The 144179-nt window shown below is 46.9% G+C and overlaps 2 protein-coding genes across 3 annotated transcripts in view; one reads left to right on the top strand and one right to left on the bottom strand.

Annotated features, from left to right (window-relative positions):
* The window catches only part of CWC15 (CWC15 spliceosome associated protein homolog), a 16936-nt gene extending 16163 nt beyond the window's left edge, over positions 1 to 773 (top strand). The window contains exon 7 of the mRNA XM_080360970.1: positions 429 to 773. Within this exon, the coding sequence (XP_080217096.1) occupies positions 429 to 558 (130 nt within the window). The 3' untranslated portion in view covers positions 559 to 773. The remainder of the gene's footprint in view (positions 1 to 428) is intronic.
* A 28933-nt stretch (positions 774 to 29706) lies between these two features.
* Positions 29707 to 97518, bottom strand: AMOTL1 (angiomotin like 1; the record flags this gene model as incomplete). 2 transcript variants are annotated; one of them, XM_080352122.1, is made up of 14 exons in its annotated part: positions 29707 to 29810; positions 31089 to 31358; positions 32490 to 32716; positions 34586 to 34711; positions 36000 to 36190; positions 37844 to 37993; positions 43202 to 43347; positions 50065 to 50154; positions 51029 to 51173; positions 56775 to 57054; positions 69849 to 70722; positions 73260 to 73406; positions 94758 to 94808; positions 97434 to 97518. In XM_080352122.1, the coding sequence occupies 14 exons, from the start codon at positions 97516 to 97518 to the stop codon at positions 29707 to 29709; spliced, it is 2886 nt and encodes a 961-aa protein (XP_080208248.1). The 2 variants fall into 2 exon arrangements, with proteins under 2 accessions (XP_080208248.1, XP_080208249.1); XM_080352123.1 differs by lacking the exons at positions 94758 to 94808; positions 97434 to 97518 and adding an exon at positions 85135 to 85177.
* Positions 97519 to 144179: the final 46661 nt, after the last annotated feature.

A 144179-nucleotide genomic window follows, 5' to 3' on the forward strand; every position in this document is an offset into this window, starting at 1 on the left:
TTTGTTTGTTGTTGGTTCGTTTTGGTTGTTTGTTTTGTTTTGTTTGTTTTAGTGCAACTACAATTAATAAATAACAGCCTTCTTCTGAATACAGTTTTTGTTTGCAGATATCCCACTTACTGTTGTGTTTATCGAAATTAGGGCTATTAGACTCAAGGGTTTTTCCTGCCCTGTTCAAATGGTCATTATTTTCTGTAAAGATAAATTAACCTTTAATCTACTGATACTCATCTCACTTCTCAGGAGTGTGTAGGAGGTGGCTTAGATTACAAAAATAGATCCTTTTTTCTTAAAGACTAAAATCAAATGATAATGACTATTTGTTCTTAGCACATGTAAACAGGAAGGCCCAACTTCATTTATATACTTTTGTAAATTACACCTAATTTTCATACAAACTTGCTGAAGCTAAAAATTTTTGGTTTCAGGTGGGATGATGATGTTGTCTTCAAGAATTGTGCCAAGGGGATAGACGAAACAAAAAAGGACAAAAGATTTGTGAATGATACTCTGCGATCAGAATTTCACAAGAAGTTCATGGAAAAATATATCAAGTAGTGCAGTTTCATGTGTGGCAGTGCTGAAGGACTTGGAAGGTTGTGGCTGTTTCCTCCCTCTCTCTCAGAATTCACGGCTGAACACTTGGTCCTCAATTCCCAAATGCTTTTCCGAGATCATCAACAGCTTCATAATTAGTAATTGCTATGTATCTGGAGTTTTTATTCCTGCAGTATGGTTTTCTTTTCAGTTTTGATTAAATCAGTTTGTTTGAATGTTTTTCTGTTCGTGTGCTTTTACTGGCCACCTTGTAAATGGCAGAGGGGAGAAGTTGGTTTACAATAAATACTTCAAATTGTTTAAATTGCTCTCCAAATCAACCTGTATTTGTACTGAGGGTGGTTTGTAGCTTACACAACTTACAGAAATGTCAGTATTATCAAAGATGGGGAGCAGCTGAGTATGATAAGCAGTATCACAGAATTGACTGGGTTGGAAAAGACCTCAGAGATCTTCAAGTCCAACCCTTGGTCCAGCTCCAGTCCATTTATTAGATCATGGCACTAAGTGCCGTGTCCGATCTCAGTTTAAAAACCTCCAGGGACGGTGAGTCCACCACCTCCCTGGGCAGCCATTCCAATGCCTGACCACTCTCTCTGGAAACAATTCCTTTCTAATATCCAGCCTAAATTTCCCCTGGCAGAGTTGAAGCCCATGCCCCCTTGTCCTATTGCTGACTGCCTGGGAGAAGAGACCAATCCCCACCTGGCTAGAACTTCCCTTCAGGTAGTTCTAGAGAGTGATGAGGTCACCTCTAAGCCTCCTCTTCTCCAGACTAAACAACCCCAGCTCCCTCAGCCTCTCCCCATAGGTTTTGTGTTCAAGTCTCTTCACCAGTTGTGTTGCTCTTCTCTGAACCTGCTCCAGCACTTCAATGTCTTTCCTGAACTGAGGGGCCCAGAACTGAACACAGTGCTCCAGGTATGGCCTCACCAGTGCAGAGTACAGGGGAAGGATCACTTCCCTTGTCCTGCTGACCACGCTATTTTTGGTATGAACTGGAAAGAGCTATATTTCTGTCGCAAACTGGACTTTCTCATAATGGCTAGTTAGAAACTGAGTTAATAATCTTCCTTTTTAGTTCCTTCTTGCTGTCAACCAAGTTGTGTTTTGGTGGGGTAGCTCCCGGTTCTTCGCAGCCCTGCTCTCTGGGCTCTCTTGGCTCAGCGTCCCTGGGGTGACACCACATGACACTTGGGGGAATGTTGAGAGGAAAATGCCCTGTGGAACTGTGGAGTTTTTTCCTCCTCAATAAACTGTGTCAGTGCTTGATCCTGTGGCCACCAGCCCAGTCTGTGTGTGTGACTCAAAAGTGCTGTCAGAAACTTCCCAGTGAGTGTTTTTATTAAATGAGTGATCACCTCAAGATACTGTAGTTTACTTCTTAAATGTCCATTTTTACGCTTAATAGGACAATATAAAATACAAATGACTGAAAACAATCTCAGTTATGAAGGACGTTTTTTTCCGAGGGCTTTGTCAAGTGTTGCATTGGGTATGAACCTAACACTTGCAAAATGTAGGAGTTTCTACCTAGGCGGCTACACTGGCAGAACACAGATGTGTTTGTGTAAAATTCGTACCCTTTTCCTTGCCTATGTTATGTTCATTCTTACAGTTTCGTGGTAATATTATTATTGTCAAGCTCTTAATTTGAAAATATATATGGTTTTCTTTTTAAGAAAGTAAATGTAGAGTACAATGTTTTAGATTTCTGTGGGGCATGACTCTAGTATCCCGAAAAGCTTTTATTAGCTTTAGCTGTGTTTTCCACCCTTTCATTAAGCTATGCGTAGTGTACTGATGCCAGCAGCTAATACCCATATTTACTCAGAAGCGAGATTTTCAACATGCTTGAAGTCATGTGAGCTCCTACAGCTCCTGGAGGAATATGTGTTTGTGTTACTTCTGCGTCCTGCCTCAATAATTGTGATGATTCTTGGGAAGAAGAGAAACGGGTGTAGTTTGTAATTCTCTCTCTTTAAGTTAAAGCTACAAAAATCTTGATATATAGACAATGTATTTATAAGGAGAAAAAAGAAGTTAAGAGCTGTTCTTGTCAGGGTCTGGCAGTGGGGACGGCAGCTGCTGCTGTAGCTCTGACCTGACAGCGTGGTTGTCATGGCAGCGACAGAAAATACATTGGTCTGGCAGTATTGCAAGATAGAATCACCGTGCCAGAGCGAGTGAGCATCCCGGTTTATTGGAGGAGGGGAGACATCGCTGAAACTGCAGTTCAATGCCTTCGTGGAAATCATAATTGCATAATGCCATCATTTGTGAAGTGATGTAACTCCCTTCTTAGCCAAGGTAATACCTTTAGGAAGCCAGATGGCTGCAGTTGGATGCAGTTGTCTTCAGCTGTGCAGACAGTTGTTCTCCACACCTGCAGGACGGTCCCTTTCTTAAACTTTTGCATGATGCATAGGTGTGCTCAGTCATTCTTGCCGGTAGCGCTCTCCCTCCCTGGTTCTGCAGAAGGAGCTGTAGGGACCATACAGCTCCAGGCTGCTGCTTTATGTGCAGATTCTTGTTGACACTGTTGTTCAGCTCAACCACAGAATTTGCAGATCCTATCTCTAACCTCCCCCTTCAAAGCTTTTGTATTTCACCCTCCTGCACTGTAAGCTGACCCACAGTCTCGGGGACTCAGCAACACGCGAATACAATTCGATAATTAAGGAACCTCAAGCCTTATCTTTTGGTGGGTTTGTGTTAACTACTGAATTTTCTTCACCAGTTCAGGAAAAACTAAAGCGCTCTGTGCTTTTTGTCAGGGAAAGAGCACTGTGCTTTCAGTATTGATGCTTAATTTTCTGCTGTGCTGCTTTTACTCATGTAGGAAAAGACAAGCAGATCATTTGTTTTTGTAAAACCACTGTCTGACTCTGAGTTCATTAGAAAACAACAACAAATTCAGACTGTGATGTTCTACACTTCTGCTCCCAGCACAGGGTTTTTGCAGGAATCTCTGTTGATTATGACAAATAACTTTCAACGAAGGCAGCGGAGCTGGCAAGGCAGCTGTTCCAGGGGATGAGGTGGAAGAAAGCCAACATTTGGCACTTCAAGGAACGTAGTATTTTAGAGTTCCCAGCAATCAGGGCTGTTCAATCCTTTATTTTTGCAAGCAACACCTGAACTCACGCTAAGTGATGGCTCGAAAAAAAGCCTCTTGCTTTATGAATGACCTGCCCCTTGCTCATGGCTATGTTTGGTGTAGCATTGAAACTGAAAACCCAAATCTCCGTAGGGACTGACAGTTAAACTTCTAAGGTTTTTTTAAAAAGCCTTGTCTTTCAAAATTTTTCTTGGAATATGTTTTATAATTCTAAAGGGATTAATAGTATGAGGAATAAAGCTTAATGACTGTCCTGCAGCTGGAAATAATTGTGCTGTGCGTATACAGGGTTCTAAAGTGTTTAGCACCTATTTGTCTTCCTCAAGTAGATGTCTGAATTAAAGGCTTCATATTGCAACCAGCAAAATTATGTGCATTTTTCAGGACTTCAGGTAGTCATAGGTAGCACGTAGGCATTCCGTGAATGCCTGGAAGGAGATATATGTGTGTGTGTGTATATATATATATATATATATTTTTATTATTATTATTAAAGAAAACCCTTTTTGGTGAGTTCCAGTTCCTCTGTTAACTTGTATTTCGTTTGAAATCAGATCCCAGGGCAGAGGTGATCCGGTACTTGGGCTACTTACCTCTGAGTCTCTCATGGGCAGCCCAGCTGGTGCCTGCTGTGGTGACAACCCGTGTCTCCTTTCAGCCCGACGTGGATCGGCCCCCATCCAGCTGCTGAAATTGCTCTCTGCTTTTTTCCTACAACTACAAATACCTTGAGGTCTTTCACACTGCAAGCGAGATCTGAGATCTGAGCGTGGGGTCAAAGCATCAAATAGATGGGGGATGTTGCCTTGAAGCGCTTCACTTCAAAGCGAGATCTGTAGGATTCAAGCCTTGAAGGGATGTGCTGATGCTCACAAAGTGCTTCAGGCTCAAGTGTTTATTCATATCTGCAGTCGCCTGAAGCCTTAATTCTCTTCTAAGGAAAATCATATGTAGGGGCTTCTCTGATTTTATTTCTTTCTCTGTGCCCACTGCTCTGCAATACAGATTGAGGGGAAGGGAAAGAAAATATCCGCAGAAATGTTTCAGTTCGTGGAAGTCCTCCTTCCATCTCCTGTCAGCTTTTCAATTGAAGTTTAGCTAGTTGTTGGTCAAGATCTAAACTTCCTGCCAAATTTTGTCTTGCTTATTTGGGAAATGAATTTTGGGATGCTTTTTCCAAAGAAATAAAGTCTATGTTTTGTTGGAAGTTCAGCCACTTTTTCCCTAGTAGGCAGACTGACATATTATCACATTTAGCTTCATTACCGTCCTTTATGTCCCCCAAGGTATGGGTCAAGCAGAGTGTCAATAGACACGTTTGGAAAAGTTATGTTTCCTAAGGGCTCCTCTGAGCTCTTTTTCTTGGATTGAGGATAAGCAGAAAGAAGAATGATGTTCCCATAGGTGTCCAAGTCACTCATTTAAAACAAAAAAACCCTGAATTGTTATGTTGTTCAATCAAGATACGTTTTACTGTTGTGCTGCTCTGACTGAGATCATACAGTTTGCCTCTTAGGAATTTCAGAGCTGACTTTATTTCCTTTTCCAAGGGGGACATATTGTGGGATGTAACTGAAGAAGAGTGACCATGATACTGTGACCGGCAGGGAAATAAGATTGAAAATTAAATAGTGACTATTTCTAGTTCTTAAATTGCTTCAGTTCAAAGGGTTGGAATATACCTAAGGGATGTTATGAAAGTAATGAAGGTGTGTATGTACAATATGCAGATCTTTTTCCCCTTCGTAGCCTCTGACCAGCAGTTCAGAAGCAGAATCTTAATGTCGCTGATCGTGTCAAAATTTTACCTTTCAAGTGGGAATTGTAGCTTTGTGATTTAAAAAAAAATACAAAATTGCTGGGCATGCTGATTTTCCTAGTGCAGCTCTAACCAGAAGGAAGAGTCATCTAGATCTGAACAAATTATATCTCCTAATCCGAATCCCAACTTGCCACCAAGCCCAAGAAATACCTCCTGAAGTGGAAGGAAGCAGCACTGTACTGGAGGTGCGAAAAGGAAATGGAGGAAGCTGGTAAGTCTGAATGTTCTCTGTTGAAATGGGTAGAATCTGGGTAGGAAAAGAAGATGATTTCTAATTTGTGCTGTAATAGAGTTTTATAGCTGGCAACGGGGATCTGATAGGCTCTGTGCATGTGGGGACTGTAAAGCCAGTTGTATTCTGAGCACCTTAAATGCTCAGAAGTTTGGGCTCTTTTCTTAGCAACACTTCTGTGAAGAAGTTGGGTTATTTCTTTATTTTTGAACAGAGTTATTTCCAGTGGATGGGATTTCAAGTGGATTTTCCAGCAGAAAAGGGTTATTTTCCCTGCGCTGGGAGAACAAGTTGTAAGATTGAGCTGGGTAAGGGTGGAGGAGTTGGTCCGCTTGCTTTCAGATGGGATCCCCTGGGGTTGATCTCTTGTCCTTTGGGGTGGCTTGGTTGGACTTGGTGGCACATGAGTTGTTGGGATCGGTGGGGCACGTGGATGATTTGCTCTGCTGAAGCATCAATCCCTGAACCACCGCTTGGGTGGATGGTTGAATCCTATCACCGAACTTTCGGATGTTGTCATTGCAGGATAAATTAACTTTCTGAAAGAAAAGTCTGTTCTGACTGAAATCCCCATGAATCCTTGCTCTGGTGTGTGTGCATCCAGGATGTCCTGTGTTCACGTGCCCCAGGTTGGAGCCCCAGATGCGCCATTGTGGTGAGATGAGAACAACTCAGAGTTCTGTGGATGTTCTTGCTGAATTTGTCCTTCTGGTGCAGACTAACATCACGAAATCACGGTCCCTTTGAGATCAGGATGACAATGGGCTTGAACACCTCCATTTGTGTCGCCCAGTTCAGGACCTGGTTTGCGAAGGCTGATACTCCCGTGTGCTGTTTGCAGCCCTCAAGCTTAGTGTGTGATAGTCTGGTCTCCTCCCCTGCTCTGCAGAGTTGCAGCTGGAGGCTGCTCTGAAGCCGGGTGACAATGGAGGTCGTCAACACCAAGTTGGGGTCCTGTTGAGTTTCTTTCTTCTGATGAAGTGAACTGTCACTTGCACCCCTTAAAGCACTCTGTTAAAGCAGCTTTCCCCAGCAAAACCTGCTCCCTCTAGCTACATGTGGATTCATCACATTTCTTACTACAAGACTTTTTTTGGCCAGTGCTGCAAAGATGGTGAATGTTTTGATTTATTTTACACGATACTTCACTGGAACATCTTTCCAGTTTAGAGCCTTTAGGGCTGAATTCATTTCAGCTGGAGGCACAGATAACAGCTCATGGTAACAATGATGAATCGTGTTTTCTGAGAGCTTTAGAAATTATTCATAGATGTTGTAATCTATAGCTCTTTAATGCCCACCTCCTCTCTTAATTTATGCCTGCTATTCAAACACTGGCTTTTAAAAAATGTATATTCTATCTTTCAATGCAGACGGTGAGAGAAAGAATAATATTAGAAAATTCCAGAGCCAAAGAATTTAAAAAAAAAAAGACAAATTAAAGTCCTTCTTTATGTAATACCACTTTCTGCCATTTGTTCAAATAAAGAATAAAAGCAAGATGGTGTTATGTAGGCGTTAGAGCAGGGGATGGTAATCAGGACTCCAGAGTCTATTTCCAGCCACTAACTGAGCATGGTGGCCTGGTTTTCATTCCCCTTGATGGACTTAGACTGCAGAACTTACATTAGTGGAGTCAGGCATGAAGCTAAGGGGCGAAGCAATGATTTCAGCCCTACTCTGAGATGTGAGGAAAGCAGGGTTCGTTTTTTGGCTCTGCTGCAGTTTGTCTGAATTTGCAGGAGCGGCTCAGGTGTGTAAACCCTTCCAGTCCAAACCCTGGATCCAAGCAGGAGCAGCGTGCGGCATCCCAGCTCTGCCCGGCTCCGTTCCCACTGAATCGTTGTCATAGAACAGTTTGGGTTGGAAGGAACCTTCAAAGCTTATCTCGTCCAACCCCTGCAATGAGCAGGGACATCTTCACCTAGATCAGGTTGCTTAGAGCCCTGTCCAGCCTGGTCTGGGATGTCTCCAGGGATGGGGCATCCACCACCTCTCTGGAAAACCTGGGCCAGGGTTTCACCACCCTCATTGTAAAAAATTTCTTCCTTTTGTCTAAAAGGGGCTGCACCTTTACCCTGCAGTGCTGAAACACAGGGAGCAAGGCAAGGACCCACCTTAGAGCATCTGATGCCCTCAGTGGTCACAACAGAGACACAGGAGGTCTGAATTACTCTTGCTTGAGGCAGGGGGTAGAAGGAGAATTGCTCTGTGTTGGTCCCTTGGGTGAGTTCATGGCACATGCACCCGCGGGTGCCTCAGTCTGGAGGCTATCGGCCACCCATGGTCCTGTGATGGGACCTGGGTGGTGACGTCTTCTGCCAGTCTGGGTGGAACACTGAAGGGAGGTGAAGCAAACACAGTCCCTTGTGCAGGAAGGTGTGTGTTGGCGTAGGTGGCAGCTGTGCCCCACTTCTGTGTTGGGCAGTGGTCGCAGTGGGGGGGCACAGCTTCCCTCTGGGACATGCCTGGGGTGTCATTAGCCCATCTGGACTTGGGCTTTCCAGGTCCTGCAGGAGGACGGAGCTTGGGACATACCTTTGTCTGCTGGGCTGCCCTTTAGCTCCGTCATAGCTGCAGAGCACAGGAGTGTGGATGGATCTAAACTGAGAATGGAGAGTTAGGGCCTTTGGCATTAAGATTGTATTAAAACTACACACTGTCAAAGGCAGCATTTTTGGTCAATTAGCAGTGAGATCTGTCTCAGAAACACATTTTTAATTTTACTCTTCCTTTTTATAGAAAGCTACCAGCAACTGCTGATTGCAGATGGGAGTGTTTATGGATAAAGCTTTTCCTTTTCATGCTGCTGCAGCCTGGCTGGCTGGCTCCTCTTTGGAATTTGTTGGTTTGAAGTAGGTTTGTTATTTAATTTCATCCTTTTTTTTTTCCCCCAATGGTTGCTCCTTGCCAAGAATATCAAATCTGACAACTGGAGCGAGTATGTTGCAAGAAAACAGAGAGATGCCATGAGGCGCCTTGGTACAAGGGAACACAAGGAGAGACTTGACAGAAGACCTGGAGGGGGTTTGGACGGCACTCAAGACGGGCACAGTGCAGAGCTACAAATGCAGAATGTTAAAGAAAAACAATAATAAAATTGTGAAGTGAAATGAAGTGAAGAGATCAGGAGACTGGAAGGAGTGTGATGGATGAGCAGAGTAACAGAGACAGAGAAGCTCTTCCCCCTCCTTTAACATGCCTTGGCCAAAGAGGTGATAACTCACTAATGAGGACCAGATGGGCTTGTTTGTCTGCTCTCGACAGCAGAACTTGTTTCAGCTGCCACAAAGGATGAGTTTCAGAGTCTCAGCACACAGATCATTGCTCTTTTGACAAACAGTTCAGGGGCCTGTCAACAGGTTTTCCAAAGCATTTGGCATCTGTGATAAAATGCTGAGCAATGTCTGAAATTGTGGTCAGTTAAGAAGCATCTAAAAGGGAGCTGGGAGCATCTGGAGATCTAATTTCTGTCCCAGGATGCTTGAAAAACAGTGCTCAGAGACATTAATCCTGGGACTGGCATGGCTCTGATTTTATCTCAGCGTTACACCACTGACTGCGGTGAAGTTATTCTTGGTCCTCACTGCTGTAAATGGGAGAACAAGACTGAGATGTTTCTAAATACTTGGAATTCTTTTTTTAGTGAAATGTGTTTTCTAAGTGGAAATAACAATAAACCAAAGACTTTTTTTGAATACTCTGAACATCCTAAAAATCAGCCACGTCTTTTCCTGCCGAGTGCAAGGAGTCTGGTGGGACGAGCCACCCCCGCCAGCCACAGGGACGGGGAATAACTGAGTGTCTGGGAGCTCCAGCTGCAGATCGGAGGTGGTGAGCTGGGCTCTGGAGGGATGGGTTGGTGCCGAATGGCATCATTACGGGACTAACCCAGCAGCTGCGCTTCCTAAGGAAAGAGATTTGTCAGCAAGTAGAAAACTCTCTGCAAGTTTTCTTTGCCGATGCAGCACAAACGAAGGAGACGTGGGGACAGCGGGGTGGGGGCGGGAAGGACGCGGTGGGACCCGCGCTGGGTCTTCAGCTGAGCAAATTCTGCCAGTAGAGGAGCAAGTGCAGCACTTGTTTTCTACTCCTGGCTTTTAGTTCTCTTCTTGCCTCTGTAATGCCTGAATTTCAAAGAAAGTCAAAGCAGTGAAGATGGTTTGTTTTTCTTTTCTTTCATCCAGCATTCAGTAGGACAGAATACAGCTGGTAATTTTAAAGCAGTATCTAGGGGGTTCAGAAGGTATAAGCATACTCCCAAGCTTTCTCTTCCTTTTTATTGTGAGCTGGAATATCTGCAGGTGCTGCCCTGTGCAAGACGACATGAGTTGGCACTGGACACCAAGGCTGGAGAGAGCTTTGCTATAACACCTAATACCCATAGACCAAACGCAACAGGTAGAGCAGGCATGGTGGCCCCAGCTCATCCCTGTCATCTCCCATAGCAAATGTATCCTCAGCCCCTGGTGCTTCCATCCCAGTGTTATCATAGGCACAGTTGGAGAGAGGGAATGAGGAAGAAATGTTACACAATTTGAGGTCTTGAGCTTGTTCCTGGAGCTGTTCCCAAGCAGAGGGCTGGTGTGGTGGAGCAGTGTGTCTCAGGTGGGACTTGGAGCAATGGTTGCCTTCTTCCATTGCAGTTTGGTTGCCACTAACCAGTACTGCCATGTAACCACAGCCTTGCCATGGGCTTCTTGTTCCTTGGTGGAGTTTCTGCCTTTGGATGGGTCTCTCCAGCATTGTAATTGTCTTTTAAGGCTGTCTTCAGTTTGACTGGGGTGGAGGAGACTTCCCTGTTTACCAGGATTGCTCTGAAATTTAATCTGGTCCCGTAAAACACTTGTAGGCACCCCCTCACTCATCCCGGTGAACGTGATGTGGAACTTCACAAGCGTGCTCTCCTTTCCATCGTGAGGAAGCTCACAAATGGAGTCCAGGACACATCCCTGACCCAGGACACATCCCTCTGTAGCTTTGCAGGAGCATCAGCGCATCGCTGCCCTACAGGCATGAGCATCAGGCAGGACAAGGCAGCTGCTTTATGACATTTTAACAAGTTTTGAGCTGTGGTATTGGAATTCCCCCAAGCCCATGTGTTCATCATTATGCCAATACCTTGTTTCTTCTCCAAGTGTTTTCACCCGGGGCTCCCCGCTGCGTTTCCATTAGCCAAAAGCTGGTTCCCACGACGCTCCCACAATGCGCAGGACTCGCTGGAGGGCAGCTGGGATGGTGAAACCCTGCATGGAAACACAGGGCCACCCCGTCTCCTCAATGCCAGGCAGGTGGAAGGAGCACAGTGCTCATGGAAACACCCTCGTTCTTTTTAATCTTGCTTTCAAGCATTCAGATCCTGAAGCGAAGCCTCGGGCTCGCTGAGCTGCATCTTCACACTCCATTTATGCCACCCTGGTACAATGCAGAGGCCACGGGGAAGACAAAATAACCTCACTCACCCATCAGGGATATCTCTTGCAATGGCCTCTTTGTTGTTCCAGCCCAGAGGGCTCTTATTTGTTCCAGGCTATAAGACACAGTGCAACGGGTCAAGGCAAGGCCAGAGATCCCAAGAGAAAGAAATGAAAACAAACTCCTTTAATATAAACTATATGTTTTCTTGTCCCCGCTCAATTTACACATTGCATTTTTGACTCCTCTTGGACGAGCAGTGTTTATCTGGCAGGGGACAACTCTCATTAACAACGAAGGGCAGCATCAGATTTTTCTGTGCTTTGTTTAAACATCATCTTTCACTTGTGTTTTCCTTTTAAAACGATTGAGCAAATGGCTCACAAGTGATTGAGGCAAGGTTACAGCACCCGGCTCCCTTTCCACGTGCCTCCAACTATTTTAAAAGTTTGAGGGAAAATAAAACGTTGAGTCAAGTAAAAGATTTCAACTTACTGGTTCAGAAAGGTCAAAGAAAACCCACCTCCAGCAGATAAAAAAGAAGCGAGCTTTCAGCTTCTATTGAAACTGCTGGCTGGCACTTATGAAAAATGTTGGATCATGACAACACAGATATCATTTTAATAGTATTTAGAGTAATCTCTTTTTACACAGAAGTCGTGTTTTACTTGAAGGTCATTTCTATTAAGTCAGTATCTTTTCCCAGAATAGAACTCTCTTTCTTTGGAAAACCAGAAGAAAAGCTGTTATTTATAAAAGAGTGACCAGTTCTAGAACTCTTCTCAGCCCCAGGGTGGCTGAGGGCCGGAGGGGCAGCGAGCAGGGCAACCATTGCCCCATTGCACCAACCCATGGCCAGTGCAAATCCCTCCCCTTACCTCCCCACACCAAATAAATGCTCTTTTCCCAGATCATTTCCTCTCCCTGCTTCCCTTTGATCATAACCTGTAGCCAAGCATCCTGCCCTGGGCCAGCTAAACCGGAGGGAAGATTTACTTTGTTGGCTTTTGGAAACAATAAGCTGAGTTTGGAGCCAACAGGGCTCCTGGCAGCCCTGGTGTCTCACCCGGGAATCACTGTGGTTCTGCCGGAGGCAGCCCTCTCCCTCAAACCCCATCCCACGCCAAAGTCCCTCCCTGCACACAGGGGACAGCTCTGTCCCAGCTCCATGAGTGATGTCCCCCTGTGCTGGGATGCTCTGGCTCAGCATCACATAGAATCACAGAATCATTTCGGTTGGAAGAGACACTCAAGATCCAACTGTAAACATAACACTGGCACTAAACCATGTCCCTAAGCAGCTCATCTACGTATCTTTTAACCATCTCCAGGGATGGTGACTCAACCACTTCTCTGAGCAACCTGTTCCAATGCCTGTTAACTCTTTCTGTGAATAATTTTTTCCTAATATCCAATCTAAACCTCCCCTGGTACAACTTGAGGCCTTTTCCTGTTGTCCGATAGCTTGTTACTTCACGGATGGGAAGGCACTATCTCATTCAGCAGTCATCATACTCCATGTCTGGGTCCAACCCTGGCGACCTTGATTCAATCTTTGCTGACTTTGGGAGCATCCACCACCCATATTTTTGGTACTACATCACCATATGCACTTAGAGCACTGAAAAATGTTTAGCAAAAGACGTTGGCAGTGTTGCAGTGGCCAGTGAGCAAGAAAGCCGCTTGTGCTCATGAGGTGGTACGCTAATGGCTTGCCACCATTAGACCAAAGGCCCTACAGTGCTGTTCCTCCTGCATTTTCTTCTTCTTCCTCCCTTGGTGCCCCCTGGGTGGGTTGGGAGCTTGACTCCTCCCAAACTCCCAACATCTCTTGCCTCCCACAGCCCTTGTGGCCACTCGCTTTGTGCTGGCCCTGCTGCAATCCCCCCTTCCTGCTCCGCCACAACACACTTCATTGGACCATTTTAATAATTCAGGCAAACGCCAACATGCACTGGTGCTCCTGGACTTGGGGAGATGTGTCTTGAGTGTGAGCTGCCCAGGTAACGTTTAGTACCTGCTTCCCACCATATTTCCTGACCAAAATGGTAAGTCTGGACCAGTGCTATGAGGTGGGTGGATCCTGCCAGGCCAGCTTAGCAGGACACAGCTCATCCCCGCAGGCTGTGCCAGGTGAGGACGTGTGCCTGTGATGCAGGGGGATGGCTGTGTGACCCAGCAGGAGGGTGTCAGGTGCTATGGATGCCACCATTCCAGGGGTTGTCCCTCCCCTACAGCCACATCCCCATCACCAAGCACTTGGGCCAGCTCTCCTCCACAGCACTCCTGGGGCTCACAGGTATTATTGTTAGTTTGACTGGTGTTTTTTAAAACCTTTTATCCAAGTTTCCACCATAAACCTTAACCTGCTGGTCTAGGGTTTCCTAGCACGAGGCTGAGGAGTGCTGGGTGTCTGGGTGGTGGCTCACAGCCACACATGGGTTCTGGAGAGCATGAGGTCTGCTGGGACAGCGCTGGAGGAGCCTGGCTGTTCCCATCTGCCCTCTGCCTTTTGCACGTGGCCCCTGGACCGTGCCCAGAGCTGGGCTGTGGTTTCACCCTGGCAGAGCTGGCTGGAGCTCACCATGCTGGAGGGGGCCACCGGGCAAATAGTGCTGTGCTGTGGGCAACCAGGGGTCCAGGCTTTGAGCTTACACCCACAGTTGTATTTTTGGGGGGCATATAACATCCCAGGTGGGGCTATTTTAGCGTTTGCACCCAGTTGTTTGTTAGGTACCTCCTGCCTCTGCTATGGAGGTCTTGGTGGGACGAGGACTCAGTGGGACTAGGTTCCCTAGGCTGGGAGTGAAAAGGAGAATCCCAAACCCAGGACCTCTCCAGAGTCCTCCAGCTCCTCTTCAAGGATTATTTTTATGGTTCTGTGGGTGAAAAATAAAAGGTTTGTGATTTATCCACAGCCTGAGACAAGCCGAGGGTTGATCCTCACTCCAGCTCCCTGGTGGGCTGGGGAGATGCTTTGGGCCGTTCTCAAGGACAGCAGGTAAATCCACTGAAGTGGTGGGCTTGCTTCCAGCCTTGCTGGCTGCCCCGAGGCCAGGAGCTGTGCTGGCAGAAGCCAGGGCCAATTTTGCACCTTCCAGGGGACAACGCAGATCTAAGGGTCTGGATCTGAGCGCTCCACTCCTTAGGGGTGGCGGCTGCCTCTGCCGCCTACACCGGGGAAGTGCTCAGTGATCCTTGGGTGGATTTTTGCTGTGGAAATATTACACATCACAACGCATTTGCAACTCCCTTTTCAATTCTGCTCTGCCAGACAGCAGATTGCATTGCCATGTTGCCTATAGCAACAACTCCTGGTTGAAAATAAGCAAGCTGAGACAAGTAGATAGGTTTGCTGGTGGATATGTGAGAACAGTTGATGTTAGTATCATTATTATTATTACTATTCTATCACTACCACCATTATTTATAGCTCTGGGGGCCTTGCAGGAGCTATTTTTGGTTAGGGATGCAGCAGTGTGCAATTCAAAAGCAGCGTCACCCAGACGACAGCTCCGCCAGCCTCGGGGTGCAGCAGTCTGGGGCAAAGGGACTGAGATCGCAGCAGACCTGTTTTCTCTCCTCTTGCTTAAACAACTGCTTTTCTTGGCAGGGTTCTGGTGGGAAGAGGTCTGCTGCAGTGGGAGGGCATCCTTTTTCCTGGAAAATACGTGTGTGTCAGCGCGCTGGGCAGCGCGGCGTGTCACCGATGGTCGGGCTGTGTGATGTGCTGCCCGTCTCCAGGGACGGTGCTGCCTGGTGAGATTCCAGCTCATGGCCGTTCCTGCCTGACACACAAATCAGAGGTTTCTGGCAGAAAATGTCTTCGGGTGGGCTGAGCTGTGCAGAAGTGACTCATGGCATTGGATATCTTGGTTTCTGGGTGACTGTGTTTCAGTTATTTCACTATACTCTTGCTTTTCATTGCTTTTTAAGTGTTTCAGGGAGCTCAGCAAAGCCCGTGGCTCAGTGCTCCAGGTGTGTGGTGGGAGAGGTGCTTTCTTGTGGGCTTTGTGTCCTGACCACGATGAGCTGCCAAGTAAAAATTAACAATTAATAATTGGTTTCAGAAGATGATATTTTTTGAGGAAGAGTGCCCAGTGATGGGGGGGAGTGCGGATTTTGGCCTCATAAGCTTTCGTTTTTGATCATTTTCCTGTTGACTGTTGACCTTTAAGCATTTTTTTTCCTTTCAGAGGCTGAGGTTACTCATCCTTAAAAGAAGGACACGCCTCACATGTGGCTCTTGCTCTCCCCTCCCAAATGCTCAGCAGGCTCAGGCTTCCCACGTGGGGTCACCAATCCACAGCTTTCCTGGGATTTCTGATTTGCAGCACATTTTGCCCAAACCCCCTCAGAGCCTCCTGAAAGGAGTCCAGGGAAGCACCCAAATCTTCAAGACACCGTCTCCTGCTCCACCGCCCCGGGACCTGTTGACCACTGCAGTAGAGGGTGGAACCAAGCACCCCAAGGTGTGGCCGTTCAACACGTTGTTCAGATCCTGGTTGCTGTGGCAGGGGGTGCTCCTGACCACTTCTGCGCTGGGGAGCAGTGTCAGGGAAGCAGCTCCTCTTACCAGGACTTCCCAGGCTGAGCTGAGCACCACATGGGCCAAGCACAGTGCATTCCCAGCAGCATCTCAACAGCTTGGGCAGCTCGGCCATGCAAGAAGCACAGCAGAGACCTCGGGGTCCAGTTCGGTACAAGGGGGTAGCTGGGGGTGTGCTTCAAGCCCTTGCAATGTCAAATTTCACACACAACTTGGTTCAGCATCTCTGGGCTTCAGTCCCTGCTACGTAACATACAGATGGCAGAATAAACCAGGGCATGGTCTGCTGCTGGGGACAAATCATCCCTGAAGGAGGTGACTTCCCACTCTCATGGAGCAGGCTGGGGTGGGATGTGCGACGCTGAAGGAAATGAAACAGCAGCTGTGGAACCCCATGCCAAGGGTGGTTCAGTAGTTCAGCATCTCTGCAACCTTCCCTGGTTATACTCTGATGGAAGGAAGAGCATCCATCCAGTGCCTGTCCTGAAAGCTGAAAATGCCAAGCTACCCCTTTCTCCTCTCTTTTGGTGTGCTCTGCATCCTTTCACTCAGCCCAGGACTTGTCCCAGTTTAGAGTCATTTTCCCTCAAACGTGGATGTGCTGTGTCCCACTCCTTCGTGGCTCTCTTCCAAAAGCAGAAGGTTGCTGTTAAGTGCTTGATGTGCCTGCGAGGGTATTTGGGTTTTCCAGGACGCCATTGTGCCAATGGCTCAGCATCATCTCTATTCAGCATTTGAAACTGAGAGAGAGATAAATATGCCAGTCTGCTAGGGGACCTTGCCATTATCCATTAATTCAGGCTTTTTTTCCCATAAAATTTCATCCCATTTCTCCTATTTCGCTCCAAAGGGTTGTTCAGTTCCTCCCAAATGACATGCAATTTATATATATATATATATATATAATTTTTTTTTTTTTTTTGTGAAAACTATTACATGTTTATGTTACCACAAATTCATTAGCACATTATTTCTTGTGCCACTGGCATTGCCAGAAATCCTAATTGATCCCTAAGACTGATCTCTGAGGATTCCCAGGAGTTTTCTATCTCCCTATAGCCTGAGAAAAGAGCCTGAGACAGAGCGTTGTATCTCCCTTGGTCCCTTTGCTACCCATCTCACAGTTTCCTCCCACCAGGTGTTGTCTTTCCCATTTTAACTAATAATTTCACATGGGACACCATTAAAAAAAAAACTGCTCAAGTTCAGCAAAAAATGAGTCAATGCCTCTCTTTTGCCTAGAATATTGGTTATTCAGGAAAGCTTGCAGCGTTCTCTGGCAAGAACTTCATTTGGCAGACTTACCGGAGACAAGCAGGCCTGTAGTTGCCCAGGGCATCTTCCTTGCCCTTCTTAAATTACTATTTTCCAGCACTGCTTCTAAACCACCATAGATTAATTTCAAATACTCGCTGCTGAACTTGCAATTTCATGGCCATTTCTTCCTTCTCTCTAAGGTGGAGCTGGTCCAGTTCCTCCGATTTGCATGCACCCAGCTCTTTGAGATTTCTGTCCTCTTCAGATGTGGTCGTTTCCATACCCTGATGTCCATCCATCTTCAGTTTGGACTGAGCTTCGGCATCCTCTGTATTCCCAATGCCTGACCCCAAACAGCCACCTCAGCTGAGGGATGTAGTTTTAGTATCTTTAGACTCCACCACACCCGGGACACGCAGAAGCCACATTTCTTTCTTCTTTTCTCATTTATGACTCATGAACATTTTGTAGTTGTTTTAATTTCCTTTGCAAGATCTAACACAGCTTGACTTTGGCAATTCTCACATTACCCCTGTACTTCTTGACCTTTAACATAAACCTCTCTTTGCTGGTTAATCCCTTTTTCCATCCATTGCAAGCTTGTGGTTATTCCTAATAGTCTTTTTGTGGTAATTCTTTATCCAGTTAAGGTTTTGGACTTTTTTCTGAGAGGTTTCCTCTCTTGCCTGGGATTGCATTCCAGATTGTTGTAAATTCAGTTGATTTCCCTGATTAATTCCCTTAATTTCTCAAAATTCCCCCTCTGAAACTGTTATCAGCAAGCTAACTTCTTTTCAGTTTAAATTGAAATACTACAAGGGTGTTCAATCCAAGATACTTTCTATGAAAAATTTTGTTGTAATGTCCTTACTTCTTCTCAAAGCCAAGCAGCAGAGACTTCCCTCCTGTTTGCCCGATGACACTTCAGTGAAGAAACCAGACTGTTGTGCCCGGGAGTAGCCACATCTCATCATCACCATCAGCATGATGGGAAGTTGAGGTCTTCATTAGAGACACCACTGCCATGCTTGACAGTATCAGCCATGACAACAGCACCGAAATCCATGTCCATACCCACATATGACCCTCGTGATCTGGAAGAACATGTCAGCGCTATTCCCAAATGGCATTTTGATGCTCCTGTCTCCTACCAGACACTTCCTGGCCAGAGCACTGACGGACGCGGTTCCTCTCACCCAGGCTGGTCCTCTCATTAGACCACGTTTCTGCAGAGCCACACTATTGACATTACTCCTCTCCATCCCTGCTGCTGAGTCTGGGTCCCTCTGACGGATTTCCACACGCCTCCCCAGCATGACCCAAATGTTTGTCTGATCTTCTGCAGACTCACCCAGAAAGCTGCCATGAGAAACAGCTGGTTTGCTTGATATAAAATCATAGAATCATAAAATCATAGAATCACAGAATTTCCTGAGTTGGAAGGGACCCACAAGGATCATCGAGTCCAACTCCTGCTCCTGCACAGGACAACCCCACAGTTCACACCGTGTGTCTGAGGGTGTTGTCCAGTCTCTTCTTGAACACTGTCAGGCTTGGAGCCGTGACACCTCCCTGGGGAGCCTGTTCCAGTGCTCCAGCACCCTCTAGGTGAAGAACCTTTTCCTGCTGTCCAACCTAAACCCCTGCATGGTAAATCAGCCCCTTTGAAAATTACTCTATTGCCTTTTCCTTTCCTTCACCAGGTCTCAGTTAAAACTAAGCTCATTAGGTCCCACTTTACCTTAGGCCCCCAATTAAGGTGTCACTTGAAAGTGACTGTAGGTGCTTGGTGGGGAAACCGGGGCCCGTTCTCAACCTCAAGGCCAAGGGTGACTCCTGTGTAGATTCCCTCCCCTGTTGTCTTCTGCCTCCTTTGCCTCGTCATGGCTGTCATCTCGTGAAGTTTTGTAATCCTCCTAATCCACAGGAACAGGCTTGTTTTAGGAGCTTTGAGGCTTATGGGTCTTGGTAGGCTGAATTCTTTGGGACCTAGGTACAAATGGGATGTCGAATAGCTACTCCACTGCTGCAACAAGTTAGTATCTCCTGGTAATTTAGGAGCAACTCTATGTGCTGCCAGCTTCTCTCCAGTGCTTTTCAGCACCAGGACTGTAAAGCTCGATAAATGACAGAACTAATGTGAACCCTTTAATCTTATTTTCCATATGTTTCTTTAGTACCATCCAGCCCTGCTCCTCATCTTCTGTTGTTTTTCTGGAGACATGATCAGGTCCTTAGAACATCTCTGTCCCATGTCTTGGGACCTGCGGGAATGTGCTCTGCCTCCACTACACCGGGGCTGACTCCTTTGACCTTTTTTCCAAACACACGGTTCTCGTTACAGCGAAGTAACAAAGTGACACACCGCTAGCTTGAGGTCCAAGCAAATATTGATATGACTGAGGACAATTTGCTTCATTGGTGTGGAAGGAAAAGTTTGGAAGAGACTTGAGGGGTCTGACAAAGATGTTTCACCAGCTCAAGGGGAAGTGTCTGTGGTGCTCACCCCTTCCAGTTCTCCTTGTTTCTATGATAGGCTGCTAAGGGAAACCTTTGGTGCATACAGCATCCAAAGGAATAGTCCCTGCACACATGTTTGATGATGGGTGAAGACTCCACAGTGCTTCCCTGATGGTCCCATGGGCTGGCACAGGGTACACATGGAGCTGCTGGGGTGAGAAGGATATTGCCCAGGGGATTCCCAGCTACTGGTTGGTGCCCAAGCAAATTCAGGGTGCTGCAGCCCTCCATGCTACCTCTGCTGGGGTCAGGAGGGACTGGCCACGGGTGACGGTTTTGGCACATGATGATAACACAGCGCTGCCGAGAGGCTCAGGGTCCCACCAAGAGATGCCCAGCACAGTGCGATGCTGGAGCTGCTCCCAGGACAGGCCTCAGAATGGTGTTCCCCCTCCCCAGTGAGCTGGGGCTGAGTCCAAAAAGTCTCTTCTACTTAGGACTTCAAGTGTATTTTTCACATGGGAAAAATCTTGCCATTGGTGAAGGATCCAAGGAGAAAGCCGCCGTGTGCCGGGTGAAAGCTGCCAAGTGCCGGGAAATGTTTGCTCTAAAGAGGTGTATGAAATTCCTCTTTAAAACCAACGTGAACCTGGTCTGTGGTAGCTGATTTGGGTCTGAACAGATTGACTGGATGATGAGGCAAGGAGGACTTGCACACTCAGAGGCTGTGTAATAAAATAAAGAGTTTTCAAGTGCAGCCCAGTTCCCACGAGCAAATCATCCTGTTTTCCTCATGCAAACTCCGAGCCCTCTGAGCTTTTTACCTGGAAAGGTCTAAGTTTGAGCTCTCCCCGCTACAGCCAGTGGTGGCATGGGGATAAGAGACAATTCTCCCCCAGCACACTCTGGAATCAAATTATTCACCTTCAAATCCTTCTTTTGCCACCTGTTGTGAACTAATCTTATTCATATTCTTATTCTTATTCTCTTATTCATATTCTTACTGACCTTCTTGTTCCCTATGATAAACTGTTTCTATTATCTTATTTTTATTATTTTATTCTTATTCCTATTCTTATTTTTATTCCTATCCTTCTTATTCTTATTCTTATTCTTATTCTTATTCTTATTCTTATTCTTATTCTTATTCTTATTCTTATTTTTATTCTTATTCTTATTCCTATTCCTATTCCTATTCTTTTTTCTATTACAGTATCACAGTATCACAGTATGTTCTGGATTGGAAGGGACCTCAAAAGATCATCTAGTCCAATCCCCCTGCTGGAGCAGGAATGCCTAGGTGAGGTTGCACAGGAACATGTCCAGGTGGGTCTTGAATGTCTCCAGAGAAGGAGACTCCACAACCCCCCTGGGCAGCCTGTTCCAGTGTCTGTCACCCTTACTGAGAAGAAGTTTCTTCTCAAATTTAAGTGGAACCTCTTGTGTTCCAGCTTGATCCCATTGCCCCTTGTCCTATCATTGTTTGCCAACGAGAAGAGCCTGGCTCCATCCTCATGGCACTCACCTTTTATATATTTATAAACATTAATAAGGTCACCCCTCAGTCTCCTCTTCTCCAAACTAAAGAGACCCAGCTCCCTCAGCCTTTCCTCATAAGGGAGGTGCTCCACTCCCTTAATCATCTTGGTTGCCCTACGCTGGACCCTCTCCAGCAGTTCCCTGTCCTTCTGGAACTGAGGGGCCCAGAACTGGACACAATATTCCAGATGGGGTCTCACCAGGGCAGAGTAGAGGGGAAGGAGGACCTCTCTTGATCTACTAACCACCCCCCTTCTAATACATCCCAGGATGCCATTGGCCTTCCTGGCCACAAGGGCACAGTGCTGGCTCATGGTCATCCTGTTGTCCACCAGGATCCCCAGGTCCCTTTCCCCTACACTGCTCTCTAATATGTAATTTCCCAACCGATACTGGAACCTGGGGTTGTTCCTGCCCAGATGCAGGACTCTACACTTTTCCTTGTTAAATTTCATTAGGTTATTCCCCACCCAACTCTCCAGCCTGTCTAGGTCTCGCTGGATGGCAGCACAGCCTTCTGGCGTGTCAGCCACTCCCCCCAGCTTAGCGTCATCAGCAAACTTGCTGATAGTACACTCTATTCCCTCGTCTAAGTCGTTAATGAATATATTGAATAATACTGGCCCCAGTACTGACCCCTGAGGCACTCCACTAGATACTGGTCTCCAACTAGACTCCGCACCATTGACTACCACTCTCTGGCTTCTCTCCTTAAGCCAGTTGGTTTTATTTTCTTTTTCCAATTCCAATTCCTGTTGTTATTATTTTTTTTATTCCTATTCCTATTCCTATTCTTGTTCCTGATCCTATCATAGAATAGTTTGGGTTGGAAGGGACTTTTGAAGGTCAGCTAGTCCACCCCCCCCCACAATGCGCAGGCACATCTTCAACTACTACATTAGGTTGCTCCGATTCTTAGTCTTTGTCTTATTCCTCTTGCTGTACCTCTTCCTCTACTATTACTATAATTACTATTACCATATCACTATTGACATTAGCACTATTGACCACTACAGGCCAGAGCCACTCTTCAGCCCAAAAACCACTGTGCCTTGTGCTGCACAAACACAAAACCTCCCTGACCCCATCCCGGAGCCTCCCCAGTTCAAGTGCCAGGGAAGAGCAGGCAGGATAGGGCAGTGGAAGAGCCAGCGCTCACCCAGCCATCTGGGTAACACGATAAGAAGCTCCTGGCATCTGAAAATAAAGGTTCATCCATCTAAAAAAATCCCTGTGGTGGGGGTGAGGCATTATTTAACACCTAAGTGAAAGGGCTCTTAGCTCTGTGCCAGATTTAGGATGGGGGAACTTATTTACTTTGAGGGTGCCAGAGCCCTGGGACAGGCTGCCCAGAGAGGTTGTGGAGTCTCCTCTGGAGACATTCAAACCCACCTGGACACATTCCTGTGTGATCTGCTCTGGTGAAGCTGCTTTAGCAGGTGGGTTGGACTGGATGATCTCCAAAGGTCCCTTCCAACCCAAACCATTCTGTGATTCTGTAATAATAATAAACAACATTATTATTTACAGCTTGAAACAGTGCTTTTGAGGCACAACACAAGACCCCACTGCACAAGGCACTACACAAACATCTGCATCAGGGCAAACACTCCCCTGGCTGTTCAGTCTTAAGAGGGAAACATGGAAAAATGGTGGCACATGAGGACCTGAGTGCCTGGTTTTCCTCTGTGTGTTTGTGGCAGGGTTGAGTCAGAAAAAGATGTGTGAGACAGCAGGGTGAGAGGGATGGAGCAGAGGGGCATGAGCAGGATAGGTGAGCAGGGTGCGGGACGAGGATGTGTCCTGCAGAGGAGCAGAACACGGATGGAGAGGTGTCTCTGCAGAGGAGCAGGGCATAGATGATGATGTGTCCCTGTGCAGGAACAGGGCATGGATGGGGACAGCCCACTGCAGCCTCCTCTGCTCACCCCGCTCCACACCGAGGGAGCAGACAGGTTGCTGCTGCCCCAGCATCATGCCCACCCAAGACCTGGTTTTATGCAAGCGATGGCTTCACCTCTTCAACCTGCTTTGGCCCCAAACCTGGCTGGGGCTAAATCCACACAACATGGGCTCCTCACAGGTGTGGGGTGAGCGTGTCCTGTCCACAGGCCCTTCTCTAGCCCCTGTGAGAGGTGACTGGACCCAAAGGCATTGGGAGCTCCCCATCCCTGCATCCTCTTTTGCCCAGCAGCAAGGAGGTGAGTGGCTTCCCACAGCCAAGGTCTGCACCTGGGTGACGGGTTAATCCTGCTCCTCCACAGTCCTGGGCAGCTGTTTCAGGTGCTGCATGTTCTCCATGTGTTCACCAGGTCCCACCGCTGCTTTGATGGGCTCAGGGTGTAGACAGCACCAGAGCAAACACCTGGTGGCCAGTGGTCCTCCAATAAGAGCAGAAAATCACTGGATTTGGGGCTTGGCCTCCTTGTTTCTGGGTGTGCTGCGAATTCAGGTGTTCATCCCATGAGCAGCACTTTTTTTGTGCACCAAATCACAAAGTGATTATAAGAGCAAGAATACAAGAAAGGGTCTTCTTAAAAATACTTTGAAAGAAAGGGCCAAGGGAGGGGACCTCCATCTCCTCGTCCCCTGTGACACCCTCCTCCCGCCCAGCGCTTCCTCCCAGTGGGATTTCTCCTGCCCGGGCTGATGAAGTCCCAAGCCAGGAACTGGCGAGGGGATGTCAGCTGCCACCACAGTCCCCTGTCCTCGCCCCAAGCCCAGCTGTCCTGCAGGAAGCTTCGCATGCCTGGAGGGTCATGGGCTGCCCGCCCTGCTTCTGCAGGGGCCCGAGGGTGCTCCCAGGGCACACGGGCATGGGGAGCATGAATGGGGAATCAAAGAGGCCACAGAGCAGCCGGGGGAGCCACCACAACAGCCAGGTGTGGGTACAGCCTCCTAGTAAAGGTGGTGGCACTGCCGTCCCCCAGATTTTAGCTTGCTGATAACTCCGTCACTGCCTCTCCCAGTGGTACCAGGGAAAACAAGCTCCTGTCCAGCTCTGAGCTTTGCCATGGGTCCCCAGGCCCCTGAAAAGATGAGGGGGCTGATGTGGACCTGTGTCTCATCTCTCATCGCTGCCCAGATTTGCACCAAAGTGGAGGGCACTGGCAAAGGACCGAGCTCTGGGCAGTGGCAGGGCCACGCAGGGTTACTCTGGAAAATATGTGTGCTGATATTTTATTCATCTAAAGCTGAAGTGGTTGGTATGAAAGAAAATAGCTTGTGGTCTTTCATACCTCGAGTCAATGAATTCCTGGGCCTTTTATAGCTCAGGAATGCCGGGCGCTCTCAGTTGATTTTACAAGGCTGCGAAGCCACAGCTTAAGGTCTGGATGAGCGTTAATCACAGCAGGGACTATGACAGCTGCTCGTGTTTTACTGGGCTTTTAGGCGGGTATCACACTTTTGCACATTGTGCCCCGTTTTCCCCATTTGCTTTGATCTGTAGAGGGGTGGGTTTGTTACCTTCCAGCTTATGGGACCTCTGGGCCCCCCAGTTTTAGTAGTGGGATTCAAAGTGGGGTCCATGCCTGGCATGTTGCTGCAGTGCCAGCATGGGATTGCTTCTCCCCCAGGCTGCCGTTTCAACAGCATTCTTGCACCATGGGGACAAAGGGAAGTGTTCCCCAAATTTCCATGATCTCTGTAATAAAAGCTACGAACCTGCAAGAAGATGGTGTTTGGGGTGCACATGCAGTTGGTCCCTCGAGTTGCCACCATTGCAGGCTGACAGGTGGAAAGGGCAGCCCAGCACAGACACCTCTGAGTACCCCCAACCCCACACTGTGGGTTTTCTGAGCGAGCAGCTCATCTGCCACAAGGTACCCAAAAACCTGACTAAAGGTGGCCCAAGAACACAGCAAGATGCTCAGACCCAGGCTGGTTTGTCAGGTTGCATCCAGACCCCAGACTGGGATCCTGATGGCAGGAGGACACCTGGCAGCATCTCTCGTGCCAGTGAGGGACGCTGGCACTTCACGCATGTTTCACTGCAGCGCACCTCAAGTCCAGCCCCAAGCAATATTTGACATTGTGAGAGATCACAGATTTTTGAGAAATCACAGCTGTGCCAGGGGAGGTTTAGGTTGGACATTATGAAAAAGTTCTTCCCCCAGAGGGTGCTGGACACTGGAACAGGCTCCCCAGGGAGGTGTCACGGCCCCAAGCCTGACAGTGTTCAAGAACAGACTGGACAACACCCTCAGACACACGGTGTGAGCTGTGGGGTTGTCCTGTGCAGGGACAGGAGTTGGACTCAATGATCCTTGTGGGTCCCTTCCAGCTCACGACATTCTGTGATTCTATGAATTCAAGTGAATCTTGAAAAAGTCTCACCGTTTTGGGGGTGGGACTTGACACGTACTTTTTGAATGCTTGTAAATGGCATTTTTTTTCATATTTTTAGCTCTTCTGAGCTCTCTCCCTATCTGTGGCAAGTAAGGAGACCACTGCTCAGTACTTAGTTCTGGGAGCATGCAGTAATCAAGGATCTTAATGTTTAAACAAATTGACTCTGGATGTTTGCTTCTTTGCATGTTTTTTCCTGAGACAAACTTAACCTGGAGACAACATTGCAGTCATGTTCATGTTCGGGTTTCGTTTTCCTTTTTCCTTTCCTTTCTGGAGCATCCATGCTGAAGACACAATCTAACAACTGGGATAAAACCCCTCCTTGTTGCACCTGAACACGGCTGGCCATGAGGCTTTTCCCACCCTAATACTGGTTTTGCCTCTTAGTTTCTTTTCTCCCATGGCCTTGAGAAAACAAGCTAAGCCCCACATTTTACTGTCAAATCTTGAAGAAAGTTGAAAAGCCACAGTCTCGGTAATCCCCAGTTTTTTGTTCTTAGTAGTAAAGAGCCGGGGCACTACAAATACTTCCAGCTGCCATGTCTTGAGGATGGAGTAACCAGGTGGGTCAGGCTGACCTGTGCTGGCACAGGGAACACAAGGTAATGGATCTGGGTGAAGCAAACGGCTGCTCGAGTTTCTGCAAAAGCCCTGGGTGTTTGCTGACACACTCCTGCCCAGGGCAGGTTGTTTTTCCCATGTGTGGAGAGGAGGCTGGACAGGCAGAGGACGGCCCATCGGGGAGAGATGCCCTTAGTGGCTTTCATGCCTTTCGTGCCTGCAGCTCCCTGGGACTTGATTCAGGAATTCTCAAACAGACACTTTAAAGAGCATGTGAGAGCCGGCTGAGCAAACCTCCCTTACTCCAAGCCAGGCACTTGGGTAACTTTCGCTCCCCTCCCCCAGTTTATTTCAGTTGCATAAGCAAACATACGTGCAATATTTCCACCGGGTCAGAGCGTTCCCCTTGCCTGCACAAGAGCTCGAAATGGGACACGAATCTTCATTGCTTACTAAGGATGTTACAGCAATTCAAAAATACCTCACTCCCACTGATCCAACACCTCTCAAGAGGCCACAGACCTTCAAGAATAAAAAAGACAAAATAATTGGGAGTGCTATTCTTAATGGGAATGCAGGGCTAAAGATCTTCAGATCTTCACCAGAGTGTTTCATTAACTTTCCACCTTCATTTCCTTCAGATTAAGATAATCTCACTAAAATCCTGCTCTACTTGCTTGGCAAAGCTCTCAGTTAGATCCTCTGCTTTGCAGACCTGCTGATTTTGTGCCCACGTACACCTACCAATGGCACCTGCTGTGAGGCCTTTCATTAACAGCTATGAAAAACAGAGACGCAACCTTAGAGTCCCCGAGGTATCGCTTTTTAGTCTTAGCACGTTGCGTGCAAAGCTGAAAATTGTTTAAGAAGTCCTTTCTTCTCAGGGACTGAATATATTAACACTGGAAAAGTGAGAAAAGAAACGTCTCTATACATTTATTATATACAATATTAAGGCACAAGTTCAAACAGCAAAGAATATGAAATCTTTGGCTGACCAACAATATCAATATTCGCTGTGGGTGACACATAACTTTCATTTTCCCACCTATGTACAAATAACCGTCCAGCTGTACAACACTGTACACCAACTTCTCTATACAACCAACGACGATAAAAAATGACAGTATTTTACAACTAGTTACCAACATCACCTGGAATGGCTACAGCACAGTTTCCCCAAACACAAAACAGTTCAAAGAGCTGGGAAAACCAGCACAAATGGGAGTTGCTCCACTCTCCTGAGAGGGGCTGATTTATGGCAGTGATGCTCCACACAAGTCCTGCGAGTGCTCAGGGGAGACCCGCTGGTCCTCCAGACCCTCCTTCCAGGAAAACTGACATCTCTTGAGTTCAACATAATTGAGGAGAATGAACCTTTATTCGAGCTGGGATTCCAAAAGCAAACACGAGTTGCCTACACTGTAGTCTTTAACAAATGGTTTCCTATTTGTGACCATGAATCTGAGGCAGCATTGGTTGTAAACAGACCATGGGATACCAGAAACTGGAGGGACTGTGCTTTCCGGAGGAGGAGGAGGAGGAGGAGGAGGGGGAGGAAGAGGAGTGCTGTGCTCCAGCTGACTTGGAGAAGCTGAGCTGCACCACTACCAAACAGAACTGAAAGCCACATCACACACGTTGATCCAACACTGTTTCGCTGGACACCTAGCTGTCTGCCTGTACACAAATTATTAAATACTTTCATCAAAAGAAATAATACAGCCGGTAATAAAATGCTTACAGACTTCCAAGCACCTGGGTATCCTTATTTCTTGGAGAAAAATGATGAAATGAATTATTCACCATCGTTTTACTTGTAGTCCCTTCCTTTGTCTTCCTCCAGCCCCGCTCCAACCACTGACACTCGAGGAAGGGCCACAGAGGTGGGTCAGCGCTGCTGCTGTGCAAGGGCCCAGCTTTTATGCAAACACTTACAACCTTTAAATTAACTTTAGAGAAAAAAATAAAATTATTTTACAAGGCATATATTAAGCCACGGAACATCTTCCAAGGATTTTACACATTTGGTTTCACAATGCAAAGCTGCTAATACTCGAAACACACAGTTTGCTTGCCCACACAACCTATCACTACTTTGTTTACCAAGTGCAAAAATCAGAAAGAGGGCAACACTGACGTATGTCTAATTCTATGTACACACAAAAATAAGTGCATAGATTTAACACAGCGATTTTGTTTGTTTGTTTTTTAAAAAAGAAGGTATCAGCCAGGCAGTATCGAGCGCAGGGCTCTGGCCCCTGAAGGCTTTGAGGTTGCAAGGACTTCAGTTTTCAGCGAAAGCAGAGTTTAAAGTGCCTAGTGTTTTCACAACCAAGGACTCCAATTCCATCCCCACGGGAAGGAGTGACCTTGAGCCAGCTCTGAGCACACAGTTACTTCCAGCACCCATCACTTTTCCACTCTAGGCAGCTTCACTTAAAAGCCCATCACCCTTTTCCACAAAGCCAAGTTCTTCCTAATGTCCTGACAGGGCACCACACGGTTCAGGAACTGTAAAGCCAATACAAAAATACCTCAAAGAGAAGAACTTCCCGATCAGCATGTGTAATGCATGAAGCAAACAGTATGCCGTGATTAACACAGCTGATGAATCGGCTTTCTTACAGACAGTTGCCACCTCCTACAGAAATCAGGGACTAAGCTGAAAATGGGAAATGTTTCATCCTGGGTAAAACAAGGTGATAAGAAACTGCAGCTCAGCACAGAAAACAGATGATGCTCATGCTTTGCTCTGCAGTTAAACCCTTCTTGGCTGACCTTACATCCCTTAATGCCCAGTCCCATGTCAGCTTGAACGGCAGGTTTGTATGCTCGAGGGAGGTAGGATTTGGCTGTTGACATTGAAAATAAGGAAAAATCCTGTTCTTACCACACACTGATTCTTCCACTGCTATGAACCAGTGTACAGTTAGAGGCATCTCACACGCAAGCCCAGATTAACTCAGCTGGAAACGCACCTGCGCAACCCCTGTGACTGAGCTTTAGCAGGACACGGCCTCTCAGGGAGCTGCTGGGACCCTCCCTTGACTGCCCCTCCCAAAACCTTCCCATCCTTACAAAAGGGATTCCTTCATCAGGGTCCTCCTTCCGCCCTCTGCGTCCATCCTGCATGGGAATTCCAGCCAACAACTGCTCCGACCAAAAAAAGAAGTCTCAGCAAGCTCCGAGGTTGCAAGACACGAATACTTGCGTTGTCAATCCAGCTCCAAGAGCAACACTTGTCCAGCCAGGAAAGAGGCACCTGACCTGCCTGCCCAGGAAAACCACACTACAGCACTTCAAACAAATACTTACAAGAACCTGCTGTGTACATCTATGGACCAATTATTCACCAAAATTCAGCAGTGAATAATTTGAGAAATGAATTGATACTGAGGAAGATGCAAGTTTCTCCTGGGTTATTCAGAAACCCCCTATGGCTTCAAAAGAGCCGGGATTTCATTCCCTGTCCTGGCTGCAGAGAGGCAGCAAAACTGTGCAGTAGTTTGCACCCAGTCTGTAACTTCGCTACCTTCTCTTTACACCAGAAAATGCAGCTTCATTTTCCCTCAACGATCCTCTTCTCATGCCACATTCCATTTTCAACGCCCCTTTCTGCTCAGAAAATCCCAGATGTTCATTTTATTGCTCCTTTTCAGCGCTCTTGACTTCTTGCCTGGTCGAAAGTCCTAACATACCAGACTCAAGCTTTGTTTCAGCTACAAACTTTCTCTATCTTTCTTCAAACTCTCAGGGTTAGTTTTTAAGGTTGGCACACCGAGGACCATCTTGGACCTGGCTGTATGCACACAAACCCCAGAGCTGCCGTCCTCTGCTCAGATGAGGACTTCCATCATGTCCGTATCTGGAAACTCGGGCTTGTGGAGCAAGCTGCTCACTCTGCCTTTGCTGTCAGGTGGTTTCCCATGGCTTGAGTTCTCTGCAACGAGAAGAAGGGAAAGTTGGTCTCCAGCACAAATTCAACAGCAAATTGTTCCATGCAAATATAACACCATTTTTTGGGGTGGTGGTGGAGCACATCTTTAACTGCATGTCCTACATACTGAAAACCAAATTTGATCAGGAGGTCAGAACATGTCCTGCTGAATTCCATGCACAACGCAGATGTGTTGGTTTGCACAGACACCAAGGGCAGGAGTAAAGATGGTATTTAAAAGATACAGACCAAAGTACTTCTTTAGCTGTGGCCCTAGAGAGAAACAGGTCTACATCACTTTACCAAGTTACCACTTGCCATCTGATCCACGGTAGCTCTCCACATTTATGCTCCTATTCTGCATCAGGTACAAAATTCAGGACTTTAAAACATCATGAAGGCAGTGGACAAATTATCAGGTAGGTGGTTTAATCTAAAGAGTATAACTCTGCTAGTGGGATGGGCTGAGAGAATGTATGTGGTCTATTATCACAATGTATGACAGATGTTGTTAGATCTTTATCTTCATCATCATAGTTCTCAAAAGTCAAATTCAGGGAGAAGAAGGATTCTAACTGCTTATAAGCAGGAATAGCTTGAAAGGCTATTTTAAGAGTACCTGGAAACAAATTCCAATCTGGATTGCCCAAAACACAGTAATCCACAGTTTCAAGGAATCAGTGATATTCAGCCTTATTAATGATACATGGCATGCTTTTAGAGGGAAGGCAAGATTTATTAGTAAGAAACTGTCTTTTTCAAAATAATGTGTGTAAAATAAATATCTTGTTTGCTAGCGCTGCAAACCAGCAGGTTCCACCCTTTCAAAATCAATTAAAATTGTATTTCATTAACCCTCCTCCCAATCTTACTTTCTCCTTACTATTTCCCCCAGGTTTCTTTTAAAAATTACTGACCAAATTGTGCCTTTAACCATGGCTTAAGTTGAAAAAAAGAGAACAGTCTGAGTATGTGAGCAGGTGTGGAGTGTTTTCAAGGTGTGAAACTCTGGAATTTTATCTTTGACAGCATGAACAATTACATTTGTTGGAAACTCTGCCCATCGCAGACAAGCGGAGCTTTATAGAGCCTGCTGAGGGTGAAGCTCTGCAGAGCCAGACCGGGCAACCTTGGAATATTCTCTCCCTACAATTTTAGTTTCCCTGGAGGAACTGTGAAGGCATCACCGCCTCCATCAACACTGGGGTGTCTCTGGGGATCCACCGACAGCCCTTGGGGTGCCAGCATTTCACACGGATGTGGGGATCTGGCAGAGCTCACCCAGTTTCTCGCTGGCCGCTCGTGTCCCCGGGGGCCGCGGGGCCGGGCTGTGTGACGGGGTGGCACCCAGCCGCCCACGGCTGGGGAAGGAGGCGGTGGTGGGCCAGAAGAGCTCGGTGCTTTTGTCTGTCTGGGTGCTGCTGTCTTTGCTGCCCGTTTTCGTGTGGGAGGCTGCCGGCACCGGGACAGGCATGCAGGACAAGGCGGGCAGCGGAGGAGGCAACGAAGGGCCCGATGGGAGGTCATGGTGCTCCTTCCCCAAGAGCAGCCCTGAAAACACGCAGAGGTCAGTCACATCCCAGCTCAAACGTAAGTGCAGTCCCCTCATCCCACCCTAGAGCCCATACACTGGTCTGGATGTCTCCAGCCCTGTAGTTCCATTTAGCTTTTCCGCTTGATACCATCTGTTGTTGTCTTCCTGACATCCACAAGGTACTTTCCTACAAAAACAGCCTTTTGAGAGCAGCTGCATTTTCCTGCATCCCCTTTTGCACACCCATCCCAGTGGTACCTACACCTGGTACAGACTTGCATGTCCCTGCTGCCTTCGTCCCCCACGGTCCCACACCACAGTCTGGCACTCACTTCCCATTTAGCTGCCACATCACAGAACCATTTTGGTTGGAAGAGACCCTTACGATCATTGAGTCCAACCATAATATAAATCTAGCACTGAATCATGTCCATAAGAACCTCATCTATGTGTCTTTTAAACACCTCCAGGGATGGTGACTCAACCACTTCCCTGGGCAGCCTGTTCCAATGGTTCATAACCCTTTCTGTGAAGAATTTTTTCCTAATTTCCAATCTAAACCTCCCCCATCACAACCTGAGACTACTTCCCCTTGTCCTATCACTTGGTATTCAGGAGAAGAGACCAACGCCCTTCATGCTACAACCTCCTTTCAGGTAGTTGTAGACAGTGATAAGGTCTCCCCTCAGCCTCCTTTTCTTCAGGCTGAACAGTTTCATCTCCCTCAGCTACTCCTCATCAGACTTGTGCTACAGGCCCCTCACCAGTTTCATGCACTCCTATCCAAAGGGATGCTCACCCTCTTCTTTAATCAGGACGTTTTTCTAGCCCAAATTTGTTATTTACTCCCACAAAGTTGCAAAGACCATCTGCATATGTCTGGGAAGATTTGCCCCGATCGTAGCTTTCTATAATCAGTACAGAACAATTAAGATGATTAAAAATACAATTAAGATACAATGCAAGATTAAAAAATGATTGATTTTTTTACTTCAGCAGAAGAACAAATCTTCTTCCCATGAAAAGAACTCTGGAAATGAGCCACTGGGGCAATGTGTGCTGTGGCCAGGGCACTTTTGCTAAGCTCAAGCAGAAGGATTAGGATGAAGTGATGGGTGAGCCAAAGCTTAACCAAAAACTGAGCTCACCTATGCTTCCCTTCCAGATCTTCTCTTCCTTCTTCTCCTCAGCTATCTGGTTGCTGGTGAGCGAGGTCTGGCGCGAATGCGTGCCTGTAGCAGCGGCAATGGAGGGGACGGACCGAGCCGGTCGCAGGCTGGCGCTGTCGGCTTTCACAGGGTCTTTCCGCGACCGCTGCTGAAGGACCTTGATCATGGCATCCTTCTCAATTATTTTTGCATGAAGATTCTTTATTCTGCCAAAACATGAATGCTCTGCTTACAGGAGTGGAAAAAGCGTTTATAAAGGCAGCTGTCCTCACCCTGGGGCAGCAGCTCTGCTGTTCTGTCCCCTCCGGTTTTGAGCGACTCGGACAAGAGCGCTCCTGCCAGTTCCTCTGAGGATAACCATGCACCTTGAAACAGGGCATGTTTCTGGACATTAAGCCAAAAGTGGGAACTATTTTCTGTAAGGTTAGCTACACCCATCTATTGCTGTGGCTTTGCCAACCCAGCAGAAGCAATGAGGGCAGTGTCCTGACGGAGCTGTGTGTTGCTGCCTTCACCTGAACTCCAACATACATGTAATTTCCACCTCTGTAATACATCGGGGCCAAACCTGGAAGCCCTCCCTTGGCAGGCTGAGTTAACCTCGTGATCAGGTCTGCTGTCAGCTGGAGTAAAGACCCGCTGAAATGAGCAGGAAGGTTCCCTCTGGTTTCTCTACTAGCTGGGCTGGGCTCTTGCTTCTCCCTCACTGCCGCAGAAACAATCAGCACATGGCGTGTAGAGCTGAGCAAAGCTCACTACTTCTCTCATACGGACACCAAAGGCTCTCAAATCACAAAATAATCACAAAATAGTAATAATATGAGACTTTTCTGCAGGAATGATTAACACCAAATACTAAAAAAAAAATTGTATATGTACAATAGGACAGCCAGATGACTATAGCTTGACTGTGATGAACAACATATAGTCCACTGCAGCTGGATTTTGTGAAGCAGTTAAAGCTAAAATGCTGCACCTGAAAAACCTTTATATACAAGGGAGATGGCTAGTAGCTTCACTTGAGCGTTAGTTTTCATAATCAGATGTCTAATTTGCAATGAAAACACAAGATCCTAATCTATCTTTAATGAAGCCAATGGCAAAACTCCATTACTTCACTGGAAGCAGGATTATATTGCACCTGTGAGTCGAAAACAAAAACTAAACCAAATAAAAACAATCACTGGTATTTTCCATAAGCAACAAATACACCTTTTTATAAACAGTGTGCGCAGACCAGTGTTTTTGTGGGGAAACCAACATGGAAGAACAGATTTCAAATAGCTGTTCAGTAAAAACCAAGAGAAATACACAAACTTTCTCAAGGGAATTTTACTCATCAAAAGGCCACTTTTCACCAGGAAAAAAAGTCTGGATTAAAAATACTGCCCAGGTCTAATGCTCATTGATCTACATGTCTACATGTCTACTGGTGTGCTGAAAATGAGAACTATCTGCTGAAAATGAAAACTATCTGCAACAACAAATGTTACTCTTGCTGACTGCCTGTGCCCAAAATGTTTAGTTTGTATCTTTTTGCTGTTTGTAAATGCATTTTTTTAGTGGTGCTTGTGGTACTAAATTTTGCTGGTTTGCTCCCAGCTGCCAATGTAACTGTCAGACAACTTGGATGTGGGAAATCTGGTGTATGTAAGAAGGGCAAAATGCAGTCAAGGAGCCAAGAGTGAGGCAAAGGCAAGCCATCGCGCTGCTGCTGATGTAGGACTGGGATTACAACTTCAGCTTTTACAAGCAGACACGCTTGTTTCCAGAGGGGGATTTTCACTGAGATTAAACAAGCATTCAGCTTCCTCACATGCCAACCTACTTTTAACAGTGGAACAGCCCCTGTTTTCTAAGAAGGTAGTTTTTGGCAAAGAGAAGGTTTAATGGGAACACTATCCAATGACAGCAACTCTTTAATTCCTCTTCTAATGCTGAAGAGCAAAACTAAGCCACACTGAAGCTAAACCCATCCTTTCCAGGCATGCATGAAGGAACAGAATGGAACCCTGGTTTATCCAAAACCAGCCCAAACCCCACAACAAGCAGGTCTGGCAACGACGGCCCCTTACGTGTACTCCATGTCCTGGCAGCGCCGGTTGGCTTGCACAATCTCCTCCTCCTCCTGCCAGCCCCGCACCTCCAGCGCGCTCTCGCTGTAGCTGCCGTTGCGTGAGTGATTCGGGGCCGAGGTGTCCCTGGCAAAGCGGTTCGACACGGTGAGTCGGGCTCCCGAGACCACGGGGGTGGCTTTGCAAGTGAGATTGGCACTTGCAAAGAAAACCCCAAACCCATGTTAGAAGAGCAAGCTGGTGATGGCTGCCTGTCTAGCAGATGGCTATCTGGCATCGGGTCATCTTGCTACTCTTGAGTTGGGTTCAGTCATTAACGCCATTAATTAACTGGGCTGATGGAAGAGCTGGAATTGTGGGTGAGCCCCACGGAGCTAAGAGCCATCCTGAAAGACAGGGTCAGACTTCAGAGACACTCACTCACTGGTGAAATGGTTCCAAGTCAACAAGACTACATCACAAACAAGAAACAAAATAGTACGCTTTGGAAGGTGAAAAACAGCACAAGAATTGCTGCCTAGACTGGAGCGCAGAAGAAAAGGATCAACCTGAGTCACACACTTAGCTGCATTTCAAAGGGAAATCTCATTTTAGGATGTTTCAGGGGATTTAGCTTCTAAGAAACAGGGGCGAGAAGTTAATTATCCCGTCCTCTTCATCACTGGAAAGCCTGGCTGCAGTGCCTTGTGTGCTTCTGGGCAACACACTTTTACGTGCACAAACTGGAGATAGTCCAGACAAATGCAACAGGAATGGGAAGTGGTTTACACCAGGACATGTGACGAACTGCTGAAGGAAGTAAGTTAGTTCAGGTCAGGGAGATGCAACAAGGGTTTTCTGTGTCCCAATATTTACAAGGCTGTTACATTGACAGTGATCTGTTGTTTATCATGAACACCTGGGAAGGACAAGAATCAATTGAGGTAATTTGCAGTAAAGAGGTTTAGCTTAGCTATCAGGACAACCTTTTTAACTTGAAGCTTAATGAAACGGGGAAACAGGGGACTTAGGCCACCAAATTTCCCTCATTACAGGTTTTTAAAACTAGGTTAAACAACCACGTCGCATGGTGGGATGGATGCAGGCTCTGCTGGCTCCATCAGTGCGGCAGGGAGGAGTTGTCTTACCTCTGCTGTGCAATTTGGCAGCTCAAGACTTTGCCATTGAGGTCATTGCTTAAGCCTGGTGCCTAGATTTGATAAACTTTTGGACCTAGTCAGAAGGGTAAATCCTGTCTTAACACCCTGTTGTCTCTCACTGGCATGACACCACGGAGAGGTGCGTTAACCCTGGCAGCACAACTCAGCAGGGAAAGGCAAGAAAAATCCAGCCTTAATAAAATATCCATTCCTTATTAGTCCCCCATGCTTTCTGCAGTGAAGAGAGCTGCCCACTCGCAGCAAAGCCGTCTCACCTCTCAGTTGCAGCTGTGGCTGCAGCGTTCATGGCAAAGTGCCTGATTGTGCTCTCCTCCAGGTACTTCTGCTCCCACTTGGTCATGTCGGCTTCCAGGGCCAGGATCCTCTCCTCCTTCTCCCGCACCAGCTCCATCAGGGCCGGGGCATTGTGCTCCGGGAGGCTGCTGGCCTGGAAGCTGCCCTGTCTCTGCGGGTGGAAACAGAGACAGATACTCACCCTCTGCCAAGTACAGGAAGAATACCCTTTTTTCCCACTTCTCTGGAGCACACAAGACATCCCTGTGTCTTTTGACAGTGGAAACCCCCGGCTAAGCCCCTTAGGGTGGAGGAGGACAGGCTGGTTGGCCACGAGTGCAAGCCCAGCACACACTTCTCTGGACCACGCTGACACGAGTAGGGATCCGGCTGCTTTCTTGGATGTGCAGGGATTTTGTGGGATACCCCAAGCCAAGGGAAAAGGCAGGAAAAAAAGCTGTTTGGAAAAAGCAGCAAGGAAGCTTTAAAAGATGTTTTTCTTGCTGGACTTCACCACACATCTGGGTGGTGATCAGTATGCACAGGCAGCTATTACCACAGGATTTATACATAAAAGCAGAGAAAAAAAAGTTACATGTAACCTAGCTACACGCAACCTATTGAAAACAGCAGCTGGGAAAATACCCTGGACATGGATTTACACCCATTTCTTCTGGCACATCAGTTATCATGTACCCTCAGGAGATGCTTTCTGTGGTGCAGCAGGTAACTATTCAACTGGAGGGGCAGAAGATCCTCAGGCACTGAGGGGTGGCTCCCATGAGATGCTGACAAGGAGTAACAGGTATGTAACCCTTTGCATCTACACTGAGGAAAGCACTTATCCAGGCAGGATTTATCCCACTCAGTTACAGGCACTTAATTAAAGCACCTAAGTGGCACAAGTAGATGCCCCAAGCTCCTCTCACTGCTGGTGGAGAGCGGAGGAGGATGGAGATCTAGCCCTGGGCTCAGCAGAGGGTGGGTGGGATGAGCCCACGCTGGGGAGAGGCACAAAGCTCTGGCAGAAGTCACTAGAAGTAAATGGTTTTTTTCAAATAAAAAATGCAAGAGATTTGTTACACTCCACAGTGCACAGGATTGTGTCAAAGTGGAAATCGTGTCTCAGCAGCACCAGCTTCTCATCTGTGCTACAGCATGAACTTCCACTGGCAAAGCAGTTCCTTGGCGCTGCACTAGCACACTGGAGAGAGGGTTGCAGCAGCTGCTTCCATTTTCCAAACCACATTTCCTCCTTCTAGACACTTATCTCCTGCTTATGGGAAACTAGAGATAGTTGCAGCCTTTGCCTTTGGTGCAGTAATGATGTGTTTGGAAGCCGCTTTCTGGAAGAGTGCATTACAGAGCAGCCCTTGGGAGCAACGGCTGTGACTCTGCTCCTGCAAAAACCAGCACTTACGCTTCAAACATTGTCAAATCCTTGGCAGGAAGGTGATATTTTGGAAGCATGATCCTGGTCTGTAAATGGCATCTTGGGACATCATGACTGCCTGTCATCTTCTCAGTCAAAACCTCTGCCAGCCCTGCACACTCAGCCTGCAACGCTCAGTCAAAGGGAGTTTTTTTGTCCTTGCTAACTGAGAGAAAGCTCAGAAGTAAAAAGCTGGGGCATTTTGAAGCAACGTGATTCATGGCAGAGCAATGCATCCACAACCCCATCCAAAGGAAAGGCTTAGGTGTAAAGCTCAACAACCTGAACCCAAAAGCAAGGTGGCACCTGGCAGGACTGTAAGTGACCCTCCCTCTTTAAAAACAACACTGAAGACCCCGTGCTGGGGTCCCACACCAACCGCCCCGTCCTCACCTGCTGCATCCGCAGCGAGTCCAGCTCCCGCTCCAGACGCGTGCGCAGCCGCCGCTCCATCTGCTCCCTCTTCTCGCAGGCCGCCTGCAGCTGCGTCAGCGCCTGCTGCAGCTTCTCCACCTTCTCCACGTAGGCCTGCTTCCTGCGCAGCTGCGGGGAACGGGGTCAGCACTGCCGGGCCACCGCACACCCACCCTGGGCTAACAGGACCCCTGTGCGCTGGCTACAAGCATGGCTTTGGTCATTTGATTCACAGTTTCTCCAGGGGAAGGATGGTGCCCCTTTGATGGGCAGGGAAAGGGCACCATGGGCGTTGCTGGGGGAGCTCTACCCCTTCCCAATGCTGCCCAGATGTCCCACCCGTCAGGGATCCACTAGCCATGAAACCCCCTGGACATGTCTGAGCAAAAGCCGTCATGTTGATGGACACTCTTCGGGCAAGCACACAGGCCGGCCTCAGCTAAGAGGAATCCTGTAGGTTTTATCAACTGGTGACACGCAACACATTGTCTGCACCTGAAGAGTCTCTTTTTTTCAACTTTGTGTATCTGCTCAATGCAGGCGGAGCAAGTGGAGTTCCAGCAGAAAGAAATGCTCTACCTGGCTCACGGGCTTGGCCATGCTGACGTGTAGATGTGCTGGCAGCTAAAGCTGGGCTCTCCTTACGTATATAATGCAATTACTGAAAGGCTAAGGATGACACAAGCATTTTCCAATATAGAGTTTTATGGACAGATTGCCTGAGCAGCATACCCCCAAATGAATTTGCAAGTGGATTGCAGATGTTCAGGGTGTTTAGCAGCTGTTCCCACTTCTTCTGGCCTCCTACCATGCCACCGGCACTCGGTGACACCTCAGGGTATTGTGACAGGCAGCCGCTGCACCCTTGAGAGCCCTCAAGGAGAGGAGGCTGCAGACACTGGACATGCTGGGCATCAGCTGCCCCAGGCACTGGGATGGGCATTGAAGCCTGTGCTGAAACCTGACTCACAGCCAAAATCTGGCAGCGAGGAGGGGCAAGCTCACTGGGACCAGGCACACCTGGGTGTCTGCAAGTAGTCCTCATCCCCAGGGACTAGTGAACACTGACCTGAAAACTGGACCACAGGGCTGTGGCTGCAGGATCTGCCCGCTCTGCCCACCAGCTGAGGTCTCAACCTCAGGAAACCCAGTTCCCCTCTTATCCCTAAAACTTTTGTCATCAATTTTCTCTTCATGAGCATGAATAAATTTACCTTTCTAAAAATACCCACCTTGTAACAGAGAAAGCACAAGTGCGCACAAACTGAAGCTGTAAACCCCAAAAGGCCTTGACAAACCCCCAAACACCTCAAACCACTTTCAACTCCCTGCCTCAGAAAGGGGAGGGTGAATCGGTTTGAATGCTGGATCACACTGACTTGGCCAAGCCTCAGTCAGCCCCCACCTGCAGCCTGGGGGTTAATGGGGGGTGCCCGAGGTCATTGCCATGATCACTAACATCATCTTTAGGACTTTTAGTCTCCCTCATTTATTTGTACACTTGCTGTTTGCAACCTGAAGTTTTTAAGAAGTAAACAGAAGGCAGAAAAACGCATTAACCTCAGCCGACACTGGGAAACTAGATAAATAAGAAAGGCTCGAGAGGTGCTGTGAGCTGGCAAGGCCAGGGCTAAAACCATATCCTAGTGACTACCTCTCTCTGAAGTACTTAAATCACTACTGAAATTAACTGCAATGTGGGTTATGATATAGGAGCAATGGCCACAAAATACCCGTGTATAAATATCCAGGGGATGTAGTGAGAAGTTTGCTGCCTTGTTCCTGGGCACACGGAGCAAATAAACACCAGCGCTGGGTCCCTCTGGCTCCGTGGCGCTCCCTTTCACCCACAGTACTAGGGTCAGCCCAGGAGTCTCCAGCTGCAAATAAGTTTTTCCTTTTCTTTGTGTGATGCTGATTCACCTAGGTCCTCATTCACTGATTACAATTATTAAAAAAATCACTTTTTCTTGAAATTGCTCTTCTGCCACCCTAAATCCATCTATGTCACAGGTGAAGAGAAATATGGGCTTCTTCACAGCAAAAGCAAAGCTTGGCTTAAACAAAGCTCCCCAGCCAGAGCCAATGACTGGCAGCATGAGAGCTCTGCTGTAATTCCGGCTAACGCTTACTGCTCCCAGGGCTTTCCATGAAAACTAACAAGACTATAATCCCCACTGGCCTCTGGCATCAGCAAGAAGAGTGCATTCCTCGGGGGCTCACAGCTTGGCAAGACAGGCACAGCAGTGGGTTCTTGCTGAACGTGCTATTTTGGCAGTACGAAGGTGCCTGTGCCACCTCCCAGCCGCACCAGTGTGGATTGGAGAGGGGAGGGGAGCTTCCCCAGGGTCCCCCCTTGACAGCAGATCTCTGCTCCCCCACATCCTGCCAGATGCTGGAGGGTCCATCTGCATTGCAGCAGCCAGAATTTGGCTTTGCAGCAGCCCTCTGAGCCTCAGTGTTCATGTGCTTGCACATGAGTGCACCTCTGCCGTGTGGGTGAGGCGATGCATACGCATCCACTGTCTTACAAAACAATTTTGTTGACTATATGCAATGAGACAGTTCCTACATTCATAAATTTACAGGGAGGTTCTTGAGCCAATTCCGACTTCTTTATCAGGCCTGTAGATTCATAAGTGAAAAATTCACCCACGCTTTTAAAAAACAAAGTACAAAATGTTGTCATTTAAATTAATGGCCTTGTCAGTGCAATATGCATCTGTAAGGGAGGGGGGCTGCAATCAAAAATACATGATACTAAGCTGCACTACCTCACAGGCACACAGACTCAAACAAAAACCAGCTGGATGGCACCTGGAGAGGGAACCAGTCCATCCTCCTGCTGCAAGGTAGGATCAACTCTTCCTAAAACCTGATGTTTGCCTGTATAATGTGTTTACAAAACCCTTGGGTACTAGGGACTCTACAGCCTCTCCCTGCAAACCACTTCACAGCTTATTTTCCTTTACTGCCAGAAAACTTTTACCCTAATGCCTAATCTGTCTTTCTCTTACGCAATTTAAGCAAATTACTTCTTGTTCTGTTTCCAAATTGTGATCTACTAGAGCAAGAAGCATTTAATGAAACTATTCACAGGATCAGCAAACTTGCCTGAAGACTGCCCTTGTCCCAGGGATTAGGAAAATGAAGATGAAGAAGAGCTAAGGCTAAAAGGGGATGATTGAAGCAAATAAATCTGAGTAAAGATGAGTGGGTCCTGGAAAAATATCTCCAGGAGGAACGTAACTCCAGTTTGAGCTATAGAATATCTTTCTATGTAGATATGAGATTTGAATTAAAGACTGTAAGCGATGAAGAATCCACTATCACCCTAAGTAGGTTCAGTGTTAATTACTCTAACTCTTTATTTCTGGCCTGATTTGCTCAGCTTCAGCTCCAAACACTGCATCTCATTACTTCTTCTTATGTTAAAGAGCAATGTGTAATGTGGCTGACAGCAATCCCTTCTTCACGTTCATGGGCATGGACTGGAGCTCAGCCACCTCTTCACTTCAATTGTTCACACCAAAGAACAGCTTCTGTGCCCCAAATAAATTCTACAGATGTTTTCTGAACCCTCTCCAATTATTCAGTGTCCTAACCAAAGAGTGAACCAGACACACAATTCTAGCAGCAATCTCCTAAATGACATGTGGTGATAATACAACCTACATATTTTTGAATTAAATCCTTCTACTAGCAGGCACTCAGGATAATGTAGATTTACACAGTAAAATCTTACGTTAATTCAACCCCGTAGCTACTGCTTATTTCTCAAGCCTTGACTTAAAAAGCTTTTAAACTTAATTACATTCTGGTGGTAGAAGAAATCTAGGTGGATTTACAAAGCAGTATATGAGGTAGAGCTCTGTTAATAATAATAGTCATGTTTATTTGAGTCATTCTGTGTCTCCTTCAACACATTCTGAATTATAGTCCCTAGCTTGACATGAAGATTCAAAACTTCAACAGTATCTGCTGCATACATGTCAAATTGAGCTCCAGAAACACTGGAGACAGTTGATTAGTGATTTAGCGATGGAACGGGACAAACGCAAGGGAAAGGGAGCACAGGAACTTGGGCGCACCCCGGCAGGCACAGGTTACTGCACTTTGCCCAAGCTGCGTGACGCTGCCTCGAACAATTAGAACACAGCAGCTGGGATAAAATTCTTTTTAACTCCCCCTAGAATGAAAAAAACAGTTGAACACTACCAGGTCAGTGTGGGTTTGCTCAGGCTGAGGGCTCTGACAGACAAAACTCTGGCAAATACTGTTGCTTGTTGTCACTCTTGAGATATACTGTGCCTTATGCAAGAGGTTACCACCTCCAGAACATCTACCATGCCCCAGTCAGGTGGTTTCCACCTCCATTAAATCTCCCATGCCCTGATCAGGAGGTTACCACCTCCGTAATATCTACCATATGCTGGGCAGGTGGTTACCATCTCTGTAACATCTACCATGCTCTGGGCAGGAGGTTACCACCTCCATAACATCTACCATACCCTGGGCAGGAGGTTAGGAACTATCTAGATGGGAACTTTTGCCCCCTCTGCAGCTCCACCAGTCCACAATCCAGAATCTGAGCTCTGATGCCCAGCAGAGGCACATTTCTGTTGGCTGTCTAGATAAGGAACTGGCAGCTGCAAAGGTCTTTGAGACAGAGCCCTAAGTCTGGAAATATATTTACTACAGCCCAGCAGGCACAAGGTAGCTTCTGACACAGGGCAGCTTCTTAGACCACCTGCCTGGAAATCTGCATTTATGCTTCTGCTGCCTTCACTGGTGTGTACTGAGCAGGTCCATGTTATCTGCCAATACCACACTGACAGTCTGTGAAGGTAAATGTATTTCCTCCCATCCCCTGCATGATGCCGCAACTGCAGGAGCAGGTGCTGCCAGCTAAAACACTCCTTTATTCAGCCACTTTGTAATGAAATGCAAACAGAAAACCTCTAGTCGCCTTTAAGGCAAACAGTGTCACGTGAATTATGTACAGATTAAAGGTACACTAGCTCCTGTAGCTACCCTAGAGGGACTGCCCCAAATACACTGGGACAGGCAGCAGGCTTTAGCCTAACTAACAAAGGAGCAGTTAAACTTAACGTGATCCTCTTCTTGCTGCTGGGTTTATCTACCAGAGGTAATGGAATTTTGCTTGTTTGGCTCAGTATTGTTTAACTACACATTTTCTTTATAAGAGGCCCAGTGCAAGGGGACCAGGAAGACCTGCCACACCATGGCTAGAAGAGATTCAGGACTTGGATGAAGAAAGCCCTAACCATAAGCCACCACTAGCCTCAGGGGAGAGAAATGTTGGCCATGCCTCACCTCTTCTTCCAGTTTGATGACCTTGGCTTGCGCATTGTTTAGGGCCTGGTCGAGGATTTCGATGTGTCTCCGCTGGTCCTCATTGGCAGAGCGCACAGCTGCCAGTTCCATCTCCAGCTTCTCCTTCTCCTTCAAGTGCTCTTTGTCTGGAAGAAAGACAAGAACAAGAGCTGCTCCAGGAGGACAGCTCACAGACCCCGGGCCACAAGCCAGAGGCAAGCTGTTCCATCCCCAGAAAAGCAAAAATTATGCGAAGCAGCAGCAAGTGAGGCTGTTTCAACACAGAGCTGAGACACAACTGGGAAGGAGTTTCTACTACCAAGGCTCAGTCCCTCGATGTCCAGCCTTACATGAGCACCAGCAGCAGCAATGAGCAGCAGCCTGGGCTGCATCTGTACTAGCAGAGCTTGCGGACCTCAGCATCATCTCAGAATTGTCCATTCTGCTGAACCACTAGCACGTTCCCCAGCAAAATTTTGGCTTGCACCAGCTACTCCTTTCCCACACAATGCCCAGGCCCTGCCTGAGAACAGGCTACATCAGGGACTGTTTACAGCTGTCAGCTTGGATGCTGCTGCCCTTCTCTAAGGGACAGGAAACATCAGCCCCGTAGATGTGGGTTGTGCTGTGCCTGTTCCATTTTACCTGCAAGGATGGAGATTATGAGATACAGAACATGTGAACAAGCCAAATAATAAACACTGGACAGCCTGAAAAATTGAAACAGGGGAAAGCAGCAAGGAAGAATAAGATAGGAGTCATCTGAATGGGCTTTCTCTGGCCATGCAGAGAACAGGAGGCCGTGGGAGGGATTTCAGCCCTGTGGGGGCCCTAGGTGACTTTCCAGTCCTGCACAATCTAAGGGTCCAGAGGTTGGTTCTCCCCCAGTATTAAATGCCTTAACACATCAGGAGCAAGACTAAAACATGTAGATAACCTCTTGAGCTGAAAAATCTTACCTTTTTGGGATAAGATTTGAAATGACATTAAAAAAAAAAAAAACCCAAACACAAGCTGACTAAGTTCAATCATGTCTTTTTCTTCAGTAACAAGTTGCAGGCCCACCACCGACTTTGCTGGCAAGCTGCCTGGGGAAATGCTTGGCTCCATCTCCCTCCATGCTGACAGAGCTGAGGAGCCATTTCATGAGCATCGTGGGTCAATCCCTGGATCCCTGACATGAGACTGCAAAGAGTTAATGACTGGAGGAAGCAGGGGACAGAGTTTTCATTCAGTGAAATCTGAGATTTCAAAATCTGGCCTTCGTTCTGAATGACAGCAAAAATAGAACACTTGGAAAGCCTCCAGGAAGGAAAATTTCCTCAAAAAATTAATTTGGCATCAATTAAATGTTGTTTTGACTATTGACTTTTTGAACAGAGCATTCCAGAATTTATTGGTTCTTAACTGAAGTGAAAAGTTGCTCCAAAAACATCGATATGTGGAAAATCTGCCCCTAACTTCCAGCCCACCCCACCTAAGCGTGACCACTCAAGCTGGAAGCCACACCATCCACCTCCTCCCAAGGAGGGTCAGAAAACTTTGCACAGCTAAAGCCAGCCCATTTCAGACCTGAACTACCTCCAGAAGGGCCTTATTCTTCCTTAATTACAGGTGGGATGAGAACAGGTTTAATTTACACACTGCTGGTAGGTTCCTACAGCGAGGTGAGATACAGACGAACTGAACCATGTGGAACAAGGTGAGCCCAAACCCACCTGGCCATCTTCCCATTTATCCTAAAAGAAGGAAATCAGCACCTCACAAAAAGAAACCCCAGCAAGCAACATCGACACGTTGGCCTCTGCAAAGCCCACAAGCAAAGCCCAGCAAGTGTTGCACACATTGTGCCACTGACTGCCACCATGAGTTGCCTCTGTACTATGTGGCCTTAATCTTCCCGCCTCAGCAAGAAATTTTGTATTGGACATGCAAATCTCTTCTTTCAATGCAAAGACATCTACTTCAATCAGATTCACCAGAAGGAACATTAATATCTATTGTACAGAAGTGTAAATCCAGGCCAATTATCAAGCAGCTAATTTCATTACAGGGTGAAGAAGCTGGAAGATGAGTGTTATTTCAGCCCTGCTTCATGCTGGGACCACACTTGCTGTCCTGCAGATTTGGAACCCATGTGACGGGAGGACAGAACATATAAAAACAGGACTTGGGACCTTCACTCTCAGTTTTCATCTGAGGAACTTGAAGCACTCAGTTTGCTCCACTGCATGCATTATGTTTTCTATTTCCCCCTGAAAGCAGGACAAGGATATGCTGTACAAAAAATGGCCACTGAACCCACTAGAAAGCTGACAAGAAAATTTTACTTAACAGCTATCAACACTTCTCCATACCAGCTTCTCCCTGCAAAATGCTGGAGGTACATTTTATCAGTACTTTCCTATATTGCATTAACTTTTAGTAAACGAGGTCTTTGTTGAACATGCCTTAAATTCTCTTCAAGTACATAGAGGTATCCCTAAAGTCTAAAAATACTGTTCTACTGTGCTACACTTGCATGCATGTTCTGCCCAGGCGTGTGCTTTTTACCCAACAGACCCTAGCTAATAATTGCTTCTATTTTCTGGTGGGTCACTGCTACATCCTGTTACTGAACAGTCCTCAAAAGGCTTCTCTGCTGTAGATTACAGCTGTAATCTCACAGCTTTCCACTCACTGCCTCTTACTGTTGTACCTCACCACACTGAGGACATTACACCGACACTCTGTGGCTGGGTAGCAGAAAGAGGAGAGAAAGCCAAAAGCCTGCTTGGGTGCTTTGCAAACAAGCTTTTTGAGTTGTCAAGCTGGGTACATACAACACAAGTAGACCAGTCTTGACCCTGCTTTGAAGCAGAAACATTAGACATTCAATCTCTGGCACACCTCCACTATGCTCAGATGTGACCCCCAGCTTTTCACACAAACCTCATGCTTAACAGAATGTTTTGATCTGATCAGTCTTGAAGGAAAACCAATAAATATGTTTTAAAGGTACCATTTACCTAGATCAGCTGAATGTGTGCCCTCAAAGCCACTCACAAGTCAACACTACATTGTAGATAGCACAGGTCCACCCTGCACGCTTCACAAGGAGCAGCTGCATTAACCCCCACGTCCCAGCCAAACACCAATGCAGCTCAGCGCTTTCTGCTCCTCCTGCAGTTCTGCTCACAAACAGCAAATTCACAATAGCTCTCTGGAGTTCAGACCACACCAGCACCAAGAAAAGGCTGAGAAGATGCAGGAGGTCATGCTTGAGGTGCCTAAGTCATTTTCTCATGTGGTGATTAAAAGGGATTCTGCACTGGCATCAATTGTAACGTACTTAATTAATAGTTTGGTACATGGTTACTAGTGGTCACTGACCCAAGCAGGTATGCAGAAAGGTTTGATGCTCTGTTGTCAGAAGTCACTGAATCTCCATCAAAACTCGTGATGGCTTTCCTTACCCTACAAAGTATTGCAGGCAGCTTAAGGATGGTATGACTTACATTTGGGACATTTCCATTTGCGTGTCATGAGGTACAAGTCAGGGGAGAATTTGACTGTCACATGTTGAAAACTGAAATCAGATTTCGCACTCCCTTCCCTTCGAAGGGCAAGGGAAAGTCATGCAGAACAGACGTATTTTTCTATATGACACCATTTATTCAGGATGCTGCTCCCTGCAACTATGCTCTGGGTGCAGCAGGCCCCCACCTCTCTGCATGCAGCTCATGGCTGTGAAATGAGAGGGCAAGAAACTGCCTTTCACTCACCCCTAAAACTTCTGCCTCTGCCTAATTATTTCCTGTCTTAACACCAAATGGCTCTTAGTCTGCCCAAAACTCCACCCTCAAAACCATCTACTGTGAGCATTTTCTTTGGTTGGATTCACTCGATGGGAATGGTTTTTTGCCTGGGCTATTTGGGACAGAGATATATGCACAAGTCATACGCAGCACATCCACTGCATGTTCCCACAAAGGAAGCGGCTCCACCAACGCGCTGCCAAAACTGTCTGTGCATCCCTACTAATGGGTGTAGAGCCACGTGGGTGGGCACAGAACCCAGTCTGCCCCAAACACCTGAAAAAACAGCCCCTTGGAGGAACCCCTGCTCTGACAGAGTGCCTGTAAAGTTCAGAAATCCCAGAAAAAATGCAAAATTCTCAGACTCCACACAAAAAAAAATTACCCATGATATGCTGTATCATAAGGTTTCTCTCTGCCCTATGCGCCTGAAACCATTCTCAGTCTTCCTGCCTCTCCCTTTCCACAGCATCTCTCAGCCTCCTCCTGCCTGGCTCTTCTTTCGCCTGTAAGGACGCATAAGCCTTCATCGGTCACTGCTTCATGTCTTTCCTTAAAAGAACCTTTTCACTGAAAAAACATCATATAATTATCAGGAAACTAACAGGCTGTGAGTTCTCTCCCACCCCTGATACAGCAGTAACATTTTCCTTAGGCACAAATGCCTAGCATTTAATACTTGGAGGCATGTGGCCTGGCTTTGCCTACTCTTATTACAAAACTAAGAGTTTTTGTCACCTCCAGTCTCCATCTGAGAGCACACGACACTCTGCACTGTTGCTAATGCAGAGCTCTGTGATGATGTGAGAAATGATCCCTGCACGACCTGCATGGCCAGACTTCTTTTTCAGGGAGTTTTCCCTGTTATTGGAGTTTTAACATAGTAATAATTCTGCATTTGCAGTATTACTAAGGATGAGTGTTAAGAAAACCTCATGAGTTTTAGCTTGCTTTCTTCATCATGAGACTGGCTTAAAAATGACAACTTTTAGGAACCTGCTGATGTTGGAGTGCTTTTATGTAACTTGGGTTGGGGATGTTAAGGGTCATGTTTTCAGGCTGTTTTTCATGAATGTAGGGACTAGAAATCTGCTTTTGCTTTCCTAATGAAAACTGAGATTTGCATTTACTAATCTGACTTAGTAAGCTACCACCCTTAGGGAAAAGCAAACCCGAGTTTCCCGACAGAATAGCAGCGGCTGATGGGAGCACAGGTAGGCATCTTTGTTTCTCTTCTTCTAAATAGACTATTTCAGTCTCAGTAGACAAGCATACGCATGGCACTGAAAACAAGCTGCACCCCTTCTCCTCTCAGTTTTCTGCCTGAGCATCCCATTAAAAGACATGAGGAGGGTACAGATCATCCTTGCAACGCCCCCCGCCCGGGTTGTGCTCTACCCCTGGAGAAGACTCACAAACATTATATAAATGCAATCACTGACAGAGGAATTCCAAGCAAAACTCTTTATGAGCTCTCAGAGGGGTGTTTTAAGCTGATACCCTGATATCGAGGTCATTACTGCCTGTGCCCCAGCAGCCCAAAGAACATGATTGAAGAGGATCTGCTCCACATGTGCCCATTTTTCTATTCTTGGAAGCACTCTGCATCGCACTGGTAACATTTAGCTCTCCGGTCTAGCCAGGAGACACTCCAAGCATTCAGCCCATCTTACGTGATAGGATCCCAAAAGCTATATTTGTTCGTAAGCTGCGAATTGATAGCAGTAATATGCTGAGAGCATAGTGCAAAATTTTATTGCCAGATACTTATCAGTGGAAGCACAGAGCATGTTTATGTGCTGGAAAATGACTCAAAGTGAGTCTATCCTGCAGATTTAACTCCCCCTTTTATATGGGAACACTACCAGGCTGTCTCTATAACGAGACAGCAAACCCCAGTCTGCAATTTGCACTGTGAAACTTGCCGTGTTTGAACTCTTCCCAAGGTTGATAAGACTCACATAGCAATGCTATTTTCTTAACAGATCATCCCCTTCGACTCACAGAAGTATCTACACACCCCTGTGGCATCTGCTAATATGGCAAAGCTAACACAGTCACGGAAAAGATCATCAGCTTCTCTTCTGGTTTGTGCACACATGCACCAAATTAGCAGCGAAGCTGCTGTGCTGGCACCATCACTGCTGGTTGGAGCTTGGAGAAGGTTCTCCTACATTTGGGGCAGCCAGTGGATGCTGTGGGGCTGGCAGCGCGTCATGCTGAGTGGTGTCAAACACCACACTGCTAAAGGAGGTGGCCAGTTCTCCACCTAAGGATTTGCAATTTCAACTCAATCTTCCAAGGAAGCTCTTAGTCCAAGAAATAAAAACAGAAGGATAAGATGTACATGGCATTTAGCTTTCATGGGATTTAAGCCCACAAAGTACTGCACAACTCCTAGGTGGTCAAGCCCTTCTAGAAGCATGCTGATGATGCTCAGGATACATGAGAAGCCACACAGGGTCATTCAGCATCCAGCTGCTCGGGTTTTAGTTTGGCCGGTCACATAGAGCCATCAGCACACGGTATGAAAACACTGCAGCACTGTGCTCATCATTACGGGAGCCTAAAACTTGTTGGGAATGGATGTTTTCCATAGCAGCAGAAGTGGTAAAACCTTTGTCTTTTCCATCCTTTATGAAAAGGAGGGTCCAGTTCTGCTCTCCTACTGTTAGTCAGCCCCTGACACTGACAACAAGTCAGCAGAGGTTGCTCTGGGCTTTCCCCAGCCAAGAGAAGAATCTGCTCTAAAAATCATGCATCTCTAGAGATGATCCCTACAAGCAACACTTCACAATTTCAGGTAAATATTTATCAAAAATAAGCTAAGTTGTGTCACCATTAACTCCCACTGCCAGGTTCTGGTGCTCAGAAAGAAAAAAACCCACAGAACCACAGCCTGAACAATCCAGTCTGCAGCTTGAATAAGTGATGAATTAGCTGAGTAAAAGCAACCCATAAGGATAATATCAATTACTAGCAAAGTATTCACCTCCACTCCAGGACATATATATGTGTTTGTATATATATATGTGTGCCTTCAAAGCAGATTCGCACAGTACTCACTCTGAGTGACATAAAGGCCCTCTGTTGACTTATCCTCATGCCCATCAAAGTCTCTGCTGGCTAGCTGCCTATTGGCCGTCTCCAGTCGTTCTGCAAAAAACAGGAAATACTTTAAGTATAAATATATGTATGTCAAATTGTAGGCCAACCAAGAAAATAAGATGCATGCCAGCAAAGCAGTATAAATAGACTCTCTGAAGGAGGACATTAAAATGGAGGCTGGCACATACATAAAAGATGAGGCCCTTGACCTCTTCCATGAAGCTGTGTTGTTCAGATTTACAGAAACCGGGGGAAAAGCCTCTGCCATTAGTGGCTGACGTGCCCAGGCAGTTCATCTCTCACCCTGTCCGAAATGCACAAGGCATTTGGAATCTGAACTACCCACCTTTGCAAGGGGGTGGGGGCCTTTCTGCAGTGGACTGAGGCTGCTGGTGCAGCGAGATGCCCTGGGGGAAGGCAGCCCCTAGCCCAGTGACACCGATCCCTGGGGATGCCCTAGGAAAGGATCAGTTTTCTGCAGCAGGGGACAGATTCCCCTGGGAAGGGTCTGCCTTCAGGTGCCCCCCTCCTCCAAAAAGACCATCCAGTCACCTCACACTGTTGCAAAAAGCATGAGCCAGCTTGCAGAAGGCATCTTACTGCCCAAAGACATATTAAAGGACTCCCGTCAAGCATCTGCACAGGTAATAGCTCAAGGTCATAGTCAAAGGCACTGTCTGAAGCTGACTCTTGTATTTAGCCAGAAGGTTTCTTTGCAGCTTGGGGAGGTGACAGCAGCTTTGTCTTATGCCAATAAGCAGGGTCTGATTTCTCAAAAAGTTTATCTAAAACATGTGTGAGCCCACTCCTTTGAAGCCTGCTGCTCTGGAGCTTGTGAGACACACAAGCACCACGTGAGACACCAACACCAACACCACATCAACTAGGGGAAAAAAAACCCACACAGGCAAGTGTAACATACCACGGAGATCCCTGTTGAAGTCATGAAGTCTCCTAATTTCTCCTTCGAGTTTGTTTCTCATCGCTTTGTCCAGAGACTCCCTCTTAGTGGTGGTCTTGACCAGGCCCTCATAAGCTTCTGAAATCCTCTGAATCTCTATTTCAAACTGAAAGGAAAGAGAGCTCTTGTTGAAGTCCATCAGGAATGCATCCCATCCCAGTGTTTGCCCAGTGCGTTTTGATGGGGTGCAGGAGTGCAGGGCAATGCCCACGCCAAGTGCTGCACCACCCACCAGCTCTACAATGACCAATCTCCTCGGTGTAGAATGGTGCAAAGCCCCAGCGCTGCTGGAGGTTTCTGCAGTGGGGAGCGATTGCTGGACCCCTGAAAATGGTCTGTGGGGCAGCTCACCACATCACAACCCTCACACCACCCCCTGGCAGCTCCCAAAGGAGCTTGGGATGGGCTGGGATTGATGTAACTGCTCAGTTGTCTTCGCTCTGTGACCAAAGTGCATCTTTAACATCACCCAGGAGGACATGTGAGGGAAACAGCATATTTGCGTGGACTCTATTCTTTCCTATAAAGGATTTTAGGAGCTAAGATTTATTATTCTGCTAGACCCTTGAACCAAAACTTGGCTCTAAGCTCTGCATGCCACAAGAAATGTGTTAGGCTCAGCTCTGACCTCACATCAGTTTTAAACTATTGTGGTCTGCTCCTTTCCATTCTTGACCAAAGACTGCTTTATACAAAAATAAACTATAACAGATCAAACCAATTGTTCAGGTTTCCAATCTTAATTTGATCTCCTTGAAATCTGGCAAGCTGCAGGTAGAACATGCAGAGGAAGCCCTTAGCAGTGAGCTTGCATCTTAAGATCCAAACCCAAAAAACTGACAGGATAGTGCCAGGCACCATTATTGCTGTTCAGGACAATCTCATCCAGCTCTTTTAGTAAGCTAAGGTCTTGTTAAGTGCTCTGCTGAAATCATCGCTGCAGGAATGATCAACACCGATGTGGGAACCTGCTCCTGCATGCCTAGCCCTTGTGTTTGTGGAGAAAAGCTTGATAATGGGCACAGGCTGGAAAACCAAGAGATATATATAGCCTCCCACATACCTTTCTAAATCTGGTGCTTTTTGAGCCTCTTGAAATCACGGGTGGCATGGATTAAGTGATTTGTGAAGCCAGGGCGCGAGCTCACCTCCACTTGCTGTGGAGACAGATCCCTCTCCAGGGCTCCTTAAGATTTAGGTGTAATTTGCCACCTGCAGCACTTGCAGAATAAAAGCTCCAGGGATGCTGGAGCTGTCATCCCACTGTGTGTGGAGAAACCGGCAGCCTGGACCTGCACTTCTCATGACACCAGGGCCACTCTGTATACGGCCCATGGGCACCCAGCACCTCCCAACCATGCACCGAGCACAGCCCGGTGGAGCCATGATGGGGAAACCCAATTACCTTCCCTCATTTCTGCTTTCAGCCAGCTCAGGCACAAAAGCTGAAACAAGTGGCGATACACAAAGCTGCGACACCAGCAGCCTTGGATTAGTACATGGCTGGATAACACATCACCTGTTTCACAACAGTGGAGATTTAACATCTCGCAGCTATTTCACACACAAACAAGATGCTCTCCCACATGCACGACATTAAAAGGTACCATATATACATTAGCTCTCAGCTGACGGTTCTCCACAGCTCCAAGAAGAAGATGACCTTTTGAACACTCCTTATTGTGTGAACTACCAACTTAGTCAGATTATTCTGACTTTCCATTTAGGTTTTGTTGTTGTTGTTGAGGTTTTTTTGTTTGGTTGGTTTTAAAGCAGGAGCTCCAGGAAATCCTGTTACATTTTTCCTTAACCACACCTAGAAAAGCAGGTCCCACTTGCCCACCTTTCTGATGCATGGCCAGACACCAAGCATGTTCCCACCATGAGGACAGTACACTCAGAGGAACGCTGCATAAATCCAAACCTGTTTGAAAGTCAGACTGAAACTTATTGTGATTAAAAAAAAGTCAATGAGTTTTATTTTCCCTCATAGGCACAGCAATGCAAGCTTGTACAAAGCCCCACCAAGAAGTCTGAACTTTTTTGAGAAAATCACTGTGTGCAGTTCTGGGCCCCACAACTGAAGAAGGTTTCATCATATTTTCAGAGGTGATGTTTAGCTGAAACTGTGGGAACAGAGGAGGACCTGCCCTGTCCTTGTGTTCAAACACAGAGAGAACAGCACGGGAGGGATACTGTGTGTTAAGGCTTTGGTTCAGGCCATTTTCCTGAAGAAGGACATGAGGTCCCTGAAGGCATCCAGAGGAAGGCAACAAAGCTGGTGACCGGGCTGGAAGGTGCGTCCTGTGGGGAGCTGCTCATGACTTTGGCCTTGTCTAGTTTGGAGAAAAGGAGGCTGAGGGGCAACTTCATTGCCCTCTACAGCTTCCTGAGGGGGAGAGGTGGAGAGAAAGGTGCTGAGCTCTTCTCCCTGGGATCCAGTGACAGGATGAGTGGGAATAGTTCAAAGCTGCGCCAGGGGAGGTTAAGACTGGACATTAAGAAGCATTTATTAACCAAGAGGTTGGTCAAACACTGGAACAGGCTTCCTAGAGAGGTGGTTGATGCCCCAAGCCTGTCAGTATTTAAGGACATTTGGACAACGCCCTTAATAACATACTTTAACTTTTGATCAGTCATGAATTGGTCAGGCAGTTTGACTAGATGATCATTATAGGTCCCTTCCAATTATCCTTCTCTTCTTCTCTTTCTCCTCTTTCTCTTTTTCTTCTTCTCCCAAAAATCTGTTTCATGTGAGTTTTCCAGAATCAAAATGACATGATTAGTTACTCCAATAACAGCATAGTTTCAACTACTTGATTCTATTATAGCTTTTTCTTTCAATAAGTGTGACTTCTTCTAGTGAAAGTTTTCTCTTCCTATAAATAGTTAGAGGCTATATTCAAGCCACCTCGCATTGCTCTCCTTGACCACTTAAGCAGATTGAGCTTTTCCCTTCTTGAAATGAAAGTATGGCTTAGCAAAAATCATTTTTAAAGAACTTTCCTGAATCTTTAACTACATTATTCCAACCAGGCACCATGCTCGGTTGGGGCCCTGACACCCGCTGGTTCCCATGCCTCCCCTCTCCTGGGTGAGTTGTATCTGCAGAAGATGCCTGCTCCAGAGAGCTCCTACCACAGCAAAGCAGATTTTCCAACACAGCAGGGGGTTTCCACAGTCCTGCCCAATGCTGCTGGTTACCACAAGGGCTCTGCTCTGCCCATTATCTGCCATTATTTCCCAAAACACATCACCAAGCAAGTCTCCTGCATCCCTGGAGGCAAAGACTTGCTGCAGGAAGAGAAAGAACCTCCATCAGCACTGAACAAAATTAAATGAGAGCAGAAGAACAGTGATAAATTCTGCTGGTGTTTCTCAGTGGCTCTGGAACTTCCTTCCCCTTCTCTATGACTCTATGAAAGAACAGTTGAGCTTCTTCTCTACCTGGTAGCTCCTGGAGCCAACACACTCAAACAACCCATTCACTGGGCAAGGGGAAGAGCCAGCCCAGCCTGGCAATTAAACTTCAGCAAGGTACCACCACCTAAAAATAACTAAATAACTAAATAAAGATAAAGTAATGCTTTGCTTTTGCACAAAGAGCTCAAAATAAAATGTCTATGACCCCTCTTCCTCTCCAATTCTTTTAAGGAAAGAAAACCAGACAACTCGCCAATCAGCACAGGGATTAATCACCACCTTGTACCTCTCTGCAAAAAGTGTGTTCAGACACGACTGACAATCTGACAACCCTCAAGGCTGATCTGCATGTATGAACACCCAGGGAGCCCTCCACATCAAGCTGATTTTCTCTAATTTCTTCTCCTATAAGTGATGGGAGGGTGGCCCTGTGTAGAATAAACTTGTTATGCAGGGCCAAACAAGAAGTACTCCTCATGACCCTTCCACTTTCAACAAGACGGAAGAGTTTTCACACCCAAGTATGTAATTTAACTCACTGTTATATTTTCAGAGGTGATGTTTAGCTGAAACTGTGGGAACAGAGGAGGACCTGCCCTGTCCTTGTGTTCGAACACAGAGAGAACAGCACGGGAGGGATACTGTGTGTTAAGGCTTTGGTTCAGGCCATTTTCCTGAAGAAAGAATGCACTTGAGCATGTGTTTCACTTTAACACTGTGCTTACATTCCCCAAAGTCAATGGGATTCAGTCCACGCTCCATTGACTGAAGTGAGACTTCAGGCCGTGCTTGAATACCTTTCTGTTGGTGCCTGATGCAATCGACCCGCGGGGCATCCAAGATAAAGAGAGAGCCATTTCCAAGAGCGTAAAAGGAAATCGGAACATTTTTAGGCCATCGAACTCAAATACCTTTTACTGAACAACATGGCTTTTGTAAAATTAATAGCTAGAATACTTCTTTTTGCCCCTGAAGGCCACAGGGAAGTCAGTGTTAAAACCTTTGCAGACATCTCCACAAAGAGTTAATGTTGCTGCAAAAAATTCTCAACTAAGTTTAGGAAATTCTGTGAATAAACTCAACTCATTTGGTTGCAGAGGAGGAGGCTTCTAAGATGACAAAAGCTACAAAACAACAGGTCTTTTTTCTAACCTGTTTGAACTTTCTGGTCTCAGACTTTTTCCCAAAGCTGAGGCTGGGACACAGTCTCTCAGAGCTACCTGTCCTCCTAGGAAGGGTGTCTCCAAGAACACCCTGATCCCACACAGCACAGAAGTTGAGCTCCTATATAGAGTCCGAAATTCAGAGAGAAAAGTCCTCCACTGTAAGCCCATTCATGGATAAGCAGTGGGAAGACACAAATGAAAGCAGTGTAGGAACCTGAATAACTCATTTCACAGAATCATGGAATGTTAGTGATTGGAAGAGACCTCGAAAAGATCATCTAGTCCAATCCCCCACTTGGGACCCAGAGCCAGCAGATGTGGGGAGCATTTCTGCATTGCCTTCAGTGAACTCCCATTTTTAAGCAACTTCTATTTTGTTTGATTTGACCTTTCATCTTATCACCCTGGGCAGTACAGGAGACATCATCCTTCTCCACTGAAAGCACTTAAGTTGCATACAGAAAAGAGGGTACAGGATTTCTTTGCAAAAGAGTTTTTGAGCAAAATCTTTACCAAATGGTTCTTTCAGACAAGGGGCAGTGCTTTTTGAACCCACATGTTCAAAGGCGGTTATCTAACATCAGCTCTTAGAAAACCACCGAGCAGTCACTGAAAGCCTCTGAGACAATAAAACTAATGCAAGTCCACACAACAGGCAACCCCACTGACGGCTGTTACACTTCCAAGAGTGTGGAGCACCATGCAAACATATTGTGGTGGACAAGACTGTTCAGGACTGATGTGGCTGTGCTCTTCTAATGCTTCTGCTGCCCATGCATATGGTGCAGGACCCTGCTGCCACAGGAGCAGACTTAGCCCATGGGAGACTTCCACAGAAAGCTCCAGGGAGGCCAGCACAGAAGGATGGAAGGGGAAAATCCCCAACTGAGGGACATGTGATGAGCTGACCCATTTTGCCCTAGATGAAGAGTATCCCATGGGCCTCAAGGCACAGGATTACACTTTCTGGGAGACCACCATGGAGAGGAAATGGTTAGAGATGGCCACTGGTGCATCCCCATTGCAGTGACATGACTATGCAGAACAGCTTGAGGGGCCCAAATGCAGAAGTACCAAGACGGTTGCCCTGCCCAGGCACCAAATACCCCTCCACATACCTTCTGCAGCTTGTCCGCCTTCTCATAGTAGCCCTCCAGCTCCTGCCGCAGCACGTGGTTCTCCTCAGAGAGCATCTCCACCATCTGCTGCGCCCGCTCCACGATGGCGAAGGCGTCGGGCGTCAGCTGCTGGCCCGGCGGTGTCGGTGTCAGCGGCTGGGCAGCGGCAGGGGCCGGCAGCGGTGCCAAGGTGCCTGGGAGCAGAGGGCCGGCGGCGGCCTGCGAGGACATGGGGCTGTGCTGCTGGGCCGGTGGCGGGAAGGGCGGCTGGCATTGTCGGCTGCAGGGAAGCACACAGGGGAGGTGTTAGAGCCGCATGTCCTCAAAACGCGCCCAGGAGCTTTCGCCTAATGACTGCACGGTTTATTAACAGGGTTATAACTGTACAGTCATGATTCCGATCCTTAGTCACTCCTAAATACCAACAATCACAGCAGGGACCAGGTAAATTGTCTCCTCGTCTGCTCTTGACAGTGATGTATACATCTGGCATGAACGGATAAAGGAAGCATTGAGTCGAAAATGTAATTTTTGCCTAGGTGCGCAGCTAATATTTCAGCAGCGAGCCAGCCTCTCCCTGCCCCCTCTTGCCACAAACCCCACCGCTGAGAAGCATAAGCCGGCAGGCTCGAAGGAGACACAGGGATGCATTACTCGTCCCTCGAACACTGCTCCCTGCCTGGAGCAAGATCGGCTGACCAGCTGAATTGGGAGGCGAAAGGAAGCGATGTGAGCCAAGCAGTGTCCCTGAGCGGCTTTAGCAAGCGGCAAAGGGAAGGGTTCTGAGGAGCTGCTGGAGTCACAGCCCAGGTCAGCCACAGCAAGCCACCAAAGTCATCGTCCAGCGCGAGACCTCATTGTGTTACCCCCTAGCTACCGGCATCCATCACACACCAGGCTTGTGTCGGGGAAGGATAAGGAACTCGCTGGCAGCAGACCTGCTTGTGGGCTAGGCTTTCTGATGGCGGGTGGCTCCTAAATCCAGCCCAGTCACAGTTTGCTGGAGGATAACCCAGGAGAACATCTTAGTGGTGAGGATAATCCTGTGGCTGGTGGCCAGGCAGGACCAGAGTCCCTCGCTTCTGTCTTGCGTTTCAGCCCTGCAAGCGCAGGAAGGGAGACTGTCCCTGTTTCAAAAAGGGGAATTCTGGCAGGGAGCAGCTCAAAGCTTATCTGCACAGGACCCATTCCCACCCCACAGGCAGCCTGGAGAGCCGGCCAGAGCCTCGACCAGGATGAGCAGCCCCACGCAGAGCCCGGCTGTGCACAGCCCTAGCCACTCCTCAGCCTGGATGCCTAAACTGTGACACCGCACTTGTCTAAGAGACTCAACCCAGACAACGCAGGACATCCCTGTCAGAGCCCAGTTTGGCTGGAAAATAAGCTGGGTGCTGGACCCCACTTGAAGGCTGCAATCACTTTAGCTTAACCACAAGCTGTTAGGCTTGCTGTAGCTATTGTTGCCTTTATTTCTGTACCCTACACGAGGCAGGAGACCTAACAGACATATTTACCCCATCTGGCCTCAGAGATCCATGAAGCCCATTTTTTAGACAGATGACTTTGTGCTATATAAATACATAACAAATATTATTACCATTGTCTTCAGCATCTACACGGCTTCTCAAAGTGGGGTTTTCAAAAGCTCTCAATGTTGGCCTAATTCTACTGATAATAAGCCGTCACTGCCTTCAGCTGCAGCAGAACAAGATGAAAACTGCTCTGACAAGCTTGTTCCCACCAAGTCAGCAATTCAGCTGTATCTTCTGTCAAAACTAGACGGAAAGCAAACGGGGCCCTGGGCCCCCCCAAATGCAGCACACAGACAGCCCCACGTTCCCATTCTGGCTTTGCCCAATGCATACACCATGCACAGAAAGGTGTTGAGATGGAATGAGCACCAGTGGTGAGCATGTTCCCAAATGCGAGGACACTGTGAACCTGCCTGGCAGCACTGACCCTGGTCCAAGCTGTGTCCTTGGGAGGAAGGTCCTGGCCAAGCTTTGTACAGACAGCACTGGGAAAGCCTGTGCTGAACCAGCCCTGGCCTCCAGACGAGTTTACCTGCACAGCACAGATGCACCCTCAGGCTGTGTCTCCCCCCATAAATTAAACACCCATGGAGGCAGCTCAGAAGGACAGGAGAGCTCCCAGGGCCAGAAGCATTTGTGCTCAGCCCTGGCATGTTACTTCTCTGGCAGAGGTACAGGCTAATGACTAAGGAGCTAAACACCTGCAGAAAGTGGATGATACTTCTCAAAGGACAGTAAGGCAAGGAGGTGTTGTAGGACACTTCACATCTGGCCGACGAAACATAAAGTAATTCATACGAGTGACGGAACAGTTGGGGTTAGAAGGGACTTTCAAAACCCATCTGGTCCAACCCCCTGCCATGGGCAGGGATTCCTTCCACTCGACCAGGTTGCTCAAAACCCCATCCAACCTGTACTGGAACACTTCCAGGGATGGGGCATCTACCACATCTCTGGGCAGCCCATTCCAGTGTTTCACCACCCTCATAGAGAAGAATTTCTTCCATACTCCTCATCTAAATCTACCATCTTTTAGATTAAATCTTCTGCCCCTTGTCCTATCACCACAGGCCCTGCTAAAAAGTCTCTCTTTCTCATAAGCCCCTTTTAAGTACTAGAAGAGCACAACAAGGTTTCCGTGGAGCCCTCTCCAGGCTGAACAAGCCTAGCTCTCTCAGCCTGTCCTCCCAGCAGAGCTGTTCCAGCTTCTGATCATTTCTGTGGCTCCTCTGGCCCCTCTCCAACAGGTCCATGTCTTTCCTGCACTGAGGGCTCCAGAGCTGGACACAGGACTCCAGGTGGGGTCTCACCAGAGCGGAGCAGAGGGGCAGAATCACCTCCCTCCACCTGCTGGCCACGCTCCTTCTGATGCAGCCCAAGATACAGTTGGCCTTCTGGGCTGCAAGCACACATTGCCAGCTCGTATCCAATCTTTCATCCACCAGTACCACCAAGCCCTTCTTGTCAGGGCTGCTCTCAATCCCTTCATTCCTCCAGCCTGTATTGATACCAGGTGTTACCCTGACCCAGGTGCAGGACCTTGTACTTGGCCTTGTTGAACCTCATGAGGTTCACATGGGTCCACTTTTCAAGCCTGTCCAGGTCTCTCTGAATGGTGTCCTGTCCCTCAAGCAAACCAGCTGCACCATTCAGCTTGGTGTCATCCACAAACTTGCTGAGGGTGCACTCAATCCCACTATCTATGTCATTCATGAAGATATTAAATAGTACTGGTCCCAGTATGGACCCTTGAGGGACACTGCTTGTCACTGGCTTCCACAGGGACACTGAACCATTGACTGTAAGTCTTTGGATGCAGCCATCCAGCCAAGTCCCATCCATCTAACAGTCCATCCATCAAACCCACCTCTCTCCAATTTAGAGGTAAGAATGTTGTCAGGGACTCTATCAAAGGCCTTACAGAAATCTAGGTACCTCTTCCCTTGTCTACTAATGCAGTCACTGTATCATAGAAGGCCTTCAGAATAGTCAGGCACTATTTGCCCTTGGTGAACCCATGTTCACTATCTCTAATCACCTCCCTGTCTTTCAAATGTTTCAGCATAGCTTTCAGGAGGACCTGTTCCATGATCTTACCATTTCTTAAGCAACATTAAAAAGTTTTATCTGTTGTTGCCGGTGAAAACTCTGCTCTAGCCCCGCTCATCAACCCCATGTTGCAGTGTGCACCACACCGGCAACGCAACGGCTCAGAGAAGTGGGAGAAAGAGAACTACAACAGCCACGCAACAACACCCCTCACCAGATGCCAGGCTAACTGGAGCGAAAATCCATCCCACCCCCCCAGAGAAGAGGGTGCTACAGCAGCTCTTTCTTCTGTACTGACCGCAGTGATTTGCTGCAGTGCTTTAGCAGGATGTGGGACATTCCAATGGGGAGCACATCATTTTGATTCAGGATGTGAGGCTGCCTTGCTCTCCTGCTTTTGTCATCAGAAAGAGAAGGAGTGTGCACCCCTAAGCTGACCTCCTGGCTGGTGTATCTGCACTGTGGCCTTCAGATGCTCTCAGCAAAGTCCAGAGCTGCAAAAGAAAGCATGTCCTGACCTCCCCCGAAATCCCTCTGAAGTGGTGGGCCCAAGGTGGTCCCAGAGCTCCTGAACACTGGGACTGGGTTAAGATGCTGCTTCTCCTCATCTGCCTTTGGAGTTTACTGCCTCTTCGCCCTCACCACTCCTGTCTGCTGCTGGGACCTCATGGCAGGATGCCTGGGGGGCACAGTGACCTGAAAGGCTTGTTTTACCTTCCTGAGACCAAAACCATGTCTCCTAGCAGTGCCTGGGGACCCGAGGCCATGCATACCAGGGAGCCCTGTGCCAAGCTACTCTGCAAATTGTAAGGACAGCCCACCATGGGCACAGCTCTCATACCATCTTCACAGTGCCCCTTTCCTTCTGGTGCCCCAGCACGTAAAGCCCAGCGAGGGACCCTGCACCTCTCGTGGGACTGGAATATTTTTTTTCTCAAAAATCTGAACAAGAAAGAACATCATGAGCAAGGGACGATGCAAAAGGCATCACCCATGATGCAAAAGATGCTCCACAGTATGTGCAAATACAGCCAAGTGTGTGGCACCTCCTCAGCGCTGCTGACAGCCTGCACTTGCATGTTTTACCATGACAATTAATTCAACTAAACGTTTCACAGAATGGTTTGGGCTGGAAGGGACCTCTGGAGATCATCTTGTCCAAAACACCTGCTAAAGCAGGTTCACCAGAGCAGATCACACAGGAATGTGTCCAGGTGGGTTTGAATGTCTCCAGAGAAAGAGACCCCACAACCTCTCTGGGCAGCCTGTTCCAGGGCTCTGGCACCCTCAAGGTAAAGAAGCTTCTCCTCATATTCAGAAGGAACCTCCTGTGTTTCAGTATGTGTCCATTGCCCCTCATCCTATCACTGGGCACCACTGAAAAGAGTCTGGTCCCATCCCATGACATCCACGTTTGTTTGTCTTTACGAAAATAAAGGCCACAGCTGATTTTATGCAAGTAAAAACCCAGCTGGAGACAGTTATATGACTATAAAGACACAGATTTGCTACAGGTACAGATTTTCTCACTTCTTTACAGAAACAGTTTAAAGCAATATAATAAAATTGATCTTTGAATCTAAACCAGTGGAGATACAGCAATTTTCCTTTTCATAATGAAGTAGTACAATCTTGGGTCGTAGATGCTTTAAATGCTTGCAGGAACTCCTCATACTGTACTTTAGGCAAATCTCAACCTCCCATCAATTTTGATTTTTTCATGTGCACAACTGTCTTTCCAGCTTTACAAAGCGGGAGAGATCCCTGGGACCCCAATTTTCTTGAACTGCAAACCAGTTATTGAGTTATTAAGGATTTACACCCTGTATCAGCAGCTGGGCACCGGAGTCTTGACCACCAGGGCCACAGGAGAGAGTCTCCAAAGTGTTTTACAGCTTGGAAACTGAACGGGCACAACTGACATTACACCTTTCGAAACGTGGCTGTTCAACACAATTAACATGTTTCTGACTTTCCTTTTACTTGTTTAATCTGTCCCTATTTAATTCTGACTGTATCAACTGCAAAATCTCTGAGTGTATATGCAATAAAATCAACACAGGAATTCACATTAACAAATCAACATTTGTGGAAATAGGACAGTTATAATATCAGCTTAGTTCACATCCAACCTCTCACATAAAGCTCCAAAGAAACAAAGCAATCAGGATTATCCTGAGCTCCCTCAGGCTTAGTAAAGAACAACATTCTCAAAATGCTTCTACTGCATTTTAAATGTTGATCCTACTCTGCGTTAGAGCAGGTTAAAATCTTCCAGCTAAACACATTTTTATCAAAAATTGTCCTTAAAAGCATGAAACTGTGGAACAAGATGAGTTTTGGGTATCTCTGCAACACTTCAGCTATGTTTCTATCGAAAACATACTTTTGTGGGCATTATTGTAGGAGAAGGGCTCTTATATACTTCTGCAATGCAGTGTAAAGAAGAAGAAAAAAAAACAAACTAGGGAAACCAGCTTTGAGAATATGGAGTACTAGGCAGGCAGTGGGCCTTTCAAGGGCTACTATTCAAGGGTCACCAGACTGCACTCTCTCTTTTAAGTGATGTATAGCTTGCAATATACATAATAGCTTACTATACATAGCTTGCAATACAGTGTCTTCAGCAAAATGCTTGACCATAGACTTCACTTCCATGAAAAATTCCTCAGAATTCAACAAGGGCGCCCAAGCCCCCAGATTTAGGCATGGGCTTCACACACCTCTTACACTGGAATGCCTGGGAGCAAGAATGACCAACAGAGAGGAATCTGGGGGGAGGAATTACAGAACCACAGAATCGACTGGGTTGGAAAAGACCTCAGAGATCATCAAGTCCAACCCTTGGTCCAACTCCAGTCCATTGGCTAGATCATGGCACTAAGTGCCATGTCCAGTCTCAGTTTAAAAACCTCCAGGGACGGTGAGTCCACCACCTCCCTGGGCAGCCATTCCAATGCCTGACCACTCTCTCTGTAAAGAATTTCTTTCTAATATCCAGCCTAAATTTCCCCTGGCAGAGTTGAAGCCCATGCCCCCTTGTCCTATTGCTGACTGCCTGGGAGAAGAGACCAATCCCCACCTGGCTAGAACTTCCCTTCAGGTAGTTCTAGAGAGTGATGAGGTCGCCTCTAAGCCTCCTCTTCTCCAGACCAAACAACCCCAGCTCCCTCAGCCTCTCCCCATAGGTCTTGTGTTCAAGTCCCTTTCCCGGTCTTGTTGCTCTTCTCTGGACCCGCTCCAGCACTTCAATGTCTTTCCTGAACTGAGGGGCCCAGAACTGAACACAGTAAGTAGCTGTATGTAGGAATAAGAAACCCTGAAATGACAATTAATTATAAAGTCCACTTGCCGTTGACAACTAGGAAATTGTAAATACAGAAGAGCTATTGCTTGATAAAGCAAGGCAGTATTAGGAAGCAATGAAATAAAAATGCTTGTAAATGTTCTGGAAAGAAAAGCCCATCTCTCCCCTGCTAGAGGTACAATGCAGCTCTCCTGTATGTAGGGATGAAGAGTGGCCAGTGGAGGAAGAACTTTGTTTCCAACATACCATGGCATTTACATTCATAATTAAAACAGCCTCCTTTAACCTATTTAGCTCCTCTTTCTCCAAATGCTCTGCCTTCCTTTGCCTCCCAGGTAGACTGGCCTACTTCATCTCTATAAGACTCTCCCAAGGGACTTAATCTCACAACTTCACACACCTGCTGAGTCAGCAAATAGAAAGAGGTGTTTCTGGGGTGCAGATCTTGAAAGCTGCCTTAAGCTTTTTTACCTTATAATGCGAGTAAAAACTGCGTGAAAGGTGCTTATTTCTGCCCATTGAGTCTGGCTACTAAACTCAGACCCAGGGATCTACCTGACTTCAACTATGATTTCTGTAGTCACGAAGCAGACTCCAAATGCTGTTCTTTGTGGCTGTGGATAACGTAGAGGAATCAGTGTTGTCACTGTATGGGAAAAAGACAGGATCTTGGAGGAGTCTGTAAGCCCAGTCTGATGGTCATGGTGCAAGGAAACACAGTTATAAACCCATTATTAAATGCCAATTAAGCCAGAAATGAGATAAGATTTTCAATGCCCAAGACGTAGCCCCTGTGGTATCCTCTGGCTTGCAGAATCAGCAACAGCTGCAGCACCTTGTAGACACAAAGTTTTATTTTAAAACCATTCTGCAGACTTGGACTCACATCTCCAGAATTCACTATTCTGTTAATGTTTGTTAATGCTGGGAAGACTTGGCCTGGCTTCTTTGGGGGATGATTACATGAAGATTTGCTGGGCAAAACTGTCACCTGAAAAGACACACAAGATATTAAACATATCCTCTGCAGTTAAGAGAGGGACAAGACGTATTTCTTCACAGGGATCCACACTCAGAATAGATATTTCTTCTAAAGCCCAGCTGATTTTCAGGAAGGGAAAAGGTGCCTTCCTCAATCTCTGTGCTCCTAGAGGAACCAACCAGGATAACAACATGGAAGGGAGATTATACAGGCATCACCCAAGCTGTGGGAACAGCTTCGTTTCTCTTTTATTTATTTTAATGAGAGGCAGATTAGACCTGAAGGAGGGGATACAAAGCTCATGCTTGTGCCTGGGCTGTCCTCGCAGGGAAACACCAGCAGGACTCAGCTTGGGCCAGACATCCCTGGGCTCAAATCCAGACACCCCTGGGCTCAGCCCCACTGCCAGCACACCCCCAGCCTGGGGGGTCTCAGGGAGGAAAAGGAGCTCCTTGTTGTCCCCTCAGCAGCCACAGACATGTGGTTGAATGAGTAAATATCAACATGTTGTCAGAAAACAGCAGTAATGTGGGGGGGTGGTTAATACACAAATAACTGGAGAAGCCACAGACTATTCTGGCAGTTAAATATAGGCTTCTACATCCAGGCAGGATGGAATTTTATGAGGCACATAAAAAATTTGGATATCTCTAAAAACAGACCAGATTTATTCTTCAGTTGCATGCCACCTTTTAGAATGTATGGATTAAATCAGAATTAAAAGGTGCCTGCACGATTGACTTCTGCATGTAGCCACAAATGAAGTCGTCTCACCAAGCAGTGCTGTTTGCAGTTCAGGGCTTCATGTGCATTATAAACACTTTTTATTAACAGTGTAGAGAAAAAAAATCATTCAGGATAAAAGATACCAGGATCTGACAAGGGCCACTGGGAGCAATGAAGAGGATTCATTGCATTGAGTGATCTGGATCACCGCTTAAGCATGGCAGGGAGAAACAATATGGACTTGGGCAGGTTCAAGTCCATCTTCCCAGGAATAAACACAACAAGGTACAGCAACAGGGTGAGAAAATCTATTCTGGGCTGTGACTACGCCCACATGCCTGACCAGATAACAAGCTGGATGGGGAGCTCCTGGGGTGCAAACGTCTGAAACGGCAAGTGTTAATGAGCTACATAAATGAGGAACATTGAGTCGCATTGCAGAGGTGATATTATATCTGATTAACCTTTTTTTTCGGCTGGTACTGCAATGGTGTCCAGGTTGGCTTTCCACAGTGAAAAAACGGAGTTTGACAACAGTGAAATAATTACAGGGCTCCATCTGTTAAGTGCATTAAAGGACCCAAAGCACAGGGCTCCTCACTGTATCTGACAAAGATATTGCAAAATCCCAGCTGGTAACCAGAAATCACAGGCTAAAACTAAGATGCAGATCTGTGCCAGAGACGGCAATTAGCTAGTGGAACAAGTCTGTAAAGGCCGTGATGGATTCTCCAGACAGAGAGTTTTATAGTCACCAGGACTGGATGTTTCATAAACTGCAATTAATTCACAGCATCGTGCAAAATAACAACTTTGATTATGTCAAAACCCTTTAACCTGACAAGCTCTGACTCTGAACACACACCTAAGAGAAGTCAGCAAAGACACCATTCAGGAACTGCTGCCCATCTAGGAAAGGACAAGTTTCTAAAAACTGTTATGCTTGGCCAACTTAAAGCATTCAGAAGTCGTGAGTCACAGCTCCAAGCATCACGCAACTGGCTTAAAAATACTGATACTTTAAAACAAGAATAAATATTGGTTCATCTCTATTTGCCTTCTAGGTATGGGGTTTTTTTGCCTTTTAATCTTCAGGCTTCAAGCTCTGCAACTGTGATGCCCATAAAGCAGTGGTCACTAAGCCTAATTTATATAAATGCGGAGATTAACACAGCATCTTACGACTCTAGAAGATCTTCAGCATAATACCAAATACTTTGAGATTTACTATAAAGTTGTGAGATTTCACCATGGTGATTATAAAGGCAATATTCCTTTTAAAACCAGTGACATGCAAAAAAGAGTCAAACCAAAAAAGCAAGTCCAGCAGCAGCTGCAGTTATCCCATCTTCTGCAACAGCTCCCTGCCAGCATTTGTGGGTGTCCAGCCCCATTTCCCTCATCACATGAGGACGTAGCGGAGGGAAGCGGGGGATCTGTGACCCTATATGTTTTTTCCATCCTTGGTATCTGTGGGCACTTCCTCTGGACAAAGGCAGCTCTGTGCTTCTCCCCTCTCTTTCCTTGAAGGCAGAAGCCCTTTGCATAGTCCTTGTCCTGAGGATGCCAGGATGGATGGGCTGGAGAACAGATACAGCCAGGACAGAGAGAAGATGATGCCAGGATATATAAGATTCCCATCTGACCACAGGCAAAACTGTGTTTCCATTAGGTTCTTTCCCAGGCCCACCTGGTGAGATGAAAGCTGCAATTTCTCACCTTGCTTGCTCCTCTAACAGAAAAAAAAAACCAAATACAAAACAGCCTCTCCAAATCCTACTCTTAACCTTATGAAACTGAGTAGTCCTTGACCTCTCTTATCAAGGTCCTTCAACCCAGCCAGAGAGCTGGCTGTGAGCCTCCCCAGCGCCCAGGTAAAGGGGGAAGCAGTGAGCAAAACTGGAGGCATGAGCAAGTTTGTGCTTGGGAGCAACCCAGCGGTGTAACAGGCCCCCGGCTCTCCTCCAGCAGCACTTGGGGGCTGCCGCTCAGATGAGTCCTGTAGCAGACATAGGGCTGATGTCTCCGGACAGGTAACCTGCCTTTACTCTCTCCACATAGAGGAATATCTGGGGCAGAGGCCATTTTATAGAATTACATTTTAACCACGCTCATTCTAGACCTGAGCGAGCCCACCCTGTGACACAGCTCCAGATGTGGCAGGGATGCACTGCAGCACCACTGCTGCACACCAAGAAACAGCAAGTGATGAGCACACTGGGATTGCTGCCTTTTATCACCCAAATATTTCCAGGTGGCAGGGCCATAAAGGGATCCTGCAGCCTGTGAGGCCACTTATAAAGTGAGATAGGGTACAGGAGAAGAAACCAAGCCAGTTCACACCAATGAAGAACAGGTAATGCCAGCAGTGAATATGTCAGCACTCCCAAGCAAAGTGAAAGGCTGACATCCACGTATCAAAAATATACTAGAAAAAAAGCACGAGACAGAATGAAGACCACTGCTTTGCGGAGGCCACAAGGCTCACTGTCTGACATCTTCTGCACAGCCAAACATCCCCCCAGCCACTGGCATTGTGCAAGCAAAAGCACAAGATACAGTCTGCGAGCAAGGAAATGTCCTGCTAGTGCTAATCACTGCCCTCACACATAGCTGGCAGGAACATGTAGGCAGGAAACATCCTCCAAAATCTAGGCAACTCATGAAAGGAGCTAAGAGGGACCTGAAAATCCCTGTCTGTGCACCAGGACCTAGACCCACCTTAGAGAAAGCACAAGAGAGAGCACACACCTTAGACCACACCTAAATGCCCTCCAGCCATGCCAACCTCCTCAGCTACCCCTGGATAGGCCAGCAGGGATATATACAGCTCAAGAGTTATTCAGGCCCTGATCTTGAGAAAGCTATTCAGGCTTGCTAAGCTGCAAGAAAGACACCATTTGAGGTTTTTTAAAAAGTCTGCAAACTGCAGCAGCTCTGCTCGGTTGCACTGCTGCACAACACATTCCCCACTGCCCCTCAACCTGCCAGCAGGGACATTTCTCCACCATCATGCAAAGCAAACAGCACACAGGGGTAGCAGGCAAACCCTCTGTACTGTGATTTGGGGATTAAACCGTGGTTCCTTAATGAGAATGAGCAGCAGTCATCATCATGAACCAGGGGCTTCTCCCCCATAGTTGCTGGGGTGATCAAGCTGTGCCTTGGCATAAGGCTTGGGCAGGCCCTTGCTGTCAGTGTGGAAAGCTGCACTGAAATCAAGGGGTTTCTCAGTATTAACCTTGCTGATCAGGCATCTGGACAAGGTTTTGAAACTGGTCCCAAAGGGTTTCCCACTCAACACCAGTGCTGTTCCCAGTCAGCTGCAGCAGTGCATGCAGTGCCCGGGTCTGCTCGCTCACACGGACTCAGTAGAACAGACTCTGTGGGTACTGAATCAGCATTTTTCAAGAGTAATAAAACAACCCAAACCAGCTCCTTTTCTGTGGGGATAAATCCGCTTGGTGCCAGAGATGTTTGTTAGCTCTGCAAATGGCTGCAGCAGAGCACGGCCCCAGCTCAACCCTGCTGCACTGAAGTTCATATAGCTGTTTTTTAGCATAAAAAGAGATTTTCGCTGAGCTTTTAAAAATATCACCTTCCTCTGAAATAACTGCATAAACTCCACACAGTGGTGGGCTGGTAATCAAAACACAAGTGTAGCTGGAGGAAGGCCAGCGGTTCTCAGTGCGGGTCCTCTGCCTGCTGCAACTGCCCTGCAACGTTCACCAAAGACGCGCGCTCCGAGTTCCTCCCCGTCTTGACACAAAACCTGTCACTTCTGCAACGATGGAAAGGAAGAGCTGGGTCAGCTGTGTCACCTGTTCTCTGTGCCTGCACCGTGGCAAAATAAGCGTCTGCAAGTTAAGTCAACACCAACAAAACTTTTGGGGATTTTGGGGTCAGTAAAGACCTAATGGGGCAGCTTGCAACATGAAAACCACTCACATCCATAACACACAATTCCAGCCTCCCAAATACAGTAAAATACCATCCGGGAGGTCAAAGAGACAGGGCTGAGACAGGGAAACACTTGCCTTTAGGTACAACAAGCAAAAGGGAGGCCTCAGCACACGGGGTCGCCTCTGAAGGCAGCAGCTCTGCCCAGGACCGCGCTGCTCACGGGGATCAGCACACGGCGAGCGAACACTCTGGATTATTTCTAATGCGCTTGGAATAAACCCGTGCTCGCGGGGAGGCCTGGCACGAGAGGCTTGGCACCATTAAAGCCCTGCGTGAGCTCTGTTGGGAAGATTTAAATAGGACATAAGTGGTGTATACACTTCGTATAGCACTCCTGGAGATGCAGGTGCCTTCACCAGCCGTCCTAGCCGCAGGGGTGTGATGTCCCCACCGCATGCCCGAGGCTGAAGCTCACAGGGACCACGTCTACCCAAGACCCAAGCCCTGCAGACGATTAATCTTTCAGCAAGAGCAGGACCAGGCCCCTCCAGTGACCCACCCCCGGCGGCCATTACCTGCTGACCCCGTACTCCGGAGGCGGCTGGTAGCGGACCAGGGCCATCTCTGCCCGGGCGGGCTGGGGGGCAGCATAGGAGGCCTTGAGGACGTCCTGCGCTGGCTGCTCGCTGTAGAAGAGCCCGTGCTCCTGCGCCTTGCTGCTGGGGGCCGCCGCTTTGCCTTTGTAGGGGTACTCGGGTGGTGGCCCTCGTGGGTCCGTGGCCTTGGTGGGCGGTGGGGCCGCCTTGAAGCCCTTCCCACCCGCCGGGGCCGGGGGGTGCTGCTTGGCCCCGTTCCTCTCCAGCGAGAGCTGCATGATCCTTTCGCTCAGTGAGCGCACGTGGCCCTGCTTCAGCTCCTTCAGCGCCTCGTCCTTGTGCGCCTGCCCGCTGTTGGCCCGGTTCACTGTCGGCCTCCCCTCCGTCCTGGACTTCTGGCTGGACGTGCCATAAAATCCCGCGGTGGCAGCGGGCGGCTGGGCTCGGAAAAACTGCGACTGCGCCTTGGCCTCCTCATAGGTGGGGAGCTCCTCGGTGCTGTGCGGGGGCTGTGGCGCCCGGGGCTGCTTCTCCATGGCAGCACCGTCCCCCTGGTGCTCCTGCCCCTGCGGTTCCTGCCGCCCCGATGGCTGGACCATTGGCGGCTCTTCGGGCGCGAGGTTTTCTGCGGAAGAGAGAGTGCTGGCAGTGCTGTTGGAGGGGCCGGCGCTGCCCGTCGCCTGGTGCTGTATGGCCAGCAGGTTCATGTTCTCGCTGGGGTTGCCATACCTCAGCCGCTCCTGGATCAGGCGCTGCAGGACGGTGCCGGCTGCCACCTCCTCCGCCCCTCGCATCTCCACCTCAGGCACCCGGCGGCAGCTGGGGGGGCGCAGGGTGCAGAGGGCCTCCTCGGCTGGGCAGGGAGAGAGAGAGGTGGCCATTAGCTCTGCTGCCTGGGAGGTCCGGTCCCCTCACCTTTTTTTCCTCATCCTACACCCCACACCGGTGACCCCATACCCAGGATGCACCCCCATGCAACGCCCTGCCAGGGTCACCCTGGGATGTGGCTGCAAGCAGACAAAGGACGGAGGGCACTGCTCCCTACTCATCCCCCACCCCAGCTCATCCCTAATTCTGTTTGCAGTGACCCCTAAAATCATACTCCTATCCCCTTCCCCGCCAACCCCTCCGTAATACTCCATGCATCCCATAACCATGGCTCTGAACCCCCTCCCAAGTCAATGGAAGGATAAGAAAGGAAAAAGGAAAAAGGAAAAAGGAAAAAGGAAAAAGGAAAAAGGAAAAAGGAAAAAGGAAAAAGGAAAAAGGAAAAAGGAAAAAGGAAAAAGGAAAAAGGAAAAAGGAAAAAGGAAAAAGGAAAAAGGAAAAAGGAAAAGGAAAAAGGAAAAAGGGAAAGGGAGAGAGAGGAGGGGAGGGGAGGGGAGGATTTCAGTTGAAAGGGACCTACAACGATCATCTAGTCCAACTGCCTGACCAATTCAGGGCTGAACAAGTTAAAGCATGTTATTAAGGGCATTGTCCAAATGTCTCTTAAATACTGACAGGCTTGGGGCACCAACCACTTCTCTAGAAAGCCTGTTGCAGTGTTTGACCTTCCCCCAGAGATGCCTTGCACAGCTTACAGAGGCAGCTCACATGGCAATACTAGAAGAGGTGCTGCATTTTTGATGGCCAAAGTGAGATGAGTCAAATGCCCTCTTAGCACGCTGCCTGTCACAATAAAATAAACTGCAGAATGTGTCACAGGAAATCTGTGAAATTACACTAAAAATAAAAAGGTCCCAAAAGTGTAATTAAAGAGTAATCTGTGCTCTGTCATCTTCCCCTAAAACTGAAATTTCCCATCTGGCCAATAATGCTATTTCTAAGGGAGTCAATACTAACTGTTGTAATTTTGCTGGATGAGTACAAGAAAGGCATTATGGTCACAGATGTAATACCAGAATTTTAAAAAGAGCACAGATGGATCAGCTACACAACCCTAACACAGGCTACTGAAGTTATCCAGAGGCAACAGTACCAATTTTGCACCATATACTCAGTGGAGCTTGCCTGGAGCCAGACATCTAATGGCATATAACCATGGGTGGGACATTGGGATCCCTCCCTCCTGGAGCCCTCCTTCCACACCCATCCCAAAAGTGGTCTCAGACGTCTGCCCAAAGTGTGCCTGAGCCCAGAGGGGTGCTCCTGCAAAATCTTGGTGTGGACAAAAGTGAGAATAAGCCCACAGCTCTGGACCGAGTCCTCCCATGCCTCTAGGCAAGAAGGAGGTGCTGTTTTGAGTTCAGTTTTTTTGAGGTCATCCTTGGCAACTTTCTCTCCTGCTGTTTCCAGTTCTCAGAGGAGTTCGTCAGAAGGACTTACATTTGTTTTTTGGCATTTGAAAGCAGTTAGAAAGCAAACTTTCTCTTGAGGTCGGGTATTTCCCAGAGGTTTCATCAGTTACTGCACATGCTGTGGGATAATTTATACACAACCCAGATGCCAGAGGGGGAAGAAAAGCCTTTAAGAGAACAGGTCATTTCCACTAACTTTTCTGTGGCAAAGCCTTAAAGATGATTGTGAGAGAAGATTCCCAGGTGTAAAACACCCCACGCCTGCTCTATGAGATACACATCTCCTGCTTTCCCTGAGATGATGTTATCTGCCTGCCAGCCTGACATTTGGGGTTGCAGCCTGGCCACCAGCTTTCAGTGGGTCTCTCAGCTCCCTGGGCTGGTGTTTGAGGCAACAAGATGCACAGACATACACACACCCGTCCATCCAACTGTCTGCACAGCAGCCAAGTGCCCATCTACTTTAGATGCCCGTGAAGCTCTTGCTGCTTTACTCATGTTACTGTAGTGCAAAGAAACCTCATCATACTGGCCATTTCTATAGATATGGAACAAAAATCTCCCCAACATTCCAGAAAGCTCATTCTAACATACCAGAAAGCTCAGTCTGGGTTGTTAGACTATGCCTGAGGTAAGCCTGATGAAAGGCGAAAAAGCCAACTCTGCATGGTCAAGGCAGCTCTTAATAATACACCAGGAAGATTTTTACCCCTGTACTAGTCATCTGTTACCATCCTCATATCTGGGAGATGTACTTTAGTTGCCTATTTTTAAGGTCCAAGAGTAGTGACCATAGCGCACCTGCGGTCCCGCTCCACCAGCAAAAAGCTATGGGCAGTGGTCCAGTGGTGCAGTGAAGAGCAACCATGCACTTAAACGTTGCATCCTCCACAAGCATAAGTGACAGATGACGGCGGGTTGTAACATTCAAGTCAAAGGCAACTCTCCTTTGACTCTACAAAGGATGAGAAGCTGGCCTTTAACTCTATAATTATTATTTGTAAATGGTCTAAACTGCTCAATTTATGCTTCAGAAAAAAACTGGAAGTAAATGTGGTGGATTCGTATGGAAGTGTGGCCACCTACTCACCAGCTTTTTCTTTGGCACTGATTGCTTCAGCTGTTAGTGGAGAAACTTCATGCCTGCCAGAAAACAACTGGTGATCCTGGTAAAGAAAGCCAGTATCTTCCAGTAGCTGGACCGGGCTGGTAGGCTTGTAACAAACAGATGTGGAGCCTGCAAGAAGGAAAAACAAAATGTCAGTAAAGAAATCACTTGAACGACAAAATATAAAGCAATGACTTATGGTGGAACTTTTATTAAGCATGGTTAGGTGCCTGAGAAGCCCTGAGCCAACCACCTCTGCTGTCCACACCACCCAAATGACACATTAGCTCTGAGGAACAAGAGGCAGCCACCCAGTCAATCCTGCTGGTTTATGTACTAACACAGCTTGTCCTCTGAGGCCCCAGACTAGGTACAAAGTAAGGCTGGCACAGCCTGGCTTGTAAGAGCTGACAGTGACAAAATCACAAACTCACAGCCCTGGGACATGAGGCCAAGAGAGCCAGCCTAAAACTGAGAGAGGGAGTGGGTAAAAGGAAGGACAGAAGGATAGGTGAGGACCCGGCCGCACATTCAATTGGGCTAAAGTCTGTGAGAGGCTTTGCCACAAAATCCACTCATGAATAATAGTTCAGCAATACAGAAAATTGCTGAGGCATAAAATACAGCCAACGCTATCATGGGAGAGAGTTTATAAATCACTTTGTCGAGATGTTCTTAACATGGCAAGGAGAGGATGTAGCTGGAGAGCTATGGGAACGTGTCCGGCAGACCGACTGCGCAGGAGCCACACACCTGAACCCTGGCATCCCACAGACCTCAACAGCCCCTTTCACAACCAGTGAGCAAGAACAAGTTCTCCTGGCCAGCAACAAGGCTCATCCTAAATCTGCTCTCAGGGGTGGCTTTCTCTGGCAGTGCTTGTTTTAACAAGCTCATGCAAAAAACCAGTGTTAGGATAGGAATGATATTGGCTTGACCCCACAATTTCAGAAAGACACAGATGGACTAGAGAGGGTCCAAATGAGGACCACAAAGGTGATCAAATGGCTGGAGAACCTGCCCTATGAGGAAAGGCTGAAGGAGTTAGGTCTTCTATCCCTGGAAAAGAGATGCCTTGGGGAGAGATCTCATCACAGTGTTCCAGTACTTAAAGGGTGGTTACCAAGAGGACAGAGGCTCTCTCATCACAAGGACCTACATAGAGAAGACAAGGGGCAATGGGTACAAGTTGCAGCAGGAGTGGTTTTATCTTGACATGAAAATACATTTTTACAGTGAGAACAATCATTCACTGGAACAACCTCCTCAGTGACATGGTGGAGTACCTACCATGGGAGGTTTTCCAGATGTGATTGGACAAGGTGCTGGATAATCTCATCTAGGCTCCCTCTCCCACAGAAGACTGGACCAGATGATCTTTTGAGGTCACCTCCAACCCAGGCTGTTCCATGATTTTCCACTTCCGATTTATTTTTGTGTGCACTACCTCATTTTTGTGAAGAGAAGGCTCTTTGAGGTCCAAACCTCAGAGGTGAGTATCTCCCATCCCTGAGTTCCCTGGTGCAATGGGGACACAGCAGAATCACTGTCCTTTTACACCACCCACTAGCAGTCATTTTAGACTAAGAGGTGACCATTGATCTCCAGCACTGCCAAGGGACAAGCCCAGGTGGGATGTGGAGGGCTCGCAGTGGCACCGGTGGGATGTCCATCAGTCACAGTGGGACATCTGTCCATCCTGGTGGGGCAGAAAGCCCAGGAGAACAGGGACGCACAGAACCTGCTCTGCAGGAAGAACTATCAGCCATGAATGACCTTCCAATCCCTAACATTGTGTGATTCTGTGACCTGGACTTACTAATCCTGAGTGGTTGGTTTGCACTCAGCTGCATGCTCACTGGCATATATCACATGGGGTGGTTGCTTTGCTCTCCTCCTTACATACCGGTCACCACCAAGCCCATGCCCCTGCAAGGAACAGCGAAGCAGAGGGTGGCATGGGACAGGATCCAGCCCGTCCTCTCTACAGGCATGAAGATGCAGATACTATTTTCTTACACACCCAGAGGAGAGGAAATAGGCATTTCTGTAAAATGTTAATGAATTCATCACTTTACCATTCACATTATGCATGAATGTGTATGGCGGTTCTCTATATTTAGAGAGCAAGACGCAAAGACTGCTCACTTGAGTAGATCTACGCCTAATATGTTTGTGAAAATGAGCACGGTAGACTAGTCTGGAATCTCAAGAGCCCTAATTTCCAACATTATTACCCTATTCTGGTACAGAATAACATCAAAGACACCCTTCACTGCCCCTCTACACATGGTCCTGCCTTGGAATCAGGAACCCTGTATGACACAAGGGATTTTTGAGCCTGGACTTGTTTTACAAATAAAAAGTGATTGGAGTAAAACAAACAAGATCCGCACACCCAAGGAAGTCAAATGGTTTCAAGCATTACAGGCGACCTGAACAGCCCAAAACTACCGGCTTGGCCTCAGCACTCACCAAACAGAATTTAAAAGAAATAAACAGTTACTAAAACTGTACCCTTGCCTCCTGTGTTTTGAGTCTGTAGGCATCCTCGGGTTGTGGTTTCAAATATTCTGAGATGCAAAATGGAGAATAAAGGCTTGAGGTTTTTTTCTGTAATAAGAGCAGAAATTCTCACCTAAACACTTGTCTTTGGGGGCTGTGGCCATGGCAAAACAATAATGTACTAAAATCAGGACTGGCAAATGCCAGTGTCTGCCAAAATGCTCAGTTTCTGATTTCTTGTTATACCAGAGTCAAAACCAAGGAGCTCTAAGCCAGGCAGAAACCATTGCACTTTGCTGTACCCATGCTCATGTTTTATCATTGTAAAATGATGTAATGGTGCTTTATGATGTTGAAAATGATGTAATGATGTTTTATGTACATTCCAATTAAGTTTAAATAAAATGTCACCTGTAACTGGCACAGAAAGCCTGTTTATGTATAAAACAGATAGCAGTTGCAGAAAGATCAGTGTTCGGCATGCAGCTGCAATCCAGATCACGGGCAAGAACGCACCACTTGAAAGCTCAGTGAAGCCTCTCAAGCTATTTGGAGCAAGGCATGAGCCTTTTTTCTTCCCCTCTTGCCGTCATTGGAGCCTCCCAAATTCCAGCTCCTCTTGCCAGAGGAAAAGGGTTTGCTACACCCAGCTCTGCTGGGGTGCAAGGTGCTCAGGGACTTGTTCCTTCCCCAAACCTCCCCATTCTTCTATGATGCTCACCAATAAAGCAATTTTCATCCCTATAACTGAATCCTGGTGCCAGAGCAGCAGTGCCCAGGGGCCATGGGTTAGCAGTCGGTTGAGGGCAGCCTAGGATGGAGACCACCACCCTCCAAGGATCTGTCCCTGGGGAAGGGCTTTCTACCCACATCCAGCCCAAGCCACAAACCATGGCTGCTGCCCCATGTTTTGTCACTGTTGCTGCAAAGAGTCAACCCCATCACCTCTGCAGGTGCCCACAGGCAGCTGTCAGCTGTGCTGTGCCCCTTCCTCTCCCCCTTCCAAAGCCAGCAAAGCAAGCCAGGATATAGCCTGGGCCATAGACATCACCTCTTCATGTGCCATACATCTGATGTCTCTTATAGCCAACCCTATAAGTCATGACCACAATTCTGGGCTGGTTCAGTCCTTGCTGAATTAGGCAGCTGCTCCAGTCCTTGATTGCTGCGTCCATACCAACTCTCACACATCAAAGTGATTGCCTGACACCAATTCAGTTGGTTTTTCCTCCTTGACATCTTTTTTTTTCCAAGATAAACATGCATTATGCTATACAGAAGAAGACATACTATCCTGGAGGGTTACTACACAGCAGCAGAGTTCATTTGAAGATTCAGAACTATTTCAACAAATCATCTGCTAAGATTAACACCAGACAGACAGCAAGGACCCAGAGACAGAGGAGCAACACTTAAATATTTCATGTTTCTGATGTGGCTTCAGTCTGGTTTTGAAAAGCATCTAAAGCAAAACCTCATAGGAAGCTCATTGCTGTGACATTTCAGGAAAGCCACATTTTTAGAGGAATAACAGCATCCTCAAAAAACAGATTTCCTCCAAAAAAAAATACTTGGAAGGATGGGTTTCTTACAGCCAAACTGCACTACTACTCTCACCTTCAGTAAAACACCAAAAAAAGCCTGTCATGCAAAGGCAGTTTGCTGCTATTTAGAGGCAACACCTCAAGGCAACACCTGGGTGATGAGTTTCGGCATCGCACCCCGCTGCCCACCTGGGTACCGCTCCGCAGCTGCCTGCAGCTCAACCCGCGCTGCCGGTACGATGGCTCCTCCTCTGCCACCCCAAAGCCACCCAGCCAAACAAAAATACACTTATCCTCCAAAAAATCCTCTCCCCGTTTGTACCCTACTGACCGAGCAGCTCGAAAGAGACCAAGGCGTTTCAAAAACCATCCAAAGCAATCATCCAAAATTAAAAAGTGAGGCAGCTTTACACTTTCCTATAAACTCTGCTGCGGTTTGTAAGGAAAGTCCAAAAATGACGGAACAAAAATGACATCGTTTCCAAGCCCACATCTGTCCTTCTGTCTCATAGCCAAGCCAGAAAGGAGTATAAATACCTTATTCCACATTTAAAACACTTTCTCTGACATGTCACTGCATAAAGGGCAACAAGAAAGGAAAATAATTATTTAAGGGAAAAAATGAGAGTTGAAGCGTTCCAGTGTCCCAGGGGCTGCCTGAAGGCTGCACCATGAATTCTTCGGGGTAGATCCATCAGTCCCTCCAAAGGGTTGCAAGGACACTCCATCGAGGCTGGTCACCCCTCCAGGTGCTTGCTGGCCTGCAAACCTTCCTTTTTCCCCTAAACACCAGCCCAGTTTCAAGAGTAGGGATTCCTGTACCCCAGCCACAAAGCCATGCCACTCTCCCAAGGCTGGGAGGCAGATCTGAGTTTCCTTTGGTTCAGAAAAAATTAACTCATGTGTCCCTTTTCTTGTTTTACCTACGAAAAGGAGACGCCGCTTCCAACAGCACTGCAAAGGAAGCTCTTGGTACCGCTGGCAGCTCTTCTCCGGCAGCGCTGGGACTTCTCCGCAGCCCCAGCTCCAAGGGAGAGCAGGGGCTCAGACATGTTGGTGACTGTTTCCCACCAGCAGCTCCCCTATTGATGTGCAGGTTTTCTAGATCTCTTCTGGGATGGCTGACTCACTCCCACACGCATAATTCTGCTTGGGAACCCCACATCTGCTGTCAGGGCTCCCGAGCCCTGCGAGGACTGAACAAGCATCACTAATACTATTTTCACAGGAGCAAAGCAACATCTTGCAGGACAGAAATATAGCCCACATAACACACACCAGATGTGAGCGAGCAGTACCTCTCCTTTTCCCACATGAAAGCCGAGGATCTACCACATCTGAGCTGGGAGAAGCCTCATCCCTGTGGCTGGCATGGTTCACCAGACCGAGCCCCAGCTCCGGGGAAATAAATCCTCATCCCAGTATTAGCTCCGGATCCATGTCGTGCTATTCCTTTGCTCAATAAGAGCTCCTCGAGTCTCCCAGCTCGGGTACCATCATTTCACTTTCCAAAAAGTGCCTTGTCCAAGAAAGCACTAGCAAGACTAATGAGAAGAGGCGATGGAGGCAGCCAAATCCCATCTCACCCAAGGAATCGTGCCAACACATCCAAATTCAACTGCCTACAAGGATCAACGCTTTCTGTGAAACTTCTGCCTCACACACTTATTTTCATATACGCTTCCCCTCAGCAAAAAAATTAAGCGGACGAGCACAAAAGCTACAAGTGAAGCAAAGCGAAGGTGCCTTGCAAGCAGCTCCCAAACCTGGCACGAGATCAGATGGATACGGGGAAGAGCGGAGCCAAGCCTGCCTGCCCGGGAGATCCCCCACGGATGCCCGCGCCGCCCCAATGGAAATCAGGTGCGCGGGCGTGTGGGGGCAAACAGTGCCCATCACAGCTCTTTCATCTCAGAGGGTTGCAGGTTTTATAACATTAGAATAATGCACTGTTTCTTCCTCCCTGTCCCAGGCTCACCCTCAGCAGATGCAGGCAGAGTATTTTCATCGCAGCTCCAGGTGCTCCAGTTACCTGGGCATCAACCCGACGGAGGAAGGGATGCATATTCCTTGGGTGGCTGCACTACGCTTTCCACAAATATGTGCATTTTTAACGTCTCTGCAGCTATAACATTGAGCCTACAATATGCACACAGCCTAAATTTATTCAAAGAACTGAATCAATAATTGAAATTTCCACTTTGATCAAAGTGCCAGTGGCACGGTGACGATCCATGTCAGCGTTGCTGCTCTGAGATAAAAGGGTAAGTATTATTCAGAGCTGTAAGTGAGGGAAGAAACTCTCTATAAAAGAGTGAAATACAAAGGCTGACATGGAGCTCGCAAGTGAGACGAGGCTTCTGCTGCAGCCGTGATGCTTGTCAGCACAGTGAAGAGTCTGCAGACATTTTCACTAAGCTGTGAATTCTGATTTCCAAGACATAAAAAAACCCTCCAAGATGAAAATTAATTACGCACATTCTTACGGAAGGAAATTTTTTCCACTCGGGGGAAAAAGATAATCCATAAATCATCTAGCTACAACATACAGACAAGACACCCACAAAGAAGGAGTTTAAGCTATGATTAACTTTGCTGTACTTACTGCTTTTAAAAATGCTCACATTAGAGAAAAGCACTGGCATGATCTGTGTCGCCTGGATATTTAAACCCTTCCATTAATTAACCAGAAGTGAAACAGGACCTAGGACTGTGGATCATTCAGTCTAGTTCCTCGTTACTTTAAGCAACCATATAAAACTCCCTTCTTGAACTGAATAAACAGTATCTGAAGAAGAAACTTTTTTCGCCCCATTTGGAGGAGGTTTCAGGATCCTTTTCCTCAGACACACACAAATATTCTTCCCAGTTCCCACTCGCAGCCACTGACATCGCTCTTTATCCATCTATTTTTTTGCCAGTGGTGTCCTTTAGGTTAAATAGCTTTCTCCCTGAGTCATTCCCACAAACTTGCAGCATACAAAGGAGCCTGGGATAAGGACAGAACAAAAATAGTACAAAGACTGTACAGTACTCTCAAACCGAAAATGCAGGCATTGAGCTCTATCGTATGGATATTCAGATTTCTAGAGCTTTTCCTTTTTTTTTTTTCTTTTTAAACACAGACAACAAGCCATAGACTAAGGATCCACAGTGCTTCATTTGATCTGTGTGAAGAACTGCTCCTGATAACCCTACAATCAGCAGAGGCTTTGCATTATTCTTATCTTAAGTGTCAGGTCTAAAGGAAAAAGAAACTAAACCACCTTCCCACCCGAATATATATTAAAATTATGAGCCTTCCGTTATTAAATCATTACATGCAATTTATATGCAGCCACATTTAAAATGCAGACATTTAATAAAGGCATTATACACAGAAGTGCTAACAAGATAATTGCCTTTAGTCCCTGCTCCCAGATGGCTGAGCTCAGATTTAGAACGGGCAAAATCATGGTAACGGCTCACGGTGTGGAGCCAGCACCTCCAAAACGACTCAGAAACGGCCCAAAAACAGTGCTCACCACAGTGATGGGGACATGTCCCGGGGGATGGGCTATGTCACTGGCAGGGGTCCCCCCTGCCCACCCTAGGGAGCTGTCCTGGGGGGAGTCCCCCCGAGAAGCACCTCCCCACCTCTGCATGATGTGGGAGCCCAGACCAGGTCCCTGGGGCAAGACCAGGTGCCTCCTGCCCTCCAGGCACCTCAGGGGACATGGGTTCTGTCCCATTGCCCAGCAGGGATGTCATTGAAATGTCTGCCCCCAACATACACATTAAGGAGAGAAGGCGAAGGAGTGACAGTCTCTTAATGACTTCAGGAGGGTTAGGTCTTGAATGGAGACTGAATTTCACTAAAAGCATTTTAATTGACAAAATTCTTCGTGAAATTAAATTAATAAAATTATTTTGTTATTTTTCCAGCCTGAGCCTTGATCACTGGCATTACTGTTGTCTAAAGCACGCTTATACTTGTGCCAACCCAATACGGTCAGAGCAGATAATCCCAAATCTTGCTCAATTTTTTAATCTCGGGCTGTTTTCCTGAGATGTGGCATCCCCTTGTAGATCACCCCGCTCCTCGAAAGGCGCTGCCTCAACACGTGCTGGCTGTCACCACCTGGCTCGCTCAATACGGACCTGCTACAACTTCAAGACACAAGTCAGACACACATGGGGAAAGTCACAGCCACGCACCAGGGCTGTGGCGAGGACCCTGAGAGGCAAGGACAAACACACACACACCAGCAAATGGTGCAGGACCTGCTGCTGCACACAGGATACACCTTACTGCGGGGAAAAACTCAGCTTTCACCCATGCTTATCCAAACCCAGGGTGGTTTCACCAGCTTGTACAGATTTACTCCAGATTTCATAGAATCACAGAATGTCAGGGATTGGAAGGGAACTCAAAAGCTCATCCAGTGCAATCCCCCTGCTGGAGCAGGAACACCCAGATGAGGTTACACAGGAAGGTGTCCAGGTGAGTTTTGAATGTCTCCAGAGATGGAGACTCCACAACCCGACCTGGGCAGCCTGTTCCAGTGCCTGTCACCCTCACTGAGAAGAAGTTTCTTCTCAAATTTAAGTGGAACCTCTTGTGTTCCAATTTGAATCCATTACCCCTTGTCCTACCATTGGTTGTCACCGAGAAGAGCCTGGCTCCATCCTCGTGGCACTCACCCTTTATATATTTGTAAACATTAATAAGGTCACCCCTCAGTCTCCTCTTCTCCAAGCTAAAGAGCCCCAGCCCCCTCAGCCTTTTCACATAAGGGAGATGCTTCACTCCCTTAATTATCTTTGTTGCCCTGCGCTGGACTCTCTCCAGCAGATTTACACCCACAGCAGCATCCTACCTACTGAAAAAGTCACTTAAAGGACCAAAAAAGAATAGATGCACTTCATAAATGAAACATTTCAACAGAAATGTTGCCCTAACAAATTATTTATAGAAGTGACGTTGTTCTTGTTGTTATTACTACTATTTTCTATCTACTTCCATCTATTTCTACTTCTGGCCTGAACCAAAAGCAGGCTGTTCCATTTAAAAATTCAGGACAGAAATGGGAACCAGATTACATCTGTCCCAAAGCTGCCAAAAAGCAATTGCTGTACGAAACCAAAAATCCTCCTGGGATTCTTCCCAAATCCGCAAAAATATTCCCAACCACTAAAGTTTCCACTGGGACTGTTACATTAGCAGATAGTCTCTGTGCGAAAACCCGAGCATGCAGCCGTCTTCCTAATGGTTTCCAGGACAAGGAGGCTGTGCAAGGCACGTAATCCCACCTTAGCACCAAATAACATTTATACCAGATCTGGCCTTTAAAGCCGCTTATATAGCTATCAATGTTAAAAAAAAAAAAAAAAAAAAAAAAAGGCACTGGGGACCACCAGGCTTTTGTTTCCTCAAGAAAAGCTGCAATGGTCAGAAGTAACATCTCCACATCATCCTGAAACCTCTACGTGCATCCCAAGAGTCTGGCTTAGCCTGACCCTGGGGCAGCCCTGTGCACATCCCTCCCAGCACTGCTGCTGGGATCCTACAAAGCCCCCTTGGTGTCTCTTTGCTGAGGATGTGCAATGCCTTTAGCTCTGTGATGGCGTTTTATCACAGAGGAGCTCTTAGGAAGAGCACTGGGGCTGTCTCCGTGCATCAGTCCCTCCACGCAGGATCCTGATGTGCAGAGGGTCTGGTCCAGACCACTGTACGCGGTCAGGACCTCAAGAACGGCCCTTACGCTTGTCCACAGTGTCACAGGTGCACAGAAATGTAAAGTGAGAGCAATCACCTGTCCTGTGGGCATCAGGACTTGGGAGAAGCAGGATGTGGCCCCTCCACGTGGGGCCAGGGCACAGCGTGCAGCCACCCGACAGCTGGGAGATGCGGCTCAGCCCCAGGGGGTTTTATCACAGGCTTTCACCCACCCATTCCCTGCCCCCACCCCTCGGGCATTTATTGATAAAATATTTATAGGACCCTTTTAAAAGCTTTTCTAGCCACTAGCAATGACTACATATATATATATTTAGCATATATATATATAAAATAAATATATTTAGTATACTTTATATTTATATAGATATATATGTAGTCATATATCCCTATATTTTCTTAATCTCTACACATATATAAATATTTTAAAACATATCTCTACATATATTTTTATATAGAACTCTATGTATATATAAGCATATACATAAATATATATCTCCATGCATACCTGTAAGCAAGAACAGTGCTGCCAGGTAGCCATGTGCAATAAGAAAAAAAACGGGACGACTCATCTTAAAGTCCACCCCTCCCTCAGAAAGCTTTTTAGGCTTATTTTTGTACCAAAAAAAAGACAAAACCTCAGCTCGGGGGATGCCCGATAAGGGCCTTGCAGATGCCTCAGCAGACAGATGTCGGTCTCCAGCCCGGCACCGCTCCCCAGGCAGCTGCTCAGCGCTCCCAGGACGTTCACACAGCACCAGGAAAGAGAAAAAAACCCAACTCTTTCCATCGAAAGAGGAAAAGGATCAAGCAGCGACCTTCCTGTGTTTAATACTATGAATCACAAAACCTGGCAGGAGGATTCGGGTTAAATTCACGTGGGGTTTTTTCCCCTCCTCTTTCAATGCTTTAAAAAAAAAATAGGCAAAAACAAAACAGGAGTTTAGCTTTGTTCTCCCTGCGGGGGTTGGAAGGTTAAATATAAAAGTTCCCTCTCACCATCCCCCTACAACAACGACGTGAGGAACCGCTCTCCAGGCGTGGGAGGCCCTTCCTGCACCCCCGCCCTGCCCTCCCCACGCTCCCACAGCGGGACGCGGCCACGCTCGTCCCGACCCGGCGGAGCAGCGGGATGGGACCCGCCGTCACCCGCGGGGGTGCTCCCGGGGGCCCCTCCGCCCCACCGGGCCGCAGGGCTGGGACGAGCGGTGACCGCCGGGGGACCCACGGGGACGCTGCGATCGCGGCTGCGGAAACACCAGCGGCCGCTCCGGCTCCAGCGGGAAATATTCCCCCGGCCGTCCCGGCCGCTCGCTTCGCTCTGCCCAGGGAAGCTGGAAGCTGCTCCCCTTTCAACGCCCGGCACATTCTTCCTTCAAAACACACCGCAAACATCCCGATGCGACCAGTGGTTGCTCCGGGGCTCGCACACCCGGCGGGTTTTGCCTTTCCGGAGCGGAGAAAATTCGCAGAAGAACTTAGGGAGGGTTCAGGGCGCGGAGAAACATGGAGTAGCCCGCGGCCGGCCCGGCTGAGCTGGGCTGTTCGGCCCTAACGGTGCGGCGGGGGAAGGATAAACTCGTCCCACACCGGGTGGGGTTTCCACGCAGCCCGGGGGCAGCCGGGTGTACCGGGTCTGCTGAGGATTGCCCAGGCCTCCCCCATCCTCCCCGGGGCGCAGCGGGGCCGGTCCTCGGGAGCAGCGCGGCACAGCTCCGAGGGAGCGGCGGATCGGCTCCTGCGGGAGCTGCGGGTCCGCTCCCGGGACAGCGGCGGGCAAGTCCCGGGACAGCGGCGGGACAGGTCCCGGGGGAGCTGCAAGCTCGGCCCGGCACCCCACGCAGCGCCCGCTCCACACACGGGTGGGTATGAGAAGGGACAGCCGGCCCCAGCCCTCCCGCACACACCGGTATCCCCCCCCGGGGCACTCCCCGGTACACACGTGGACAAAGGCACACGCACTCCCACGTACACGGGCGCATACAGACACACGTGTGCACACACACGTATGCACGGACACGCACTTGTGCGGTGACATACGGACACACGACACCGCCCCCATGCTCATAGACACCGCTGCCGCCGTTACCTCCGGCTCCGCGCCCCGCCGCCCCCGGCAGCACCTTGGCCATCCGCGCCGCTCCCGCCGCCCCCGGGCGCGCACCGCGGGCCGGGCCGGGGCGGGCGGCGCGACTGGGGCGGGGCAGGAGCCGGGGCGGGGCAGAAACCGGGGCGGGGCGAGAGGTGGGGCCGGGGCGGGGCCTGGGGTGGAGCCGCCCGTCGCGGCACGGTCCCGCTGCCGGACCTGGTCTCGGTGCCGGTTCTGGTCCCGGTGCCGGTTCTGGTCCCGCTGCCGGACCTGGTCCTGGTGCCGATCCGGCACATCCCGCAGCAGCCTCCCGGCGCGCCGGCCTGGAGCGTTCCCCCTCCCGCAGGCCCGCACCGTGCAGCGATGAGATGAGAGGTGAGCCCGCGGGAGGGACCCGCCACCGCGGCGGGGGAACGCGGGTCCTGACCTCCCGAAGGAGGGAGGTGGCTCCTGAGCACCGCCCGGGCAGCATCCAGGGGTGACATCACCGGTGACATTCCCACCAAGGCTACAGGGACGGTAGGGTCGAGGGAAGCCCGAGCGCCCCATGCTGCGCCATAGGCTCTGCTGGAGCATCGCAGCCCCGAACGGAGCCACCGAAGCCAGCTGGATACTCCCAGGGGTGAGCCTGTGGGGCAGCGCGGCCTCTTCTCCACGTGCTTGGGACCTACATCACATCCTAGAAACCAACACAGGCTCCCTGAGTCCCACCCCAAGCCTCGCAGAACAGTTGATAGGAGGTGCCCCGAGTCCCAAACCCCTGCATTAACCCCAGGGCTCCAGCTGCAGCCCCTGCACCTGGAGGAGCTGGTAACTGTTTCGGGAGCACATGAGCTGTATCTAGCCAGTGTGGAGCTGGGGCAGCCCCGTGTTCTCAAACACAGTTCCCTATTCCTAAATGTGGCCCCTTTCCCCTGCTGTCCACCCGCTTTGTCATGCATTTTCACATGAGCCGCAGATGCTTGATGTTAAGGGATTTATGGCTGATGCCAGAAACAAACACTGAGGTAACAGGAATACAGGACATTAGTCAGCTCGGGGTTTCTTTGCAGCTCAGCACATCAGCTCCATGGGATGTATTTTCATTAGGGTTTCATCTCCCCACACCACCCTTGCCCTGCTGCCAAGGGTCTGGCACAGGGACAGCATGGCAGATCAGACCTGCCTCCCTGAGGTCACCTGAACAGGCTCAAGCAGGAAAGCAGAGACTTGCAAATACTCTGCTGTTCCAGGGACAGGCACGGGAACCGTCATATCCTTGGCACGCAATTTAGCCTCCTCAGGGGAGAAAACACAGGCTAGTGGTTGAGTTCCAGACTTGGACAAAAGAGGGATATTCAGTTCCATTGCCTCTTGAAGATGCTCTGAGTATTTCAGAGCAAGTCAGGCCCAAATTAAGGTTTTAAAATGCTAAATCCTCTGCAAAAACATGGGGAACCTTGGCAATAGATAGAGCTAGACACCCTCGTCCCCTGGATAAACTGGCCTTTGGTGTTTCAGATTATATAGCTGCCCCCTTCTACCTTCCCCAGAGATAAATGTTGACTTTGCTTATAGAAACAGGTGAACTGTCGACCTGCTCAGCTGTAAATGAAGGTGAAATTTTGCCCTTGGCTTGTTAAGTGCCTGTTCAGAGTGGTGGATGAAGTTGCATGAGGGAACTGCTGGCCTAGACCAGTTCAAAATGACAATTCAAACTCTATTTTGTGTCATGCTCTGACTTTATCATTTGGTTGGGCAAACAGGACACTCTGCTTCACAGTCTGTCATGGGGAATGAGGTGCACTCTGGCTGTACTGTCTTTGGCCAGACAGATCCAGCCTGTCCAAGGGCTTATTTTGTTTCTCATTCTGATCCCACAGTCTATACTCCACTTTTACCTAATGCTGAATGATGATCAGTGATGATTTCAGTGCTAGAGGAACAAATAAATTGAGAAAAAGGGTTATCTACTGTCTTGTCTTCCAGTAGCATTGCAAGGAGCTCATGAAGCATGCTGTTACATTTCCAAAGAAGAGAGGTGGTTTGTTTTTTTTATACTGAGATTTCTCTTTTCCCCCACATTATTAATTTTCTGGTGTGTATTTCCATGTGATTTTCAAAATCTTTTTCCTGTTTGGCTCCATTTTGATTTGATAAACTGAGTGACCACAAAGGATGGTGAGTTGGAGGGGGAGTTCCCTAATCTGTCTGTGTTTTGACACATCTGATAACCACTGGGGAGCTGTGTCTGGCCAGAAGGACAAGGCAACTGCTGCTCAAGCTTCTCCCCTTTGCAGCTCCACTATTTTTATATGTTTTTTTTAAATATACTTACTTATTCATTTATATTTTAAAATATATTGTTCTCCCACTGTTTTTATATTTTTGTTTGTTTACTTATTTATTGTTGTTCCTCCAATGAATTTGGGGAAGGAAAGAAGTTAATCTTTCTACCCCTTTTGGTCCTAACCTTCTGAGCCAGGGCCAAGTGCCACCACAACTCCAGCTGTATGGTCAGCAGAGCAGAGCTGAAGATGCCATCTCGCTTCACTGCTCCCCTCCTGCTTCTCCCAGGTGAGTACAGATCCAGGAGACACATATCGTCCATGGGCTGGAAGCACATGTCTGTTATGCCCCACTGTGGAAGATAAACACCTCTCATGGATTTCCCAAGCATTCCAGCAAGCTACATGGGAAAGAAGAAGCATTTCCAGGTGCCTTCCCAGCTCGGTCATTAGCTGTCCCTCTGCTCTGGTGAGACCCCACCTGGAGTCCTGTGTCCAGCTCTGGAGCCCTCAGTGCAGGAAAGACATGGACCTGTTGGAGAGGGGCCAGAGGAGCCACAGAAATGATCAGAGGCTGGAACAGCTCTGCTGGGAGGACAGGCTGAGAGAGCTGGGGTGTTCAGCCTGGAGAAGAGAAGGCTCCAGGGAGACCTTATTGCAGCCTTTCAGTGCTTAAAAAAGGCCAATAGGAAAGATGGGGACAGACTTTTTAGCAGGGCCTGTTGTGACAGGACAAAGCGTAATGGCTTTAAACTAAAAGAGGGGAGATTTATACTAAATACAAGGAAGACATGTTTTACACTGTGGGTGGTGAAACCCTGGCCCAAGTTGCCCAGAGAGGTGGTAGATGCCCCAACTCTGGAGACATTCAAGGCCAGGCTGGACGGGGCTCTGAACAACCTGATCTCTGTGAAGATGTCCCTGCTCATTGCAGGGGGTTGGATTAGATGAGCTTTCAAGGTTCCTTCCAACCCAAACTACTCTGTGGTTCTATGATCACTCAGCATCCCTGCTCCATCCCGAATCCCCAGTGGCTGGTAGCTGTTGCTACCACCAGACCCAGGGCTGGATCACCGAGGCCCTATGGAAGGGATGTGGCCTTCCTAACCTGCAAGCACAACCATGTTTTGATGCTCATTGTGTTTGCACCCACCCATGCGTGTAATCCCACAGCTTCCTAACGCTGCAAGCAAACAAATCGTCTCGCTCCACCTGACACTGCGGCAGCCCCAAATGCCTGCACGCAGCTTCAGTTCTTGCTGTCGCTGCTGCTTTTGATGACAGCTGATGGGCAACCGGAGGGTCACAGCCCTGTTAATGCCACTGCCTGTGACACCAGAGCCCACCATCACTGGGGATGGCACAAATAACTGCCGTGTGGTGCTGAGACCACAGCAACAGCTGAATCAAGAAATCAGAATACACTGTGTAGAAAGCTTCACCCAAGGAAGTGAGTGAAGTAAATAAATAATATTTACCCAAGTAAATAAAGCCACAAAGCCTTTGACATGAAAGATGCCCTTATCATTTCCTCAGGTGGAGAAAACCCTACCTCTTTTTGACACTCACAGGCTTCACCTGCCCCACAGAGACCCTTTTACCCATCCTCAGCATCCCTGAAGCATCTCTAACTACTGAGCAGAGGCAAATCTTGCAGCAGTGGACCAGCATTTTCTAAACCACATCTGCAGAAGGTTTTTAAGCAATCTTGCTACCAGGCAGTGAGCTCAGCATCTCAGGGAGCCCCAAAGAAACTCATCTTGCTAAATTAATAGCCACTGTTAAAGATCTCCACAGTGACAACTGTGTATATTTATCAGGTCCCCTCTAATACACACTTAACAGGCAGCATTGTATTTAGAGGCAGCAGAAATATCTCCACACATCTGTTTTTCCAGTTCTGCCAAAGAGCTTTCATTTTTCTCTAATAACTTGACCTATTTGGTTTCTGGCAGAAGACAGCTAAGCAGAGCACTTGCTCTCTGGATTCACTCCAGTATGAGATGAGGTCAGGACAACGAAAAAGGAGAAACAGCTGGATGGCTATGAAGCAGTGGGAACAAACAGGGCAGGGACCAGGGCTTTTTCTTTCCTTCCCTTTTTATTTCTCCAATGGGATTTCATTCCTAGGCGTATTTATTCCCCTGGCAGACAGTATCACAAAAGCAGTGTTTCCTGCAAGCCTCCGTTGTGGGAAGCCTCCTCCGGCAGACTGAACATACACAGGGTGCAGGTATAAATAGCACAGCCAGCAAATCCCTCTTCTGGTCGGCTATGAGGAAATGTGAGGCACAGGTTCCAGGGGCTTCCACTGAGATATTGCATCTGCTACACAAGCATTTTCATCTTGATTTTGGCAAGGTGGAGTTCATACCTCCCACTCCCACTTTATTTTTCCATTTCATCACATTCTCATTACTCTACTCAAGGCTTTGTGGGCTGGGGGCTTTCAACATGCATTTTTCAGTCGGTCTTTTTTTTTTTCTTATAGTCAGCTAAATCACCTTAAAGCAGCAAGCAGAAAAGCCGGTGCAGCAGGAGGGAGATGGGAAAGAGGGGAGGGATGAGAGAATGGAAGACAGGGAGAAGACATGCAGGCACAGGGGAGAAACAGCAAAGCAGTTTGCACATGTTCCCCTGTTGGGAGAGTTTCTCTCTCCCTGACCTCACTTTCTCCATGGCCAGAAGTTCCACCTCAGGACTTGCCAAGGAGACAATGCAGCATTCCTCTGCTGGGCCACAAAGCAAGTGTGAAATGTTCTGTTTTAATCATTTACAGAACAAAAGGAACACAACAGTCACCGTCTGATTCATATCTGCTGAAATCCAGCAGCCAAAGCTGTGGGAGAGGAGAGACAGATGAAGAAAGGAAAAGAAGAGGAGGTGTGGGTTTGGTTTGTTTTTTCCTTCTGGTTAGTCACTGTGGACCTAAGGGAAGACAAGAAGGACCACATTGGTTTATGGCAAAGTTTAAGAGCCCCTGGTGTCCTCTCTCTGACATGGTCTCTGGTAGATGACTGCAGAGAAAATACAAGGAACAGTACAAGCATAATACAAATGCTGTTTTCACTAGTACGCGATCCCATTTCCCTTCCCTAATCAGACATCGTAGCTGCCTCATCAGGTTTGAGAGCCCTTCATAGACCTTTCTTCCATGTTTTCTAACCACTTTTTGAGCCCATTCATACTTTTGGCACCCTGGACATTCTGTGTCAGCAAGTTGCACAATGTAATTGTGCACTGTGTGAAGACAGACTTCCTTTGAGTTGTTTTAAGCCTTTCCTCATTTCACAGAATCTCAGACTGGTTGAGGTCAGAAGAGAGGTCATCTGGTCCGACCCCCCTGCTCAGGCAGGGCCATCTAGAACCGGTTGCCTGGGAACACACCCAGATGGCTTTTGAATATTTCCAGGGACCGAGAATCCACAACTTCCCTGGGCAACCTATGCCTGTGCTTGGTCACCTTCACAGTAAAAGAGTTTCCTGATGTTTCAGCAAGAACCTTCTGTGTTTCAGTTTGTGCACCACTGAAAAGAGCTTGATTTCTACTTCTTTACAACCTCTCTGCAGGTATTTATAGACATTGATTAGATCCCCCTGAGCTTTCTCTTCTCCAGGTTGATGGGACCCAGCTCTCTCAGCTTTTCCTCACAGGAGAGATGCTCCTCATCATCCTTGTGGCTCTGGACTGTCCAGTATGTCCGTATCTCTCTTGTACTTCTAAGTTCTATGCCATTTATAATTCTTGCACTTTTACTGTATCCTCCTTCCAGCATCTCATTTCCTCATCATCGAGTTGTAGTTTACTCAGTGTCTGCTCTCATAGGAGCTGCTCTGTCCCTTGGTCACCTTTGCCTCCCTAGCCTGGTACTTCCCCAGGGAACCTCAGAAATGTGCTCACTGCTCAAGGTACAGGTGAGCCATGCCCTGACTTACACAGCATGAGACCACGGAGAGGTTTCCAAAGGTTGGACATGGCAAGCAGAGCACCAATCTTTAAGACAAGGTAAGAAAGAAGAGTTAGGAAATTATTTCCCAGACATTGTTAATTCCATCCTTGGAAGCACTGGAACAACCAAAGGCTTTGTAAACATGTAAAAAGGAGGATATGAGTAATAGCCAGCACAGATTTAACAAGAACAGAGCTGGTCAGACTCATCTAATCTTCTGCAATGAGGTAATAAACCTTGTGGATGAGAGGGAAAGTGCAGATGCCATATATGTTGGCATATAAATAAGGCTTGTGATACTGTGTCATATGGTATCGCTATAGAGAAGAGAGGGACACCTGGACTAGAAGGAAGTATGGAAAGATGGATGCATGACTGGTCAAACCTTTTCTCAGAGGTTAGTTACTCATGGCATAAGGCAACACAAAAAAGTCTTGTAAATCTAGTACTGATCAGCATTTCCACAGATGGCTCAAAATCCAGGCACGGCTTTTTACATTTGCAGTTGACAGCAGGCTGGGACAAGCTGCCAGAAAGCTGGATGCAGGCAGAGAGGTCAAAGCAGAGTTGATGAGCAGGAAAAAAAGCGATGTGATCCTCTACTGGGATCCTTCTCCCGCCCCCATACAGAGGACAAGAAACTCTCAGTCTGACCCATGGGAGGCCTTTTCCCTGCTTGTGCCTGCCTTCAGCAGCACAACGTGTAATGGGCTTAAATTACAGAAATTTAATTAGACACCAAGAAAACCCTTCCAGTGCAGTGAAGCACTGGGTGGATTGCCTGGGAAGGCTGCCAGGACAGGCTGGTCTTCCATGTGGGGTGATGGGTGACCGGGAGACGCGAGCCCAGCCTTCGGGCAGGAGGGAGGTGTAGCCGACCTCTTGATGCCCGCTCAGACCTGCGTTTCTGTGATTTTTATGGTGATGATGCTTTGTTATGATATTGATGTTTTGTCTCAGGATGTTGTTATTATATCATTGCTTTATTCTCTGCTCCTCTACTAATAACTCCTGCGGTTCAGGTGACCTGGTATGCCCAGGCTCTGGTTACGCAGTTACTTCAACACACCAGAAATCCAAGCTGCTACTGGGATGGTCTTGTCCTCTCCCACTCCGACATGTGCTTACTCTTACCCCCTCGCTTGCCTTACAATGCAGACCATGCATCTCCAGACTCAGATCAGGAGACTGATCCAGCTGAAAACCCACCAGCTGGGAGGGAGGCAAGAGGAGAGATCAGTTTTCCTTTACTTGTTCTGCAATCTCACAGCCTTTGTATGTCTTGTCTACCTTGGATGGAACAATCCCATCTTGTGCTATGTTTGGAAGGCAGAGTGGAAATGTAAGGGGATACAAGCACTGGTTTGAATAATCTTTTCCAGACTGAGAGATGTCTGATACTGCTGTGCAGATGAAAGCGGTGTCTAAGGAGCTCCTGCTGCACCTCAGATGGGAGCGGGGCTGACCAGAAGCACTGGGAGATGCCACCCACCACCTCAGGAGGCAACGAACCACACTGGACAGCACGGACTGTTTCCCTATTAACAGGAGGAGGATGCCAGGAAGCCGGTTGTCCTGTGTTTCAGCTCTGATCTCTGCCCCTCCAGGGTCCTGCCCGTTGACCAGGGGTCACCATGAGCCTCATTTTGCACATCTAAAACATCTGTTTAGCTGCTAATGCTTTTCTTTGCTATTCAACTGAAACCAACTAAATCTTGTTTGGGAGAGGGAGCTTGTTCTTTGTCACCAAATGCGTTTGCTGAAACTCGCAGGGTTTGCCAAGGTTAGGAGAAACAGGCATGTGTCACTGAGCGAAGGCACTGCTCAAGGGATAAGTTGAGAAAGATCAAGAACAAAAGGAGCTAGTGGAAGCTGTGTCACAGAAAATGCACTTTAAAGTTACTTGACTAATTTTAACTGCAAATGGGTAATGAATGAGGCAGCCAAAGGAAGGCTCTTGGCTTTATTCACACTCCCTGTTAGACAGTCCTCTGGGTGAACGCATGTCAGAGCAGTCTCTATCCTGACACCAAGTGGAGAGCGCTCACAAGGACTCCTTTAAAATACGACCAAGTGTATGACACTGCCAGAGTACAGCCGCCAGCCCCACAACCCCTTCTAGTGCTAGCGAGGCATCATACGGTTCATAAACAATTTTTGTGTTTATAGGATTTTTTTCAAGAACCTAAGAACCTGGCTTTTAGCAGCAGAGTTCTACGGCAGAGATAGTTACACATGACACAAATCAGCATTCTAGGCTCCTGCAGTTTTACCCTCTTACCCCAAGTTTCCACCAGTGCCACATGTGGTGATCAGTCTGGTGGCTGCACATGAACCATCCTTACTGGGGGCAAAGTGTGTTTCAAGATCAGAGGGGAAGTCACAGAATCACAGACTTGTTGAGGCTGGCAGGGTTCTCTGGAGATCCAGAGATCCAACCCTGTGCTCAAACAGGGCCACCTAGAGCTACTCACCCAGAACCATGTCCAGACAGCTTTCGAATGTCTCCAAAGATGGAGAACTCATTGCCCTGAAAATGGAGGGTGCCTTTTCCCTGGGAGGAAGGGCTGGTGCTCGGCTGTGTGAGGTGATGGGCATTGTAAAGTGCTGGAGTGGTCCCACCATGCTGCCGTAGAGCAAGGCAGGGTGCACAGACCTGACACATCCAGTTCCAAGTTTCCAGTATGCTCCATCTCCAGCCTTCACCCGTTTCTCAGGAGGGGCTGGGGGCTTGATTTCTTCCCTGCACATCAGAATTCCAGGGCTGGGTGGCCAGATGCCTTCCTGCAGAAGTTTCCCATCAAGCAGCTCAATTTCTTACCCTCACCTTACCTTTAGCACCTCTAACTCATCCAGAGAAACACATATTTTTAGACCTTGGCCCTGAGATTGAGAGGAGATTGCTGCCAGATAAGGTTCCCCTATGGATTCAACCTCTGAAACCTTCAGCTTCACATGCCCATTTGAGGCTGTTTTCTCTCTGGGTATCTGACTCTTCACTCTCACTTTACACACCTCTGGTTCTGCCTCCTGGGAGGTAAAACACCTCATCGTGTTGCAGAACACCAGAAAGTCACAGAAGCTCCAATATCAGTCGCAGACTAAGCCTCACACTCCCAGGCAAGAAGCAGCAGCATCCGAAAGTGCTCTGCACCAGGAGGGTGACAGCTTCTCCCCCACAGAAAAGAAATCTGCATCAATTTAACACAGAAATGTACTAAACACTCAAGCATCAAGCTGTCCCATCCCTCAGATGGGTGGCATTCAAAAGCAGCACAGAAAGGAGGAACTGGTGATGATAAATTTATGCAGCGGAAAGCATTCAGCAGTTGCCCCCTGTTTTAAGCCATCTCCTAACTACTCTACCTAGGAAAAAAGGAGAAAAATGTATCACACATGGACTTACCCAGCTGATCCAGAGCAAAGAGGGCTGGGGCACCTTCGGATTGCTCATCGTCTGAGGGAAGAAGAAGAAATGCTCAGAAAGGTCAGCTGGAGAGGGGGGTGTGGAGAACTGGGCTGATAACGCTGTGTTAATCACACTGCAGACAAGTCCCTGCTCAGCTTGTTTCCCTTTCATCCCTGACAACCTTCATATGTGTGTAGTGTTTTTTGTTTGTTTGCGGTGTGTTTTTTTTGTGGTGGTGGTGGTGTTGTTTTTAATCTAGCTGTTATTGAAAAACCTGGGAATCAGCTCAAGTCTGACACTTGGCAGGATGACCACTTATCCCCTCTCCAGCATCACTGCAGAGCAAGAGCTCTGCCACCCTGTCCCTGCCTGTGCTGGGATCCCCCCAGCCATGCTCTCCTTTTCAGCTGTGCCACAGCTCTCCGCTCCCTTTCTCCCTCTCACCCGGTGCTCAGGAGCATCCTACCCACAGCAAAGCTTCCCTGTGTGCCAGAGTTTCCTCCGACAACAGCAGCTGGAGTCAGTTTAATTAGCAGGAGTGGGAAGATGCTCTGGTCGAGATTTTTCAGGGGCTGAGCAAACTCTTGAGTCATCTGACAATATTGCAGGAGCTCAGTGCCTGTGGTAGGTTAGACCACGGGCTCTGGAAACCCCTGAACTGCTGGCATCTCTCACCGAAAGCTTGTGGGAGATTATTTTGGATCCCAAGTCCAACCCCACCATGAGCCCACCTATTCTTGTCTGCTCCCAGCTGCAGAGCACAGCACACATGGATCACTCAGTGCCAGAAAGACCCGCAACCACAGAAGAGCATGTGGCCAGGTGGTAAACGCCATTTGTGCCTTGGAGCTGGTGGGGATTTTGTTATTTTCAGACATTTCTTGCAATACCAAAATGATGCTGAATTGCAAAAAACTCAATTCAATAAAAAAAATAATTTAGAGGGCGAGGGGGTCTTTGTGTTGTTTTGGGGAGTCTTTTTGGGTGTTTGTTTGTTTTTCTTTCAGGTTCATGGCATTTGTTCAATGCATGGGTTAGACTAAAAAGCTTTTTCATCTGGAATCTGTGGACTGTTTCTAGGGAGTTCAAGGAGGATGTTTAAGAGGGACATGTGCATGACACTATACAGTAATCCATACCTGTGACATTTCTAAGACATCTTGCCCCCCACTATAAAATGCTGTTAGGCCCATCAGTTAGAAAAAGCTGTGAGACACTAGTTTAGGATAGCAGTGGGCAGCATACAAAACCCAGTGTATACCCACATTTAACTGTTTTGGATTTTTATAACCTCCTGACAGCAGCAACTCTGCCCTCCTGTGCTTTACAGACCCAAGCACAGTGAGATCCTGAACTCGACAGGCATCTGACTACTACACCTATAAACAGTAACACAGATCACACACATGGGGAAGATTAAAAAAAAAACAAACAAAAAACCAGAAGCAGAGTCTGTTCTAATGGGGAAAAAGGTTGGACTGCAGCAGGTGTCCCTGTGCTTGTCCCTTGGAGCCACCCTGAGCTGGGCACTGCAGAAGCAGCAAACATGCTGTCATGAGGATGCCACCCAGTGGTGCTGGGCTGGGAACATGGAACCCAGGGCTGCTGGGCTCAAAAGTGTGAACCTCCTTATCCAATTCAGCTCTTGTGGAAAAGGAGATGATGCCACATCTCAGATTGTCTCCTTCCCCAGGCATCAGGGCTATCAGCAGGAAGCTGAGGGAAACAGATGGAGATAAGCGAAGCATTTTACCAGAGCAAAATGTTTCCGTTCCCAAGGTGCTGTCATCTGGAGGGCTGTGGGTCTGTTTTCGTTTTAGTCTGGGGCACAGCTTGTCTCAGGCAAACAAACAGCTTTGCCCAAGGAGGGGTAGCTTGTGCCGAGCTGGAGTATGGGGACCTTCAGTGACAAGGAGCCGGGGCTGAGCAGGGAGCACATGTGGCTGCTTCTGCCCAATTTTCGAACAGGGATTAAGAAACAAATTACAGCAGCTGGTTGGAAATTACGTAGAGATGAACTAGTAGAGGAAATACATCTGCTGGCTGTTTCCCACCGTATCTGCCCCGAGTGCTTTCCTGAGACTGGCAGTTTCTGGAGAGCTATAGACCCCCTTGCGCTGTGAGGTCTTGTGTCATGCCAAGGCGGGCTGAAACCGTGACTGGTCCTGCACCGGGAGCCCTGGCTGGGGCAGCCATGGGCCCTCCTGTCACAGCTGGGACAGCACGTTTCTCTAGAGCCATCCTAAATTGTCCCACGCAAATATGATTGAAGAGAGAAGGGGGTGGTTTACCAGGTCTCCTCCTCACTCCTCCCCTGGCCACTGTCATCTGCAGGGTCCTGCTTGTGGAGAATGAGGGTGGTCACACCTAGCACAAGTGGCATACCAGCTTGGCAAAAGATGGGTATTGTATTTTTGAGTTTTTTTGGCAAAAGGCCACTCCAGAGGGGGAAGTCAAGCCACAGATTACTTGCCTGTGTCAGTGTGCCAGCTCCTGGCAAGCCACTGCAGTTTGGGTCAGATCTTTCCCACCTCCATACCGAGTACTGCCTTGCTCTGGACACAGCCCAGCAACACCCCTGGGACCACTGCAAGCACAGTGGAGGCAGCAGCGCATCAGGAAGGTTCCCAACACATTCACTGGATGGATTAAAAACCAGCAGTCGTGTCCTACCTCCTTTCACACTGGCAAAGGGATGGATTCCACCATGAGACAACCAGTTGGTTTCATCCAGCTTCCAGTTTTCACCAGGGTCCATCTCTGATCTGCAGCATCAAAGATCTGCTTGCAATGCCTCCTGCCGCTCTCTCTGGGGAATAACCAGAAGATAATCTGAGTGCTTGTAGTGGTCTGTACCATGGCCTGCTGCTGAGAAGTTTCCCTCAGGAGAGGAAAATTTGTTGTCAAATTTCAGGGAAAAAGAAAGAAAAAAAATCTCATAGCTCACAGGGAACTACTGGACCAAGAAGTAGCTGACTCTGCCAAGCCTTGACTTATCACATCAGGTCTCCGTGCTGTGTCAAAAGGCCACCGATACTTGGACCTCTTCTGTTTTCTGCTCTCAGTCTGACCAATGTTGAGAAATTCCTAATCCCTCACAATATTTGCAGAGATGGGGTTTTATTTCTGAGCAGGGTGATGGGCCTCGAGGGTGTCCATTGGGGACGAGTGTCTCAGCTCCACGTGCCCAGCCTGACTGAGCGCTGGGGTCCCGGCTGGTGAGGGGAACGGGCAGGTCTGCTGGCCCTTGTTCCCAGTCCCAGATATGCCATGAGCAGGAGCTACAGGCTGGGAGTTACCAGTTGCACATCACAAGCCGACACTACCACTGGCCACTTGGTTCTTGCAGCATCCCTGCCTGGCCCTGACCAGGGAAGCATGGAGATTACCAAGCAGTTAAAGATGGAGCTTCTGACTCCAAAAACTCCCTTTCTGGTGTAGACACTGAATTATTTTCCTATTTATTGGCCATTTGGTGCTACCTACAGGTTTGCTGGAGCTGGGAGTCCATGGGAGGCATTTTCCCTCCCTGATCGCTTGGACCTGTGCATCCCTAGCAGGGTAAGCACACAGGAGTATTTCAGCTGTCCCTAAATTTTCAGGATTGCATGTATCTGGGAGGGAATAGAGTATTTTGAGCATTGCCAACCTCTAATTTATCAAGAAAGCACACACCAGTGTTCAGATGCAAGAAGAAGAGTTTTTCTGGCTCTTCAGGAAGATTGTAGAGTCATAGAATTACTTTGGTTGGAAGAGACCCTCAAGATCACTGAATCCAACCATTAACCTAACCCAGGCACTAAACCAAGTCCCTAAGAACCTCATCTGCACATCTTTAAACACCTCCAGGGATGGTGACTCAACCACTTCCCTGGGCAGCCTGTTCCAATGCATGTTGCTGAAGAGGAGGTGACAACAAAGACTCCCTAACATCCTCTGAGCCAAACCTGGACCCCAAATGGCACTGATGGAGCTGGTTTCATGGCGAGTTGAGTCCCCTGGGACCCATCACACTGGAAGCCCCTGATTCTCACCATCACACCAACACCATTTCCTTAGGAAACGAGGCAGAGAAAGAGATGGATGCGCCTTGTCTCCATGAGGAAGTGAAACCTGGCTGAGCCACACCATTGCATTTACCAAGCACTAGCACACCCCAACCACCGTCCCATTGAGGGGAGATGCCAGATCTGGGGGGTCTGCAGGAAGGGTCAGCCCCAGATCCCCCATGTGGATGTATCACCCCACTGGCTCCCGGCCCCAACCATTGCTCCAGTGTGCTGCTGGGTCTCACCAGGGTGAATCATGGCAGTGCCAGTACTTCTCTGGCCAGACAGACCTGCGAAAGTTCATTTCACCCGGTCTCTTGTCCAACACCTAAATTACATAGAATTAAATACTTGTGTGAATACGTTTGCTGTGCAGCAAACAGGACCGGTCAGTGCCGCAAGCAGGTGGAGCTTGCCTGGCATTTTTTGGTGTAGTAATTTCACCCAAAGGGCAATTAATAGGTCCCAAGACTCTGGGTGAATTTGGGTTGAATATGTAATGAGTTTTAGCTGAATGAGGAGGAAAAAAGTTCTGAGAAAATCTGCAAGGTTCCATTTTGACATTTTAGAAATGAAACATTTCTTCTTGTTCTTTCAAATGATGTTTTTAGTTTGAAAGTGACCTAGTTTGATTTTCTTTTATTTTTCTTCTTTTTCTCAGTAATGAAAAGCACTAAATAATCTCAAACCAGAATGTCTCATGCAGTGCTTATGAAAAGAAATCAAAGAAGAAAAGAAACATACTCCTTTAGGGAGTGACCCAAACCAAAAAGTATTTCCAGTTTTTCCATTCAGGCACTGAAACGAAAAATCTATTATTTGTAGAGCTCCACTACTGAAAGGCATCTCATCAGTGTGTACTGCTGGCAATTTATTCTTTCCACCTGCCAAGGGAGAGGTTTGTCTGCAAGTTCAATAAAAGTATAAGAGAGAAAGAACAAAAGGGCAATTTGTGAGCATAGTGTAGAAGATAAAATGGCTTTTCCATCTTCACTGATTTCTATGAAAGATGAAAAAAGCAAATCTTCAGACCTCAGTTCTTTGCCCACTGTCCTCCTCTGTTTGGAATCATATAGACATGAGGTCATGTAGAGACAAGTCCTGAGCTCCCATCATGAAGGAGATTAATTGCAAATGTAAAACTTCTGACTTCACCAACATGTAAGGTCCAACCAATATTAGAGAAAGCAAAGGCCAGAATTTATTGAGGGCAATAATACTGGCAATGAGAAGCACCTGAAAGATCCTAAACCTCTGTCATTGCTGTAGCTTTGGGGCATCCACTGCTTCCTGCCACAGCAGAGCTTGGTGCCTGCAGAGGCTGGTGGTGTCAGGTCCATCACAGGATCAGGGGTGGGTTTGTGGTCCCTGTCTCACCATCTGCCATGCCACTCTCCACTGTGGCCAGGAGGATGGGACAGGAGGGAAAGGGATGGGTATGAGCACAACCAGGACCCATTGGCTACATTAACGTTCAACCATTAGACTTCTCCCTAAAATGCAAAGCTGAAGAAACCACTCAGCCTGGTGTCTCATGAGGGCTGGGATTTATGCTCCAGATGCCTCCATCTTTTAAGAAGACAAATCAAACGTCAGATTTTCCAAAGAGCCTGCACTCAGATCCTATGTTCAGTCCTCACCTAGGGCAGAGCAAGCTCATTTTACACACCTCCAGCTTCCACCAGTCCTCTAAGAAAAAACAAGATGAGAAAAGACTTGACTCACATTCCTGCTGTATGTCATATCCTGTTACAATATAAAAAATAATAGGGGCTGAATGAACTAAGACCCTTTTCACTTCACAGCTTTCACTATACCTCAGTAACACCCACACAGATCACAAACCACTGTTCATTTTTGGCCTAACCTGCAAATCTCTTCCAAACTGCAGAATAAAACAGCTTAATATTGGAATGACCATTTCAGCAATATTTTACAACCCCTCTAATTTGTAAGAAGTGGCCGTCAGTGGACAAGCCCCAGTTAAGCTCCTCTTCTGGAGGATTTCCAGTTTAAGACAATCTGCCAGGCAGCCTCTCAGGGCACTCAACAGCTGCACAGGGATTATTTCTTTTTTAGTACCATAAACTGCAGAATTCACATGGCCAGAATAGCAGGAAAAGAAAAATTAATGACATGAGACTAACACATACAGACAAGAGATTAAAGCATCAAACCCTAAATGCTCCAGCACACAGGGGCTTGATCTGGAGGACAAGAAGTCAGCAGTGTTCGCCCAAGCGTTGCCCTCAAAATTGGCTCTATCCACATGGCTCACCAAAACCAGGCACTGCTGAGCAGTGATGCAGATGCTGTACAAAGGATCTCCCATTTTTCTGAGCTATCATGTCTCCTTGCATATGCTTCAACTTCAGAGCTCTAGCTGCATCCATCTACTTGACTGGGGGTAAAAATCGGCTGCATCTTCCAGAAGGCACAGACTCAGCTACTTCTCCTCTCCTCCGCAAGGAATGAAAGAGGACATGGTTTCATGAGATGCTCAGTCCAATCTGACCCAGGCATTGCTAAGGCTGGTGACCACCTAGAGCTGGTGATAACCACGTATTACCTGCTGGTCTGAGCACCCCAAACAGCACACATGAGCCCTTTGCGCTTAATGATTCGTAATCATGGTTTGGGTTGGAAGGGATCCTAAAGATCACATAGTTACAACCATCCTGCCATGGGCAGGGACACTTTCCACTAGACTCGGTTGCTCAAAGCCTCATTCAGCCTGGCCTTGAGCACTTTCAGGAATGGAGCATCCACAGCTTCTCTGGGCAACCTGTGCCAGTGTCTCACTACCCACAGAGTAAAGAATTCCTTCCTTATACCTAATCTAAATCTACCGTCTTTCAATTTAAAGCCATTACCCCATGTCTTGTCACTACATACCCTGGTAAACAATCCCTCTCCATCTTTCTTGTAAGCCACCTTTAGGCTGTTCTAAGGTCTCCCTGGCACCTTCTCTTCTTCAGGCTGAACAAACCCAACTATCAGCCTGTCTTTACAGGAGAAGTGCTCCATCCCTCTGATCATCTTTGTAGCCCCCCTCCAGAGGTGCTCCAACAGATCCATGTCCCTCTTATGTTTGGGGTCACAGAGCTGGACACTGGACTCCAGGTGGGGTCTCACCAAAGCAGAGTAGAGAGGTAGAATCACCTCCCTTAACCTACTGGTCACACTTCTTTTGATGCAGCCCAAGGTATGGTTGGCTTTCTGGGCTGCAAGCAGACATTGCTGGGTCATGTTGAGCTTCTCATCCAACAACGTGCCCAAGTCTCTCTTCCTCAGGGCTGTTCTCAATCCATTCTCCACCCAGCCTGTATTTGTGCTGGGATTAGAATCATAGAATTGTAGAATCATAGAATTATTTTGGTTGAAAAAGACTCTCAAGATCATAGAGTCCAACCATTAACCTAACACTGGCACTAAACCACATCTCTAAGAACCTCATCAATGCATCTTTTAAACACCTTCAGGAATGGTGACTCCATCACTTCCCTGGGCAGCCTGTTCCAATGCCTGACAATTCTTTCCATGAAGAAATTTTTCCTAATATCCAACCTAAACCTCTCCTGGTGCAACTTGAGGCCATTTCCTCTTGTCCTATCATTTTTTACTCAGGAGAAGAGACCAACACCCTCTATGCTACAACGTCCTTTCAGGTAGTTGTAGACAGCAATAAGGTCTCCCTTCAGCCTCTTTTCTCCAGGCTAAACAGCCTCTGTTCCCTCAGCATGATTTGCCATTCATGAAGCCGTGTTGGCTGTCACAAATCACCTCCTTACTTTTCATGTGCCTTAGCATAGTTTTCAGAAGGATCTGCTCCATGATCTTGCTGGGTACAGAGGTGATACTGACTGGCCTGTATTTCCCTAGGTCTTCCTTTTTTCCATTTTTAAAATAGGAGGTTATGTTTCCCCTTGTCCAGTCAGTGGGACCTTCACTGAAGTACTACGACTTCTCAAATATGATGGATAATGGTTTAGCAACTTCATCTGACAATACCCTCAGGACCTGCAGATACATCTCCTCAGGTCCCATGGACTCGTGCACCTTAAGGTTCCTTAGATGGTCTTGAACATGTTCTCCTGCAGTGGGCAATTCTTCATTCTCCCAGTCCCTGCCTTTGCCTTCTGTGACTTGGGTGGTGTGGCTAGAGCACTTGCTGGTGAAGACTGTGACAAAACAGTCATTGAGTACCTCAGCCTTCTCTATATCTCCAGGTCTCCTGCTTCACTCCAGAAGGAGTCCACATTTTCCCTGGTTTCCCCTTTATCACCAATGTACCTATAGTAGCTTTTCTTGTTGCCCTTGACATCTCTGGCCAGATTTAATTTTTTTAGGATTTTAGCTTTCCTAATCTGACCCCTGGCTGCTCAGATAATTTATCTGTATTTCTCCTGGGCTACCTGTCCTTGCTTCCAGCCTCTGTAGGCTTTCTTTTTGTATCTGAGTTTGTCCAGGAGCTCCCTGTTCACCATGCAGGCCTCCTGGCCTTTTTACCTGACCTCCTCTTTGTTGGGTTGCATCACTCCTGAGCTTGGAGGAGTGACCCTTGAATATTAACGTGCTCCCTTGAGCCCTCTTCCCTCCAGATCTTTTTCCCATGGTACTGTACCGAGCAGATCCATGAAGAGGCTTAAGTCCACTCACTGAAGCCCAGGGTAGTGATCTTTCTGTGAGCCCCCCTCGCTGCCCTAAGGATCCTGAACTCCACCATTTCATGGTCACTGCAGCCAAGGCTGCCCCTGAACTTCACATTCCCCACCCGCCCCTCCTCATCAGTGAGAATGTTTGTGAATGTGAGGCTCATCCTATCTGTCTATAGAGGGCCTCATCTGCTTGCTCTTCCTGGTTGGGTGGCCTGTAGCAGACCCCCACTGTAACGTCACCTGTCCCTGCCCTCCTTTAATCCTGACCTATGAGCTCTCCGTAGGCAGAGCCCCCTGCACTCCAGCTGGTGACTGACACAGAGAGTGACACCCCTCCTCATCTCCCCTGCCTGTTTTTCCTAAAAGGGCTGGTTCCTTTCATTCCAACACTCCAGTCATAGGAGCCATCCCACCACATCTCCATGATGCCAATAAGATCACAGCCCTGCAGGCATGTGCACATCTCTGACTCCTCTAGTTCATTCCCCATGCTACATGTGTTTGCATAGAGGCATTTAAGTTGGGCCCCCAATGAAGCTGACTTATTGGCTAGAGTGGCTGGATTTCTTTTGTGCTGCTCTTCGGGTGCTTTCCTGCTGACTGTGGTCCTTCTCCAGGCTGTGGGCATCTATTGATGGCACTGACATCAAATTGGTAGGAGTGGGATGAACTGAGGTTCCCTTCCTCCAGCAACTTTAGTTTAAAGCCTTCTATCTTTCTTTGTTTAGATTAACAACCTTTCCAACCCCTTGTAGCACCTAAAAAGAGCTCATGTGTGAACCCTTCTGAGCAGGATCTGGTCTGGGGGAATTGAGCAGCATAGAGAGCGCACAGCTGATACCTGGAGAGCAGAGCAGCCCTGAGACACACCATCACAGAGCTTGGTGACAACGTCACGGTGGGTGACTCTGCAGAGCCACCAGCAGCATGTTGCAGCCCAGTGTAAAGGAGGAGTGAGCATTGGTAGGGACTGAAGCGAGAGAAAGGGCTGCACAATAGCTAAGGTGGCCATCAGTGATGGGAGGTCTGGTAGATGAGGCAGTAGGGAGGACACCAGGGAGAGTAGGGCTGGGTATCAGTTTGGCAAGGGAGGGTGGGACAGAGGAGACAAATCTCTGTTTCTACTCATGTTGTCAGCCCTACAGTGAGGGTTGGACATTGCCAGTGTGTTTTCCAGCAAAAGAGACTGACCCTGACCTGTGCCTCCAAAAATCCTGTGGGGTTTGGGATTGAAGTCCATTACACCAAAGGGATGAGGTGGGCAGCCAAGGCAGGACTGAGGATGAGGCGAGAAGAAGGGAGATCGGTCCAGCTGGAGAAGAGGGAGAGAGCTTGGGCAGACTGTAGGAGAAGGTATCAGGCAGCAAGTGTTGCAGTAGTCACACATGGGTTTAAATCCTGTGAGTGAGATCCCTTTCTCTGGGATGTTTCCCAGTGCTGTGCAAAAATACTGGGATAATGACAGAGCATTCTCCCCATCAGGCATGGGCTGGGAATGTCCAGGCTTATGCTTACCAAAATGGTATATACATCCTTATAGTGCTTGTTCCAGCCCAGTCCTCACCAAAATGGTATATACATCCTTACAGTGCCTACACAGTAACCCAGATTCTTTTCACTCCAAATTAGTCCAGAGAAGTTACACTATCCCCTGACCCTCAGTTTTCCTCAGAGCAAAACTTTTATGTGACGAAAAGGCCGTGCATGCCAAATGTGGGAGCAGTTTTGAGGTGAAGTGACATCACTTGGGCAAGCAGGGGCTGCTCTTGGGCAGGTACCGCTGCCCTGCAAAGGCATCGCCTTCACACCCACCTCTCAGCAGCTGTTCATCTGTCCAAGGGCAAGGTGAGAAGGGATGATAAGGTCTGACCGAGCCTTACAGAGCTGAGCAGGGCAGGACTGGGCCTTGGAGAGGGACATCACAAACCCATGTAACCGGGAGCATGATGGCCACAGCGAGGGGCACAAGGTGATCAAGTGCTTCTCCTGTACCACAGAGCTCAGCCTGATGGCTGCCTTTAATCATCCACCGCTGTTTGTTATTGCCTTGGATGTAGTCTCCCTTAATTAGCCCAAAAGGTGACTAATGAGCTGTTCGTTTTTGCCATTATTCAGAAAACTGCATTTGTAGCTGGTCTGAAAGAGGTTTTCTTAAAAACAGTGAGTTTCAGTCAACTGGCACGGAATACGGTTACAAGTTAATTACATGATCTCACGGCAGTTATCTCGAACTAATTAATACATCATTAATCTGATCTTACGACAGCTAGTGGAGAAGCCCAGAGCCAAGAAACACTTGAAGGTTCCACAGTCACCAGGACAAGAACCCTTTTTATAAAAGCTGTGGGTTTACGCACAGCAGGCACATGTCAGGACATGCTGCAAGTTGCATTGCTCGCCTCGCCCTGATGAATAAAAATATCTGGGAGTCAGGAAACACACAACATCCTCCAAAGGGACCCTTCCCAAAAGCACAGCCACTGTTCCCCTGCCTTGGTTCAGGGCTGTGAGGATGGCCAGAGCAGGAAGGGGCTCAGGGCAAGGATCCTAGCATTGCTCAGGTACTGGTAAGCCCTCTGTATGATGAAGCTCTTTTGGAGGACCTGTCTCAGTCTGGTCTCAGAGGAGATACTAGCAGGTGGGTAGTTTCGGATCACCCGCACTGATGGGAACAGATGTGAGAAGCTTCTCTATATCCCCTCAGATATAAAGGTAGGAGGCAAATCAATAAATACATCCCTATTTATGTGCCATGATCTCATTTGAATAGCTCACCCCTAGCTAGGGACACACATCTGCACAGATACCCAGGAACCAGAACAAAAACTTGAAAAGTGTTGAAAGTATTAGCTTCTATTTCAGCCAAGCTCTTACTCTCACTGATGAGCAAGGGTGCTCCCCAAAACAGTCCCAAAGGAGCTCACAAGCCTGTCTCAGCCATTCCACAGGCACAGTAGGACACCACACAACCTTGCAGCACTCTAGAATCACCGGTCTCATGAAAAAGTACATGAGATGCTGGGTGCACATGTTGACCCAGATTTGGGGTGTTTTCAAATCTATAAGCCCTTCTATTTATGACATAAATAAAACTTCTATTTCTTACTCCTCTGGTTTTATTCCAAAATCAGCAAATCGAATTGCAACTCAACAGTTCAGATGTTGAAGCACTTGAAGCAAAGCCTGTGTATTCCTTTGTGTCTGTCACCCAGTTTCTGTGCTAAACTAGCGATACCAAACACCACCGCAACTCATTTCTGCCAGTTATCTTCACAGGCAATTAGCTGCCAGGTTATTTTAGCCATAACAACCACTTATCTATTTAAGAGAGGATAATTTCTCTGCTCTGTTTCTTTGACTTCTCAGAAAACACATGACTACTTTTTTTTTTTCTTTTTTTTCATTCACAGTAGAAAATGTTCCCGTTCCACCCTCAGTTTGAACAAGATCTTTCAAAACCCAGTAAAATAGAAATGGTAAATCTTACCTGACAAAACACCTATGATTTCTCTGGCGACAAAATGTGTCCGTGCCTTGGTGCTGCAAGACCAAAGTTTTCTTGGGGAGAGGTTTGCCCTCTGTTGGGTAAGGGCTCCACAAAAACTATGCAGCCGTTGCCTGGACTTGCTTTGGTTTGGGTAGGTAAGTCTCGGGAATTCAGCTGTTCTTTTGTTCAAAGAGCTTCAAAATGCTCTACACCACCTATCGGCATTATGGTTCCCGAAGGTATGTGAGGTATGTGTTTGTCTTCCTGAGTCATGTAATTATCTTTGGGAAAGTAACCTGCAGAAGCACAGCAAAGGAACAAAACAAAACAAAACAAAACAATGTGGCCATGTAAATCCCTCAATGGTCAGAAGAAGCCCTGCAAGGAGATCACCTTGAACAAAGTCTTTGCTAATTCATTTGTTCCACATGCTAGTGGAGATGCTGGGCTGTCCTCTTTTGTTCCTGCCTTCCCTGGCAGTTTGCAACAGCACGTGTAGGGAGGGCCGGGGAGAAGGAGCAGCACAGTCTCAAAAGCAGCCACAGCACTGGAAGAGCTGAAGCTTGGTGGGTTGCACAGGTTATGGGGTGGCCTCTGGCCAGGAGGAAAGGTAGGGTGAAGTAGTCCCTGATGACTGCTGTGTATGGAGGTTGAGTCATCGGTGATACAGGTTGAAAAATGCCGTGATGCAGCACTGTCTGGGCTAGTTATATCTTGATAAGGATGGCGGATGTCTTTCTGGGTTTTCCGTTGAGTCAGAACCACCTGGGGAAAAGTAACATCAGGAAAGGGATTTCTGCCATGATCAAATGCCACCTCAGGCAGTCTCAGAAGAGGAATAGATGCCATGAGAGAATGGGACACCACATAAGTGAGGTTCCCCGAGAAGCCCCTTGTGCCAAGCATAAGGGAAGAGAGAAGGCTGAGAATGCAGAACAAACAGTGAAGGGGTCCTTGGTGACACCATCCTCTCACAAGGAAGCATATAGGCTTACCATGGAGCAAACAGCTCCAGCAGATGTTCACACCCTGCAAAGTCTTGTCAGAGTTGCCAGTTTTCCCCAATGACTTATAAGAAGGACATCTCAGAAGTGAAGCTCCAATTCATGCACGACAGCAGCAAGCTCACTTGAGAGTAGGCAGTCCACACACCTCAGGCAGATGTGAGTGGATTTTGCTCCATCTCCCAAAAGACCAGCTCCATCCATCATATCTCTTGACAGCTTACAGTACTCAGGATGTGATTTAAAAATTATGAGCTCAGCTGTGAAGGACTTCCAGCCAACAGGTTAGACAGAAAACCTCATACCTGGGAGGCAAACAGCTGCCATTCCTGGGACCAGGAGGGTTTCACCCACGTGCACTGGATGACAAAGAGAAATGTGCTGTGCAGCCTTCGAGCCAACTCTGATTGGTGGCCTTTACTCTTTCCAGCTGGTGCTGTTTTATCACCCCATCCCAGCTTTGGCCAGCATTGCTTGTTGCCTCTGATGGTATCTGGCTGTGCTTGGCACCTTTGTGTAGCATGAGCAGGTTGGGATGCTGCCAGATGTGAGATGGGTTGCATGCTGCCTATGTATTTAGGAAGCCAGCAGGTCCAAGAGCAGCAGACATCATCTGGGGAGCAAAGACCCTCAAAGACCCTGCATTCCCACAGCTCCTCCAGAGGCATGTCTCAGCTCTGGCCACAAGTGAAAAAGCATCCACGCTCTTATCAAAGAGCTGTTTTGGGGACTGCTAGCATGGTGTCAACTGTTGCCAGATGTGCTGGTGTGTGGGGCAATAAAAGACGCAGGTTGTGCCACTGCCTGTGCACATACGACGAGCTGAGAGGAGCCCTGGATGTGCTGGGATGTCCCAAGGCCATCCTCACATTCACCAGAGCTGCAAAGCAACAGGAGCAGTCCCAGCAGTGTTCAAGGTCTCCTACCGAACCCCTGGGGTGCTGGTGCCACAGCACCCACCCTGAGGATGAGAATGCCCCAAGGCTTCGACTCTGGAGTGGGAGACACTTGGAGAAACCACTCATCTTGGATAGAAGTCAACTGATAGACATATGTGCAATGAAGGCTTTGCATTAAGTTTAGGGTTTTTTTAAAAAAAACCTTACATAGTAGGCTTGTAATTCCAATGTCACTGAGACCTGATGACTTTTCCAGGCCTGCTGACATGGGGCACACTCTTACCCTCTTCCCAGCATGTCCATGCAGGGCTGTGGTCGCCCCATCGTGGCACAGGCTCATTTGCTCCTGCACAGACATCCCAGGGAGCCAAAACCACCTTCAGAGAGGTGAGCAAGCAGTGCTCCACAGCTCTCACACTGTGAGTCATGATCTCCCAGCAGATTTACCGCCAGCAGCACCGATCTGCCTCCGAGACAAATGGAGTGGATGGTTGCAGCTCAAGCCAAGCTCCCAGGTGAGACAGGGCGAGGCGGCAACAAGCACAGTGTTGAATCTGCTGCAGAAGGATTTGCACACAAAGGGGACATCTCTCATCTCTCCCCACCCCATGCTGGGGACAGGGGTCAGAGCTGGATGTCACCAGTCTCCTGTGCCTTCTCTAGCCACATTACCTGAGCCTTGCACCTGGGTGTCCGTGTCAAAACTGTCCCTCTCAGCTCATCCTGCTCTCCATTTTTTCTGAACTGGTGTGGGAAAGGTCTTCACATTGGGACCTGTCTTCTGCTAAACATCTGCCCACCTGCAAGTGCTGTACTCCTCCAAATGAGTGGGGTGAATGGAGACAGGGGTTCATACCAGGCAACGGGATGAGAAATTCCATGCTGATGTGGTTGGCAAACACTTTTTCCAAGGAAAACCTTCCTGGGACTTACCTTGCAGGGCAGCTCAGGGAGGAGCTGGGTGGGAGCTTGTCCACATCCCAAACGCTGGCAGGGTGTTTCACCGCTGCCGCTGGAGCAGCAGCAGAACCTCATGGCTGAGGGATGGTTTGTCCCCCATCCCCATGCCCTGCACACATCATGTTCTCTCATTTAGTAATGCTGCTTAGTTACCTGTGCTGAGGAAGGGAGAGGAGGGAAGGGTGGCTGGTGGGAGAAAGGAGATAAGTCCTGGGCCAGCTGCAGGCAGCAGGAGCCTTAGGTCACTTGTGGGGCAGGCAGAGATGGGCAGCAGCTCTTGGGTTACTCAGTGGTGGAGGCTCAAAGCGGAGCTCTGTCTCATTAAGACCCCGACAGACACCACAGCCATAATGATCATAATTTTCTCCCTGGTGAAACACAAGAGCAGGCTGAGGAGGCTCCTTTCTCAAGAACCCAAGTATATAATTCACTGCAACTGAGGCTCAGGATCTCTGCTGGCAGATGGGAAACACTTGAGCTTTTCATTTAAGTCACAGTAGTTTTCAGAGGACCAAGTTAGACATAAAACATCTACCACTCTCTCTTCAGAGGAAGCTGCTTTTGGGGATGTCATTCTGTGCTAAACAAAATCAGAATTCTGCAGGGAAAAATAAAGAGGGAATCCAACTGGCCTCTCATCGAATGACTTCCTCAGAATCAGACAAGAGCAGAAAGGGGTTGATGAGGCAGTGGTGGTGTTGGTGACTGTGAGATGAGTTACATGGCAAAACCAGACCTCAGTGGGCCATGCAAAGGCTGTTTTGTCCTTCCCTCCTTATCTGGCTGCATACAGGGGATATGGCATCCCACAGCTGGTCTGGCTCCTAATCCATCCTCCCTCATTTCAGGGCTAACCCAGCACCTTTCCTCCCTGCAGCTCACCCACACATGCCTCTGACCTCCCCAGTCCTGTATTTCACCATCCAAGGGCAAGCTCGTGCTCGCTCAGCCGGTGCCTGACGTTCCTCTCCCTGCGCTGTGGGAGCGGGGCCACCCCAGCCCCAGCTCCCAGTGAAAGACACTGGTGCTCAGGAAAGCTGGTGTGGGGCCCCCAGGTCCCAGCCCACCATCTGGCTGCCCTTGTGGCACGCTTGTTGGACAGACGCACAGACGGATGTTCATTGGTTGTTTGGAAGAGGAAAGACTCATGTCTTGCTTGGGTAGGCTGGGATATTTAAGCAGACCAGGTGTGATCTCTGCCTCCAGGGTCAGTCATGACACAGACAACTCATATCTTGCCACTGGGATCAAAGAAACACATCCATCAGCCACTTTCTCCTAATTTTCTCCTGGCTCCCCACCCTTCTCTGAGAATTGTGCAGCGAGATGCTGTGGTCACCTCCCACCCCACATCCTCTGTGGGTCCCTCCTGTAATTGCAGGAGGACGAAGATGAATCCAGGGCTCAGTCCCTCCTGACACATGGTCCCCTCTGCCTGCTGGCACAGGGGGAGCTGGGGCTGCTCACTGGACATGAGGATGACACAATTATAAGTCCTCACCACTAATTACACTGAGCAAGGGTTTGGCCACCAGTCCCAGATGTGACATGCTGGAGGGCAAGTCCCTGTCACCAGGCCCCTGCCTCACTCTCTTCTGTTCTTGTGAAAAATTAGATAAGACCTTGGTTTTGCTCCTCGTCAGAACAAACCCCAAAGCTGAAACTTCTAAATAGCTCATAAAAGAGAAATGCTGTTTTCCAGCTAGGTCTACTTGCTGGTAAAGAAAACAGAACTGTTTCCACCATAAAAATATTGGCATTGCAGTGGCATTTGTTCCAGCTGAAATGTGAAGCATGCCAGCTCTGCTTCTCCTTTCACATTACTGTTTGAGTATTCTTTACACTCGAGTCTTGTAGCAATAAGGGGCTTTTGATTTGTGCATGTTATTTAAACTCTCAGCAAGGAACCAATGTAACAATTATCCACCTCATTATCTGGTGATTCATGAGAGATTCTGACAAACACAGTGATGCCGTATAACCAGTATGAGCTATCGGTGAGGAACAACCATGAAGAACATCTGCTCAGGTCAGTTATGGAAGAACAGCATCTAACAGGATGTGTCCAACTGCATCCTGGAGACTGAGACACCGGATGATTTAATCATCCCTTGAGGTAATACACAGCCAATTATTACTTTCACACGCACATTACTGAAAAATTAATCAGCAATCCAGTGTTAGTGGGTAGCACTTCTCAAATGGAAACAGGTCCAGGTGTGAGGCAAAAGAGAGACCTCCTCAGGTCAGTGATGTTCTACCTGTTAACTTCAAAAGACAATGGGCCCCCAGTTGCAACAAAGTGAGTGGATGTGGATAGCTCTGTCTTTTTTACTGCATGATACACAATAATTGCCCTACATTTCTTAATAGCCAAGAAGACGCCTCCTTTAACACTGACATGTTTGTCATGCTGCCAATAAACTGAAAAAACTTCCTGTGGCTTTACCAGGCAGTTCAGCATAACAGTCAGTCCTATCCATGTTCATCACTATAATTCTCTAATCAGAGATATCGTAGATATGAACTCTTTTCAGAGGGTTGTTTAGGGTTTTTTTACTACCACTCATAAATGAAGAATAAGCTTTAAATTCCATTAAATATTTTTTTTTGCCTGACTCTCTCTCATCCAAAGAAAGTAACTGCTCTCAAGCCCTTTTTTGTTCTTGCTGTGACTTGCACACTGTAAACATGCCCATTGGGTCTGAGCAAATTGGAGGCACCTTCTAGGGCACTGAGGAATCACATTGTTCTTCCCCAAAAGAGGGTGGGACAGAGGGTGCCATTTCCCTTTTGCCTCCTTCCAATAACCACTTACCCCAAGCTCTCCTCAAAAAACTGACAGCACTCCTTGATTCCCTCCGTATCCCAGTCCCCACAGAGCAGGCACAGTCCCCTGCAAAGCCACCTCCTGCTCTCCTGTGGGGACAGTGGGTGTACAGCTTGGGTTATTTGAAGAGCCAAGAGTCACACTTTTCCTCCAAGATCTTTCATGAGAAAGGAAAACTTGCCTGTGTACTCTGGATGGGAATAGGCGACCAAATCTACCCCTTTTCTCCCATGAGGAAGCTATAACAACTCGTTCTTGGCCATCTGCAGTTCGGACTGTGCTGGTGGGATTTCCACTGCTGTTTTTTCCCAGGCACTGAATCCTTCATGCTGGCCTCCACAGTTCTCTGAAGGGCTGTCATTTGTGTTAGCAGTGGCCAGGACACAGGGAGGCCCCAGGGATGAGCCTGATCCACCCAAAGCTTGCATGCAAGGGGCTCAGTAGTGGCTGCCTGAGCCCCTGCTCCTTACTCCACCGCCTCCCAATTGCCAGGGAAATTGATACTTCCTTGGAAAATACAAACTAATTCTTTTTCTCTCCCTCTTTTTGGAAATGTACCACTTTCAACAAAACTTCTGCCAGGAAAAGTTTCTCAGGCTGGAAATTTTTGCCCATGTGTAGAAAAGCCACCTGGAAGGCACCAGCAGCTAGCGGTTAGGGCAGGGTGGTGGTGGGACCTCAGATGGCCTGTTTCAAATGTGGATCTCAGACCTGAGCTTCCCACATCCTTAACCCCTTGGTTACATTATAAAGATCAGATTTAGTCCTTCTGTGAAGTTGGGGAAAAAGGATAAAGCTGGAAAAGCATTTCTTCCCCGCCACAGCTCAGGCTGTTGTCCTCCCAGGGAATGGTCTCCACGTGTTTCCCATGATCCCTGCGTGTCCTGAGCCAAGACTGCATCATCCACGCTGTGGCTCTTCTCTGCCACTCGGGTCTGGGAGACAAGAAGCGCTACAGCAGGTGTGTGACAGCCTGCAGCTAGACCGAAACGCTGAGGTGATGGCTGTCCTGTGCTGGCTCATCTCAAGCCTTTCTGCCTACCCATGCCCTGCCCAGGCAGTAAAACAGCCTGCGTGGCTGTGACTGCTTTTCCCTAACAGCATCAAATGACTCCATTCCCTTGACAAATCCCCATCCAAACACGTTAATGTTAAAAATCCCATCTGTCTCAGCTTGTCCTGCTCACCAGTTCTTCTGAAATGGTGTGGGAAAGGTCTTCACACCAGCGCTTGTCTTCTGCTAAACATCTGCGCAGCTGCAAGCTCTGCACTCCCCCAAAATGAGCGGGTGAATGGAGACATACGGTCACACCAGGCAATGGGATGAGAAAGGCCACCCCCCTGTGGTGTGCAAGTTCTGTTTGAAAACAGACGCTTTTTCCTAGGAAAGCCTTTCTGGGCACCACCTCACAGGGCAGGTCGGGGAGGAACGGGGTGGGAGCTTGTCCACATCCCAAACACTGGTGGGTGCTGCACCCCCGGCTTTTGGGACCAGGAAGGGAGAGAGGGGGTGGACGGGAAGCTGGCAGGGGGGGCTGCCACCTCCCCAGTATTTTGGTGAATCGAGCCCTTTGTTTCCATTGTTTTCCTTTACCAGCACCCAAAGTGGAAGCAGTCATTTCCAGCTCCATCCAACATTTTGTTTTGAACAGAACTTCTTCCCTTTGCAATTTTAATGACAAAAACAACAACAACAAAAGTAACATATATTTAAATCCACACCAGAGTGCGTTTTCTTTCCCCCTCTAGTTTGTCAGTTCAGCAGCCAAACCAAACATAGCCATCTCCATGCCTGCTCTCCAGGCACCACTGGATAAATAAATAACACCGCTCTCTTTCCAGCTTACCTTAAGGGGTTTCTCCTTACACTGCTGGCCGTATCCAGCTCTCCTGTGGTGAGTTTGCCCAGCACCAGCATCTCCTTGCCCCCCAGCTCTGGTGCTGCTCCACCTGCACAGCCATGGCTCAGGGGTCAGTGTTACAAAAACGAGCATCGAGCGGCATCTCTTGGGAAGAGTTTCAAATTTACGTGGTGGTGGAGTTATTCCTGGCTCCTGTTGGCATGTGTGGGTGCAGGACTCGGTGCAAGGAGCTAACATGAGCCTTTGACATCACTGGTTAAATTTAGGAGATTAGCACAGTCCTAAAATGGTCTGGAGGAAAGCTGGGCGGGCAGGAGAGAGACAGCACCCTGCCACCGCCTCCTACCCCAGCACAAAACAGGGGGTGGAGCCAGCAGTTTCTACACCAGCCCCACTGCTATGCCACATCACCCCTTCAAAAATAGCCCCCCAGCAAGGTGCATGGTCTTCTGCTACAGCACAAAAGCAGACAGTGTCCTTGCCCTTGCCCACGGCTGGGCTGTAGGGCCCCTCCTGAAATCACATAGCCCCATGGAGCTCTGCTGGTCAAGGTGGAAGGTTGTGGGATGACAGAGGCATTGGTGATGTGGGAGGAGAGGTAATGCCGAGCAGCTCCCAGCCCACAGACTCCAACATGAACCTCCTGCAGCCACCATGTCTGCTCTCCAGGAGATGCTGCAGCTCTCACCAACCAGCCCAGCTCCAAGGGGACTGTACCTCCGAAGGAAAGGAATGGGGAACAGTCACAAAAGAGGCAACTCCCCCCAAAAGATGAAAAGGAAACTCTAAAATCCAAGAAGAGTCTATGAATCCCAAGTCTGTCTGCCACTTGTGGAGGTGGGCAAGAAGCTGTAGCTGTGTAATTGCAATTAAGGTTGGTGGTGGCACCCTCAGTACTTACAGAAGATTGTTTCTACAGTTTATAGTCTCTTTCATGAGCAGGTTACTTTTTTTCTCTTGATTCCTTGTTGATTCTTGCAAAGGCCTCTCTATTCCTTGTGTGAAGAACATCCCAGGAAGCTATTGTAATACCCTTGAGATTTCACATACCTTCCATATGGAGATCGTGGGGTACCCACGTTTGACTTGACCAGAAGAAACATCTCTCCATTTCTGAGCATACCATCTTGCAAGAGCAACTGCCTTGTTTCACTGCAGTCATGTGGCACCTGAAAAACAGAAACTGGAGCATTTTGGGTGTGAGGAAGGAGACACCTGTTTGCCTTCCTGAAGGAATAACTTTGCAGCCACCAAACAGCCTGTGAAACGGCAGCTGTGGGAAGAAACTAATTCCAAGCCAGACCATGAGAAACAAGATAATCCTTAATTGCTTTCTCAGTACTTGTCCTTGGGGCCTGCTAATACAAAAAGGCAGTGGAGCCAAGCAGGCTGATGGCCCTCAAGTCCAGCCTCTTGTTTCTGACATTAATGATGCCTAAGAGTACACTAATGCAATCTGCCCGACAAGTTGCAGAGCTTATTAGTAGTATAATGATTTTTTTTTTCAGATTTTAGTCAAAGTTATTTGATATGTGGAAGGGCTGCTGACAGAATTTCTGTATTTCTCTTTCTTGAGGAAAATCGTCACCATAGGTTCATCCTGTGAAGGTCCTCCATGCCCATGGGATGTGGAAGGCTCAGATCCAGGGTATTCCCCAAACAGCGGAGCCCAGATGAGCCCTTATCAGCACTTCACAGGTGAATATGTTCACCACATCAGGGGATGATTTGTTTCTCAAAAATCTGGAATAACTCTGATTGCAAAATTCAGATACTTTCCACAGAAAAGCCCATGTTTCACTCTTGGGGCAGGAACATCTGAAATATTTAAGGATCAAGTAACATCACTTTCATTTTCCTTCCAACATTGCTACTTGTGCATCTAGACATTAATTTACCTGTTTCACAACCACCTTTCACCGTGCATCATCCCCTAGGCTTTCACTGTCTGTGACTGCGGAGGACATTTGCTGCAATTTGACTCTCCAGCTAATGAGCAAAACATGGTGTTGTTGTCAGATCAGTCATTCTTCTGCCCTCTTTTGTTCTTCCTTTGATCAATGTGTTCTCTTTGATGCCACTCATGCTCAGGGACACCTTCATCTTCCCACCTGCCGCAGCAGACACTGAAGGCTGTCAGCCATTTCCACCAGCCCAATTATCTCTGCCAAAGAGGACCTATTTCTGCCTTAAAGCTTTCATGTTGAAGTGCTTGAACACAATGAGCTGGATGGTGATTAGTGGAGATTCAAGCCCTCGTTGTAAAGAACCGTGGAGGTTATTTACATAAAATACTCGTATTATACTAGACCCAGAAGATGGCTGGAGCAGAGCTCCTGGGTCATTACACTGCATTGCTGTCATGAGATTGTGCTAAACCAGCCAAGGTGTATCTCACAGACGGTTTCATCCTCCATATCCATTTTTCCTGTCAGAAGGATGTTCTCACCTTCTGATGGTTCAAGAGGTTCTTCTCATTTCGAATCTAAGTACATTCATGGCCAGTTTATGTCTATGTGTTCTTAAGTCTATGTTCTCTTTTAGTTCAAATAGTTCAGTTGCATCCCCTTTTCTAACCCAGGAATCTATTTTTAAAAGAGCAGTCATAACCGGTATATACAGCACTCTGCTGTATTATACAGTTTGGCTGATATATGCTGGCTCCCTAAGGCTGTGACATGCAAACACTCATCTGTTTAATTTTATTCTAACATGTAGGCCTGTTAAAATTAAAGGGACCACTCAGAAAAAAATGAAGCATAACTTTGCAGGAAAATTGGTTGTGTAATTTACAGCATCTATGTGTGTATTCTGCATCTAAACATTTTGAAAGGATTATAATAGGCATTTTTCTGTACACAGAAACAAATATCCTTTAATTTGTCTTCTTTCATTATGAAATTACAGAGCTCTATGACAATTTAATACAATCACTTAGGTTTAAAAAATGTTACAAGTGTATGTAAAGAAGTAGCGCTGTCTCAATAATCTTGTGTTAAGAGTAATACAAAAGCAAAACCTAAACCCTTCATCCAGCAAAACCCTTCATCCAGCAAAACCCTTCATCCAGAAAGATGCAGAAGAGGGCAAAGGATACGCAGCTTTAATGATGACAGTTCCTAGTTGTTCAGCATACAGTGCTCTGTCATCTCTGATTGCTGTATATGGAATTTGCATGTAATTTAATAATAAAAAGCTAGGAAGACTTTGGCCAAGTTAACACAACATCATACATAAAATTAGAGAATACATTTTTACCTACACATGGGTTAGCATGAAGCTAACAAAAATGCATTTATTGAGTGATAGGGCAACCCAGACTTCCCATCACCTTCACCTACACAGTACCTGGGCACAAAACTAAATTGTTATGCCCAATGCCAATGAACTTTTGATACAGAAATACCTAGTTTAGATAAAACTGCTTTGCTGTTCATACCAATATAAATTCCTAATTCTGAGTGCACAAGCACAGACTCGTCCTGTAGTAACTGGCAATATGGATCATACATGGTGCAGCACAGCAGCTTCTGCTCCCATTGACCAACCCAGTGCTTTACTGAGCTCTTTGCGCTTTTAACCGGTGTGCTGGGGCACAAAGTGAGCTTCAGCAACTCCTTCCATGTCAGTCCATTTTAATTCTCTCTGTCTGTATGTATGTACATGCAGATCTATATACATTCATGGGGCTAGACAGCCAGCTGCTGGGTAGACGCCTTGGCTGAGGTGTCAGCCCTGTGAAGCTGCATCCAACACGGCACGAATCGCCAGATAGAACAGGGTTTTAAGTCCCATCCTCAGAGGCTACTCTGGGAGTCACACTCCTTATTTTGTCTGAGATCAGAGAAGTTGTGGGATTTTATTTGCCTGGCACATGTGTAAGTAGCTTTGGGAAGTGCCTCCTTCACTTCTGTCCAGTGCCTTCAGCAGTGCACCTGCAAATACCGAGCCAGTCCCAGGTTCTCCACCTGCTAGCAAATCCCTGCATCTCCATCTCATAAAATATTTTCTGTATCTCCAAAACGTCATTTTCTTGTTTTTAAGCATTTTTTGTTAACAGTGCCTTAACAGAAGGCAGTGATCATTGCCAGGGGATGATTCAGCCAACCAGCCTATCAGCTCTCATAAAACAGACGAATCTTTCTCCGGAGTTGCCCATTCTTCTCCAGTGATGACAAAGAAAGCCTAAAGCAACTACTTCAGACTTGGATATCTGCTTTCTGAATGGCATAAAAAGAGATTATTCCCACCCAAAATGGATCTACAACTGCAGACTATTTTCAAAGCTTTCTAATCTGGAAGGGGTACAAAGATGGCATTAGCTTCATCCAATTTAGGCTGTAAAATTCATCCCACATGAGCGGAGGTGCCTGCTTTCAGGATGAGATGAATCACACCAAATTCCTGACTTGGGATGGGCTGGTTTACCCTCAAAAGCCACATCTGTCTCTCACTCCACTGGCACCACCACTCAGGTGATCCATTCAGGAGCCACCCCCTGCAGTCACTGTGTGCCAGGAGGGCCGGAGCTGGGGCACCCGTAGTCAGCTTTGGTTTATGTTTCTTGCATTTAAGAGTTGGGATCTTCTTCACCCTTTCAGTTTCTTAAATTTTAGGTAGATTTCCATCCCATGCCTGCTGACACATTTGCAAAGCTAAATTAGGCATGTGCACACCCCCCTGTTGCCCTGTGCCCGCTGGGTGAAGCAGGCTGGTGAGTTATGAGGGTTTTCCTAGGAAGGGACAGTGTTCTGAAGAATTCATTTTCTCCTTGCATTTTAAATGATCTATGTTTTCCCTTGGGGTATTTTCTCAGTCTGTTTTCATCGCTGGTGTGTTCAGGCAGACCGATGTGCTGGTGAGCGCGGCAGAGGGATGCTCCATGCGGTAGCTGCATCTGCACAAAGCAGCAGCTGGCTCCAGAGAGAAACGTTTCCCTGGAGGCTGGTGTGATAGAAAAATTATGTTCCTTTGTCTGCCATTAAATCAAAATGTCATATTTCAATTGAGTTATCCACAAACCTCTAAAGAATCAAGTAGGAGACTGTGGCTATTCTCTGGACTGCAATTAGCAGATAATAGTAATAAACTGAAGTCATCTGCTGCTGATGGATCGGGTGGAAGACAGCATTTCTTTCTGTAGCACAGCTATGACTCTGTCTCTCTGATAAACACACACACACATGCATTTTGTCTTCTTTCTCTAGTTCTTTTCATTTTCCTCTTTTCCTTGTACTTTCCAGTGACTGACCTCATTAATGTTTATAAATACATAAAGGGTGTCATGAGGATGGAGACAGCCTTTTCTTGGTGACAGTCAATGGTAAGGCAAGGGGCAATGGATACAAACTGGAACACAAAAGGTTCCACTTAAATTTGAGAAGAAACTTCTTCTCAGTGAGAGTGACAGACACTGGAACAGGCTGCCCAGGGGGGTTGTGGAGTCTCCTACTCTGGAGACATTCAAACCCGCCTGGACACCTTCCTGTGTAACCTCATCTGGGTGTTCATGCTCCGGCAGGGGGATTGGACTGCATGATCTTTTGAGGTCCCTTCCAATCCCTGACATTCTGTGATTCTGTGATTTCACTTTAAGTTCAGAGACATTTCACATTATCTCAGCTTCAGAATTGACTTTTTCTTTACAGCTCCATAACTGCAGGGACCATACCAGTTTTTCTTGCCACTTTGCTCCAGAGCTTCATTAAGTACTGCTTCAAACACAGAACCTGTGGATTCGCAGCTCGGCTGCAAACAGATGACTGACCTCCTCTGGAGAGACCCCGGGGTGAGCATCTCGCGCTGAGTGTGGCCTCCTGCATCTGCCGACTGCAGCCTGCATGCAGATGTCCTCCAAAAGAGGTCAGACCAGCAAAGTTCTGCTATCAGACCCATTTAAATCTGAATAAACTAAAAATTGTTGTGGACCCTCAAATTATATTACAGCCACTCTTGTCAGAGTTGCACCAGTTCAGTTAAAACAGTGCAATGCTGCATGTTTAAGCAGATTTATAATAACATAATCCATTTAATAGAAGTTTATTATCTAATTATATAATAACATAATCTATAGATTAAATTAATCTTTTAGTTTAGTACTAAACCTTTCACATGATGTAGCTGGGTCCATGCTCGGTTTAAAGAGTCAAGACCAGACCACTCTTGTAACATCTAGAATAAATATCATAGACCTCATTCTTTTCTGGCTTACTCTGGTAGATATACCTCAGGCACTACTCCATTAACTTCAGGCATACTTCTTCTAAACCTGATGGGGAAGAGAGAAGGACTGGCACAAGTTTTGTTTCTTGTCTGGTTGAAGTTATGATTGCTGAAGTAAATTGGTTTGTGTTTTGATTTCCCAGAACTCATAAAAAAGAAGCGAGCAGCTGAGATCAATGTGATGAGTTAGAAAGGAAAATTGTTTGGGAATGGTGTTGAACATGAAGAATAATTTTGTATAATTATGATATTCATTGGTATCTGGAGAATCTGAGAGGGAAACCTGAAGAAATCAGCCCAAATTCTTCTACCCTGCTGCTCTATAGAGAGAGGAAAAATTCTTGCTGACCAGAAACGGGCACGAAGAAAACATTATTTTATTAAGTGTCTGTACACTTGCTGCTTTTGGAAGTAAAAAACATTTTACCTTAAGTGCTCATACGTGCAAAAAAAACACAAGCAGAAAGCCAACACAGCATGTTCTAATACAAAATGAAATGTGACCTTTTAAGGAACTTTAAGCTGCTGAAGAGTAAATGTTAAATCTATATATAATTCAAAGTATATTGCCTAAATTATATGCTGGATTCAAACCTGTCCTGAATAAAACTATCCTCCTGATCCATTTTTTTGCTTTGTTTTTTTTTTTTTCTCTGTGGTTTAAAAAAAAAAGAGAAACCAAGCTTTTGAAATTTTGAAATGTTGGAAAAAAGGCGGCTCCAAGGGCTGGAGGGCCCAATCCTGGCAGGAGTGAGGGTCCCCAGAAGCCAGATGCTGCTGGATCCAGCTCTTGTCCTGGGATTGCCAGGGCAGAATCAAGAGACACACGTGGGTCTTCAGGCCATGGATAAAATGCAAGGCGAGGTATTGCAAGGTAACATTCATCTCCTGGTTCTCACCACCCCTGTGAGCCAGCCGTTTGCTCAAAAAGTAGGTTCTTTCAAAAAAAGAAGTAAAGTATTGGATACCAATGTTTGAAGATCCCATGGCTTTCCTTGATCCACAAATTATTATGCTGCAATGTCACCAGGGAATGAAAACATTGAGTCAAAACCAGTTTTATCCTGTTAGAACTCCCAATCACTCTGACTTTGAAATTAATTTACTTATTTTGAAAGGAATTCTCTTGAAAAGAATTTGAAAATAATAATACAACTGCAAGTATCACCTTTGCATGAAGTGTACATGTTTAATAGCCCCACCATATTGATTTAAAGACCTTCTGATCCAACTGGATATGGTAAGATACTAAGAACTGAGATAAATTTGTATATTGCTACATATCTTACTGATATATTAATAAAGACAGGTATACCTTGGCCTTGACAGTTCTCCCTGCCCTCAAATAAATAAACTCATGCCATCCTTTTCCCTTCACTCTTCCTTGAAAATAATTTCCAGAAAGTTGCCTTATTGTTGAAGAGCATGTTGGCTGTTCATGTGTTCATCTAAACTCACAGTCACATATGGCTCAGTTCTCCTATAACCACTTTGTGGATAAGAGGTGGGGAATGATCTTGGCCCGGCATGTAGAAATAACAGAGGGAGATATTATCAAATACAGGAAAGGGCTACTGCAAAAACAGCGGGGGTGGGCAAATATTGGATGCCAGAATCAGCCAAAAGATCTGTAAATGAAATGACTAAATTGTTAGCCTCCTAGTATTTGAAATATAAACAGGAAATCCACAAAACACTGCCATTTGAAATGTGTGACCTGATCTTTTTTGCTTCTTGGGCTCAATACTTGAATAACAACACTTATAGTACATAAAATTCAAACCACAGCAGGAGTGTTTTCTAGAGCCACATTTGCACGGCCGCGTGCTGTGCCTTCAGTGTGGAAATAGTGTGCACAGAAAATCACTGGTGTCCAGTGAGCCTGAACTGGAAATGCACAAACTCCCTGCAAAAAAGCAGCTTAGTCCTAGTTCACCCTTACAAATTACATCTTTCGGAAGCCAGATCTGCACTGCAGCCACCGCCTCAGCACAGTTCTTCAAGTAACCATGGCAGGGAGACAGCAAGAATATAATGACCCTCTTGAGTCGTACAAGCCAAGCCCAGAGCAAGGCCTGGAGTGTTTCTTCCATTTCCAGCCCATGTGTTAGTATGTTTTAATGTATTCATTTGTTCCTACACTACGCTGCATCGACATGAGGCTTCATTTTCCAAACCGTCGGTGCCAATGCCTATTTCCTTACCAGGATTACCTCTGTATCAAGATTAACAATAGAATGAGCTCAGAAAAAAAGTTCAGAGTCATATATTTTTTGTAACTCAACATTCATACGATGTAGCAAAAATACTTCTGTATTTCTTAAAGAACCATTTGAAATCTCTTGTAAACAGATAGTAAAAAAAATCTGTAAATGAAGAAGTGACCTTGAAAAAGAACTCAGAAGTTAAATGTGTGTGCCTGCAGAGTAAGACATGGCTAATTTATGTCCCACATCTTAGGGCAATAGCGAGGGGTTTGCTTCTGGACACCAGAATGTGAATTTAAATATGATAATTCCTCATGCTGTGCTACTCCAAGCACACAAAGTCCTCAGCTGTCCTAATTCAGAGAACATATTATTCCTCATTTTAAATAGAAACTCAAATACTTTCCCCTGTCTAACACAAGAGAGTGTTGGAGCAAGATTATATTGGCAGCCTTGAGATTCCAGCAAGATTTCTGAAAACCATTTTTACAATATGAGGTTATTCCCTTCACTAGACAGAGAAGCCGGTTGGGCATCTCCAGGCTCAGCTCCCCGTGGCTGCTCCTTCCCCCAGCTCGCGGGCATGGTCTGCTCACAAGCCAACCAGATTCTGTGAAAGAAGCATCTGAGAATAGGAAACGGTCATTTCTTATCTGCACCACTGCTTTTTTCTTTCTTTTTTTCTTTTCTTTTTTTTTTTTCCTGAGAGATACAAGCCCCAGGGAAACACCATTCCTGTACACAATGCTGTCACAGGATTGCTCTTCCCATTGCTGATGGGCTGCCCAACATCATGTTCTGCATGTCCAGCCAGAGGCCAAATTTCACTGTGAAAACTGTATTTTTTGGGACATGATACCTATACATAGTCAATGGAAGGAAAGCCATTTTTTACCATTTTGGACTAAATATGCATAAAGCTCCTTAGAAGTCAGCTGAGGAGCAGACACAACACCTTCAGAACTCTTCTTTCCACCAAAACAGCAATTGGATGCTCTTGGATGCTACTGCTTCTCCTTTCCTGAGCCTGGAGTGATGTCTGGTGAGGTGCCTGCACTGATGCTTGTGTGCTGCCTACCTGGGAGATAACCTGGTGGGGTGTCTGCTGTGATGTGCATTGAGACCATGGTGGGGTGCCTGCTGTGATGCCTTCTCCATTTAGTCATCTTTCAAGTCAAGTGAGACCAAGTGTTTAAAGCTTTGTCATTTTTTTTTCTTTCATCATAGTGTTTGTGTGTGTGTGCAGATATGCAAATATATTTAAATAATTGTTTTTACAGACTCTGTCTTGTTCCAGAAGGAATAGTTTCAAATGGCCCATGGTCCAAAGCCATACTTCCAGCCAGTCCTCACCGAGACTTTCAGGCTTCTCTGAACGCTAACACAGAAAGAGCAGATGTTATAGAATCATAGAATGTCCTGAGTTGGAATGGACCCACAAGGATCATGGAGTCCACCTCCTGTCCCTGCACAGGACAACCCCACAGTTCACACCGTGTGTCTGAGGGTGTTGTCCAGTCTCTTCTTGAACACTGTCAGGCTTGGGGCTGTGACACCTCCCTGGGGAGCCTGTTCCAGTGTCTAGCACGCTCTGGGTGAAGAACCTTTTCCTAATGTCCAACCTGAACCTCTCCTGGCACATCTTCTTGCCATTCCCTTGGGTTCTGTCACAAGTAACCAGAAAGATCAGTGCCTGCCCCTCCTCCTCCCCTTGTGAGGAAGCTGTAGCTGCCATGAGCTCTTCCCTTAGTCTCCTCCAGGCTGAGCAAACCAAATGACTTCAGCCGCTCCTCATATGGCTTCCCCTTCAAACCCTTCACCAACTTCTTAACCCTCTTCTGGACACTCTCCAGTAGCTTTATATCCTGTTTATCCTGTGGTGCCCAGACCTGCACACAGTGCTCCAGGTGAGGCCGCTCCAGTGCAGAGCAGAGCGGGACCAACACCTCCTTCAAGTGGCTGTTAGCTGTTAGCCCCTCTGTTCACCAGGAATGACATAGAGAACATGGCATCTTGCTCAGCTCCTCCAAGGCTCCCCTGGATCTCTTTCATCAGAAAGGAGCTTCTGCACAGGCTGCAATGCTCGTGCCCACTGAACCCTCACTGCAGGAGGTGGAAGACCATTTCATGCACCTGAGCATTAAACCCTATTGTTTATATTCTAGGAAAACCTTTCTTACCCAGGACATCTTCAATTCTGATTTTGAATGTTATGAAATACACAAATGCAGACTTCTTCCATGTATGATTTCAGAATATACTACCTGTTGCAATGCCTATTTAATATAGTTTCTTGGCCATTAAAGTTTTTCCTACACTTCACTCTAAAATTGCATTGGCAGCAACACAGGAAGTAAAGGGAATAAGATTTATGTGAATTCTTTCAAGATAAATTCTACAGGTGTATTTTTCTCTTCTAGGAGGGACGTATGTTAGGAATTACATTTAAAATCTAAGACTACACCAGTGAAATTGGACTATATGCAATGTCTTCTATTTTTAATGAACTGCAATCACCCTAAAGCAATAAAAACCTTAACACAAATTGCTATGAACCCTTTGCAATGTAACAAATGACTTTTTCAGCAAGTTCTATATTGGAATTCTAATATACAGCTCTAATTTTAAAAATATGAGAATTTCTGTAAAATAGTTAAGGCAAGGCAAGTTTTATGAGATGAAGAAATGCTAAAAATAGTCATGCACTTCTTTATTTGGTCCAGGTATATGGTCTGTTTTTGAATTGAACACTTTCTCATAAAATTGAGTGATGGCAGATACTTTCTGAACAACGTTACTCCCCCTTAGCTTGGCTCTCTCCACTGGGCTCTGTGCAGATGCCAAACTTTTGCTCAGCATGATGTAAATCTCTCCTTGCTATTCAAGGCGCATGCAAGGAACCAAGGGACGCATTTCTCCCAGGCCACAGTTGTGACACTTTGTGTCTTGAAACAATGAAGAAGACAAAAGCACACATATCCAGGTGCTTGCATATATTATATTTCCTAAATATCAGTGAATCTCATCTCACATTTATTCACCTAAGGATGCACTTGAAGCAGCTAAGTGCTAAGATCCTGTCCTGCCTTCGGATCCCTATGTAGTCATTGCACGAGCTGAGCATCACTGAAGATGGACTCAATCCTTGTAGGATCTGGTTACCTTCCTGGGGCTGCATGGTCTTCTTCACTGCCTAACAGTGGAGCCTACAGCAACCACCCATCTCATATAGATATCTGAGCAAGGTGTCAGGAGTTGGGGAGGTGAATAAGGCACCAACAGCAGAGGTAGAGCCACTCTGAGGTGTGTGACAATGTGACCCTCCACATCTAAGCAATTTGTTGGACTCAGGAGGGAAAAGACATCCAGTGATATAAAACTAGGCAGTTTCTCTCTAGATCCAACTTCCTTACAGAAATCAAAAACATTAAAGCTTTAAAGTTTTTGTATATATATTTTCAGGGGCGGTGGGGAGGGAGCCCTCACAGACCAGGTAAGTGCTGAACCTGCTCAGGCTCCAAGAGCATGAAAAGGACAAGAAGAAATCTCAGAAACCTGTCCCTGTGCTGAATCCTGCAGTGACATTTACCAATTGGGGAACCACAACACCTATGGCCATTTCTGGCTGATTTTACTGCCAGGATGACAAACAGAATGGGTATATAACATATGTGTGATTATTCACTATTACATAGGACATTTAAGACATTCTCATCATTTAAGGTGATGCCGTGCTCTCAGTTTATTAGAAATCACTTCTCTGTGCTCAGCAACAGTGATGGGACTTGTTTGTGGACTGAAAGAATAAAACCTCTTGACATTTCTCTGTCAGCATGGAAGGTGGTAATATGTAACATGAAGAACAGGTGGCCTGGGAAGTCTGATTCCCAGCTGGGGCTCTGTGCCTGGCTCCCTCAGCTTCCAGATGAGTCATTTCTCATGACTCTGCTCATCCATCTGTGCTTCTCAATACCCATTCACACCTCAGCTGGCAGCACCCTGACAACGGTTAGCTGACAATTATTGTGGCAATAGACAAGATTAGGTTGATTACAGTATCACAGTATCACAGTACCACAGTATGTTTGGGATTGGAAGGGACCTCAAAAGATCATCTAGTCCAATCCCCCTGCTGGAGCAGGAACGTCTGGGTGAGGTCACACAGGAACATGTCCAGGTGGGTTTTGAATGTCTCCAGAGAAGGAGACTCCACAACCCGCCTGGGCAGCCTGTTCCAGTGTCTGTCACCCTCACTGAGAAGAAGTTTCTTCTCAAATTTAAGTGGAACTTCTTGTGTTCCAGATTGATCCCATTACCCCTTGTCCTATCATTGTTTGCCACCGAGAAGAGCCTGGCTCCATCCTCGTGGCACTCACCCTTTATATTTATAAACATTAATAAGGTCACCTCTCAGTCTCCTCTTCTCCAAACTAGAATTTAAATACATTTTTCTAAATAAAAAACCTCTTGAAGAGAGAGTGCCCAGGGCTGTAGACACCAGTGTTAGCATCAGGGATTATGCTCAGTGTACTGCTGGTCCTCAGCACATGCTCTTAAAATCAAAACATTACCTTACTATTACTCTTCCTTCTCATAAAAAGGTTGGACAGTCAATTAGTTAATATTTGAATGTATTTAATGCTTTCTAAGGAGAGTACACTGTGGGTGCTGGTTAAATATGCAGAGAAAACAGTGTGTGCATTTTCTATTGTGAGCTCACATTAAGTTTGAATTATTTGAAATATAGGTTAAGCCTGTGACTGTCAATTAGTAGCAACACAGTAATGTTCGTTCCTATGTGGCTTTCATCAAAATTGCTTCACATTTTGTGAATTATAGAGATGAAGGATGAAATGCTGCATTTTAGTGAGTCATTATCTGTATCTGACAGATATAGAAAGCGAAGCATGGGCAACTAGGTGGTCCATGTGACCAAGTCGTGGTAACTAAGTGTAATTTAGCCTGGTTTTTTATGATGGAAGTATTTACACTTTTATAGAAAACCTGAGAATTTTAGTCCAAGTGACTAAACAGAGCATCAGAGACAAAGCTGTGGTTTTGTGCCAGGCTCCTGAGCTCAGCTTTGTGAGTCTTCCCTGTGTCACAGTGGTCCAGGGGACAAGTCTAGCACTGGCTGCTCAGGTTCACCCATTTGACCACATCAGCTTGCATCATGTGGGGCAAAGGACTCTCACAAATGCATTCTCCTTTAGGGCAGACTGTATTTGTCAAATAAATATTTGATTTAAAAGCAGTTCATGGTGGAGGACTGATCATGACCCACAGTATTCTTTTTCCAAAAATCAACCATCTTACTAAAATGATTTATTATTTATTAATAATGACCTCTTCCCTGAATCCATCTAGCTTTGACTTCAGCTACTGGATTTTGCTGTGATTTTATCTGATACACTGAAAAGTCCATAATCAAATTTGTTCCTCAAATAAACAGCTACAGGGATTGAAGCTGACTCTCAATCTTCACTTCATTAAGCTCATTAGGAATCTGACAACAAAGGCACTTTCCCCAATACTTCATTAAATCTGTGACTCACGCCTAAACTGTTTCGGCGTTAAATTGTGACCAAAACCATCACAGCTCAAGGATTGTGACAACACTGCCAAATGAGCAGGTACAGTAACTCATATACACTACTCGATATTCTCCTGCCTGCTTGCTTTTCCATAGCACAAGGGAAAAATTCAAGCTGGAAGGAACCTCAGGAGTTCAGCTCCCACATCAGCCCAGGCTGCTCAGAGCTTCATTCAGGTGGGTGCTGAGAGCCTCCAAGAAGAGACGCTGCGTCTATTGGCAGCTGGCGTGGGTGTCCTCATGGGGAGAAATCTGTCTGAAACTCTCATGTTTAAGCTTGTGTCTGTTGCCTCTCATCCTCCTGCCCTCCACCACTCTGCAGAGCCTGGCTCCGGCTCCTCCGTGCCCTCCTTGTAGGCACTGGGACTGCCCATGGGGCCCCCAAAACCACATGTCTTGGGCAGGAGAGAAGCTCCATGCTGTGTAACCAGCCTCACTACTTGATAAGTCACCACCTCCTGCTCTTCAGCAAGAATTTAGCCATGGCTGGAGGTAATTTGGGCCACTCAGCATCCGCAGGCCTCCTCTTTTACCCATTACCTGAAGCTGTGAGTGTTACCGGTAAGGATTTTGCTGTCTTCCAGTTCAGTGATGATCTGATTTGTCTGAGGCAGTCCAAGTAGAAATTAAACCTCAGACTGCCCTAATAGGGAAGGCAGACACGGCAATAATAGCGGCAGTGTTAGCAAAGCCTTACCTCATGATGCTGGAATTAGGGTGGGCCACCAACCCCATTACCCAGCCTTCTGTGTTGACATGGTCTTTACCGGCATCAGTCACCAGGAGTGACGTGAACTGTGAAATAACATATTTAGATTTGGAGTGATTTAGTGATAAACTGGTTTTTATGAGCTGCTAATACATTATTACATTTTATACCTTGTGATTTTTATAATGCTTAATGCCACTTCCTGCACCTTGCACAATCCCTATCTGCTGTTAAAGGGTTTGGAGAAAATAATTGGCTTTATGGCTGTAATCAAGGTGGGAATCTGTCCCACACTAGAGTTGGCCCCTGACATCCCCATGCACAGAAGTCAAATTAAATGGACAGATTTCAATAATTAGGCTTCACAGTGATGGGTCACTTCAAATCAAATGATGTGACCCAGTTATACTGGTGATAAAACTTCTACAGTGCTGACAATCCTTTTTTTAATACTGAAGATGAGGGGAAAAACTGTAAAGGACGATTTGATGTTATTGTGTCAATAACACAGGGGCAAACTTTTCCTACTACTAATACAGTGACAAAATGCACAAAGCATTGTCTAAATAGCTAAGCACCCACTTACTTTTGAAGACCAAGAAACATTTTAATGTAATGAGGCTGATCCACCCTCAAATGACCAATAGCTACAATTAATCTCTAATTTATTACTGAATGGAAAAGTCTAATTAGTTTGGTATTATTCTGTCATGTCAGCTACTCCATGGGACCCAGGTAAAACACCCCACGCGCAGCCCTTCTGGCTTCAAGCTCTGCAGTGTCCAAGTACCAGGGGGACACATCGTGATCCCCAGGGGACAGGCACCTCATGCTGGTTGTGGTACTGCATCAGGATCAAGTCTACTTTTTAAAGCTTCCCACATCACCCGGCAGATCACCACGTCTCTGGGACCTACATGAAGAAAAGGCTAAAAGATTTCCAGCATCCCATTTGCAGAGGAAGAGGTTGTCTCTGACTTAGACTTCCAACTTTCTCAACAGGACAGTGTCCCTGGACAGTTAGTCCTGAGGGCAAAACTCCTGCTGTCTGCTGTTGGCCGCCGGCACATGCCCCTTCATGGCACATACTCCCCTTCACACTGGTAGTCTCAGGTGCCTTCAGTTTTATAATTGAAATGATCTTATAAGAAATCCACATATAAATTTCACAGCACCCATGTTCCTTCCCAGGAGGCACAGAGATGATGGAGCAGCATTGCACTTCCATACATCTCCTCATACTTAAGGGTTTTCTACTTTTTAAAAAATGTTCAGTCTTCCCCATGAAACAGGAGGAATTTATGAAGCTGAACTAACTTAGTTGTCCTACAAACTTGTTTTTCATACAAGATGACAGCTAGAAAATGGGATCCATATAACAGGGCTGAAGATATTTGACTAAATGGACCCTGCTGAATGAACCAGTGACTCAGCTCCAGCCCAAATCTTGCCAGGATCAAATGAGCTGAAGCACTGGAGGGTGAGATCCCAGTTATGGCAACACTATTAGGTTGGGGAGCACATGCAGGACATTTAATTTAGCCCAGTTTTGGGGAAGGAAAAAAAAAATAATACATCATTAGAGGATGCGCAGCAGGATGTGGTGTTCCCCAACCTGCCACCCCTGCACCTACTGCACTTTCACTCAGTTCCCTCCACAGCCTCTTCACACCTACCTTAACAAATAAAGAAATGACTGCATCTCACATCTCACACAAATATGCCTTATATGACTTTCAACCAGCCTGTCCAAATACCAGTCACAGCCTAAGTATGGGAGCAAAGCCTTCAGTGCAGGTTGCAGGGCAAAACGCAACCCCCGCTCCCCTGCAGTGATGCCACTTCCAGTACCCAGTAACTTCCAGTAACTGCTTGAAGGCTTCTCATCTCTGAGCTGCCAACACTTGCTTCCTTCTCCGTCTCTCCTCCCTAAGGGCCAGAAGTCAGGCTGCATCTTCTTCAAATGCAGCGCAAATGGATGCCTGAGCCAAGAAAAGTCAGTAACCCCAGCTGTGCATTGAAATTCATGTGCTGCTGCCTTGCCTGTGGGAATGCCACCCGGCGCTCGGGCTCTTCTCATCTGAGCAAAAACACGTGCAGTGAGCACATTCAGCTGTGCACTGACTGCAAATACCAGTTTGTGGCTCATCTTCCAAGACAAGGACCGGTCACCAGTGTGATACCACATCTACAAATATAATACTCAAAAACCTCTCTCTCTTTTTTTTTTTAGACTTGATTTTTGTGGGTAACTAGTTCTTAAAAGGAATTAATTGCTTCCTGAATGAGCACATAAAGGATGCTGCAGCAATACCCACATGCTACAGTGTGCCCGACAGCAGATTCTTGAGGTGTCAGCAGTCCCTTGGACAACTCTGACCCTGGAAACTGAGGCTCTGCAGACATACACACCTTATTCAAGCATAGACCTGCTTGAGTGAGTCCAGAGAAGAGCCACAAAGGTGATCAGAGGGATGGAGCACATTTCCTACGAGGACAGGCTGAAAGAGTTGGGCTCATTCAGCCTGGAGAAGGGAGACCTTATAGCAACCTTCCAGTACTTAAAGGACGCCTACAGGAAAGCTGGGGTGGGACTCTTTACCAGGGAGTATAGTGATAGGACAAGAGATAATGGTTTTAAAATACAAGAGGATAGATCCAGATTGCATATTAGGAAGAAATTCTTCACTGTGTGGGTAGTGAGACACCGGCACAAGTTGTCCAGAAGAGCTGTGGATGCTCCATCCCTGGAAGTGTTCAAGACCAGGTTGGATGGGGCTTTGAGCAACCTGGTCTAATGGAAGCTGTCCCTGCCCATGGCAGGGGGTAGGACTAGATGACATTTGAAGGTCCCTTCCAACTCAAACCATTCCATGTTTCTAGGATTCTGTCACTCCATTATAACATCAACCCCATGTCTGGAATGAGTAGCAAGGAGCTGACAGGTACACAGATTTGACAGAGATGTCATGTTTACTAAGAGTTTCGGAACAATTTTCCTATAGCTGTGTGAGTAACTAATATTAAATTATAGAAAGGAAGCCCCTCCTTCCAAATAAAAGCTAAAATACATGAGTAATATCTGGGAAAGGCAGGAAAAAGAGACCGTTTTCATATCAAGGTGGGAGTGTGCCCCGCAGTGGGGTTGGGAAGCATGAATGGGGAGGGCTTTGGCAGTGCAGGGGGTGCTCTGATGGCACCAATTCAGTATCATCCCACCTCATCTAGATCCTTCGCCTGCGGATGGGGACCACAAGATTTCCTCAGACATAAACTTGACAGCCTGTGCCAGCTCACCGTGGCATTTGAGCCAGTGTGGCTCTGACAGCGGCTACTTACATGGAATTTGGTTTCAAGCCTTTCTTCCTTTCTTCTTATTAAGGCACAGAGTGACTCTTTCACATCAACAGCTTACAATGAAACTTCCCACTATGGATCAATCATTTCTCCTTAAAAATTGCAGCACTTCCTAGGCACAATGTTGATACCTAAACACCTGCATGGAGATCACCTCCTGCAGCCAAGAAACTTCTATTTATAAGAACTTATGCTTCAGATACAAACTGTATAACATTAATCACAATCCCCTATGGCTGCCGAAAGACCATCCATTTTTCTTTATAACTGAGACAAGGTTTTATCTGGCATTTCTCCAATAGCAGACTTTCCTGCCTGGGGTTCGAAAGTTATCACAAAGAGCACTTGATCGGCAGTCCCATACTGTGGAGGTACAGAGAAATACACAATTCATGGTGAAAATTAGGTTTGCAAACTTACTCTCTTCTCTTCTATTAAGATTTCTCTGCTGGGAGAGCTTGTCCATTCAAAGAAATTTGGCACACAAGCTGTATGACCAGATCTCCAATATAAACAAGCCTCTGTTTCCTCAGAAGCATTTTATTTGCTATAAAAGACAAAAATTTAAGTAGACACTAACAAAATTGAGAACAGCTATAAAAAAAAGGGTAAATGTTAGATTTCAAAGAATCTGGTTGTATTTCACACTATTACTTGAGAGAAACAACACAATACCAGGTGATTAGATTGGGTGGCCTCTGCCAACATGCTGTGACTCCTTCAAGAAAAGACATTCTTAGGATATTGCCCATTTTATCAGCTAGTCGCTTGAAAGTGCGGAGCAAACTCTGAGAGCTAACCAAGAATTACAGTGCTCTAACACCATCTAGGGGACTTGGTCACTTCTCTGCTCATGAGGAAGGCATTTGCAGCTGGCAGCCCAGCGCTAGGTGAGGAGGGCACTGCTTTTAAATAAAATAACACTGTTCCAGTCCCAAACTCCCACTTCCCCTGCCTTTTCCCTGCAACTAATTTGTGACACAGCTCTTAAACCCTCCTATTTTTACCTGCACTCTAGCCATTTTTTCAGTTTTCATCTAGTTTTACCACTTATTGTGCTGCTCTAATCTTCATTTTCCCTGCCTGTTTCCACCAATAGCTACTGATTACATATAAACCTAAGTATGTGCTATACAAAATCATATATTCTAAGAGGGATTAAACTGGTTAAACACAGCCGAAACAAAAATTATTTTTAAAAGCCGGTAAACCCATGAATGCAGAACAATTTGCTACACAAAAAAAAAAAAAATAAAATCAAACCTGACTTTGGAAAATGAATGTTGAGCTTCTGCTCACATGATCACTGAGGAGCACAGTGCAACTCCCTCTTCTTGCTGTTCATCCCAGATTTCACTGAGTGCAGTTGCAGCCCAAGTCCTCGGTGTGGGCAGTCTGGGTCTCACTATTTCTGAAAAAGGTAGAATCATAGAATACTTTGGATTGGAAGGAACTTTTAAAGATAGTCTAGTCCAACCCCCCTTTCATAGGCAGAGACATCCTCCACTAGATCAGTTCGCTCGAAGCCTCAAGGCTCGTCCAGTGATGGGACATCCACAGTTAGTCTGAGCAATCTGTGCCAGTGTTTCATCACCCCCAGCATAAAAAAAATCTTCCTTACATCCAATCTAAATTGACCCTCTTTGAATACTGCTGCCTCTTCTCCTGTGACTACAGGCCTTGGTTAATAGCCTCTCTTCATCTTTCTCATAAGACCGCTGTGAACATTGAACAGCTTTCTGGAGCCTTCTCTTCTCCAGGCTGAACAACCCCAGCTCTCTCAGCCTGTCTTCCCAGCAGAGCTGTTCCAGCCTCTGATCATTCCTGTGGCTCCTCTGGCCCCTCTCCAACAGGTCCATGTCTTTCCTGCACTGAGGGCTCCAGAGCTGGACACAGGACTCCAGGTGGGGTCTCAGCAGAGCGGAGCAGAGGGGCAGAATCACCTCCCTCCACCTGCTGGCCACGCTCCTTCTGATGCAGCACAAGATACAACTGGCCTTCTGGGCTGCAAGCACACATTGCTCATGTCCAATCTTTCAACCACCAGTACCCCCAAGTCCTTCTTGGCAGGGCTGATCTCAATCCCTTCATTCCCAGCCTGTATTGATACTGGAGGTTGACCCAAACTGGTGCAGGATATTGCACTTGGCCTCATTGAATGTTATGAGGTTCATTTTTAGAAGTGTAATAGTTTGTACACAGACTGCATGTAACAGTTCACTTTCCTGCAAGGAGAGTTTAACACTATCTTTTACTTTGTGAATCCCTAAGATATAAGCTCATACCTCATTAGTGTAAATGATGACAGCACCATGCTTATTGGCATTTAAGTAGCTCTGTGGAAGAAAAAACTGTGACTATCCAATCTTGATCCAACAGGATGATCAACCTGATGTGCACCAAACTCTTACTGGAAAAACATCAGGGAATCCTACAGAGGCACATGCCGAGAGTCACGTAGCAACTCTGCAGTCTGAAATCCGATATTAAGTACATACAACTTTATAGGTATTGTTACCATTTGAATGTTACCAACAAAAAATGACCCTTGAAACACATCATACAGGAAGCTGTTTCAATTTATACAACTATTTTGTGTGCATGTAGAAATTTTCGGTTTTAGGCACCACAGCATGACTTTGGTCACAGACTAAAGGGACTGGGACTGGACAGGGACTGGGGTTTCCTGCCCTACACCCACTCCCTTGCATAGCAGCTTCTTAGGGGTCCACAGGCTGAAGCCCATCCATTTTATAGATGTTATATCTGGAAGGGAACACTCTTTGGCCATCACAAATAGTACAAAGCATTCATGTCATGCTCTGACTCCAATGTGTTTGCTTAGACTAGAGCACTTGCGTCCTAAGGAGGATTTTTATCGTGTAATCTCTACCCTACTTCTTTTTCTGACACTTTTGATATGTTTGTAGGAATGTGGTCTTTTAGTACTGGGGATGATAAGCCTAAGTGCGCTCAGAGTTGCCTGCTTTATGTTTGTCACGGTCTATGGAAACAGGCATACGAGTTAGTCCAAGTCTACGTGCAGCTGGGGAGTACCACCTTCTGTTTTACTACAAACACAAAGCTAGAGAAGCATCTTCACCGGTGCCTCACTAAGTTTTATCCAAAAAATTAACTCCTGACTTGTTAGAAAGAGGTGTAATATGATCTTACCATGTTCCAGAAGGGGGTTTCCCCATGTTGTTATCAACTACAATTTCTGAATGCTTGGCAGCAGTTCTGTAGCTGTTGGGAGGTAACCCTCCAGCAGCCCTCAACAAGAAAGCTGAAGGTAGCCAAAAAGAAAAGAAAAGAAAGAGTTTTTCTGTATTTTACACAGGTGCATCGTAGGTGAGGCTGTACTTCCTCAGAAAAAGATCTGACAGTTGGCAACAGATGCTTAACGATGCCTATATTTAACTCCTAAGGATGGAAAATGACTCACTTCGAGGCACTGGGAGGACTGTGAGCTGTTTTTGTCAGCATGCGGCTGGTCCTCACTTTCCCTGTGTTTACAGGTGTTTGTTAATGTGTCAGAAGCAAAAGTTTAATTTGCCATCTCCTTAAAAGAACTCATTATACAGACAAAAAACTTCACTGAAAATTAATATATGGGTTTATTCCTGGTGACATAAGCAAATATATCTTATTAGCCAGCTGTATTTTATGCACATGAGAATTATCAGAGAATAGACAGGATTCTGATCTGTTTTATCAGTGTAAGTTAGAGGAAAGGACAGAGTACTTCGATTCTGCTTTAGCTGTTACTCATCAAGAGTTTTGCATTCTAATGTCTTGAGATGGGGAAGATTTTTGAATCCTGCTTGACTACATCAATGATCTAACACAATACAAAATGTTCATAATATTTCATAAATATATATTTTTCATCTTCAAATTGTTTACAAACACTAGTCCTAAAGTATGATGTTTTATTAACTGTTACTAAAAGTAATCTCAAACATATGTGGTGTAGAGAAGAATCACAAAATCCAGAATCAATTAATAGTTTGGGTTGGAAGGAACCTTCAAAGGTCATCTGGTCCAACCCCCCTGCAATGAGCAGGGACAGCTTCAACACCCACAGAACAGTTGTACTGCCAGTTTTTTCCCTACATTTCTTTCCCTTTGTTAGAAGTACTGCTGGTGGAAACAAGAATTTCTATAAAGAATCTGGAATATCCAAAACACCGTAACAAAGTGTTGGAGTTTGGTATGATGGTGGGGGTTCTGTTTTCAAACAAAACTCATCAATAAAACTGATTTGCAGTAAGAAGTAATGAGCAATGTCTTTTGAAACTTTAAAGTTCCATTAAAATTATCAAATGCCTGGATAACAAGAGCAAGAGGGGAAAAAAAGGAAAGACAGAAATGCATTTGTGCTAGAGAATTGCCACCAGCTCTGAGGGTGGAGAATTCTTCTTCAATCTACTATTTGGAGAATTTCTTCAAAGCCTTTCCACATAACACACAGCAGAAGAATAATTATAAAAAGAGATTGAAAACAGGAAAACCACTGGTCAGAATGATGGCAACGCATGAAGCACCAATGTGTAACTCAGCTCAGAAACTGAGGTGGGATAGCTGAATTGTCTTAAGGAGAAATTCCTTCGATGTAAAAGAGATTAATTTTGGACTAGATTTAAAATGCCTCTATTAAGTCACATAGTGTATTTTAGGGCCCTCCCCAAAAAAATCACAAATCAAGGTCATTGATCACAGTATCACAGTATCACAGTATGTTTGGGATTGGAAGGGACCTCAAAAGATCATCCAGTCCAATCCCTCTGCTGGAGCAGGAACGCCTAGGTGAGGTCGCACAGGAACATGTCCAGGTGGGTCTTGAATGTCTCCAGAGAAGGAGACTCCACAACCCTCCTGGGCAGCCTGTTCCAGTGTCTGTCACCCTCACTGAGAAGTTTCTTCTCAAATTTAAGTGGAACCTCTTGTGTTCCAGCTTGATCCCATTACCCCTTGTCCTATAATTGTTTGCCAATTGATGAGTGGGTTTCTTCAGTTCTGTTTACTGAGCTACTCTGGCCATGTCCTGAGGATGTGTGGGGAAGCAAAGCATCTCAGAAACCTCAGCAAGCCATGTGCAATCAGGAGGATCTGTGGGCTGCTGGAAATACGGAGCGTGACCAGTTCCTCTGCACCAGCACCCGGCCCATGCTGTGTCAGGGAGCCTTGCACCATGGCTTTGGGACAGCTGTCTTCTACGGAGGTGAGGCCACCTGAGCAAAGTGCCTGCAAGCTGCCAAAAAAAGCCACGCACCATAACAATATCAATGTGGTATAGTGGCACCATCATAAGGTATGAGGCAGAGCTCTGATTTATCACAGTGCTGCAGGTTTTTAATAAAAAAAAAAATAAATCCTGAGATATGGTCAGTTCTGTAAAAACAGAAGACAGGAAGGTCTGACAATTAAAGATTATATGCCTTATAACACAAACAGGAAAAAAAGTTAATTGAATGAAGCACATTCAAAATTTGCCTTTGTTTTATGAAACACAGACAGCTTTGGAGAGGAGAAAAACAGCTGCGAAAAGCTGCCACTTTATAAATTTCAGTAGGACAAGAGATGGTGCACAGAGGCATTTTAGCCAATAGCCTCATGACAAACTCAGGGCCAGAAAGTGTAATTTTCAAGGCGTTCACAAAGCAGATAAGTCATCATGTTTTTATTTTTCTTGCAAAATATGCATGCAAGATCACATCCCTATTATCTCAGCAGGTATTAAAGTTTCTAGCCTTTGTGACAGAAAAAGGGCAGCACCACCAGATGCTTCAGTTTTGCCCTGAAATTCTTCAAGGTTGTAAAGCCAAGCATCAGGCACCTTGAATCTAATTTTGAGTCTATCATTACGTGGTGTTGATACAACTGCAGCACTCTTAGTAAACCTTAACTATAGAGGCTTGTGTCCGCTTCCCCTGCAATTCCACTACAGAAGTCAGCTTCAAAATAAAAGTTCTATTTTAAAGCACTGTTGATGGTAATATCTTAGTTTTTATTGATTTGTGATGTCAGAGTCTTCTCTGGTGAAGCATAAGAGAATATAAGAAGCCTAAAGTGAGAACAAAAGAAAAATATATAATTTTCCACTATCAGCTTGTATTTCCTTACAGAAATCAAGAAGATAGCAAAAATATGGTGAGAAATGGAAAAAACAAAACTGTAAGTAACATGGACACTCACCAAACCTTCAGGTGTCTTCTGAAGGGCCATGGAAACAGGATTCAGAATCGGAAAACAGCTGCACTGAAAGCAAATGCAGAGAGCCCAGCAACTGCAAATCTCTGTCACAGGAGGCAGATGCCTGTAAAATGCTTATTGTCACATTGTTAAAGTATGACAGAGAAATGGGGCTGAACTGTTCAATACAAAACTCAAACTCCAGCTGATGCACATTGCACTGAGCAGCACATTGTGAAGGCTGCACTGTTTTTTCACAGTCTCAAACATAATGGGCCTGCTGCAGCATAACAGCATCTTTTGAGCAAAAATACTGCTTTGTGTTCTGGCTTCATCCTGCAGCAAATCTCCCACATAGGAGGGATTACGTCGGCCAATACCCCGCACACCAGCGCGATGCCATAATCCCCTCAGCAGGGATTAGGACGGGCGCAAAGGGGCCATTCCACCCAAATAACTCACTCAGGGCAGCAAACAGCCCAATGTGCTTCCTCACAAGATCCCACTTCACCCTATAGTGATTTTTAGAGATGTCTTCCTGCGAAGATCTAAACCAACATGCCATTCAGCTAATTGCTGGTGGTGGCAATGGGCCTTACATTTACCTCCTGCATGATACCGATATGAAAAAAGGTCGTAGTATTTCTAAAAATTACCAAATAATTTGAGCAGATTTAAAACTTGTTACAGGAGTGCTGAGATGAAGAAAAGCTGGAGGAAAGGAAGGAAGGCAGCAGAGAGGGAGCGCGATGCTGTGCGTGCCAGCAGCACGGGAAAGTCTCCTCATTTCAAATCATAGAACAGTTTGGGTTGGAAGGGACCTTCAAAGGTCACCTCGTCCAACCCCCTGCCATGAGCAGGGACATCTTCATCCAGATCAGGTTGCTCAGAGTCCTGTCCAGCCTGGCTTGGGATGTCACCAGGGATGGGGCATCTGCCACCTCTCTGGGCAAACAATGCCAGTGTTTCACCACCCTCATTATAAAAAATTTTTCCTCATGTCTAGCCTGAATCTCCCCTCTTTTAGTTTAAAACCATCACCCCTTGTCCTACCGTAACAGGCCCTGCTAAAAATTCTGTCCCCATCTTTCTCATAGTCCCCTTTTAAGTACTGAAAGGCCACAACAAGGTCTCCCCGGAGCCTTCTGTTCTCCAGGCTGAACAAGCCCAGCTCTCTCAGCCTTTATCTTGGGTTTTATATTCTAGTAGGAAGCCAAACTCAAATCCAGGCATTATAGTCAATCCAAAATGTACACATCTTTTCTTTCCATCATCCACGCAATTTTTTTCATGGCATTTGTGAGCTTAAGTGTGAAACCAAATGAAAATAAATTCTGATGTACTCAACCTCTCTGGAAGCTGAAATCTCTTTTCTGTAGGAAGCTGTATCAATACAGTACAAACACACACAGATCCATGGCCATGTCTACAGTGTCTTCCTTGCTGGAGTTTAACGTAAAAAAATTCTTCTTCATGTCTACCCTGAATCTCCCCTCTTAGTTTAAAACCATCACCCCTTGTCCTGTTGTAACAGCCCCTGCTAGAAGTCTGTCCACATCTTTCTCATAGGCCCCTTTTAAGCACTGAAGGGCCACAACAAGGTCTCACTGTAGCCTTCTCTTCTCCAGGCTGAACAACCCCAACCCTCTCAGCCTAAGCTCTGCCTTCAGACCTTCTCTAAAGACCTCTTTCTCATTCCCTCTTCCCTGTGCTGGTGCAAAAGATGGGTACAAATGGCAGCAAGCATCTGCTTTTAAGGAGCATATAGGTTGCTGAGGGACTAACAGTGTCAGGGCACCTCATTAATTTGGGAAGGGCTTGGTGTTTGCCAGGGGAGGTGGGTGATGCACAGGGGACCACCTTGGCGCTGTGCATCCAGATAATCCTGGTACCTTCTTAATTCTGAGCAATGCTAGGAGACAGCCAAGACAACATGAAGTTGTGAGCTTTTTAAAAAATTGTATTTAAATTTGTATTTAAAATTTTTATTTTAAAAATACAAATAATATTTACTCCAAAAAAATAGAAAGCCTTCTCTACTATTTTTTTAGCAGGATTTGACCCTAGTTTGACTTAGTAATCCCTTGAATAAAAAATATTGCAAACACGTGACAGAACTGTCTCATCAGGAAGAGAAGCCAAGGAGTTGAAGCATGCAAAGAAAGTGGGGTTGTCAAAAACCAGACATGGCGAAACGTTATTTTGGCAGAGGAAAACTCCTACACATGTTCTGAGCACCCTCTCAAAGGTAATGAGTGCTTAAAACCAGAGATGAGCACTTTGCACAAGCATGCTTTTGTGTTTCCAAATGCTGATTTGAAGCTTCAGCCTTATGAGCCACTCACAGCAAAACTGGTGAGGTCTCCTCCCTCCAGTGCTCAACCACTGTCCAAATCAAATCTCAGAAAAGCACAGTAATGCAGTGTAAAAAGCCATTATTCTGCCTGGTTTATGATCTCCGACATCTGATATTGTCTTTCTAGTATTTATTTCTTAACCCTGAACCTTACAGTGAGCCTTCCTCCCCCTCTCTGGCATTGTGATTCTGGTCTCTCCTGGAGTATGGAAAAAGTGCATGGAGAAAATGGAAATACACAGAAAAGCCTAAAATTATTCATTCTGAATTGGTCCAGTGGGATCAATGAAGTTTAGGTGCTGATATTATTGCATTCTTCTCTTTTTCCTTTTTTTTTGCAAAATGAACAGCAAATCTGAAGGTTCATTATACTTAATTGCTTTTCATTTGGCTGGACCAATACTCAACATCAGAATGCAAAATTCATGTTATTAAACTTGTCCCAATCAGCTTAATGACTAGTATGGCATTATAATATGTTGATTCTTTTTTTCAAAAATGTAAAAGATAAGTTATTTTGCAAAATATTACACCATTATTTACAAAATTTTACAAAATAATAAACAATAATAAATTATTTTATAAAACAAAGATAAATTATTTTACAAAATAAAACCAGTGGGTTTTTTTTTTTTAACATGTTGAAATGAATTTATTTGCAGCCTTCTGTGTCTGATGTTCATAAATACCTATACTTTTGGTCAGAAAACGATACATTACACCAACCCTGTAATATATTTTAATGACAGCATTATTATCTCTAGTATGACAGTATCAGAAAATAAAAGCAGAGAACATGGCAGAGAACATGACAAAGACCAAAATCATGGTCCCTTCCCAATGAGCTTAGAATGTAATTGACCACTAATTTGTTCAAGCAAAGCAGGGTGGCTCATTGCATGCTGACATTTTGGAGTCGGATTTGATGCTCCCCTGTGGTTGGCCCTGGTGGAAGGTCCTTCCTCAGGTTCCAAAGCCACTGGTTCAGCATGCCTGCAGTTGATCTTGAGAAATGCTGTCGATCCACCCATGAAACCACAAACAGCCATTTCTGTGCTGTATGGTGAGCGCCCGGCTGCCAGCACCATCCCAGCACATTTCACCTCATGTTCCTCCCACGTGAGCTCCTTCAGGATGCAGCTTTGCTGGGGACTCACCTGCCCCATGCACCCTCTGGCCAGGTCCATCATGCTGCAGAGCGATGCTGATGAGGACACCTCGTCCCTGCAGTGATCCCCAACTGTGAAGGGAGCCTAGTGGGATGGAAACAAGCCCTCCAAGCAGCTTCAACTCACTTTGGCACAGATGTTTAAAACAGATCAGAAGAAGAGAGTTTGAGAAATGTTGTTTCCTCTGCTGGGGGTGGGAAGGCTTACCGCTGGTAATATGATGGGTAAGGAGAGCCTTGGTACCCACATAGCACCCACAAGAGCTGCCAGAGAACCCACCTCAGGAAATCACAGCTCTGGAGATCTTTGAGAGGGTTGCTTTATCACCTAAAAATTTTTGTACTCTCCAGATCATATTTTGTTACACAAAATAAATTAATTTTGTGGTTAGTTTTAGCATAACAGATCTGATGCCTTCTGGTTTACGAACAGGTTTTTCTACCCAATTGTAACTGTGAAACTAAATTAAGGAAGAGTAGTACAAAAAAAATATGGTTCCAAAAGACACCTGCATCTGAGATGGTCGTTTTAGGCTCCTTTTATAGTCACTGGGTAGAAATAGGCTATGATTCATCTCATCCTAAAAATAACTGGCTAGAGAGGCACGGCCAAATTATGCTAAAGGATGATAAATACCCATTCTTCATACATATTTTTTTGTGCAGCATAGACAAAACACAGCATTCGTTGTATGTGCAATACAGTAATGCCTTTCAAGAGTTACAGGAAAGGGAGTCTCCCCCAGATTAATACAGCTATCTTCATTTTTTGCTGTTAGAGGAATGTAGACTGGACCTTTTCATAATGTCATTGTCTAAAACAAGAGAGTGAATTAGGAGTCTCATTTTTCTATATAAACACTATTCTAATTCATATTGGTTTTGCTTTATCTGTCTGGATCTGGCTTCTGCTGTAGCAGGAAGAAGAAGGGGAGCAGAACTGGCTCTGCTGCCACATTCTGCTAATACACCTGAGTCCCAATTTCTTTCTCCCATCTGGACTTTCACACTCTAACTATAGAAAGGGGACACTAAATAAACAATGCACAAGAAGAACCCAGCTTTACCGTGGTCTTCACTGAAAGCTTTAATGTCCCAAAGCCAAGAGAGTGTGAAAGCAGTGACATGAAAGAGGCACTACAACCGATGTTCAGTACATGATGCTTCAGCTAAACCAGCAAGATCAAAGAGGGGAAATCAATAAAGAAAAGGGAGAGGACAAAATCTCTTCCCCTGCCTGTCCTCAGCTACATACAGACATTAATTACTACTTGCAAGATGCCAAGCTGTTATACCCTCCCTTCTGCACTTGGTAAAGCCTGCTGAACCTGAATCATAGAATCATAGAGCAGTTTGGGTGGGAAGGAACCTTCAAAGTTCACCTAGTCCAACCCCCTGCCATGAGCAGGGACATCTTCACCCAGATCAGGTTGCTCAGAGCCCCGTCCAGCCTGGTCTGGAATGTCTCCAGGAATGGGGCATCCACCACCTCTCTGGGCAACCTGGGCCAGGGTTTTGCCACCCTCAGTGTAAAAAATTTCTTCCTTATTTCTAGCCCAAATCTCCCCTCATTTAATTTAAAACCATTACCCCTTGTCCTGTCGTAAATCCCTTACCCAATCCCATCCACTCCTCATACCCACGACATCATGGGCTTCATTATGAGTAGCAATTTTAGCACTCTGCTACCTGCAGCCTGGTGACTGTGCCTCCACAGGGTCCTACAGATACACTTGTAGGCACACAAGACACCGGCTGGACCACAGGAATGTACATAATTGTGCTGTATGAAACCCCAGGTCCCACACTCCGTACTAACAGTGGGCATGTTAGGGGACTGAGTTTGAGCTGTTTTCTGCTGAA

Source organism: Nesoenas mayeri (genome assembly GCF_963082525.1).
Source record: "Nesoenas mayeri genome assembly, chromosome: 1".
NCBI lineage: Eukaryota > Metazoa > Chordata > Aves > Columbiformes > Columbidae > Nesoenas > Nesoenas mayeri.